A 109,015-nucleotide genomic window follows, 5' to 3' on the forward strand; every position below is an offset into this window, starting at 1 on the left:
AGATTGTAATATGTAGGGTAATTGTCAATTAGAATTGAGTTTAATTATCGATTCGAAACATGTTTTGCATTTTCTTTATGATATTTGTTTACTTATCTGTTATTGAGCTAAGCTTAGCATACTTATTTAACGATAGTTTATGCTAAAACCTATAACATTCAATAATTATTTTTTTTAAAGATTACATACATCACATTTTTTCTTCACTACCCCCCCCCCCCCCCTTTTCCCAATGTTGGAATATTTTTCTTCACTAAGCCAGCAGATGTTTAAATTTGGTAGACCAATAAGTTTCGAGAGTTCGCATTTCTGCATGTGAGCATGTGTGCTGCATAGACAGAATAGTCAAGGTCGCACGAGGCAGTGCTCAGCTATCACGTGATCACACCTACCCAGATTTTGAACTTACTCAAAACACAAACAGTAAACAACAGCTTGAAACAACGAAACAAACAATCCTAAGGGAAACACGTTTTCTTTTTTCATTTGACCTAGATCTAGATCTAGATTTTCCATTCGGAGTAGGAACAAGCCGAGAGCAGGAGTTAGAACAAGTAGCCTACTATTCGAACGTAAACATGCGACCAATAGTTTCTGCATAAGAGATTACGAACTTTTCCGAACAATAATAAAGCCTCAGGGCCGGATCTAAAAGGGGTGGGGGGGGGGCAGTAAAATGTTTGACATGTTTTGGATGTTCCTTCAGAGTTGAATATAATCTATTCCTAGTCCAAACCTCTCGCAGGACGATAAGGGGTGGCGGCAGGGTACGCAGTTATGAACCTTTCGACCATCTAGATAGCCGATTGACAGTCCAGCGCGCATACCGCACGACTAGGCAGCCATTAGGCTTAGGCGGATAGTGAACAAAATATCAAATGGTTAAAATAAAAGGAGACAATCAAGCCAGATCTATTGCTCTGCACCGACTTAACTTCTTAATATGACTGCATCTCTATATACAAACGAAATATAACTTTTCTATTAGAAAAGTCCCTGTCCTGATTATCGTTAGATCCAAGTGGTCGATTTGGACAGAGAATGAAAACAGTGGATTAAATTACAGGTGCAGGTAGACTATTATCAAATATATATTCGAGACCTCATAAATATCATTTCATATACGATAGGTCTCGACCCTTGGCACGACTTGAAAGAATTGTTTGAGAACAAAGTTAAACAGAACTATTTGATTCTGATGATATAAATTAGTCTAGATCAGTGTTTCCCAAACTGTGTTCGGCGGAATCCTAGTGTTCCTCGAGCTCTGAATAGGTGTTCCGCGAACTACTGGAATATTGAACTAGTAGGCCACCACGTGAATTAATCTCTCTAAAAAAAATAAACAAAGTTTTCCGCTAAATACTCAGAATGTGCGAAGTGTTCCGTTACGGAAAAAGTTTGGGAACCACTGGTCTAGATGAATTCGTTATGTAGTCCAGGTACTCAAGTAAAGTGGATAAAAAATGCATGAATTCTCTCAAGTCGGGAGAAAAGAGAGTTAACTGTTGCAAGGAGACGTAGAGTTAGGATGACTTCTCAAAGCCCAACGCTAGATGGGGGCCCGGAGAAACAACGAAAATAAGTATGTACAAATCAAGTAGTGCAATTTTATGCCTGCTTCTGATTGGTCCATCAATAGGGGGGGGGGGGTACTCATTTACCCTATAGCAGGGCTCAAATATCGGTGAAGACTGGGATTGTGAATAGTGCGATTTTCGGACACCCAACTCTGATGGTGAAAGTAAAGGCGGTTGGTCGTTTTGCTGGCCACATGACACCCTCATAAAAATAGATGACGGGGGGGGGGGAGGTACTTTACTTTTTTTTTTTTACTTATACTATTGACACGGTTTTTGACCTCAAAGTCCACCAAAAACAAACAAACAAACAAACCGAGCCATAATATATTAGATCCAGATCATAGTGTTTATTTATGTCCTTAGGTTGAAGCATTGTAGCCCGTAGCTTAGTGTCCACCATGAATTCATACCTACTTTTACTAATGCACAGCGTCTATAAGTAAGTACACGATACGAGTAAATCACTTATCCAGCACTTCACATGTGTATCTGGCCCTTTGAAACTTCGGCCCAGATTCCATTGTGAAGCCTCATAGAATCAGTTTTTTTATGTGTGTGTGTGTGTGTGTGTGTGTGATAAACAAATTGAGTCTTCTTGGAGGCCTCTTTTTAGAAAAACTTCTATCGACTCTGTCTGGAACAATTTTTGGACACGTTATATTTCCCAGACCCAATCTGGAATCAAGTTGAAACTTTACACAACTATTTGTTATATATGCAAAAGGACTCGAATTGATAAAAAAAATTAACAAATTAATCACTTAATTATTGGTAATTAATCTGGTGAATGGTATCGAAAAATGGAAATACTTATTTTGTTAAAAAAAAAAAGATTTGTTAAATATTTTCCTTGTTTTTTTTTTTTTTTTTTGTTGTTTAAAATATCTTATGAGTTACAATTATTAGATCAATCACTCGGCAAAAAAAACGGGAGGGGTTCTTTACAGCTCAAGGCTTTTGTTAATGTGTGCAAGAAAGAGGGCACCTCGACGAGTGCCCCGTAAAACAGCTTCCATCTATTGCCCCAGTTCTTGTGACATGTTAAATTGTGTACTCATTTTATGAGGACAGCACATTTTTTTTCGGTTAAGTGGAAGACTGACTAATGTTTCCCTTCTGCCTTGTACACCACTGGGCCTATATAAATATGTATTATAGATACCGACCTTGCCAGGAATGACACGCCAACGTGGCAAGTTATCTCAAGTTTGTGTAAGCCCGCTTGATCAAGTCGGTCATATAGTTCAACAAGAAACACGTACGCCACCTAAACAGACACACATGCACTTAGTGATATACCCGTTACCCCCCCCCCCCCCACACACACACACTCACAGATCGCCATGTTTAATTAAACTTTTATGATACACTAGTAATTAACTTTCGTTCCGTCCAGTCTCGTTTGGTTCAAAATCAAATTGTGTATAAATGTTTAATTAAGCAGCAGGCCAGCTGTAGTATTCGTACCTACGCCGAGAAAGAGGCTGGAGCATACGACCGAGACCGTTCGTTATTTTGTTATGACGACTGGTCTCGATACGACCGACGTTATAAATCACTTGGTCTGGATTCCATGACTTTAAATTATTAGGGAAGAGGACACAATTGTATCATTACCAAAATAAAATACAAAATGTGCCTATTGTTTATTCTACAAAACAATTGCATTCATCCTTGTTAGTTTATTATTCCGCTGAGAATAAAAAGTATAAAAATACGCAATATGTATATCAATATATGTATCTACATCTCTCTGACTCTCTATCTCTCACTCTCTCTCTATCTATCTATGTATATCTATATATTTATATTTTAGATAGGTAAGTAGATAGATAGATAGATAGATAGATAGATAGATAGATAGATAGATAGATAGATAGATAGATAGATAGATAGATAGATAGATAGATAGATAGATAGATAGATAGATAGATAGATATAATCTCTATATCAAAATGACGACTTATCGTAACTACTGGCATAACGACCATTGTCCCTTATCTATGTTCACTCTAAATGATACTATTACAAAATGGATAATTAGTTACAACTATTATGGACTGTTATCGAGTTTCCACTAAGTAAGTTATATTCTCATGTAGTGGTATTGACAAAGAAATATTGTAACATTTCTTGAAAAAAATTGTTCTATTCCTTTTTCATAGTCCTAATTTTATATCCTTATGTTTAATAAGTCGATCAAGCGTATATCGTTCATCGTAATGTTGTATGTCAGTTGTATCCTTATGTAGACAATACGAATTGTTCTCTTGTTTAATTGTGCTAGATTTGTTGTCTCCCTTATGAAACTAATTTAACATATGCATGAGTTACTTTTAAAAATGTTGTTAAGCCTGCCTCTTCCCCTTTAGATACTATCATTTCCCAGCGCCCCCCCCCCCCCCCAAACAATAAAATGAGCATAACACCTCACACATTACAGTGTAAATACATATCCACTACTAAGAGTCTGACCGATTTTTTTTTAACCCAATAGAACGGAGGGACTTTGAAATAAACATAAATCAATGGTGCAAGTTGTTTTCATGACGTCACTGCTTGACATGGAGATGCAGACGTGACCTCCGTGAACTTTGACGAGAATATTGGTCGAGTAAAGGGAAATAAGTCAGTCATATTTTTGTAGTAATAAAATAAACACAAACTTGACTGTCCCTACCTTCGTATGTTTTCAGTAGAGTGAGACCTAAGATAGTGGCGTGTGTGTGTGTGCAGGTGCGTAGGGCCGGATTTAGACATGAAAAGGTCGTAAGCTTTATGAGATATGGGGGCTACTTGTGGTCAACATAAGGCTTCTTTTTCTCTGCTCTTTTGTCAATATGATAAAAAGTTGGGGCCCTAAGCTTAAACGTATGCTACCTATAGGTAAATCCATCACTAAACTTCTAGAGCAGAGGTCGCCAAACTCGTCACCCAAAAGAGCCAAATTTTACAAATTACAGAATTAAAGTTGATTCAAAGAGCCATTTTTTTTTAAACCTAATAAGCTTTGCTTTAATTAGAAATTATTATGGAATCAATTACCATTGAAAGTAAAACCTCTAGCTTACCTTTGCTATTATGTGCATACTTAAAAACTGTTTTTAAAACAATTTTTTTAAAATCTGCATTTTGTTTATGATAATCCATAAATGTTTATACTGTCACAGAAGGCTAGGCATTGTGTTGGTTCTTAAATCATTAAATTTAATAAATATCCTTAAAAAAAAATGTTTACAACAGAATATCATTCTAGAGCAGTGGTCGCCAAACTTATCATCCGAAAGAGCCAAATTTTACAAACTACAGAATTAAAGTTGATTCAAAGAGTCAAATAAATAAATAAATATATATATACATATACAGTGCTTTATTTGTGAGGTGGGGAAAAATATCACGTTTCTTGTATTTTAACGTTTATTATTAATTTATTAGTAGTTAAAAGTTAGGCAATCCATCACTGAGTACCGGCACCTATATTTTAAAAAAATGCACTGTATATATATATATATATATATATATATATATATATATATATATATATATATATATATATATATAACTGCTTTGCGTAAGTTTAGCTAAGGTGGGGGAGGCTGGGTCCAAATTCGAAAGTTCCACGGGCCCCCACAGGAATGTGCTACATTTTTTTTTACATTAAATATAAAATATTACGCCACTGCATGTAGTCTTACTATTCATGTGCGTGGAGTCAAAAAATTCTAGACAGCATTGATCTAGATCAGTGATTCCCAAAGTGGTCTATATAGACCCCAAGGGGTCTACGAAGACTTCCAAGGGGTCTACAAAAGTGGAGAAGTGAATTGGGGGGTCTATGAGATGTCCACAGGGGGATTACGATAATAGATTTCATTTAAGCAGGTCGTGACTTTAATTTTTACTTCCAATTAATGTAATTCTTTCATACACTAATATATGATTTGTACCTCAGTTAATCCTTCAAATATCATGCTATTTAAAAGACAAATTTTTGTATTTAATTTCCAATACTTATTGAAATATCTGTATTTGAGTCTACATGTCACTAATGTTTAACAATAAGAAATGTAGACTAGACAGAGTTGATTATTTAAAATTGGGATTCATTCCTTCCTTGTCAAACAAGTGGTTGCCTAAGTGACTTTTTTTTTTATGACAATATGAAATCAATTACGCTGGAGGATCATCTGAGACAATGCCACCTTGACAAAATAGATAAAGATTTGAAAAAACTTTATAACACTTAAAGATCAGAATAGACCCACAAAATCTCTCTTCGATATCATATAGAGAAGATGATGGTTTGTGAGAGTTTTACAATATATCTTTACTTATAGCCAAATACGGAAAACACTCTAAATAAAACATTGATGTTACCAGCCGTTGTAGTTTTAAAATCTGTTTTACACAAACCTACATGTGATATTATTAAAATAATTTCTTTAAGCAACAATACATCGGTGAAGTGGGTGATAACATTAGAGCTTCTTATTTACAAATGACATTAATACAGTTTGGGATCAGCGGCGTCACAGGCTCTGACAAGGTGTGGCGCCTAAGGATCGCTGGCTCCTTATTTTTCCTCAGGGTTGGCCCACGAAACCTTCCCATGTTCGGGTATAGCTGCAAGGCAGCAGAGTTTTGAATTCAGTTTTCCTTCTGCTTAGCCAAGGCTAATAACCCTGAGTTAATTTGTAGCTTTAAATTACTTTTTTCATTCTTCAACTCACTACAGTTAGAAATTAGTTTTTTTTTAAATGTTGATGAATTTGCAAAAAATATAGGGGGTCTACCGAAAACCAGAAAATATGGCAAGGGGTCTACGAGACAAAAAAAGTCTAGGAAAAACCACTGATCTAGAGGATGTTATAGATTAATAGATACCTTTAGAAAACACCAACACAAGGGAAGCTACTGATTTAATTTAGACAGTAGATGTTTGAAATACAGTTTTCTACCTTTGATTACTTCGGTTAATGTTGGCACTTTTTCTGTTATCCCTTGGCGTGTTAATTGTTTTTGATTGCATTATGTAATTATTAGTAAAAAAAAAAGTAAAATTCCCCTTTCAGACCTTGTGGTCTGTCATCTGCCCTATAGACATTATGCTTAACTTAAACTATATTATCCTGTAATCAATATAATGCGAGAGCCTGACTGAATACACAACAGGACCTGATATTTTTATATAGAATATTTGTTTTCCATCTGCTTTTACTTCCCGAAAAAATAAAAATAATAATACAATAAAAATATTCTTATTTATAGCCGCTATATTTGGAAGTGCGGATGTACACCCTCTCGGGATTGTGGGATATGTGATGTAGGGTAGTTTATTTCGATTTTTAAAACTGAAGATTGTCAGGGTTGTTTTAAGCTTTGGCTCGTCTGCTCAGGCCCAGAGGTGTAGTTTAGCACTGCGCGGGTTGTGCGGCAGCAATATGCATCAAGTGGTGAGGGCATCAAGTGGTGATGGGCATCAGACTTTCCCCAGATATATATTAAGTTCCGAATCTATGGCCTCCTTCAGTCGCGAAGCGACCATGGATCATCTAATGGAAATGAGACAAATGCCTGGGCATTAGCTGTGGTCGGAACGATGTCGCCCACACATCAGTTCCCCCCTCTCCACGCAGCTGATGTATCCAAAGGAACGGCAGTGCCGATACAGTTTGGGGTCAGCGGTGTCGCAGGTTCTGCCAGAGTGTAGCACTGGGTGCTGCAAACTGCCTTAGGGTCGCCAGCTCCTGATTTTTCCCCAGGGTTGACTCCCGAAGCCTTTCGCGTGATTGGGTATAGCTGCAATGCAACAGAGGTTTGAATTCAGAGTTTTCCTTCTCCTTTGTAGGTAGCCAGCCATGTCTAACGAGCCCCTTCTGCCCCAAGCTTACTGGTTAAGGCGCCAGGTACTCGCCTTTACCCCTTCTCCTGTTAGTGAGAACAGTTCCGCCGGACTCAATATCTGAGCCACACTTGAAGTCCACGAGTTGGACTGGTTGTCAGAGGCTATTTGAGACGCATGCCATTAGGAAGCATTTTATAGGTAGTGGAGTGCTTACATCCATTACCACGTCCGACAACGACAACCTTGCGGAACCGAGTTCCGATCCTATAGTCCTTAAAATGTCCCATTTCAGACCTTTCCATCTATAAGGCAGATGCTGATTCGGTGGCCCACGGTTTCAATGAATTGAGCTGTGGACCAGATTGAATCACATTTACTAGATCCGTATAAACCTCTGTAACACACCCACTTTCATTCGATAAGCTTTTTATTTTTTTAAAGTATTTTTCTTTTGTTTATTTTAAGGATTTTGTCACATCATAATTACTTGCTTTCTATAACTGAAAACAGGCGCGTAGCTAGGAATGTTTCATCATTTGGGGGGCCCGGGGGGCTTGACCTCTTTGGGGGCCCCTGCATTTTGTGTAATATTTAATGTTAAAAAACACTCATTTTGGGCCCCCCCCCTCAAGTGGTAGCCCGGGTGGGGGTTCAAATTCTCCCCCTCCTCCCACCACCCTAGCTACGCCATTGACTGAAAAGCAACTAAGAAACATTTTTCAAATCCAATATGCCGAACTAGTCTGACCCAGTCACAAAATGCACACTAAACCTCAAGAACAATGCTTAAATAAATGTCAGGTGGGTTTTGTCCTCGCGCTCATCTAGGGTATGATGTACTCCGCCGGGCTCCTCACCTGAACAGTGTTTAGTAACTTTATGCCGGGGTTATAATTTAGCCTTGGCTCGTCTGCCTGGGCACCCCTAACAGTCTAGTAATCAATTTATGCAATAAATATCTAGGAACGAATAAACCAAATATTAACGTATACTAGTGAATAACAATATTGCATATAACAACAAAGGTTTAATGAGTTAATGATATATATGATATTATGAAGCATACATTATGAATAAATATCAATAGTAATTACAAATTACATTCAAAGGACTATAGCACACCTTAATCTCAGTGCCATATTCAATCAGGCCTCACAACGCCAACCCAACGTCAACGGGCAATAGTCAACTACCAAGACTACAACTCAGACTTGACTCCAGCAGAGTGCCAAGCCTGCGTCCCTAGATAAGAAAAATACACACTCCTTTGATACCGCCATTCTCACGATTATAAAAGAAACGAATTTAGATCTACGGACATGTACAAGATAGTAAAATAAACTAACTTACCCAATACTGGGGAATAACACCAAACAGATAACTCAATCTCAAGGCACACCAAGAGAACACAAAGAGACTCATCTCAAGGCACAACAAGAGAACAATGACACCAATATAGCGCATCCTTAGAAACAGAACTAATAAAACCTTATGGTGCTCAAACGAAAATACCCTACAAGATGCGCACGACAATAAACATGTTCAAAATAAAATAATTCGCTAATTGATATTGACGATAATATCTCACGTTATGCATGTAAATCACAGTACAACGTGTTCACTGCCTAGCTGGCCTACAGCCTGTCGGTCATCACTCTGGCCCACCGCACTCATCAGACCGATACAGCTACAGCGTCCAACGGTATAACGCTAGCCCACAGCTAGGTCCTCTATAGATTAATAAAGAAAACATGCATTTGCACCTTTGCATTAATTACGACTACCTCTTCAATCGCGAATATCGAAACTGTTTGTGACATGATAAATTCTGAACAAATCTAAACTGATAATTTCGTGTTAAAATGAACCGCATGGGCGTGGCAATGTTTGCCAAACATTTTCCGTAACGGAACACTTCGCACATTCTGAGTATTTTGGTGAACACTTTGCTTAGAGAGGTTGATACAGGTGGTGACCTACTATTTAATTATTCCAGTAGTTCGTGGAATACCTATTCACGCCTCGCGGAACACTATAGGGTTCCGCGCTACACAGCTTGGGAAGCATAGAACAAAAGTAGCCTTTCGAACTGCAATATGGCCTACTTGCCACGGGAAATCTCTTCAAAAACAAAGAAATAACAGTTAATGTTGCTGGATACTGAAAACACATTTTGGTATCATTTCATTCTTTTATCTTATCGTATAAAATACAGACGTTACTTCAAAAAAAGAAGATGATTACGTCGTACGCGTGTTCCTAGGTAAAAGCATGTTAACCAATAACCTAAATTCTTCCAAGTCATTGGTTTTCCTGGCTGGGTCAGGCAACCCATTCCATGCTCTAATAGTAGCCTGCTAGGGAAGAAGGAGCATTTGCATAAATTTGTCGTAGCAACGAGGAATGTGCCTTTATCTTTGTGTCTTTCCGAGTATGTTATTAGGTTTTGTTTTTTGTATGTTATTTTATATAATACAGACGTTACTTCAAAAAAGATGATTACGTATATCTGAAGATTATTGTTTTCTTGAGTTGAGGGGATCCAAACAGAAGTCAGAGGATGCATATTCTACTATTTTATGTGGTCTTCCATTCGCGTTCTCTGCTTCTTCTTCTTTTTCCTTGTACTGTTCCCTGAAGGAAGGTCTTTGTGAGCATGGATACACCATGTCATTTATAAATTTATATAGGCATTGGAACAAAAAATTTATAGTAGTTTCCCTTATGATACCTCTTCTTCTTTTCGACTTAAATTTATCATGGGGACTGTTCAAGCTAAGGTAAAAATTCAATGTCAAATATTGAGTCTAGAATATTTCGGATACTGCTTAGAATAGTTAGATCTAGATTAGTATTTATCTACATCTAGAGTCATTAGAATAGATATATATGTAGACTCTTGGGTAATTTGATCTACAATCGCTAGGAACCTAGATCATTCTTAGTCTTAAGTCTACTCTTACTCACTCTAAGTTAGTAAACTGTTAAACGTAAACTAGTGACTTAGTCTAACAGTCTAACTCTACTACTCTAGACACTCTACTCTACTAGAGACTAGTCTCTAGTGTCTCTAGTCTCTACAAGTTACAACTACTGAACTAGATTAACTAGATCTTTAAATAGTTTAAATCTTTATAATTAGATCTATAACAATAATGATTTTAAATGATAGTATATTAGTATATTAATTATTTAATTTATTATCTATGACTAGATCTAGTATGACTATGTCTATGTTTATTTATGTTAAGTATGTTTTGTTTGGTAGCCTTGCCTTAGCGATATTCCCTTTCTTTTTACTCATTCACATCACACTTGTTTTAACATCTAAAACAAAAGCAAAATTAAGTAAGAAAATGTTAGAACTAGATCTAGTATTTAGATACAAAATAAATAAAAGAAATCTCCATTTCCCGGCTTTGAGTTTTATCCCTTTGATATGCATTAAAAACATTAAAATTAAAATAGCGTTCGTGTCATTAATTGTAACAAACGAATATTATGGAACACCCCATATTTACACAAAGACTATGACATGTGTGTGTTTTTAGGCTTATAAACATTTTAGATAGTTCATGTTTAGCTGATACTTAAATCAGAGCACCATTCAAGACAAGCAGAGGTAGACATGTTTATACTAGTAGGAAGAAGGACTGTTGTAGATCTGGCTGTAGGGATCTCCAAAATACTAGAGTCTGAGCTGTCTTGACTCAAGAGAATGTCCTTTGTGCTATCTGTGAACTGTGTTGAGGACCTGGGGCGGCACTGGGAAGTGTGTCAGTGGTCTGCACTGGTATTTAGATAGAAAAGGACATAGGACACTCTGGGACTTGATAGCTGAAGTCCATCCATTTTGTAATGTAAATAAATACTTCAGCTATTATTACCTCCTGCCTTTCGTTGAGTGCTTGCTATAGATTTACAACAATATGTAGTAGAGTTTCCTAATACTTACTAAGTTAGTCTTAGTAATACCTAGGTGAAAGTGGCCTTTTCAGGTCTTCGATGTAAAATTTCACCAAATTCTGGATCTAGATCTAAGTTCACCTATAGTTGTAATAGTCTAAATATCTATTCTATACTCTTTTCTAGATGTTATATAATATTAAATTATTTATTTAATTGCCTCCTTCATTCACTAAGTGACTATGGATCATCTCATGGAAATGAGATGAATGCCTGGGCATTAGCTGTGGTCGGAAGGATGTCGCCCACACAGCAGTTTCCCTCTACATGCAGCTGATGTATCCAAAAGAAACGGCAAGGGCCAATAAAGTTTGGGCTCAGCTGCATCGCAGACTCTTCCAGGGTGTAGCGCTGAGTGCTGCAAACTGCCTAATGGCCGCCGGCTCCTGATTTTTCCTCAAAGTGTTATAGATCTATATTACATAGATATTTTTTTTACTGTATGTGTATATTAGATCTATATGTATACATAACTTTAATGACTTAATAAGTCTAGATCTACTTCTAGATCTAGTAACTTATACACATCTACTCTAGCTAGGCTCTATTTAGATCTATATTTATTGATCAAGACTGATTGTAGACTAGATTCTAGATCATGATTATATGATCTATGAAGGAATCTCTGCTCTGCTTGTCTCAGTCAGTAGGGGGAACCAAACTTGGCTCAAGGAGTTGAGACTCTTCAATAAAGGGCATAATTAAGTAATATCATCTAGTTAATGGGACCCTTTGGATTGAATCTAAAGTCTTTCCATTCCCTTCTTTATTGGACACTCATAAAGTAGGCATGTATATCATTATATGTCAATTTTTGTCAAAACAAAAAAAAATGTTGTTTTAGTGTAGATCTAGATCTCTATCATTGTAAGCATTTGATATGAGGTTTTCAATGATATTTTAAATTCTTGTTCTATCGCCTACAGTTACAAAACTTTTTTTTTTTTTTACACATTTTTTTTCTTAACTTAGAAGTCTAGGAAGGCTGAGGTAAGTAACCAAAACACAAAAACAATACTTACTGCTAAAGCTCACAAAGTGTCTCATTATAAGCCCCCCCCTCCTGTTGTCTGCCAGCCAGCCTAATAAACAGTGCTGAATGTATGTTAATAAATGGGTGCCAAAAACAACTGTAGTATGCTTTTAAAGAATTATTATTTAATAGATGAGACATAATTAAATCTTTTATTAGGTTGGTACATGATCTAGAAGATGTAAACATTTTGAAATACTTCACCTCTAGTTATCTTATAATTTGAGAATATTCCATCTCATATTTATTGCTCACCTCTGTAGTAAATGGCCTCTATAAGAGAAAGCAGGAGAGCAGACATATAGGTCGCAGGAAACACATTTTGAGATCCAGTAAAAAAAAAAACTTGCAGAAAAAAGGCTAAAGAAAACTTAAGTAGACTCCCTCTGGTGGACAACAACTTGGTCTGTATCTGATGTGGCAAAATAAGCAGGTTGGAACTGGGCTTAATCTTCATCATCATCATCATCAAACTCCATTAGAGTGAGGGCTTGAGAGGCTCAAATCCTCTCTTGCAAAAGCCCTGGACAGAAACCCTGCTGTCTTGCATAGTGCATAAATGTCGCCATACAGGTCGAGAATTTAGGGTTTCACAGACCTGTCGAGACGGAGATCAGCAAGTCTGGGGCAGTCACACAGAATATGAGGCACAGTTTCCTCTTCTTCCCAACAGCGGGGGCATGGTGAATCAGAATTTGGCCATAGCCGCAAGAAATATGCCAACAGACAATGGCCTGTCCTGCACTGTGCTATAATAGCTTGCTCAGGCCTGGACAACCTCCACCACGGGAAGTGCGTTCAGGGCGCCTCATGCGCTCCCAGACTCCACAGGCTTTTTGGGACTTGTCCCAGCACTCAAACCACTTTTACATAAAATTTCTGTTTTTTTTGTATTATAGCCAGGGCTTGATTAAAGCTTACAGCCTGTTCAGTGGGTGGAATTTGCCCTCCCTGGTGGGCCAAAGAGTCTGCAATTGTGTTGCCAGTCACACCTATGTGACTCGGTACCCACTGCATTATTACAGGGGTGCCATAGCGTTGTTTAATGTTATGTGAAGCCATGATGACAGTGTTGATATTGGGGGGCCATGGTCCGGGGGGCTTAATCTTCAGAATCAAACACAATGCCAATAATAAATTATATTACTATAATGACAGAACACACATACAGATGTTTATCAAGTCTCAGCTGAGTCTGCAAGACGTTTGGCAGGGGCTTGACCAAGTTTATTTCAGACCTAGATCTAGTAATTTATATTTAGTATCTTGGTCTAAAAAGGTTAATATAGTAATGCTAATAATTGATAAGAAGAATATATTGATATTTTGAGTTTGATTTCTCTCCTAAATTTTAATTGTTGTGAATCAGTTAGATCTAAAAATTTAAACTTCCACTAGACTCTATAGACTTTATATTGATAAATTACAGTAAACATTTTAAAAGTATAACTACTGTATAGATCTAGATCTAGCACGGATTGATTATTGCAATATAATCTGAGAGTATGAATGTTCATTGCAATCAATAATGTTGATTGTTGACAGATGAAAACACAAACCAAATAGATTTAGACTGTAGACATTTGTTGAGAGCATTTAGATATAAATCAATGTAGAGGTCAGATGTTCCATATATATTCAAGTTCCTATGTCTGAACATAATTCATCTAGATCAAGAATAATAGCTCAATTGGGCCTTATACTTTTCTTCTTTCCGTCTAGCAAAGCAGTTTTCAAGTTTAATTCAAGCTCTAAGTCTCTGTAATATGCTATTTTTATTGAGATGGAATTAAGAAATTTGATTCCAGAGAAAAAGGAACATAAAAGGAAATGGAAAAAAGCAACTTTTTTAATTAGATGGAAAGATTGCTTATAATGACCTCTCTAATAATAAAGCCCTCTTTCTCCCATAGCTGTATAACATTTAGATCTTGAGCTATAAAGGGGAAGTAACAGTTGGGGGTTTAAGGGCACAACATGGCCTAAATTGTGCAGATGTGCTAAAAACCCAGAATATCAAAATAAATCTACCTCTCTTCCCCTCCCGTTTTGTTATGGGTCTTAGGGGATTGAGTGCGGAGACAATGACACAGTGTTTAGGGATACTTCACTAATTAGACAATCAGATTGCAGATCATACTCAGCACTAGATGAAATGTTTTGTTTACCATTCATGAAACTTTCTTTTCTCTCTCTTCAGGCATTGAGTGATGGCCAGCCTAAAGGGATAAAAACTTCGGTAGCTACTTTTATTTGAAACATTTTATATTAACTGAACAAAAAAAAGGAGAGTGAACCTTCAATGTTTAGTGTTAATTGTTTACAGTAGAAAGGACAAATCCAAATCGCCAAATATTAAAACACAAACACCCAGTAAACTAAGTTTGTTACTCTTGGTTTAAATACTTAGACTTACTTTGGTCCTTCCTCACTATTTGGCGCTTAGGGAGGCAAGCTCTCTCCACAGAGATCAGTCATGTGTGACTTCCACAGCCTCATCCCAGCTGGTTTACACAGATCTTAGGTCTTTTTGGAAGGTGGACATGTATGACCTTTGTTTTACTTTCTTCTTTTCTGCTTCCACGTTATGTCTGACTGTAGCCCTTCGTCTTATCTAAGGATTTGCCAAGTGGGGGCAAGTGCCCATTCAGGAAAGGATTTTTCTGTTGGTGACATGATCTCTGTATGTTATTATTACTAGGATGCTTCTCAGTCATTGCTGCTAAGCCTTGAACAAATAGAAAAATTCACCTATTTAGACTTAGGCATCATCATCTCAGTTTTAGGATTGCATATCACCATGTTGCATGTCAGATAGGGAAAGCAAAATGATGGCTTATCTGGGCAAACACTGAATGACAATGGTACCAATACTAACACAGTTTACAAACACTTGGAAATAATATGTATACTTGTGAACAATAAATGTTCATTGTTTGGTTTTGATTTCTTTTCTCTTTTAAGTTGCTAAAGATATTCATAATGTCCTGAGATCAGAGTTTTAGACATTCTCAAGTTGAGTCCCAATAAAGTTTCTCTATAATCTGATTTGTTTTCTAATGCACTCTGATAGCATTTTCTGTCAAACAGTCATTTTCTTTCTGAGCCATAAGTCTTCAAGAAACATTGTTTACTTGCATGCTATTGGATTGCTGTGCTTTAAAGGCTACACTTTCTGTCAAAAAACAAACTTTTATTCTTCCTCTCCTCGTGAGAACTTTGCCAGTACAGATTAATGAACTGCTTCTTGAAAGAAACTGAAAAATGGATTGAAATAATAATAATTATAGCTTTTATTTAGTGCTACTTTCATGCTTATAGCATGCTCAGAGCGCTATGATCCAATTTCATTTGTGGTCCAGTGGGGGGAAGGGGGTATCTGGGAGAAGGTTCAAGCGTACTTAGCCTCTCGTCCTCTCTTCCCACTATAATACTTTTACAATAAGGAGGAATATCAAACAAACATGCATGTCAAAGAAAAAAACAACATTAAAAAATAAAAAAGTCAAATATTGAGACTTCACTGTCTTTTATTTCTTTTTAATTAGTCAAATTAATTTGTTGTTAGCATTATCTGTGGCTGATTTTTTAAATACTTATACATAATCCATGCACTATAACTTTTAGTTAACATATTTCTTGTCCTAATTTTGTTTTTATTTTCTTAGTCTATACCTATAGAGAAGAAAAATGATCCATCAGTGATTATTTTTGACAAACTGCCGGTAAGTCTACAATTTTATACATGTTACACTAATTTGTAAAAATGTTATTTATTTTATATTTGATGCTGATATTTTTACAAATGGCATTAATAAAATTGTAATTAACGTCTTATAGTTCTTGTCTTGAGAGTGAACTTTGTAACTTTGTTTGTCCTACAGGTTCGAGTACAGAGAGTTGTTGTCGATGGCTTGACTAGAACTAAAGATGACATCATCATTAAGGAAATTAAGCCTCTGCTCAGCGCTAAGACATTTGAAGAGGTCTAGTTTACATAGAAGATTAATGTCCAAAAAAAAAAAAATTTTTTTAAAACAATCTGTAGCTTCTGTTAAAGAATTATGTAAATTGTACTTAACCTTAACCCTAATTTAATAGTGTTGTAAGTTGATAAAAAGTCCTCATCGCAATCAACACATAATTTATTCAATTTATAGAAACTTTCTAATCCTGAGATTTCAGCATATTTTCTGATTTATTTTTTGTTACAAAAGAAAAGATTGAAATATATTTATCTACAAAAAACTATCGCAAATCTGATACTGATAATTTTATAACTATATACCTCTTACAGACAATTTTGAACTTAATTGCTTCATTTTATCATTTAATTTGAATGGAAAGAATTTAGTATAAAAGTAATAGATATGTGTACATTTGAGTAGTGCCAAAGGTAGCTTGTGAACTATCCAGCTTCTCAAAGACTTTTACCCACAGCTACAGAGGTTTTACTGTACTGCACAGCTTTATGCTGTGATGTGACCCATGAAAAGCGTGTCAGAAATACAATTAGCCCCCCCCCCTCCTTTTTTCCCTCCTAATGCTCTAAAATATTGAGTACAGCTGTATATATATATATATATATATAAAATAGCCAGACATTCATGAGGACTTGTAATGTAACTGGATTTAAGTTTATGAAACTCTAAAGGAAAGTTCATGAGTTGAAATAATGTTGGTAAAAACAGGCAACTATGAAATTTAAATATGCAAATATTTTCTAATATATTTCTAAATGTTTCTAGGCTGGAAGATTAATTTTTCCCTGTTTTTTTTCTTCTTTAGCTTGTACACCTCAGCTATGGCGCAAAAGTTAAAATGGAAAGACTGGGACTGTTCAAAAATGTTGTGATAGCAATTGACGTCAGTAAAGGTACAAGGTTTTTAACATTTTTACCAAAATGAAGATAAACATAGATTTTTATTTTTTTAACATTTTTGACCAAAACACAGATAAACATGATGTTAACAGATTTTTTTAAAACATTTTTTACCAAAACGCAGATAAACGTGAAAACGGATATGAAGTCTTGTTTGAAGTTCAAGAGTTTCGTCGAGTGGATGGCGGCATCTACACCTCAATTAGTAACAATGATGGTAGCTTGGTATGTTTTGTTTTCATCTTCTTTGTTTAGAAAGTACATTTCAAGAGTGACAGCAGGGCTTTATTTTCCTACACATGTGCATATATTTTTTTTTTCTTTTTTTTTTTTTTTTTTTTCTTTCTTTCTTTTTTTTTTTTTTTTTAGGATACCTCAGCTTTTTAGCTTTTGACTTCAGTTGTCGAGCTGTTTACATCCTAGGAATCCTTGGGCCTTTGCCTCTTTTCTTTGCCTCTTTTTTGGGCATTGCCTCTTTTTTGGGCTATTGGCCTCTTTATTGGGCTTTTTTTTTTTTTTTTTTTTTTTTTTTTTATTTTTATTTTTTTGTTATAAAAAAAAAGGTGCATATTTTATTAGTAAGCGTACAAATTAAGTAGTTACATTTTAAAGTACAATGATTGCAAAACATAGCAATGCATATAGTTACATTTAGGTTGTCATAATATTTTAATGTTTTAAATTGCTTTGTATATGGCGTTATTTTTTTCCAATAGCATATAATGAATATTTTTTAAATTTAAGGTCTTAAAATATATGTGGTGAGAATGTCAACAATAGGTAATTAAATAGAAACAATCAAAGAGTGAAAGTATAAACTTAAATGATATTAAAACATTTTAAACATCGTAGTCACATTTTTTTTCCACTTTGTCTACATTGCTTATCGTTGTTTCCTTTGTGCTTTGCTACATTACCCTAGTTCTTTATATTAACTTCTATCAAACATGCATACACATCTATGTGTGTACACACTTATGCGAACATAGGCATTTAAACTTTTATATTGTTTCTTTTGTTGTCTCCCTTTTAAAGACAATTTTTGATTTCCTCCCTTGAGATTTGGAAAACTACTTCCTCATCATCAAGGTGGAAATCCTGTCTGCTAGAGTCAGTATATCGGGAGTTTCTGTTCAGAAACAATTTCTCTGTGGCTGGTCACAGGGACCAATTAGAGTCGTACTGAAAGTTATTTTATATGTATCTTTTTATCTCTCTCTCTATATATATATATACTTTTTTTTTTTGAATATTTTCCCCCTTCTTCTTTTTTTTTTCCCCCTTTTTAAATTTTTCCTCTTCCCCTCTTTAATATATTATTTCTCTGTAGACTGCACAAGCATGCGCAATATTGACAATGGTAGTGGAGAATTTTTTTTTTTTTTTACAACTTTTGACAATGAAACTAAATACTAATTTAGTAACAATTTGATCTAGAAGCTTGTTGAGATATGAAGTTATGTTGATGCTCAATATTAGAAAAACAGAAGAAAAATAATATATGTACACACTGTAAACGTCTGCAAGGTAGTAAGAAATAATATATTTGTATGTAGACTGCACAGGTATGCACAATACGGATAGTGGTGGTATTATTTCAATATTCGTAAAGAAGTCACTATGGACATAATTGTTAAAAAGTACAAATTTATACAAAGAATTGTTTGCTTAGATATCATGTGGTCATGCCTGATTCTCAATACAGTAACAACAGAAGAAAAACAATGTTTACATAAAACGTAAAGGTCTGCCCTTGTTCTTGATTTCTTAGAGTTACTCTTTTCTTTCCCTTTTCTTGGGTTTTCACGTGTTCGCTCCTGGTTCCTCATTGTTTTTTCCGTTCCTTGACTTGACGGCCTAATGTTCCATTTCGATATGATTCTCTGTTTTAATCGAATGAGATCTCTCGTTTTCTCCTGCCTAACTCGCTCGTCTTTGTAGATCAAAACTTTGGTTAAAGTCTTTACAGTCACAAGGTCAAGGCGTGGCCTTCGTGATTGTGTACTGTCTTGAATTGTCTCAACTCTTGTCAATTTTAAGGGGCGATCACTGGTTTTTTTTTATTTGGAGTACTAGCTTTTTTAATGATATGGTTACAGGGTCTTTAAAACATATAAAAAGGATCATTTAGGATATATATCTATACACACGCATACACACTCGCATACACATATTCATATATATATTCCCTTTTCTTTAAGTTAATGGACAATCTTGGTATTTTTATGTAGCGCTATATTGTTTCACTTTGCGTTCAATAATTTTCTTAAAAATGTGATCTAATAATACCTTGGCATATTGTTTATTATGGTAGACAATTTGTAAGTAGGTATTCCAGATAAGGTTTCTATATTCTGATAAAATAATTACATTGATGTCTACGTTTTTTATTTATGGCTTTAGGTACTTTGTTAAAGAAAATAGCAGTATTTACATTTGCACAGGTTTGACTGTTTGCGTCAATAATATCTTCTAAAGGTTTTCTTTCAACTTGTCTCTGAGTATAGTGTATATTGTTTTTGAGTCGTGGTGTGTTATGTTTTGTGTTATGTTTTCATTGCTGGGTAGGTGTCTTGTGAGTGATCTATAGAATGGATGTGTATGGTTACCAAAATGATGGGGTGTGTTGTTTTGAATGGGGAGGAGTTTGTTTAGTCTAAGTCCAAAATAATATAATACTAAGGGGAAGTTATTGCATATATATATTGGTTATATATGTAAGTCTAGTGGATATATCTATTTGCAGATGTTTCATTTACAGATATAGTTTTTAATAATTGATATAGTTTTGGTGTTCAAAGCTATTACAGTGAATAAGTTGCTATCTTTTACTCCATTTTTTTATATGCATCTTTTGATTGGAGAGTTACAAAATTGTGACATTTTTTTAGCTCCATTGTGCCTGATATGTCATAATCAAGTTAGCACCATGGAAACCATATCACAAAATTCCACCCATAATATTAAAGTTGAGAAACATGGAAATCGAAATCCTTCTTATCACCTTAGAAAACTCATATGACAGGTCATTGAGCAGCTAGACTTTAAAGATAAATTGGGTCTAGAGATTGTTGTGACATTGGCACAGTTTATTATCAAATTCCAATAAGAATTGAGCCAATTTATGATTCAAATTTCTCCTTTGAAAATATGGAGATTCATTGAAAAAAATGTTTTTTAAATCCCTTTGGAGTCATTGCCACAAGTTTTTATCATTTGAGAAACATTGAAACAGGATTAAATTCAAAATCAGATTCTAAGCTTGGGTTAAAAATATATTTTAAAATAATTCTATGATAATTATTTTTTTATTCAAATGGCTTGTATTAATTGATCTGCAATGCATATCTTTCAACACCTTAATAATCAACTCACGTACAGAAAAAAATGATTCCTTAATCTAAACTCAGATTTAGAGGAATTTTAGTGTGTAAAAAAACTGAGCTTCATAAAATTGATAGAATTTCATTTTTTTTTCTAAAATAAGTATCTATTCGTTTCATTTTTTCAACTTATTGCATTCTCTCAATTCAAAAATTTTTAGGACTTCCAAGTCAAGATGCCAAATATCTTGGGTCGAGGTGAAAGATTCAGCCTGGACTACACAGTGGGTACTAAAAGGACTCATGGCTATAGTGCCTACTTCAGGAAGCCTTTGAATAACAACCCAGACATGTTGTAAGTGTTTCTAGCATTTGAACAAACACATTGCTGGACTTTTAGCAATTCAATTCAAACTTTTTTTATGAGATGTCATGTAAGACAGATAAGAACTCATACTGTTCTAGCTTGGAATTAAAAAAAAAAAATTATTTTTTTTAAAAGTTGGTTTTAATTTTAGATGAAAAAAAATGGTAATGTGAAAATATTTTGATAAAATATAACAATTTAAACCTTTCTCCTTAAATCCTTAAACAGTTTTGTGAAACTTTTTTTTTCTTCTCAGTTTTTCTTGTTTTTTTTTTCTTGTTTTTTTTTAGGTATTCTTAACCACATCAAATTTTATTTGGTTGGAAATGGAAATAGTTAATTAATGAAATCTTATTGTTATATTTTTTAGTCAAAATGTTTTTCATTGAAATTTTCTCTTCTCCCAGTGTTGGTAGCACATTGTATCAGTTTCATGGTGAGTATCCCTGGAGTGGATACAAACAGACTGACAGAGGAATAGGATTTGACTTCACTGTAAGTTGGTGTAGGAATTCAATTAGTCAGTTAGTCAGCTATTCTACTTACACTTGTATGTTTGGGATTCAACTTAATGAGAGAAGAGCATTAATTAGAAAGATTATGTGTCAAATTTTGTGTGTTAGCACTTGGAAAGGTCAATATGAGGATTTGAGGTTTAATATCTGGATCCAACATTTTTGCACAATGTTAGAGGTTATATTATACAATTTGTACAAATGAAATTGTTACAAATTTATCCAAAGTGATCAAGTTTAAGGATCACAATATAGTGTTAGTATTTAATTGGGTTTGAATTCAAATCTCTGCTGCCTTGCAGCTATTCCCAAACATTCAAAGGCTTTGGTAGTAAACTCTGAGGAAGAACCAGGAGCTGGTAAGCCTTAGGCAGCTTGCAGCACACAGTTCTATGTCTTCCCAATGGTCAGTATTGATGTTCACTGATTTGAGGTCCCGTTTTATTACATCTATGTAACGGAGGTGGGGTTGACCAGTTTTTCTAGAGCCTGTCGCGAGTTGTCCGTTGAGGATGACTTTCGGGATGCGATTGTCCTCCATCCGGCAAACATGTCCAAGCCAGTGCAAGCGGCGTTGTCTGAGGACTGTAAAGATGCTGCAATACCTGTTCGCACAAGGATCTCAGTATGAGTTTAGTTTAAGAAACACTGATGTACACTCTACAGCTATACAGAGAGCAGAGAGCTCTCCTTATCTCTAACACCCTGTTTAGTACTGTGTGTGGGGATTAATGAGTTAGAATGGGTATCCAAATATCCATATATATATATATATATAATAATTATAATAATAGCTTTTATATACAGCTATTTTCATGCTTATAGCATGCTCAGAGTACTATGTCCAATCTCAGTTGTGGACCAGTGGGGGGGGGGGGGGGGGTATCTGGGAGAATGTTTTTCATGCTGCCTTTAAGCGCTCAGTAAATGCAACTCTGCTCGAGTCGGGTATCGAACCTTGAGCCCCCTTCAAAGGTAGCCAAGCCAAGTTCAACATACTTAGCCTCTCGACCACACTTCCCACATATATATATATATTGATATATTTATATCAAGTTCTCGTATCTATTTTTAAAAATATTTTGAGCCTTTGATCATTTTCTAATTTCTTTTCAATTCTGGAAGGGTTTAATGTTTTGTTGTTTCTTTTTTTTAATTGGTCCAATGTTTAGTTCCCAACTTTCCTAGGATCACACAATCTCCAATGGGAGGCAGTCTGGCGAGATTTGAAATCTTTATCCAGGGAGACTTCCTTTGCTGTAAGGGAGCAAGCAGGTCATTCACTGAAATCATGTCTAAAGGTAAGAAACGGAATGTACTGACAGGGCAATTAATGCTTGCCTTAGTGGTGGTTTGAATTGGCATTAAATCAACACTAATTTAATACTTAATCCTCAATCCTACAATACTTTAATTATAAATACACAATATAAATCAATTTAGATAAGAAATCTTTGGTGATAAATGTTGAAATGAAATACAATAAAAACAGATGACCCCAAATGTTCACTTTTGTCCATTTTATTCTCTGGGACCTAAGAAATATCTACAGTCTGGCTATAGCAAAGTCCAAGTTTATTTTTAGTTCCCTGTGGATTTGATAGTCTATTTTTGCTCAGCCGCAAGCTTTCAATCAAGTCCAGAGTAAATATCTATCAAAACAGCTTTCATTGTTTTTGGCAACATTTAGTATCATGTGACACTGCTATTTTTACCCATGAACTAACAAATATACACAAATATAATAGTAAGCATAATTATGTCATTAACTTCAAACAAAATCTAATTACAATTACATGATTAATTACATTTTTATTATTATTTTTTTTTTTTTTTGTAGTTGTTTCTTAAGCTTTAAGTTTAGTTTGGTAGATTTAAATAACCATACTTTGAATAGAGTGGTATCTAAGGTTGTTGAAACTTTGTTCCCATTTCAGCACACATTCTCCATTGACAAACGAGATGATCCTATCTTGCCAACGACTGGCTTCCTTTGGCAGACTAGCCAGGTAAATCTGCTCATGTGAACAGATGTTTGATCACTTCTTACTACACTTACAGATATATTTAACTTGATGCAACGTCTACACCTAGTTAACAAGAACACAATGTTATTTCTGCAGGAATATGCTGGTCTTGGCGGAAATGTGGAGTATGCTAAACAGGATGGAACTTTTCAGTGGAATGTTTCTCTTCCATTAGATACGGTTGGTGTAATTCTTGTTACATTTTGCTATGAGAATTTTATTGGTACATAATAATGATCGGAAAGTCTTCGATTCTGAAGATTAAGGATGTGTTAAGTCTTGCACATGACTACGCAAATGCAGTTGCGACTTTCATATTTTTCCACATCTGATGCAGGGATTCTATTTAAGTTTTCTTTACGTTTTCACCTGTCTTATGCAAAGGCTTTTCTCTAGGCCTCAAATGTTTGTCCTGCAGCCCTTGTAAGAGCTCTCCATCTGTCTTTTTCAGAAACCATATGTTGCCAGCTACTTTCCTCTATGAATATATTGGTGTCGGTATATATTTAGATAACACAGACATCAATATATTTTTATTTTTCTTGTATGAAAAAATTATTTCATTCTACAATTTTTCTTTGTAAAATTAAATAAAAAGCATGCTCAATTATGACTTCAAGGTTAATAAAATTGTCGCCGCTGCAAATCGTCAATGCTGATTTATTATTTGGTGCTACTAGTGTAAAAAAAATATGTTATTTCTTCTTGAAATGACACAAAACCATTTATTACATTCTTTGTTGTCTTCTTTGAAGATTTACAAAACTATCATGTGCAGCGCTCTAAGCATGCTAGTTGCACTAAACAAAAATAATTAATAAAAATATTTCCATTTGCAAAAATTTATTAATTGTTAGTCAGTCTAGATCTGTTAAAAATTATTATAGAATTGATTCAAATTAATTGATGGAATTTCACTCAATATATAACCTTTGTTGTTTTTTTTAAAAAGTATTTTCTTATATTTGTAAATTAATTTTTGAAAAATATTTTTGATATGTCAATCATTGAAATATTTAGTGATGCTAATAATTATGATTCTTGTCTTATTTAAACTTTAAAACCTGTTCATGTACCTTTTGAATGGAAGATTTTTTTTTTCAATTGTTTATATTCAGTCATTACCTGAATTTTCATTTTTAATGACACAGTAGTACATAACTTTGTTTAGTCCACTATTGTAAATGATGAATGTATTAAATTTAGATTTTGTAGTAAATATGATTTGCACAACTTTGAGTACCTGTATTTTAAATGTTTATTTTTTAGGAACAAATTAAGAAATAAATATTTGGTTTTATTATGTTTGTTTAGATTTTTCAAGTATCATTAGCTGGAGGCATTATGAGGACCCTCGATCCCAGAGCTTCTATATCTATTAGTGATAAGTTCTTCCTCGGTGGCCCACTGACTCTCAGAGGCTTCAATATGAGAGGTTGTGGCCCACACAGTCATGGTAGGTTTATGTTTCTACCCACTTGCTCATGGCAGATTTAGATTATGTTCCACTTAGCAATAGTAAATTTAGGTTGTAGCCAACATTGTCATGGTATGTTTAGGCTGGGGTCCACACAGACATGTAAGGATTAGGTTTCAGACCACACAGTTGTGGTAGGATTAGATTGTGATTAGGGACGGAGTTTATAATGGACTCTAGAAAACATAATTTAGATGTTAAAAAATGCTTTTTTCTTTTTTAAATTAAGAAATTTTTAATTAGTTTATTCCAATTTGACTAATTCATCTATGTATTTCAGAGTAAATAAAATACACTAAGTCTTCTGAGAAAAAAAATTGTTCAATTTCTAAAGGAGAGACAAAATTGTAAATGTTTTTTTCTTTGTGTGTTTGTAAACTAATAAAAAAATGTCTTGATCTCTCAGAAAATGCTCTCGGTGCTGATTCTTATTGGCTGACTGCTGCACACATCTACAGTCCTCTTCCTTTCCGACCAGGCAAAGGAAGGTTTGGTGACCTGTTTAAAACTCATTTCTTCATCAACGCAGGGAATTTAGGCAATATAGATTTTAGTGAGTAGAACACAATTGAATCTAGGAGTGATTGTTGATATAATTCTTTCAATACAGAATACTTTTTTTTATCATCGGTTTATTCTTGAACAAATTGCTAGAACTGGAGGTTAAAGAATTTGTTTTTTAAATTTCCACCCACTTATTTTTAATGAAGTTTTTACGCCAAATTTCCTCTACTTTTAAAACAGAAACAGAAGGTTAATAGGTAAGGTTATCTATTGGATAAAAAACAGTCACCCTAAGATCCTTTAATCATTTATTTAAAAAAGTATTTTTTCTTAATGTAGACTATTGTTGTTTTGTGTCCTTGTCATGAACCCCATTCACTACTTATGAAAGCTACTCAGAATTGTGCCATCTAAACCAGTACTAAATTTGGGAGGTGCCTTTTATGGCATGCAAAGTAAAAAAAAAATTTTTTTGTTCTCGTACTTTGTTCTCAGATCCCAGACACTAATAATCACATAATCATATCAAATTTTTATTCTGAATTACATTGTTGTATTTTCTTCCAGTGGATTATAATATTATAAATCATCCCGCAATGTGTGTCTGGAAAACATTTGATTTTTTACGCTCTTTTTCTATGATATCTTTGTGTATGATTGACCTTGTTATGTACCTAGTTAAGTCTTAAGTCACTATTAAAAGTGTTTGTTATTAACTATATTTAGTCTCACTTCAATGTGTATCTACAATATACCATAGAGGTCTTTTTTTTTTTTTTTTTGTTAAGTTTTAAGAATCATTCAGAAATTTTCCTATGAAACTTAAATTATTCTTATCTTCTGTTTCCAGGCAACTTGTCAGGTTCCGTTTCCTCATTGATCTCAACACTCAGGTGGTCTTACGGTGCTGGGGTTGTGCTGTGTATGGGACGCAGTGCTCGTCTGGAGCTGAACTATGTTATACCAATGAGAATACAGAAGGGAGATAAGTGAGTTAATGTTTCTTGTTTGTTTAACAAGGGAGATAAAATGTATATATATAGATAGATAGATATATATATATCTCAGACTCTCCATTCTGTTGATTACTCTCACCCCCCTCCCAATGCTTATATATTATTGTGTGAATTATAGTATTCTTATGATAATACCCGAAATGTATAGATATAGAAGTTTGAAGTAAATTGGGTTGCTGATAAATCTTTTCTTTAGTCCAATAGATCTTGAAGCTGGATTTGACACCCTTGCTAACTCATTATCTTTGAATAAATAAAATTCCTACTTCAGTAACTCCAAAAGTAATATAAGAGAATCATTACTTATAAGCTACCTACAAAGCTAATGGTGCAGCGTGGTCGTCATAATGGTGGTCTCAGGTTTGAACCCAGCGCTATTATATTTCATACCTAGCACAGTTTACCCCCACCCCCCCTACCCATCTTCATGTACCCATCCCATACTGGTATTATATGTGATCTCTTTCTCCTAATGGTTGCTACAAGCTCACAATAAAATCAACTTTGGTTAATAGCCCAAACATTTTACCGTCTGGCTAATATATCTCTTATGCTAGACTGATATTTGAAAAGTAAAGTATTTCTTCTTTTCCTTATATTTCAGAGCCAATGCTGGACTACAGTTTGGAATAGGAATTCAATTTTTGTAGACTTTGTTTTGTCATGGTCCAAGTCTGACAGTGCCTGTTTGTTTTGTTGGCTTAGTTCATTTGTTTTTCAAATATTTGTTTTAATATGATCAAGGGCATCAGTAAACAAGGGACATAATTAGTTTGTGTGTAGATTGAAATATCAATAAGTGATAGACTTACTATTGCCTCAGTGGACATCATACTTATACAATATTTCAACTGTCCAGTGTATATTCTTCTAAGTGGTTGGCTTATAAACTCTGGTTATATTCCTCTACTCAAATTTTGAATGAGCGTGTGAATGTTATGTTTGCAAGCTTTTATGTTTGAAAGTTTTGACAGTGAACTGCTGAATGTTGAACAGTTGTGCAAGATTTACTCGTGTGTGTGAATTGGTAATCTTGACTTTTTGTTGTCAGATTTAAAATCTATGATCTTGTTTAGTGTTTGTGATTTGGGGATCACTGCAATGACTAGATGATAATAAATATATTATTTAATCCAATGTTGACTTAAGGAGTCATTGATTTGCTTCAGTTGACACAAAGACTAATATCCAATAGATCTTGACTTGTTCCTATTGTGTTTACTCAATATTCATTATCAGTTAACATTTCACTGAAAGGATCTGAAGCTTCCTGGTTTCTCAACAGCTAGCTACTTGATGAGCTCAGGTAACTGTCAACAGAATATATTTTTGTCATTGAGCAGGAGATGACAATAAAAAAAAAAGAAATAGCAAAAATTGTCATAGTGCAGTTTTAATTTTTTTTTCTTTTTAACAATACCTCTATTCAAGTCACAATTTCATGGAGTGGGGAACTTGGAACCTGGACAGGGATATAAAAAATGACTAACAATTTCCCTAGAAATTTAACAGTTGATGTATATTGCTGAGAAACGTACTAGCTTATTGGCCACACTCTAGTTTGACTTCAATAATTTTTCAAAGTAAAAAAGAAATAAATTTAAATTTGGCTAGAGAACTAGATCTAGATCCACTTAACCAGGTTTCTTTCTTTGGGGGAAAAGGATGGGAATTGGGTAAAGTACAAATGTTCCTTTTTTTTTTTTAAATCTAACATTCATTAGTTGTTAAGTGAAAAACAATCACTCCATAAGTTGTATAAAGGAAGTATTGTCTTTTTAAAAAAAAGTATTTTAAATTTGTTCTTCTTTTGACTGGGAAAAAAATGTTTAACTTGTTCGCAAAGAAAATGACCATCATTGATTCTGTGATGAAAATGTTTCAGCACAAATTATAACCTTTTACTGTTTTTACATTCAGTTTGTGGAGATAATTAAATGTAGCTGCTGGTTGCTTAACTGAGAGGGCGAGGGTTCAATGAAGAAATTTGTGTTTCAGAATTCAATTGCGCAGAGCTGTTTACTGAATGTCCCAGAATCCCCCCTCCCCTCCCCTAATCCTGTAAGATACCAAACAAAAATGGACAAAGCATGCAACAGTGACGTAGCAACCATGACAAGAAGGAAGGGGTTCGTTGCACACAGGCAGGGGGGGGGGGGCAGTCAAAACACTGCATTAGGACAAGATAAGAGTGAGAGACGTCAATGGAGTATCTGTTGTTAGAGGTATCCTCTCAATAAGGAAGTCGTTTTTTTTTTTAAGCAATGTAAAATCCCTATGCAAAAACAAAGTAAATCTCACAGTTTTCTGACTAACCCAATATACTTGAATATACAGTTCATTCAAGCCATTAACACATTCAAGCTCCTTCATTTTACCAACACAGAATAAACAAAGTCTTTAATATCACTTCAGATTAAGTTGACTGTTTATTAATTACTATACTCTTAACAACATGTAGCCTTTATAGTAGTTGGCATAGAATACAAAAATTAAACAGTTCTCTATAAGTGTTGTCATACACTGTAAGTGTATTATATATTTTTATTGCGATACATTATACAAAGTAGTCAGGCTTTCTGTGACTTAAAAAGGGGTGTGATACAATCTCTAGTTCCTTAAACACTAAATAAGATAGGGTACCAATATCTTAATACAATCTCTAGATATAAATATTGAGGAGCAAAATCCATTCGAAAGCAACCACTGTCTGTTTTCTTCAAGATGATACTCTTTAGTTTAGAACGTATTGGTGTGGTTTTGTTTCACATATTTCAGAGGCTCCTTCAGATTGGAAGATTATTACATCCTAGCCGAAACATCTTAAAGGAAGGCGGGGGATGGCAGCAGAAATGGGTTTAAACCCAGGACCATCCTGACAATGTAACAACAGTCCAGAGCGCATAGGCCTACATAATAATAATAATAAATAGGTCTAAAGGTTTAGGCGAAACCATCACACCTAGTACTTGTGTATGATTTATAGTTTTATATGTAGCAAGAGTTAAACTTGTATATTGTAGGCTCTGTTATACTTGTATATTGTAGACTCTGTTATACTTGTATATTGTAGGCTCTACCTACTAATTACATATACATAGATAACGTAGTGTTGGCTAATGACTGAATATTACAAAATAAGCACATAGAGATCGATAATTTAGATCATAGTAATGGAATGATTTCACAAGATCAGTGATGCAGAGAGTAGGTCAACAAAGAAATGTCTCTAAAATATAATAAAAATGACTTTATTTTATATAGATGAATTTTAAAAAAAAAACACACCAGGTTCAATAAATACATAAATGCATTCCCAATTCAAAGCCTCTTACAGGGTCTAGGTCTAAATGCCTATAATAAATGGAATACGGAACAACATTGAGTTGAGATAATGATAATCATAAAGCCATATCACCGGTCTATAGGAATGATACACAAATGTTTGGAAAATATTTAAAGAAGTTCCAAACCAAATGTTCACAGCTCATTGGAAAAAAATGTTTCCTTTCTTCACTTTTAAAAAACTTCTATAAGTAAGGTGAAGTCACTTTTCGACGGATGCCAACTTTGTAGGCCTACTACGGTATTGTGTAGCTTGTGCAATGACAGAGAAATAAGATGTCATTTAATAAGCCTACACAATAGACCACAAGGTCTGAAAAGAGTATCTTTACTTTTTTTTTTTTACTTTACAAAATAGGCCTATACTTTGCCCGTCTGCTGTTCTGAACCTACGCCTACTCTTAAGTTGTAGAGCCAGCAGTTGGAAAACAGAAACTTTCTCAAATGTCATAAATATTTATAACCCAGGCTTGAAATCATAAGCCGCCTGGCGTTCTAAATAACCAAACAGTAACGTCTGATATAAACTTAGATTATATAGATCAGGGGTTCTCAACCTGTGGATCGCGATCTTTTGGGGGTCGATAGATGATTTCCCAGGGGTCGCCTAAGACCAATGAAAAATGGATTGTTTTTGTCCATTCTATTGCTGTGTGTGTGTGCTGGGGGGGGGGTCGCGGCAGAGTGGCGGATTGTAAAAAGGGGTCGCCGAGCCTAAAAGGTTGAGAACCGCTGATATAGATCAATATATTCTTGTGTGTGGATCATTAAACAAAAACTCTCACCAATGGAAAGAAAAAGTATCGAATAAATTCAACAACAACATTGTAATAATTGGAACCTATAACACTCTAAGAGAGAGAGCATTAGAAATGTGATCAATGAGAATGAATGAAAGTATGTGTATAGTGAGGTAGATATCTACATAGGCCCTACATGTACAGACCATACAGTGTCAAAACGGTAGTGGTAACATCGGCATTGTACGCTACACTTAAAGAATGTATATAACAAATTAGAACATAATAAAATAAAAATTATATTTCAAATATTTGTTTGTCACATTCGCTGAACAATTGCCCGTAGGGCCTCTGATTGGTGGGGACCTCGCACAGGACTCAAAGAAAACAATTTTTTTTTTAAATTGTGAAAGATGAATCCCATCTAAAAAAAACAACCCTGTATGTCTACTAACCTAGATCTATGTGTCAAGGTTTATTCACAAATGTTTATATCTACTTGTTAGACTACAGATGTTAGAAGACCATTGTTAATTCCTTTGGTGAAATGTCGAAACGTTATTTCTAGTTCAGTGATCATGAATCTTCCATGAAGCACACTAGTGCCTACTATTTGACTTAATTGTTGATTTAGATATAGTTACAGAAAGGTCTTTTCTATTTCATATGAGGCCACCCTATTCACTTCGCCTAGGGCCTCCAGTTACCTAAGGCCGGCCCTGTTTGTCTACAAGGCTGTTGTGTGACTAGCCTACACTGATCAGACTGTCCTGACTCCATAACACCAGGTACACATTCAACACTTTCAAAAGTCAAACAGTTTGAAGACAAAACATATTCGACTTTATTACAAATGTTCTTTAAAACAAAAGATTATTAAATCATCTCGCTGAAAAATTCCAACCATGGACCTTCAGCTTATCAACTAACTAGACATTTATTCAAACAAATAACACCATTTAAAATACATAAATACATACACATTTAAAATGCATTTATTCAAACAAATAACACCATTTGAAGTACAGTAATACATACACATTTAAAATGCAAAGTTGTGAAAGAAGCATAGCACATACCACAGTGTTTAAAACTCAAAATGTAAACACTAGCACTAGTTTGGCATTCAATAAATACGTGTAGTGATATGTAGCATTTTCAATTCTTTTCTTTTTAAATTAATAAATAGTGATATCCTTCTACCAATTTTCCCTATCACGTTTTGGCCTATGTACAGCAGATAAATTAAGTACTTTGTTAGGGCAATGAACAATAAGTATACACAAAAGCAGATAATTTTTCTCCTTGCAGTCCAAAGACTTCCATGTGTCAACTTTTCGGAAAGTCTGTTCATCCAATATTTAACATAGGCGTCTCGTTGTGACATTCATGAATGGTTCCTGCCTAGGGCTAGATAGATCTAGATTACTAGTTTGTCTCTTGTAGATAATGTCTAGTCAGTACTTGACTGCATTGCCTGTTCAATAGAAAAACAAATAGACAATTAAAAGATAAGGGGAAAAAAAGCAATATTTATTTTTAGAGTACTATAAGGTAGTTTCCGGGATGCGAGACTTTATAAACTCTATCTACACGCACTTGTAGAAATGGGATCATTCATGAAACAATGCAATGATAAATAAATAACCACGTACGAAAATAGACTATGGTCAATAAGTGGCGAGACAATTTAGATATCTGTATGAAAACTGTTTTTTTGTCCCTTTATTAAGAATGTAAAGACACATTTCTCATTTCCTTAGAAGGTAGACTTCCAACTTCCACTAGACATTCTGTATATCGATCTAACAGATGGCAGGAGAACCACAGGTTGTCCACTTCTAAGGTCTACGGATGTATGCAAACGCGGCATGAAATTCTTCGAAATCGACACTAACAGCTGGAAAAAAAAAGGGCACTGGATAGATCCACATGTAGAGCGAGCATAAAAGTAGGGTGCCGGATTGCAGATGTCATACACAACGGCATACACAACAGAAGTATAAAGAAGGATGAAAATGTAACGGCGCCTGGTGATTACAGATGCCGAACCTGTGACCGCAATTGTATATCAAGAACTGGCCTCTTTAGTTGCACAAGAAGTTGCAATGGGAAATGGTGACCTCTCGAGACGTAAAATGTCACAGATTTCCTTAGAAGTTAATAGTTTAGTAGGCCAATTGTTAAACTAAGTTTAGAGAGTATTGGCCCCATTGAAAGACTTGCTGGTTGAAGAAGAACCAAAGACCTGAGTTCCTTGTAAGATAAGATAAGTTCATGATGTCCCAGAAGCCAAAGACCTGAGTTCCTTGTAAGATAAGATAAGTTCATGATGTCCCCAGAAGCCAAAGACCTGAGTTCCTTGTAAGATAAGATAAGTTCATGATGTCCCAGAAGCCAAGGTCAACTGGATATCTGGCATCTGTTATGTTTATATATATTGTGCTGGTTGTTTAAAACCCCAGTAAAGTACAATGTTGATCTAAATGGGGACACTAAACTTTATCTGTCCATCAGTCTCAAGTGTCGTAGAGAGCAACGCTACTGACTACCTATTATATACTGAGAAAGATTTCTATATATTACGACTCTACACTGCACACCAGTTAAGTGTATTTATCATATGTAAAGCCTGAACACAATGTCAGGGATAGAATGATTTTCACGCAGGAGTGAAAAGGCGAGAAACACAGACCCATATATTTTAAATCTAGACTGGAAATCGGAAACAAATTCTTCCGCGATCGATCGATTCACAGACCTATATATTTCAAAGTTCCTTCAGTTTGGAAGATTATTACATCCTAGCCGAAACCTCTAAAAGGAAGGCAGGGGATGGCATATATTATATATACTCTTATGTACGTAACTCTTTTTCAAGCTGCAAGGGAAGTCGCCCCAAATTTACGAAAATCAATATTTTCTGTCTTACAAAAGTAATGATCTTTAGCTTTCAAAGTTTAGAAATAATGCAAAATCATTTCACAGATTTTCTTCAGAATTGACTTCTAATCATAGAACTATATATTCAATAAATATATGAAACAAAGCCAGTTCCTGTTAGTCTCCATTGAGACAATGCTTCAAAAATCCTAGACCGAAGTAATTATTGTCTGTTGATTTTAGTCATATTATGTAGGCCTACATTTAAATAGATTGATTACCTATATCTTCTAGATTATGTATCTAAAAATTGCAAAATAGTAATTATGTGACGAGAGTATTCTTATTTTTGATGTTCAGTTACTAGATATAGATAATATGTTACATAGGTTAGGGTTTAAAAAAAAAAAACCTTTCTTCTTATAACTGCCTTACAAAACAACGCCTTGTTTCAACTTTAACAAAAATTTTCACGACATTTTTTGTAGTGTTAAAAGATCTCCATGACCAGTCTAGAGTGTCGTCTTGAGTGTGTATACTTTATTTATAATTAGTAACATTTGAAGGATTCACATCGATTGTTGGCTAATATGTCAGTGTAATAAACCAAACAGTAAAAGCTGGACATGTTCCACATTTTAGACCGATACCTGCCGGAGGAAGGGCGCGACCTCAAAAAGGAGGGAAAGGTAAAGCTGTGAAACACCTATTCCTACAATTAACCTGTAGTCTAGAGGCTTTTAATCTAACCGACTACTAGGGGAAGAAGGATGGAACCACCAGTAGACCTACATTCAAATTAATATTTACAATGGAGTAAATTTACAACGCTAGTAGTGAAACACGTAACTTGATTGGCTCATAGTCTTGATGGTCTGCGCATGTCCAAATTTAGATTTATAACTAAGACAGTACGTGACTAGCCATGTTTGTTTTTCTTGTTGTTTTTTCACTATTAATTCAAAGTCTACACTATACATGGCTCAGATTACATCTTTATAGACCTTGAAACTCTAGCAGTCGCAATTGTTGTACAATCTATCCATATATAGAATCTATCTAAAGATATAGATCTAGAACAGGATCTAGAATTGATCTATAATAAGGTAAAAAAAAAAACAGGTCATCAAGGCCATCTTGTTAGTTGTCTCTTTTAATAAAGAATTGTGCTTTTGTATTTATTTTTGGAAACACCCTGAATAGGTCTACATCTATATTCTATTCTATTAATCCTTTATCTTTTTTTTTTAACATTGTCAAGTTCAGAGTTTGACGAATAAGCTCAAAAAAATTAAAAAAAAAAAAATTGTCTGTGAAGTAAGCCCTATCGGAATGCTAGAGTTTCATGTGAGATTGTGGAGCATCAGCCCTGCAGTTTTGTGAGGTTTGGATGAAATTGGAGAAATTCGATTTTCTCAAAGTAGAGTGTAGAATTGTTCCATTGAATTATTATTTTTATTTGGTCTTAATGAACCTTATTGAATGTATATCTTGATAGGTTACACATTTTTTAAATATTTCATTTCATTTAAAATTCTAAGTAAGGATTGCGCCTCAAGAGTATTTCTAAGTAGGAAAACATACCAATAAAATATCCACATGTGTCTCTCTGCTTCATCACGTCACGTGGTTTTGAAATGACACTGGTTTATATCCTATTGGTCCGTAAATTTTGGCAGAAAGCGTTGGTGATTTCACCGAGTTGTCCCCCGTGTGATTTTGAACTTCCTGTGTGCCGTGGTTGTGGTGATCAACGCTTGTGTGCGCACTAGAGTTGGCTTCTCGATCGACTGACTGACTAACTGAAGAAAGCTGCACTTCTTGTGGGGCGCTCGCGTCGATTGGAGGAGGCTGGAGCTGATCTACAGCACTGACCATCCGTCTATTGCTGTCCACAGAAACGATGTTTGCGTTCTGGAAGGTCTTCTGGCCCAAACCGTAACTAACGACCTGCCTACTACTGTCTGTCGTCATGTTTTCAATAGTTTTCCCGCCACTGAAAATGTGTGCCAGATTGGGACCCGATCCCATGCCGTACAGCGAAGATTTCTGATCATATGTGGGAAATCCCGGAGAATTGAAGCTGACAGTGCTTAGAAGCACTGCCCATTGCTGCTGGGTAGTTGGCGGGGCTACACCTGCCCTGCGCATGAACTCGCTGATGCGGTTCATCTCCTGCGGAGTCAGCTGCTGAACAGCGGGGCTACCCGCTACGCCGTTTATTATCCCGCCACCAACAAGAGGCGAGCTATGGGCTGGGTAGTTAGTCGGCAGTGTGTTTGGCAGCACAGTTGAGCCCACAACTGGCATAAAGCTGTTAATGTAGGCGGGGTTACCGACTCCCACGGTTCCGTTAGAAATGTAGGTTGGATACACTTGAGGTGTGACCCCATTGATGTTATTGTTGATCTCATACTGGGCGGCCCGCTGATGCTGGATCAAATCGATCTGGTCCTTCATTGTTGCGGACTGCATCCTATGAATACGCTCTTGGGTGTCAAGGTCTCGCAAGCGCAGAAACTCTCTTTCCATATTCTGTTGGCGTAGCCTCTCGAACTCAATCTGTTTCTCCTTTTCCATGATCTCTTTGGCTACTTCCAGCTCAAGTCGGCTCTTTTCCTGAATTCGCACTGTCGATTCGTACGTGAACTTTTTATTTTTTTTCCTGACGATCTTTGGCGCCCGTCCCTCTTCTTCGCTGGAGTCATCGCGCGTTTCATCTGTTGGGCCGTAATTGTACTCTGGCAAGAGGATTATGTGCCCTTTCTTGCTGACGTATGCCACTCCAGCTCTCTTTAGGCCTTTGTTGTTTTCATCGTCATTGCTGTGCAGTCGAGGCGATGGCAGCTGGTCGATCCCGTTGGCAAAATCTATATCACCAATGTCGTCTGCATCGGAAAAAGACGAAGCTTCAGATTCACTGTAGGCAGCACTCGGAATGTGACGCTGAAGAGAGTTGCTGCGGCTCCCAGATAAAGCCCAATTTTGGTCTTTTAAAAATTCTCCCAATCTGACATCTTCTGGCTGTTGAAAAATGTCTGCGATGCTATCAGCTTTGTACTTGTCCTTAGATTTGGGCTTCTTAAAAAGCTTCCCCGAAGCTCTGCTTATAGAACCAAAGGCACTTCTCATTCCTTGTTTAAACTTTCGCACACTTCCAAATTTGGTCTTGTCCTCCGCAGCCGGATGTGACGTCACATCGCGCAAACTTTCCGTTTTGTTCAACGCCGAGTTTGTCTTCTTTTTCTGCTCACTCTTTTTCATATCGTTGAGTTTAGTTGGGATTATGGAAGATTTAAATCCCTCTGAAGGAACTCTCTTGTGCGACATCGTTATTTTTTCATCCATGATGTCATCGTCAGAGTCGAGATCAAGTTCCGGAATCCAGTCAGGAGAGAGAACTCTGGTACTTGTATTTGAGGAGCTGATACTCATCGCTTCGGATTGTATAGAGTGACGCTTGGTCATGTCTACGCTCTCGGCAATTTTCATCTCGTCTAGCTCTTCTTCATCGTTCTTCCCGTCCAAATCCGCTGAGACTTTAGTTTGAGCTTCGCTTTTAACTACACCCTTCACATCTAATTCCGCGGGCGTGTCATAAAGTTTCTCGGTGGATTTCTTAGGGCTTGATTTCGAGAGTTGGCTGGACTCAAACAAAAGAACACGGTCTCCGTCTTCGAGTTTAGTGAAAGATGGCTCGCTGGCCACTTCACTGAGACTGTTAGTGGATGCCAATTTCCACCGCTCTTCCCTTGCTTGTGTTACCTTGGCGAGCTCCTCTTGGAATACTTCTGATGGACCCTTTGGTTTTTCTGGTGGAGCTAGGGTTTTAGGCTTCAGAATTTTCGCTCCACGAGCTTGTGCTGCCAGGACAATGTCATGCTGAAGTAGAGAGTTCATAACTTTAAAAGATTTGTTAGAGCTAGAAGCTGAGGTCGACTCCAAGTTGGATATTGGCGGTGGAGGTGGTACCCCCGAGCTTGGTATAGTTACATTAGAAGCCTTGCTGTCGTTAGTAAGTCCAGATGATGTTTTAAAACTACTTTCGTTGGTATCGGAGTGAGGATCGTTGTTGTTATTCTCTTCTTTGGGTGTTTCAACTGATTCAACTTTCTTAAGTGATTCTTCCAGCCTCTTTAGAGTTTCTAGCTGTCTCTGTGTTTCCTCTTTGGTTTTCTGTAAAAGATCGAACCCAGGTGGTTGAGCTTTGTCCTTTGTGTTTTGTGGTTCTATGTTAGGCTTAGTGAATAGTTTGGACAGCGATGGTGGTAAAGGGATCTGGCTGGTGGTGGGTGTCTTCTTCTCATGCATGTTTGTCATGGAATATCGCTTGGGGAATGGTTGTGGAGCGGGTGGCTTAGTCTTAGCAGAAACGGACGAGTTGCTCCTTTGGGGTTTTAGATGGGCGGATGCGTTTTGCATTTCATAGTCAGCAGGGGGCTCATTGCTTAGAGTGTATCTAAATGGTGGCATTGACGGAGGTGGAGGAGCTGGTGCTTTTTTCTTTTTAGATTTGCTGACTCCTGTTTCTGAGCTGCCTGTGCTCACGCTGTGGGTGCTGGACTTTCGGCCAAGATTCTGAAGATCAAAGGGAGATTTAGGCACGTTGCTGGAAGCGCTGATGTCGGCGCTCAGCATTTCCAGTTTTTTTCCGGTCCGTTCCTCGATGTCTTGAGATCTCTTCTGCCTTCTAAGCTCCGTCAGCTGGGCGTAAGTAAGGTTGTAAGAGTAATCCATGTCAAATGTGCTCTTCACGGGAAGTGATGTGGTTGTGGGAACTAAATCGGAGAAAGGTTCTTTGCGAGCAATGTTGTACAAATGCTCGCGCGGGTCCTCAAAAATGACAGTATCTTGGAGAGAGTTTCTGCTGGCCAAAGACGTCTGCCTTGAGTGCCGGAATGGCTTGGAAGTTGTGGACATCCCTCTGTCCATCGACTGTGCTCGCTGCAACTTGTTCCAGTTTTCTAGGTCACCGTCAACACTCGACGACAGCAGATCTTCCCCAGATCTGCTCAAATGGAATCCGTTGGTGGCGTTAGATAGCGCCCGGACGTGACCATTAACCCGTTTTTCGCCGCTTAGTTGACCAGTCGGGCTTAGTGAGGAATTCTCTTTGTTAAGTCCGGGCATGCTGGTGCTTCTCCTGATGGAAGCAACCTCGTTTAGTTTGCTGTTTGAATCAATCGGGAATACGTAGGCGTAATCAGGGTGGAGTTTTGTTAGATCCTGGGAGACAGGGCGAAGCAACTTTCTGGCGCTTTCAACCTCGCCCATGCTATTTGGCAAGACCTTGTTTTCAGGGACTATATAGGAGTTGTTCTTTTGATTTGTATCCAGTGGAGGACTAGATGGAGGCGCAGGAGTTTGAATCCCGGTATTGATAGATGTTGTAGTAGTTGTTCTGGGCAGTGTATTGGAGGACGTGTGAAAGGCAGTGGAGTTATTCTGTCCCATGTTTCAGGTAGATGAGCTCAAGTGTTGAAAAAAAAATTGTTTGTCTAGACCAGAAAAAACATTCTTATTCTGTTTGTGCAGATGGAACTCCGCTGTCATCGACAAGAGATTCTGGAAATAACAGAAGTAGTTTAATTAGAAAACGAGATTTGTTTGTGTCTCATGAACATAGCAAGCATTTGTATTTCATTAACTCCATAATGTATTACAAATGTACATAAATATAAAATCACACTTACAGACATCTAATTGAACACACTTACACACATCTACTTTCACGCACAAACACAATTAAATAGAAGCAATCTAAATAACTTCGTAAAAGACTTAAAATGTGTCGCCAGTGACTATGTGTAGAAAGGTGTAGGCAGCAGTCTTATATGATGTATGTCTATATTTCTTTCTATCCAAAAAAAAAAAAAAAAGATAATTACGTCCTACGTTAGTGTATTTAAGTAGGTGGGTGGGTGAATAAATGAATGTATTTGAAAAAAATGTTAAATATTACTGAAATAAAGAGAAAAAATTAATGTAATCATCTTGTTAAGTAGGACAAAACATTTGCTTTAATCTTATAAAAGTGTTATTTCATTCCTGTTTATAACATTAGTGTAGACAACTTTATTTTATTAACATTCAGCTTTTTTTTTCTTCTTTTAACTGCAAACGCCAAAAAAGTTTATTCTAAAAAAAATATATTCTCAAACAGCACAGGACTAAGGGTCCTCCCCTCTCCCCTTTATTTAGATTAAAGACCCTGAAGGATTTTGAAATATTTATGAATAACTTTGATATAAAGAAATCATAATCTCCAGATTATAAGGAAACTTTAAGTCACAATTAAAATGAAAGATTGAATTATATCTTAGGCAAAGATACCGGGTCCTCCCCTCCTATGGGCAAACCACATCATTGAAAATATTCAGGTACGCACAGCTCTGAATGCATATCATGTGAGCTATGTTGACAAGACAATGGGATGATCATTCTGGAAAGGTGTTGTTGTTTTTAACTACGAAAAGAATTGTTGTGTACTTCTGAAATTTAGGTGCTGGATGAGGCCAGTTTGATAGCTGGAAAGTGATGAGACCAATTTGGTTGTGGGAAAGTGAGGAGGCCAATTTGGTTGTGGAAAAGTGAGGAGGCCAATTAGATAGTGGGGAAAAAGATGAGGCCAGTTTGATAGTGGGAAAGAGAAGGTGTGGGGTTGCTGAGAGATGAGAGGGTGATCTATTAGACCCCCTTTTTTTTTTTTTTACATTATCCTCTCAGCCAAACAAGATACGCCCCCGTGTGTCTATATGTCAACATACTTCTCTAAGAACGTGTGTTCATACATTCTGTACACATCAATACATTCTGTACACATCAATACATTCTGTACACTCTCAATACACCCGTTGTACTACGGTTGTACACTCTCAATACACTTCTTGTTTTCTCTTCCCAGAACTTCCTACACGCCTCCACCCCCTAGGACACGTCATCCTTTGAACTAAGTTATAGCCACAAGGGAGTGAGAATTAGTCATCCCCCAAATACTCCAGAAAGTTAATAACAAAATATTCCCCCCACACACACACTGTTGACAGCCTGACATTATACAAATCATTTCTTTGTAGCCATTACATCATATGATTCATAAAAGCCAGTATTCCTTCAAAGAAGATTATTATGCCCTCATCATGTAGAATCAGGGTCGGATCTACGATAGACAACTAGTGCCATAGCCTAAAACTAACAATAAAATAAAAATAAGCACATACTAAAGGTAAACAAAAAAAAAAAGATTACACGGACGATTTATCAGCATTCTAACATCAAAGACATTCTTATTTCAAGTCTTCAAAAGAGGGTAGTGGCTCCCACAACAGCTTGCCCTGGGGCAACACATACTTAAATCCGGCACTGTATAGAATAGTTTCTTTAGTTGTACATGTTAATTAGATACCAAAACGGAACTGAGTAATGCCGGTAAGGCGTTCCATGACCAATTTGCACTTAATAAATTTGCACTGAAATAAATAAACTATTGTTTCAAATATTGAGCATTTAACCTAATATCTATGTACCAAGCCCCGATCATGTTAATCTACAGAATGTCTCCGAATCTCGTCTGCTAGAAAAGTTAACCTCTTCTATATATAAAGATCAGAAATAATCTGAACTTTGACTAAATCACTGACATATAAATCTCCTTGGGCACGACTTAGTTTGAAGACAGATAACGCCCTGTCAAGTACAATCTACTAGATAACTTCACAGGCGACCTGGTAAGGGTTATCTCGCACGAATAAAAATTGGTGACGTCAAGTCCCTTTTTTGTTAAATGCCTTGACCTTTTGATAACGTTTTGATCGCTAAAGTCATTCGATAATTCCAAGTTTGACTTGGCATTACCAAAAGTCTTTCCTCAACCTTTTAATAAAAGCAATTATGCAAATTCCTATAATCCATGTCTTAAATTACACAAATCTAACATGTACCAAAGGGAGCGATTTCATGGGGGTTGAGAGTAAATAAAAAAAAAAGGAGAATTTGATTTAAATCTAGTTAGATGTAAGGGCGAGTACCCTAGTTGACCTAGGCGACCTTAAGTCCCTAGTTGATAGCACCACCTCCAGGAAAATACTGTAAACTGGCGAAAGAATGAAATGTACAGTAATTGCTCATTTACATATTTCGAATGTTCCTTTATAATTGAAGATTGTTACATCCTAGCCCAAACCTCAAGCAGGACGTGGGGGATGGCGGCGGGCAGGGCTCGAACGTCGGACTAATTGAGACCACAATCTAGACAGCATACCAAACGACCAGGCAGCCATCCAACATTGTAAGTTACCAAGTCTCTAATTATTGCGCGCGTTGTGTATGGTGTTGTAAAAGCCATTGATTGTGGTTTGGGTCTCACTAGGACACATTTATAACACGCCTGGAACCAACTGAAAGTAAACAGTTCTTTTCGGATCGCACTAGGACACATTTATAACACGCCTGGAACCAACTGAAAGTAAACAGTTCTTTTTGGATCGCACTAGGACACATTTATAACACGCCTGGAACCAACTGAAAGTAAACAGTTCTTTTTGGATCGCACTAGGGCACATTTATAACACGCCTGGAACCAACTGAAAGTAAACAGTTCTTTTTGGATCGCACTAGGACACATTTATAAGGCCTGGAACAAACTGAAAGTAAACAGTTCTTTATGGATCGCATTAGGACACATTTATAAGGCCTGGAACAAACTGAAAGTAAACAGTTCTTTTTGGATCGCATTAGGACACATTTATAAGGCCTGGAACAAACTGAAAGTAAACAATTCCTCTCTTTGGTCGTAGTTGGATTTCTTTGTAAATATAGTTCAACCTTCTTACAGTTTCAACCTTCTTACAGTTCCAACCTTCTTACAGTTTCAACCTTCTTACAGTTCCAACCGTCTTACAGTTTCAACCTTCTTACAGTTCCAACCTTCTTACAGTTCCAACCTTCTTACAGTTCCAACCTTCTTACAGATCCAACCGTCTTACAGTTTCAACCTTCTTACAGTTCCAACCTTCTTACAGTTCCAACCTTCTTACAGTTCCAACCTTCTTACAGTTTCAACCTTCTTACAGTTCCAACCTTCTTACAGTTCCAACCTTCTTACAGTTCCAACCTTCTTACAGATCCAACCGTCTTACAATTTCAACCTTCTTACAGTTCCAACCTTCTTACAGTTCCAACCTTCTTACAGTTCCAACCTTCTTACAGATCCAACCTTCTTACAGTTCCAACCTTCTTACAGTTCCAACCTTCTTACAGTTTCAACCTTCTTACAGTTCCAACCTTCTTACAGATCCAACCGTCTTACAGTTTCAACCTTCTTACAGTTCCAACCTTCTTACAGTTCCAACCTTCTTACAGTTCCAACCTTCTTACAGATCCAACCTTCTTACAGATCCAACCGTCTTACAGTTTCAACCTTCTTACAGTTCCAATCTTCTTACAGTTCCAACCTTCTTACAGTTCCAACCTTCTTACAGATCCAACCTTCTTACAGTTCCAACCTTCTTACAGTTCCAACCTTCTTACAGTTCCAACCTTCTTACAGTTTCAACCTTCTTACAGTTCCAACCTTCTTACAGTTTCAACCTTCTTACAGTTCCAACCTTCTTACAGATCCAACCGTCTTACAGTTTCAACCTTCTTACAGTTCCAACCTTCTTACAGTTCCAACCTTCTTACAGTTCCAACCTTCTTACAGTTCCAACCTTCTTACAGATCCAACCGTCTTACAGTTTCAACCTTCTTACAGTTTCAATCTTCTTACTGTTTCAACCTTTTAGTACCCCTCCCTTCCCTCCCCAACGACATTTAGAAGTTATTCTACATATAGGTAAACCCACTGGATTTCTCATCAAAGAAATACATGATTTAAACCAATGTTTCCCAAGCTTTTTCCTTCACGGAACACTTCGCACATTCTGAGTATTTAGCGGAACACTTTGTTAATTTTTTTTTAGAGAGTTTGATTCCCGAGGTGGCCTACTAGTTAATTCTTCCAGTAGTTCGTGGAACGCCTATTCGGGTCTCGCGGAACACTAGTGTTCCTCGGAACACAGTTTGGGAACCACTGGTCTAAACTAATACATGAGTGGGACGTAATTATCTTCTTCCTTAAAGGAACATCAATAAATTATAAGATAAGAAGCTTCTTTTACCTCAAAGCCAATAAAAAAAATGTAACCTCCCCCCATAAAAAAATATAATGTTATCTTTTTCTGTTAAGGGTGATATAAAAGTTATATCCTGGTTGCTATATTAAGTCCAGGAAGATATAGACAACATTCAGACAATCTTTTAGTTTTTGGGCTATAAAAAATATATAGAAATAAAATTTCTGTATTTTTATTTTTTCAAGAATGCGGCAAAATAATTTAACAAGCAAAATATATAAAATACTTTAAAAAACAAACAAAGCTTATGTAAGGGAAAGAATCGCACAATTACTGTTATATACTACAAGATTGATTTTATCTTTTCTACATAAAACACAATTAATTACCGGCAATTAATTAACTAACTTGTGTTTTTTTTTTAATTGATTCAGGTGTTGTCAACGACAATGGCTAATTGTGCAAAGTTTCAACTTGATCCGAGAATGGGAAGTGGGAGAAATAAAGTGTACAAAATTTGAACCAGACAGACAGACAGACAGACAGATTGAGTTGATATAAGATTTTTTAGACCAGATCTTCGTCATCATTTGACACCTAGAAATATATTGACTGGCGACAATGTAACTGTCATGTTTTGTGCCTCATTTGTTGACGCTACCGGTATATAAAAACTCAAAGGGCCGGTACAAAATCTGTTAATTAATTTGGTCCTTACACAAAAAGAAAACTTTGTGTTTGTTTGTATTTTTAAATATGAAAGAATAAAACACAACATAAAATCCTTATGCCAGAGTTTTTGAAACCTTACATCAAAAAGAAGGCGACATACACTCTTTATCATATGCCTGTCATTGTGATTTCAAGGGTTGATCGTAAATTAAGAAATGTCGAACGTCTTTTAATAGATCAATAGATTTTTTGAAATTTTAGAGAAATATGATCAGAGAGTGTTCTCTAATGTTTGTCTTTCCTCAAATCAAACATTAGATCAAAGAAAACATTTTTGTTTAGGGTGTTCAGTTTTAACAATGCTAAAAGAAAGGAATAGAAACATGTTTTTTTTTTCCTGCTTTTGATATTTTTTTTGTATTTTACAATATCTTATAAAATACAGACGTTACTTTAAAAAAAAAGTTTACGTCCTACGCGTGACTTTAGGTCAATCTAGTCATACATGTTGATCAATGAGTTAAATTCTGCCAGCCAAATCATTGGTTTTCCTGGCTGACTCAGGCAATCCATTCCCTGCTCTAATAATAATAATAATAATAATAATAATAATAATAATAATAATAATAATAATCTTTATTATCCGTAAGGAAATTTGTCTTACAATTTGTGCATTACCAAACAAAAAACATTATAACTATAAGAAACCAAAGTGTACATTCACACCAGACTCACTCATAATTTACATGTGACAAAGTTTATACCAGATTGTTCTTATTTAATGATTTGATTGCCAGGGGAACAAAAGAGTGTTTGTGTCTGTTTGTCTTTGCTATCGGTGTCTTGTATCTCTTTTGTGATGGTAAAATCACAAAATCCTGACACAAAGGGTGATTCTTTATTTCAAGGATCTTGTTAGCTTTTTTATAGATGTTTGTCTCAAACAATTGCCCAAATGGGGTTTGTTTTTTGCCAATGATTTTGCCAGCAGCATTGAGGATTCTATTAAGTTTATTCCTATTTTTAATGCTCAGATTGCCATACCAGGCAGTGATATTGAAACTGAAAACATTGCAGATGTGAGCGTGATAAAACATAGCCAAGGCCTTTTCGCTAACAATAAACGAGGACAGTTTTCTTAGTAGTCGTAATCTTTGCTGCCCTTTTTTGCTGATATAATCAGTATTTGCAGTAAAATTTAGTTTATTGTCTAGGATAGTACCAAGGTATTTAAAGGTTTGCACAATTTCAATAGTCTCTCCAGCTACAGAAACAATATCATTTTCCTTCTTGTCCCTGCGAAAATCGATTATCATTTCTTTGGGTTTTTTTACATTTAATAATAAAAAATTATCTTTACAGTATTCTTCAATGTGTTCTAATTCTTTGAAATACTCATTTACGTCTGAGCTCTCTGAGAGCAGGGCAAGAAGAGCATCATCATCAGCGAATTTTGTGAAGGAGCAACAAGAACTATCGGATTGAAAATCATTGGTGTACAAAATGAACCACAAAGGCGATGTCACAGCCCCCTGGGGCGCCCCTGTGTTAACTATGCGTTCATTAGATATAACATTGTTTACCCTAACCCTCTGAGCTCTCTGGGTCAAAAATTCATTAGCCCATAGTATTATGTATGGACTAATCTGCAACGCTTTCATCTTTTCAATGAGTAAATGAAGTTGTATAGCGTTAAAAGCTGATGAGAAATCAATAAAGAACAATCTTACATAAGTGTTCGGTAAGTCCAGATGTTTGTAGACACAGTTTAAAATATTTAGGATGGCATCGTCTACACCTTTACCCTTTTGGTAAGCAAATTGTAAAGGGTCTAACTTATTGCAAAGATCATTCAGAAGAAACATTTTAACCAATTTTTCTAATAGCACTAGGAAAGAATGAATATTTGTGAGCATTTCTCCATTTTCGCTCATAATAATAATAAGGCATGTGTTCGAGTCAGAAGATTAATAATGAGGAATAAAGTATTTCCCGTGTCTACGCAGCCCCAGCTGTGACATATATATTTTGCCACATCTATCGCAGGCATAACCATTATCCGCCGGTGGTCGATTTAGATTTTCTTTACGCCGCATGCCTCGAATGTGTATCCATCCCGCAGCCTTTGTAAGTGACCTTCAGCTGTCTCATTCTGAAGCGACATGCAACCAGGTGCTCTCTTAAATGACAGTTAAAGCAAGTTGGCGCTTAAACTGGTCTTTAAAGCGTTTCCGTGGTCTAAAACAGCTATCAGTTCAATAAGCAAGGGGTAACAGGTTGAGATGAGCTGATTAAGTGAGTAAAGGGATGAGCTGATTAAGTGAGTCAAAGGATGAGCTGATTAAGTGAGTCAAATGATGCGCTGATTAAGTGGGTCAAAGGATTAGCTGATTAAGTGAGTCAAAGGATGAGCTGATTAAGTGGGTCAAAGGATGAGCTGATTAAGTGAGTCAAAGGATGAGCTGATTAACTGAGTCAAAGGATGAGCTGATTAAGTGAGTCAAAGGATGAGCTGATTAACTGAGTCAAAGGATGAGCTGATTAAGTGAGTCAAAGGATGAGCTGATTAAGTGAGTCAAAGGATGAGCTGATTAAGTGAGTCAAAGGATGAGCTGATTAAGTGAGTCAAAGAATGAGCTGATTAAGTGAGTCAAAGGATGAGCTGATTAAGTGAGTAAAAGAATGAGCTTATTAAGTGAGTCAAAGGATGAGCTGATTAAGTGAGTAAAAGAATGAGCTTATTAAGTAAGTCAAAGGATGAGCTGATTAAGTGAGTAATAGACCTATTCACTAATAGATTTAGAAATCTGTGGTGATCGTAGGTCGAGTTGAAGTTTAAGAAGCCTAGTCACTTTCCGCAACAATAGTTTTGAATGACCTCTCCTCTCTAAAGCACGTGACATCATAAAATCTACATACTGTGTCTCTCTATAGTGACTGCAATCAAGAGGACACGCGCAGACGAAAAATTAAAAATTGGCTTTTTTTTTTCTAGTTACAATACCTCTATTTAACTTGTAATTTGTGGAACATTCTGGGCTAATGATGAATCCTGGACATGGATCTTGAAAACGGTTCTAAAGATTTTCATAGACATTTGACAGTTGATGTATATCGTTGGGAAAAAAATACTAGCTCGATGACCACGCTGGGAAAACTCTAATTTGACTTTTATAATAGTCCGGGGTGTGGACTGAAATTAATTTAAATTCGGCTAGAAAACTAGAAAATATTTATCTTGAACAAACTATACATCTTTCCGCATGATGATCCTATTCCATAGACATAAAATATATAGACTTGACAATAAAAGAGTTTTATGAAACGAAAATTTGTGACTGGCAATTTTTGTGTCTTTGCCGATGGCTGCCTGGTCGTGCGGTTTGCGCGCTGGACTTTCGTTTGGATTTATCGATAGTCCCGGGTTCAAACCCTGCCAGCTCCCGTCGTCCTGTGGGAAGTTTGGACTAGGAAGTAAACTATCTTCAATTCTGAAGGAACATCCGAAACAAGTAAAACATTTTGCAAACAAACAAACATTTTGTTATACAGCAGTGAACAGTATAAAAGTAAAAGTATTCATTTTTAGTTAAGCCATAACCTATATAAGTATGACAATCTTGTCACTATTTTTATTTTAAATCTCTAAGCGAGCTTATATCAGGCGTAATCATTTCATAATCTTCATTTTTTTGTTCTAAAACTGTTTTCATTTTAGCTTATTTGGGCATAGGTCTGTGAATCGATCAATCACGGATAAGAATTAGTTTCCGGTTTCCAGTCTAGATCTAATATATAAGTCTATGGTAAATTGGTAAATGCATTTCCCACCTGACAATTAAGATTATTATTATTGCTTTATTCATTGAAGAGTTAAATACATAAAAGTACAGGAACATTTGGCGCACCATCTTCTAATAAAAATATTTCCAATATCACAAACTCATCATTGTTAGACTAGATAAACCTATTAAAAAGTAATAACATGATGTATTCAAAATAACTGATGCGATTTCACTAAATAAAAGAGATTTTTTTTTTTTTTTTTTTTTTTTTTTAAAATATTCTTTGCAATGTTGTGACATGTGTTGAATGTTATATATCTCCATGTATTTATCGTCTGATTAAAGAAACTCGCCAAATCTCTCGGGGGAGGTCTTGACCTACTGGCCCTTCTCAGCGAGAGGTCTTGCCCCCTTTAAAAGTCACTTCAGAACGCTAAGAGTTGACAGCGAGCAAACGCCGTGCGTTTAACTTGTAACATGCTCGGGAAACGTAGCGATAGCCGCTGAAATTGGCCATGTACTCGATGCAAACAGAGGCCAAGTGTTCCTTTCAAACGAGATTCTATTTAGATTGGTTTAACGAAAATATGAGGACAAATTTGTTCAAAGCTCCTTGGTGGCAACAAGAAGTTAGCTCTGCTCCTCAGTGTCAACAGACAGCGGGAAGAGTTACGGCCCCGATGGGGATACGTCTGCAAACTTGATTGCTTAATGTTTGCTTTGCCATTGTCCTAAATTTATTGGTCAGCGAGACCACACAAAAAAATGTGTCGGGAAGGCGTGACATTTTTATAGAACTAGGTATAATTCTTTTAAGGAGCTGGGTTTGATCAAAATCGTTTTTGATAAACATTCGCAGCTTGTTAAGTCTCTTTGAGATTTTCAATTAGTTTTAGATAGAACGCAAAAATGGAACTGTGATATTATAGCAAATGAATTTGACTAGAGTAACACCATTATGGCTGCCTGGTCGTGCGGTTTGACCGCTGGACTGTCATGGATTTATTGATGGTCCCGGGTTCAAACCCTACCCGCTCCCATCCCCCGTCGTCCTGCGGGAGGTTAGGACTAGGAAGTAAGTTATCTTGAACTCTGAAGAAACATTCGAATTATGTAAAACATTTTTTTTTACAAACATTAGTGAAACTTAGAGACGCTTCAGGACAGTAGAATATAAATAAACAATATACATAAAATACTAAACCCAAACTTGCATATACAAAAACATAACCTAAGAAAAATAATCAGAAAAACAGAAAGATATAGGCGAATTTCTTATTCCATGGGCTAGCACAAATTCTTATAGAAGAGCTCTCCTTTTTCCATAGTGCCGTTAGAGCATAGAATGGCCTGCTTGAGACAGCCACAATGACTTAGCAGAGTGTAAGTCTCTAAATAACTTGCACGACATGATTTATACATGGATACGGATAGGAAGTAAATATAAGATAAGATAAAAAGAAAATACTATAAATATACTATAATATCTGGAGATAATAGAAGGCCTACAGGTAATTATAAGATAAGATAAGATACTTTTATTGATCCAATGAAATGGAAATTCAGTTTGACTACAATTGACAACCTCAGCGTAACTACTTAACAAAAACAATATGGATGAAAAATTCAACACATACACATTCACAACCAGCGCTTTATGAATTGGACTTCTATGAACTTCTCGATGACGACAGCTGATCTTGTAACACTCTGACCGATAGTGGGATAAAGGAGATTTTAAATCTTTCTGTTTTAGTCCTAATGGAAAATGATGATTCTTAGATTCAATGCAATGGTGACTGATCTGTCTCGAGAACCTCTCGGTTCGGGATCCAAGCGCTTTACCACTCAGCCACCGCGCCTCAAACCTAAGTGTACTTTCTTATATTAAATAATGTAACTTTATTGCGTCTAGAACGAGAAAGCAAGAACATGTAAACATTACTTATCACATGGTCTATGATCTTGCACCATTGGTACGCTGTATGTATGTTATTGTAGATAAATATTGTGTTCAAATACTGAAGAGTTAAGTTGATTATGTATAGCAAGCTGGAACATATGCAAGTAGTTCCAGTCATTGTAGTAATCAAGCCGCCAGACCCTGGCAACGTAAGCTTCATGCTACAAACTATTATAAAGCACATTGACAGTTATTTAGGCATCGGATATGGGCTGTGATGTTCTTCAGCGCTGTCTGAACGTAAGAGCGTAAGCTCACATCATCCTTGGTTGAAGGGTGCAGCGCGGAGCTATAGACTTAATGGTCAAGATGATTTTAGTGAAATATCGTCAGAGAAATAGCGTAAAAGACCTTTATTAGGTGTATATGTTTATCAATTGACTAAAAAAAACAACATATGTACTCAACTAGCTAGTTTTTACGCTGTGGTTTTTTTTTATGTGGTATTTATTAATTATTAGTAGGCCTAATGGAGCCATTCAAAGTTCACACCGAGATTTGACAAATACCTGATACCAGCCCCGAACGTAGGTTTCAACATGTACGCATATTAATTCTCGATCAAATCTTTCGTTTCAATTTAAGCACACGCATTCTATACATAAATAATAGAAGGCAAATAAGTACACACAACCAGGTGATTTGTGTCAAAAATAACAGCATAGTAAAGCAGAAGCTCTGTCCAAGGTCTTTATCAATAGGCTCAGCGGGTGGTGTGCTTAAGACATGTGAAGATGTAATACATAGCAAAAGTTCATCAAAGACTTAAAAAATAAATTCTCTCTAATACGACAATCAGTTCTAACAACTAAAGAGTTTCTTTCTAAGACTAACACCATACAAATACAAGGATTGGTTCAATCCTTCACAAAGAAAAAAAAGGATAACACTTTTAAGTTAGGTTGTGAAAAAAATAATTAAAAAATTACCACAAAAAAAGAACGGAAAATAATGAATGTTCGGTCAAACAGATCGAGCCTATATCGAAGTGAGCAATTCTTCTTATGATTGTTCAATATTGAATCACATATAGCACTACTACGGACGCTTTAAAATATACAATTCAAAGTATGTAAATGTTTGAGTTTTAAGCGTTTTGATTTTTTTTTAGAAAATCATACACCAAAGATATAATAAAAGATAAGGATTATATTCTTACAATTTTATAATCACACCTAAATGTTGTGGACACCCACTTGTCTTCTAATTACTTGTCTGACACTCAAGTATGTAGGCCCTAAATCCAGCTACGGTACTCTCTATGTTACACCTTTAGATACCGTACAGGTAGATATGGTGGGCCTTCAACTACCTGATTCCTTAGTAAAGTGAACCCTCAAGCATCATGCAATAAACCATGGTGGACTCTCCTAGCAAACTTAGAACCTCAGGGCTATCTCACCTTACAACAAATAACTACAGTGGAGCGTGAGGCCTATGGCTTTTACCTATCGAAGCTTAACATTGACACATAGACTATACTAAACAAGAACACGCTTAAAAAAAGGGGGGGGGGCGGAGGATTTGAAGAAACAATATTTGAGATTTTCATACTAATGTTTTTTTTTCAAGGTAATCTGCTCTTTATTACATGTTAGTCTTATATTTGATTCTACAGAGCTAAAAAAAAAAAAAGAGTTTCAAAAATGTATTACAGTAAAGTTCCCCTTTCAGACCTTGCAATCCATGGGGCAGATGATGTTAAGGTCATCTGTTTCTCTGGCCTAGGGTTTACGAGCAGGATATCATGTGGCCAGCACAACGACCAACCGTCTTTACTTTCCCTAACTTAAGTCAGATACCCATTAGAGTTGGGTGGACTCAGGGGCGCCCTAAAAATCCTGGAATTAAAAAATCTCAATCTTCATTGAGATTCGAGCCCAGGACCTTCAGGTTCGAAAGCCACGCGCATAAATATTCAGCCACCGCGCACCCACAAAATTTATTACAAATTTTCAAAATATATCAATATATCAATCCTCCTATATTCTGTACATCGGATATACCAAAAAAAAAGTGCTATTTTTAGATTTGCCTCAATTTTAAGCAAATCTCATAGAAAAATAAAAGTAAAATGCATCACATTTTTTAAAGTTTAGCCACATCAAGTCCACACGAAGTCCACATGAAGTCCACATATCGATCAAAAGAACCAGTTATTATACTGAACTCAGTGTAGACTAAGAATTGCAAGGTAATGTTTTGTAAATGAAGTGTGACTTTAAACTTGTTTTAAAAAAATACATTTCTTCTTACCATTAAACAAAATAAACGTTTAAAGGACACATATCAGAGGCTAGTCCATGCCTTGTACAGATGTAATCCACTGGAGAACTTGGCAAGTGTATAGATCGAGATATTACAAACACCAATAAAAAAAAAACAAAGTCACGAAAACAATTTTGCTTCAGAATCCCACGTGATAATTTATCAGTTGTCTTTTTTTTTTATCCACATCACAAATCATATTCTTGAAACAATTCACATTTACGACCCGGTAAAAGTCTATGGCAGACCGCATGAGTCAACATTATGATCTACAATGCGTGCATGAATGGGGGATGGCTGCAGGGTGTACTTACAAACGTCGGGTCGCGGGGCTGGGAGGGGGGGGGTCCGTGAATGCATGGGGTGGGAATGGAGTTGACGTTTATCTGACATCAAAAGATATCTTACTGACACAAATATAAATTGTCAACAGAACAGGAATACTGTGTCTTATTTTAACTAGGAGTAGAAATATGAAATAGTTGAAGAACCAGTTTTGTGGATCTATAGGTAGATGTTACCTGATAGAGTTTTATGGTCCATATTTTGGAGGGGTAGAGAGTGGGGTGATTGGGTGTGTTTGTATTGTGTGTATTTGTAGATGTTTATTGGTAAGTGTGTGAATGTATGTGTGATTTCTTGTTTTATGTTTATAATACTTTAATCCAGTGATTCTCAAGATATGGCGCATTGTCTCTATACGAGTGGCGGACCTTGGAGACGGGGGAAACAGACTTTGCGATATTCTTTTTTAACAACTCTCTCATTCTGCGTTTATTTTCTTATACAAAAGTCTGTTTAAAGCGTTGTAACCATCTGAACCATATTAAACTAACGTATTCATTTTACTAGAGATATTATTTGACTGTAGATCTGTCTCTTTAGTTGATCAGGGCCGGATTTAGAACTCTTAAGGTCCTAAACCTTTGAAATATAGGGACTTTTAAAAAGTCCAGTTATTATTTATAAGTTCCAAATTTGATTTCGGATACCTAGAGGGTTAAACTGATATACAATGAAAAGTATAAAGTATCTTTAGCTTAATATCACTATTTTTCAGATTTTGTTTTCATAAAAACTCACTCGGACAAATTTATGAGTGAGGCGGGGGGTAAGGGGGCAAGAAAGTGGGAGCCCTTAGTCCTAGCTTGTGCGGTATATATGTACTGCACTGTAGTTGAAGTCTGTAGCTTGGCGCTAAAGCCAAAGGTAAACTTGCACAAGAATATCATTGTAGCTTCTACGTGTTCTTCGATTCCCACTTTTGTCTTGGTCAAATAAAAAGGAAACAAGAAAATTGAATTATTTATCACTGTCAGTAATATGGAGGCGCGGTGGCTGAGTGGTTTAACGCTTGGCTTCAGAACCTGGGCTCCTGAATTCAAATCTCGGTGAAGACTGGGATTTGAATTTCACGATTTTTAGGGCGCCCCTGAGTCCATACAAGGGCCAAGAAACAGATGACCTTAACATCATCTGCGCAAGGTCTGAAAGGGAAACCTTACTTTTTACTTTTATCATAATATCCCTTTAGCATTTGACTACACCCATGAAAAGGTTAAACACAATCAATGTATGAAAAACAAAATAGGAATGTTTATTATTTTATTACGAACAGACTTGCGGCGTAGCATACTCCGCTATTTAGTGACGGATAAACACTTCCTGAAAGACACATTTATGTGCGCATGTCTGGAAAGCGAGGAAGGCGCGGGTGCGGGAGGGAGGCGGGAGGAGAGTTAGAGAGTCGGCGTGAGTGCGTGGTGTTCCACAGAGAAGATTACTTGTTCTCCCCCCCCCCACCTCTTTTTTTCTAAGCCGCGCTCTCTGACGTAGCGAAAGTTACATGGGATAACTCTAGTCCGACTTGCAGAAATAAAAGAGTTATCTTTCCAAGACTTTTTCATCGAGGGCTAGAGAGTCGGCGTGCGTGCGTGGTGTACCTGTACTCTAGAGAATTATTTACACAGAATTTTTTTTACTTCTTTGTTGGAAATGGAGCGCTAAAATGTGTAGCTTGAGAAACGCTGTGAAAATTTAAATAAACAAAGAAAAGGAGAAGGGAGAGAGAGAGAGAGAGAGAGAGAGAGAAAGAAAAGGGAGGAATTATAACTTTTAGCCAATTCATAGGGTAAGTAAATTTGATATTTTTTTTATCAATAAAACTATTTTCTATTTTTCAACAAAACATAGCGCCGAGATTCGGAACCAGATGTCAAGCAGATGGGCAGGACTTGGGGACAGTTGGAAAGATTCACCAAGAACCAGACGTGGATACACGCAGAGAGGAGATGATGATCACTATGTATCGTAGGCGTGACCAATAGCCATGGTCAAGGCCGTTGCCAACTCTGTCATAGGACAGCTGCCTCTAGCTCATAACACGCGTTTACAATATTATTAACTTTATTATAAGTCTAATTAACTTTGCTATCACCTGCTGGTACGGTAACATTTCACTGGCACAATGACATAGACTTAATAGACTAATTTAAAAAGTATCGTATGTCACTCGAACACAGCTACCATCTCTTGAAGAGCTTTTTCATGAAAGATGCCTTTCCAAAACACTCTCGATTCTTAAGGACAACCTGCACCCATTAAACCACTGTTACTGAACGAAGTGGCCGTCTCCTTTCCATTAGGACTAAAACAGAAAGATTTAAAAACTCCTTCATCCCACTGTCGGTCAGAGTGTTACAAGATCAGCTGTCGTCATCGAGAAGTACATAGAAGTCTAATTCATAAAGCGCTGGTTGTGAGTGTGTATGTTTTTTCATGTGTGAATGTTGTTCGTATTTGCATCTATATTTGTTATTGTACAGTAGTTAAGCTGAGGTTGTCAATTGTAGTCAAACTGAATTTCCATTTGATTGGATCAATAGAAATTATCTTATCTTATCTTATATCTATTACGATATTACGTCTATATTTACGATATTATTTTTTGGGGTGTCAAATGAAGATGAAAGTCATAACTGCGTGAACTGATTCCCCGAATATGAATGCATGACATTTATCACGTTTGGTTTTTATACCTAAATTTATTGTTTATTAAGCTTATATCAAGTCACTCTGTCTGTGTGTCTGTCTGTGTGTCTGGTCACAAGTTTGTACACGTTATTTCTCCGCCACTCAATCTCGGATCAAACTGAAATTTCTTTTACCAGACAACACAAAAATAAAAAAAAACAATAAAAAAACAAGGTAATAAATGACTTGGTATTTCAAACAAGGGGAAAATAGTACTTGAATGAAGTGGTGGTATAAGCTGAATTAGTTCCCTTTGTATTTGAGTGCCGTCTTGGGCTTAGTGAACATAAACAAGAAATAGAAACAAGAGATAACTCTACAATGTTCCATGTTTTTAGACTCTTCCCTAGCAGAGTGGGTACCGCGTTGGATTGAGAATCCTGAGAAGGCTTTAGCCCGCAAGTTCGAATTCAGGTCGTTTATTTAAAAAAAAAACATTTAAAAAGCGATCATCCAGATTCCTCATTCTTTCTCCTTCCTTTCCAACTGGTCCAGACAAGTGATAGGATCATAGCGTATTGAGGAAGCTAAAGGCATGAAATTGCGCTAAACAAAAACAATTGGTAAAATTGTTAGTGTAGATCTATTACAAATTTAATTTCATGTCTGATCCATATACATTTGTTTTGTTTTTTTTAAGTTTTTATTTTCTATGTTGCTTGTTTGATGCTATAAATGCGAATCGAAGGCCCTGGTGACAGGTTTCAAACATTCTTAAGAACACAATGGTCGCGACTACGTTTTGCGTATTTCAAACAGACTCATAAAAACGAAAATCCCACACACACACACACACACACACAAACAACATGTATTTAAAAAAAAAGTTTTATCTAAGAAGATTGAGCTACTTATGGCCCTTTGTTTGATTTCTAAAGGATGAATCTCTCCTGTGGTGTTAAGGTGACCCGTTGAACGTGACATGGGAAGGTGTATTTTGGTTAGCCCCGGACAATGTGCACACAATAGACAACAATGAACAGACTACAATAGTCCCAGCACAAGAATATAGACATGAAACACTAAATCCACACCACCTACAAAAGACTATTAAACAAACGCCTACATTGCAGACAATATGCAATCAATTCAAACCACTTACAGGAACAAAAATGATAAGCATTTATATAAATTCTCTGTGTGTATATTAAGCACGGTACAGGAAGTTAAAGTACAAAAGAAACTTATTTATAAATAATACAAAGCTTATCTAAGGGGAAGAACTCCACACCTACAACGTCTTATCCCAAGAATGTAGAAGTTATTTCCCTTATTAGATATTAAACAAAAGTAATTGTCGATAATAAATTGACTATTTTTGTTAGGCCCAAGAAATAATTGCTTTACGTTTCAACTTGATCTGAGAATGGGTGAAGAGAAACGACGCGCAAAATTATTTAAGGGGACAAAACCCGACATGTTTAACCATACATGTGAATACTGAAGGATACTAAATTTCCCTTGCTTGGTATCAAACAAAATAATTGATAAACAGTATAAGTGACTAAATGTTTTTGATGTTTTACTGATTCCTGTATTGTCTACGCACTTGATCGTTGTGCAAAGTTTAAACTTTTAAAGTTCGAGAATGGGTTTTGGAGAATTAACGTGTACACACACTTTTTTGACCAGACAGTTAATATCAGCTTTGTAAAGAGAAAATGATAATAGTTTTAAAATGGTGTGGGGAACACAATGAAAGTATTATATAGGTAGATATAGGTAGATATAGGTAGATATAGGTAGATATAAGTAAATATTGGTAGATATAAGTAGATATAAGTAGATATAAGTAGATATAGGTAGATATAGGTAGATATAGGTAGATATAAGTAGATATTGGTAGATATAAGTAGATATAAGTAGATATAGGTAGATATAGGTAGATATAGGTAGATATAGGTAGATATTGGTAGAGATAGGTAGATATAAGTAGATATAGGTAGATATAGGTAGATATAGGTAGATATAGGTAGATATTGGTAGATATAGGTAGATATAGGTAGATATAAGTAGATATTGGTAGATATAGGTAGATATAAGTAGATATAGGTAGATATAGGTAGATATAAGTAGATATTGGTAGATATAGGTAGAGATAGGTAGATATAGGTAGATATAGGTAGATATAAGTAGATATAGGTAGATATAGGTAGATATAGGTAGATATAGGTAGATATTGGTAGATATAGGTAGAGATAGGTAGATATAGGTAGATATAAGTAGATATAGGTAGATATAGGTAGATATAAGTAGATATTGGTAGATATAGGTAGATATAAGTAGATATAGGTAGATATAGGTAGATATAAGTAGATATTGGTAGATATAGGTAGAGATAGGTAGATATAGGTAGATATAGGTAGATATAAGTAGATATTGGTAGATATAGGTAGATATAGGTAGAGATAGGTAGATATAGGTAGAGATAGGTAGAGATAGGTAGATATAGGTAGATATAAGTAGATATAAGTAGATATTGGTAGATATAGGTAGATATAGGTAGAGATATGTAGATATAGGTAGATATAGGTAGATATAAGTAGATATTGGTAGATATAGGTAGATATAGGTAGAGATAGGTAGATATAGGTAGATATAAGTAGATATTGGTAGATATAGGTAGATATAGACTGAGGTGGGTGTGGTGGCTGAGTGGCCAAGCGCTTGGTTTCTGAATCGTATGGTCTAGAGATCGAATTCCTGGTGATGACTGATTTTAAATGTCCTGAGTCCACCCTACTCTAATGGACATGGGACATCCGTCGGGGATTACGAATTTTTGGAGAATCTATTTCGATCACAATTGGGACAATAGTAACATTGAAATTGTAGTATAGAGAATTACATTCACCCACAAATCATGGGAAGCACTACTACCTTTATTTTTCGATACACTATTTTATAAATAATTCTTATGTACCTGCATAAAGAAATATTCACGCTAAACAATAAAAGGTTCGATCAAAATCAGACTTTCGCTTCTATTTTGAGTACGGGAGGACAGACAGCAAGCACAAATAAAATATCTGCCTTTTTTTTTCTACGGGGTCCTCAAAAACAATCAGCAAAAGCACATAACAATAATACAAAAATAAATTTAAAGAGTTTTAAAGTTAAGACATTTTCATCTAAATTTCTACTATTAGCTCACACGTCTTTATAAGTCTAAGGCAGTGATGGGCAAACTATGGCCCGCGGGCTAACTTCGGCCCGCAGAAAGGTTTTACCCGGCCCGACACATGTTTAGTAATAATAATTAAAAATAACTTCCCTCACAATCTCACAATGTAAAAACTCAAGCTTTTAATACAAATTGACTCCCAAGACTAATGCTAATTTTAATGATTCAAGATTGTTCGTTTCATACAACGTTAAATGTGCCTCAGTCACGTGACTGTTGATTCGGTGTTTATTCTTTATTAAATTGTCCTAAATAAACCAGTCCTAGTAATGCTTGTAAATACTATTTGTGATAGATTAAATTAGCTCACTTAGCTCACTTAGCTCAATCTTAAGAATAATTACGTCTAAATATGAACCAAATTATGATGAACCATTGTATCTTCATTTATCGCATTAGTTTAATTTTGGCATTATTAAATCATATATTAAATTTCTGTATTTTTCTAGATGAAAAAAAAAAAAGCAAAAAAACTTATGGCCAGCCAGGATTTTTCCTTTGAGTTTTTGCCCATCACTGGTGTAAGGAATCAAAGAAGCTGGTCAAAAGGTGGAAGTTCTAATGGGTGTCTGATATTAGTTTGGGAAAGTAAAAGGCGGTTGGTCGTTGTGCTGGTTACACGACACCCTTGCTAACCGCCGGTATAGAGAGATGCTTAGGGGCCCCCCAAAAATTGTTTTGAAGAAAAAGCAAAGGAATAAATTACCTTATGTTGATTACAAGGGGCCCATATCTCAACTAGCTTAGGGCCTTATCAAGTGTAAATCCGGCCCTGTATATTTAAAGTCAACCCTTCACAATTTTCAAACATTTAACTTTCGACCCTCATTCTGGCAACCAAGCACTATAATTTAGCCTATTCGCTCGATATACTTTTATTTTTTTTAAAGTCTACACTCGACTCTAGACACTTGGTATTAGTTTAAAAAACTAAGCACATAGACCTGTCTCGTGTCATTGTGTTTTGTCAGTGAAAGTTCGAGCCCCCCCCCCCCCATCCCCTATCCTTGAGGATCCTCCCTTATCAAGACAACAAAGTCAGCGTCAAGAAGGTCATTTATTTATATAGGTCCTTTTTATAGGACTAATAGTGTGTTGGTCCGCGACCATTCGTTTTGGAATGCCTCAACCGATACAATTCGTAATAGAAAGGCTTCAACACTGACGAGCAACGTCACAACTATGGGCAGTTTAGACCAATGGCTCGTTGCCACGTCGTATAGACCTGTGACGTGGCAGCGAGCTATTTGGTCTAAACTGCCCACAGGCTGTGACGTTGCAGGTCAGTGTTCAGGCCTTCTCTAACGGTTGGTCTCGGTTGGGTGTAAGTGACACAGTCATTGAACAAAAATAGTATTGAAGAGTTCTAGGCAGAAAACTTTTTGCGTTGACTTGTAAGTTCTTAGACATTCCTTCTGAATAGATGGTTACGTTATAACCCAGGCCAGGTGGGGGGGGGGGGGGGGGGGAAATGGAGATAGACAGTCGACAGATGATTCGACAGGCTAAAGAATAGGTGAAAGTTAAGCCAAGGACTGCATTGGGGGTAGCGGCGGCCAAGGTTCGAACCCGGGAAGGCGGGAACACAGTAACGAAAGTCCGGGGCACATACTACAACGACAGAGTTGTTCAATTAGTGTAAATAAAAACTCATGTTGCACTTCTATTGTCACAATGGCGTGCTAGTAATTAAATGTAAAAACGGGCTTATCAGATCTTCGTAACGAAACAATTTTTTGTCCTTGCATGCATCTGCATCAAGAGAAGGCAACTCTTTGTTTTTTGCATGCAATGGTGTACTAGCGTTATCTACTCTTGTATCTCTTTGAAGTGCTCTCGAAGAGATACCTTGCTCACTTGAGAGCACTTAAGTCAATGTAAACGTTTTAGAAAGACAGGTTGACAGACAGACAGTCTACTGATAACAAACTATTTGATATGTTTTTAACTCAAAGCAGATATTCTCTTCTGCACTAGAATAAATTAGAATTGAAACAAAAATGTATACGAAAAATGAAATGAATTACGATAAATAAATATCTATGTTTAAAAACATATTCAACTACCAGAGAATTTAATAATAATAGTGATAATAAAATCATGACAAAAGCTAAATATTTTTACATCCCCCTACGAAAAAAGGCTTTGTCAGCGTAAGGTTTAGCAAAATATGTAGGTCATAATTTCTCACATTCTTAATCTTTAGACTTGAAGACAATGCCTTAATAACCTTTATCATAAACAAGAAAAACATTAACAAATACTTTTTTAAAAGAACAATACCTCCTTTATACAACTTATAGAGCAGGGGTATTCAACCTGTGGATCGCGACCCCTTGGGGGTCGAATAACGATTTGCCAGGGGTCGCCTAAAACCATTTAAAATATGGATTTTAATACTGCATACGCTACGTCATGCTTTTAAAAAAAAAACCTATTCACACAAGTCTGCACCACAAACATGGGGAATAAGAAATAAGTTAAAAAGTAAAGCTCCCTTTTTCAGACCTTGCGATCTATAAGATAAGATCATTTTTATTGATCCAATCAAATGGAAATTCAGTTTGACTACAATTTACAACATCAGCGTAACTACTGTACAATAACAATATAGATGCAAATACGAGCAACATTCACACACGAAACACAGATGATGTAAAGGTCATCTGTTTCTGTGGACCACGGTTAACGGGGGTGTCATGTGGCTAGCACAACAACCAACCGCCTTTACTTTCCCCAACTTAGTGCTGGGTGGACTCAGAGGCGCCCAAAGATCCCTAGTTAAAAATCCAAGTCTTCACTGGGATTTGAACCCATTACTTCGGTTCGCAAGCCACGCGCTTTACCGCTTAGCCACCGCGTCTCCCGAAAAAAAAAGAAATAAAATAGTAAATAAATGCATGTGACAAAGATGCAATTTTATTCATTTAGGTCTATAATTCAATCATAATGAGAAATATTTATTTCAAGACTATAATGACAATTGCTTAGTGATGAAACCTAAAACTTTATCCTATGTACATACTAAGTGAATGTTTTAGAACATTATCAAAAGCACAGCTACTAAGGCTTATGGTTTTATGGTTGGGGTCGCCACATAGTGGAGAATCGTAAAAGGGGGTCGCCAACCTAAAAAGGTTGAGAACCGCTGTATTATAGAGCGATTGTTTCTCTCTTAATAACTAAGTATCAGCTGACCGAGCCTCGCTCGGTTGAATAATTTGTTGAGGAATGAGATTGACTTATTTTGGATCGGGTCAAGACTCTCAATTGGAAAAGTTGCTTTCGTGTTCTTTTAGTTCTGAATGTTCTAAATGTCAATGTACATGGCGATTAGAATAGAAAGTCTCTTAAGTCCCCATACAGAACACTGGTAGGACGGAATCATCTTCTTTTTTTGAAGTAATATAAGATACAGTCTAGAAAACCGCAGCTCAAGTCGAGTTGTATTGGGCTATTTTTGGCTTGGAAGAAAGTCTTAATATTGCCATTTGTATACTCATGAAGTTTTTTGTACGAAACCTCAAGGGATGCAATATCTCTACGGTAAAACATGGACTTTTTTTTTTTTTTACTTTTAACGAAATAAAATGGCAGACACACTTAAAAACATTGCGTTAGTGTTCTAAAAAAGGATTCATCTAATCAATTTTTTTGACAAAAAAGTCGGAGCAGTTAACGAATTCGCATACGCTGACGCGTCTTAAGTTTTATCTATAAACCTTAAAAAACAGAATTCACCTAATAAAACCTACTCAGTACTCAGCCCCAAAGATCCCCGTAAATGGACATCCCCTTACAACGTGATGGACCACTTTACATATCTTGGAAGCATGGTATCAAATGACGCGTCGTTTTCAAGGGAAGTTGATAACCGTCTGGCCACGGCCAGTAGTGCTTTTGGACCCTCCAGGAATGATGTGCTTGGCGTCATTTTCAAGTAAGATAGACGGGTTGACTCTGGAATTGCATATTGAAAAGTCTTACTTAGAAAATGAAACAACGTCATAAAAATTTAATAATATTTTTAAAATCATTTTCTGTTTTACTTAATTAGTTTTCATATGCAAGCATACCTGGATTTTTGTTTTGTCTTTAAGAAGAAAAAGCGTTCCCGACCATATACACACACGCCCTGCCCACTTATGAACACGCCTTGTCCACTTGGGGGAGATGTCACAGTTTGAGAAACGCTAACAAAGAGTCTAGGTAGAAAAGGAAGAAAATCTCCGTGAAATCCAATCAAAATATTTGAGTGTGTCAGCGGAACAAATATAAAAGGTTTTAATCCGGCCCTGCTGACACTGCGAACACATTCTGTGTGACTTAAACAATTGATATTTGAACTTTGACTCTTATTTCCAATGGACCACCCAGAGAGTCTTTGACAGACTTTGACAGAAGTAGATATAGATTCTAATAAGAAAACAAAAACACAGAAGTCCACCCACTGGAATAATCTCTTCTCCTTTGAAAGTATCAACGCGCTGGCAAGATTTTTTTGTGTCGAGTTCTAGAGTGAATCTTGAGATAATTGGTACAAGTTATCCATTGATTTTTTTTTTTTTTGCTTGGGCATATCCGGAACTTTGAGTCGAGTACTGTAGAAGGGCCGAAAAAAAAAGCCTTGTTAATGCTTTTGGAAACAGTACGCTTTAACCTTCATTATCTTCTAGAAAAACCAGGGGAGCGTATCAAATATCCAACTTGAGTAGTGATCGTAACTAAAGTTTTTTTTCTAAAGAGGAGATAATTTAATCAATATTAAAATTATAGCCTTGTATTATGAAGCAAGGCGACTCCAATAGTAATTTGGCCTTTGTAATATTTTGAGTTTTATTTCTAGGAACAGGCTTCGAAGTCAGGTCCAGCAACTACAAGCCTAACTGATCTATGTGACGTACACTGACTTCCTAGTGACACCTGTTTAATCTTTGAACACGATCTCTATACCCACAAAACTTGCGTCTAATTCGTTGATTATAATTCGCAGTGTATGTCACTTAATGACCATACACTAGACTCCTTATCGCCATTATTTACTTTCAAGTATTTTGTTGTTTTAATTACATTTTCACAACAAGATTTACGAACATACACAAGTATCCCATCTTTTTTTACAAAGCTTATATCAACTGTCTGTGTGTGGTAAAATGTTTGTACACGTTATTTCTCTTGACACCAATCTCGGATCAATCTGAACTTTTACCTGACAAAACAAGAATCAATGAGAAAAAAAATAATTAATTAGCTAGTTAACTATGGTAATTAGTTTGTTAGGTATAGAAAAGGGAAAGAAATTGTACTTAAATGATGTGAAAGTATAAGTTAAATTAGCTTCTTTTATACTTTGCAAGTTTCCGCTTTAAAGCTTGAAGCTAACAATAGATAACTATAACACCTATTTTCATAAGCGCTTCACTGACACAATGGTTTTTGTGTTGGCTTGAAGCAGCTTGACCCCACGAATTTTTAATTCAGGCCTTTCAACTTTTTTAAAATTAATGCATTTAAAATGCGATCTTGGTTACATTCACACAGATACCCCATTCTTTCTCCCCCCCCCCTTTTTTTTTCCCAACTGGTCCGGACAAGTGATAGGATCATATTGAGAAAGTTAAAAGCATGCAATAGCGCTAAACAAAAACAATTGATAAAAATATTTATAATCACACAGATTTATTGTTGTTAGTTTAGATCAGTGGGCCCAGGGGTCGATTTCGTTAAATTAGGGGGGGGGGGCACTGGAAGCCAAAGGGGCGGTAGGGGGGCGCTGGGCACAATGGGCGGGCGGTAGGGAGCGCTGGGTTAAAGGTGGGACTTACAGATGAAAGAAGAACCTCGAGGTGCACTGAAATAAAACTAAAAATGTCTTCAAAGTTAACGCTGAAATTCTAATAGCAGACAAATAATAATAGACGTACTACATCTTTTAGATTATAGTTTATTTGATCTACATATGTGAATATATTCATATGTAAAAGTTAATTTAAAAAAAAACGACGAAAAGCTAACATTCCAATAGAATAATATAAACCTTTTTTTTAACAATAAAAACATTGATAAAGTCAGTCGTGAGGACATTCCATATAGTTGCACGGATTGGCAAAATTGAGTTTATGAAACCAAGTCGGTTTCACGAACATATCGGATATTTCAAATAGAATATTCATGAATAATTATTAACTCTTTCTCTCCTAACTGACGATACCAACGTTGATTCCACCAGAATGTGGTAAATAATTACGGAGAGAAAGAGTTCAACTTTCAACTATTCAAACAATACTAAAAAACCACGGCCAAGCTGAATATCTTATCTTATATAATACAGACGTTACTTCAAAAAAGATGATTACGTCCAACGCGTCATGCATTCAGTCATGCATATTAACCATCTTAGAAAATTGCATAGGTAGAAAACAACTTAAGATGTTTCAAAATTCATTAAAACTATAATTTAAAATTGTTAAGAACTTATTTGTGACCCAAAAAGAATTTTTTTTTGTTAGGGATGAAATATTATTTCAAAATTGTGTAGTTATGTAGCTCATTGCGACATATGGGGCCCCTTCAGTGTCTGGACGCTACAAAGACTTCAGAAGTAATAGGCCAATAGAATAAAGAAAAATCCAGATCTATCCACTATTCTGATTCACCTTGTGAGTTGTGATTAATAGGCAACTTCTTGGTACAATGTCATTCCTATTTGAATCTAATTTAAAAAATGTAAATAAAATACAAACCCATGCCGAAATTAAGTGCTTCTTTCTATCAATTGTGTGAAACAAATGATGAGAAACTTGTTAAACTCCTAATTTAAGCGGAAGTTCGCTGGAAAGGGAGTTGAATTGCACGTTTTGTGTTAAGCTCTTAAATACAATTTTGGATTATTTATATTTAAAAAAAAAAACAGGAAGATTCATCGACGACTTAAAGAAGGTTTTAAAAAAAAGATTTGTCTTCGGGGTTGTGACTTTCATTGATTAAATCATTCTCTCTTTTATCGAGATATTAAATGTATTTTAAAGGGATTTACAATCTCACGTTACTTGTTTTTTTGGCAAATGAATTACTGCCTAAGGACATCGATGTCTATGTAATTAACCCAACAAAACTCTGAGGAAATGACGCTTCTATGATGTAATATATCTAGATCTATTACAAATTTAGTTACATGACTGTTCCAAACTAATTGATATAACTACGATCAATACAAGCTTTTAAAAAAAAAAATTTTTTTTATTTTCTTGTTTGTTTTAAGTTTATCTCCGGAATATTTATACTTCCTTTAAAGCTAGGCATGCTTTCGTTAGTACAGTGGAGGAAACACGCAGAAAGGGTCTTCCAAAGAAAAACTTGCTGGAGGATGATGATATTCATGTAGTAAAAACTTGGTTTAAGGCTAAATTAACTTAAGACTACTTCAAATTGAACTGACTCTTCTAAAATTGGTCTGCTCTTATGTCACATGTTTTTTTTTCTTTCTCTCGAAAACGTTTCGTCTGGGATATCGTAGGGAGCGCTGGATGCTAAAAACAAATCACTGCAAACAATAATAAAACCAGAGACTTATATGATTATGAATGTGATAAAACTCTCACCACCAGTTGTAAATCACAAGACAAGGGTCTTTATACTTGTCTTATCGAAATGGTCTATTTTACAGTGTAATAACTCTTGTTCATGTTATGTACCTAAATCAATATCTTCTCTTTTTTCTTATAGCCCAGCCACATAGTCAGCACACACCATCGCTTCTCACTATCATACTGTAGCATCATTAACCCACTTCTGTTTCGCTCGTCACGACATTGCGATGATTGCGTTATGCTTGTGTGACCTCCTTCAGACTATGGATCATAGCATAGAATTGAGATGAATGCCTGGGAATTAACTATGTTTGGAACGATGTCACGCACACGGCAGCCCCCCCCCCCCTCCTTTTCTCCACACAGCTGATGTATCCAAAGGAACGGCAAGTGCTGATACAGTTTGGGATCAGCGGCGTCGCCGGCTCTGCCATGGTGTAGCGCAATGTGTACTGCAAAATGCCTAAGTAAGACATCACTTTTACATACTATACGACCCAAATCTGGTCTTTATAGAAAAAAAACACATACAGAAGAAGTAGACATAATATTTACATAAACCAACTTATTAACAACAAATAAATAAAGTCTACTTAGCTCGTTATTGAAAAATACATTCCCATAAAGTGGCACACTCCTCTTGAGTAACACAGTCAGAACATAACAACAAAACTATTATGTAAACATTATGGGGATTTAGTTAACCATAGTATATAAAAATCAGCTTAAGGGGGACTAACTCTTATTGAAAAAAAAGTAGCTACCCTTATTGTCCCTCTTGTCACCGGTGGACTAAACAGATTGCTACAGGCTAAAAGAAACAAATCCTCGGCCTAACCAACCTACTTATAGCATAAAAAAATAACATGGCAGCGGTGGGATTTGAACCCACGCCTCCGAAGAGACTGGTGCCTAAAACCAGCGCCTTAGACCACTCGGCCACGCTACCAACACATTTGTCATTGACTTCCTTCATACTAGAAACTGTTTTGACTTTGCACACTGAGTTTTTCACTCAATGTTAAATCATGATAGCATTGTAAAAGTTCAACATCTGGGTGAGCTTTGACCCTTCCTTTCGAGACAAAACTATTACTTCAATGTTTTAGTAGAGTTATAATGTATTAATGAACATATATAATATATAAAGTATTATAAATGGACATTAGCCCTTTCTCTCTCTCTCCTCTTTCCTTAGCCAGTTTGGGTCAGCTTAGGAAATGGCCGGATGGCGTCATACTGAAGTGTGAGAAACATGGGAGGTCCAGTAGCGAACGTACATGTATAATGGGCTTGGTCGTCGGGCCTGTTCTTGTCATGAAAAAAAAAAAGACTTCATCAGAACTATATAGTAGGTCGCCCGAAAGAAATTCGACCGTTCTGGCGTGAGAAAGACGAGTAGAATCTCGCTGTCAGAGACGTGCAGAAATTTTAAAAACATGTTTAACGTGTTTCGGATGTCCTTTCAGATTTAAAAATAGTTACATCCAAGCCCAAACCTCTCACGAGGGATGGCAGCGGGTAGGGTATGAACCCTGGGCAATCGAGACCATCCGAACGACAGTTCAGTGGGCATACCACTCGACCAGGAGGCCATGTCTTATGAAATATCTTATGCAAGAGAAATTGTCCATCTTGTTACAGATGTCTTTCACTAAAACTTACCGACTTGCTAGCCAAGGAGACGTCTCTTAAGTTATTAATTTATTTTTTAAACATTGGTAACAAGTGTTATAGGCCTAATGTAGCCTCTCGAGGAGACAGATGCTAGACTTACTAGTCAGGAGCTAATTGAAATGCAGTTTACTAGTATTTTTATGCTTTCATAGTTATTATCAACATTCAAGCGGGTGTTTCAATGGTGGTACGTCTACTTTCATGAGTGTACATGACTTTAGAACGTCAATATTTCTTACACTTTCTCATTTGCATATCCTTTTAATTAATTTTCTTAATCACTGAGAGCTATAATTAGAAAATTTGAATCAATTAAAATGGCTGGGCGTGTCTAGTGAGTAAAATAAAGATCTAGTACAGTAATAAACTAGTCAAGTGAAGCAACCATTGGAAGCCATATTGTTTACAAAATTAGGTTTACTTATTTAGTTTAAAAAAAAATAATATCTATGTATACAAGAGAAGATTTTAAAACTGTTACAGCCTCCGCCTAGAACTAAAATGGTGTGTTTTGAAATCTGGCAGACGAGAGTGGAATAAATATTTAAAAAACAACACGGGAACGAAACAAACAAATCAAACATGCCATAAATAGATCTACATTGAGAAGAGGTTGCGCTGATTAGGTGGAGGTGGGTATGTTATCAGATGACTTTTTTTTTAAAAGGAAAATCCTGAGGTGTTGATTACTAGGAATTAATGGGTAGATCTTTTTAATAGATAACTTGTTGAACGAGCTAGATGGTGCAGTGATGGAAACAAAAAATCTGATTTTTTTTTAAATAGCACACGCCCACCGCCATGGGGGACACACTGGACTCTACTCGAGACCATTCTTTATCTCATTATCTTATATAACACAGACTTTACTTTAAAAAAAAAAGAAGATGATTACGTCCTACGCGGCATGACCTCAACACTGACCTCGCAACCTGTGTGCATTAGAGCGTGACCTCCGTGACCCTATGTCGAAGGTGCCGATTAGAGACCCAATTGCTCAGTTGTTAGGTCGTACAGACCAGACGTGGCAACGAGCTATTGGTCTCCACTGCTCACAGGCTTTGTATGACGATTGGTCTCTCTATACTTCGGGGACCGAACAGGAAAAAAAAAAGGGGGGGTGGGGGGTTCACGCTACATTTCGAACATTTTGTAAACGCTACGATGGGGTGAGGGTCTAATAGGCCCATACCTCCATACCCCCATACCTTTATAGTTGTTTGGGGACAAACTATTTTTTGTGGAGGGGCCCGAGTAGCAGAGAAATAAGATACCAGTTCTTCACAGGTTAGTTTGAAAGAGCCACACTATGATTACATTTGTCTTCTTAAGTCATTATCAATAAGTATATATATTTGTTATAATGTAACTAATTCAAAAATATGACATAGTACTGGCATAGAGGAAAACAGTGGCATACGGAGGTTTCAGGACACATTAGACAGTTGAAGAACTATTACAGAGGTCTCAGAACACATTAGAAAGATGAATAACTCTTACAGAGGCTCTGGACACATTAGACAGTTGAATAACTCTTACAGTGGTCTCGGGACACATTAGACAATTGAAGAGCTCTTACAGAAGTCTCGGGGCACATTAGACAATTGAAGAGCTCTAACATAAGTTTCGGGACACATTAGACAGTTGAAGAACTCCTTACAGAGGTCTCGGGACACATTAGACAATTGAAGAGCTCTTACAGAAGTCTCGGGACACATTAGACAATTGAAGAGCTCTTACATAAGTTTCGGGACACATTAGACAGTTGAAGAACTCCTTACAGAGGTCTCGGGACACATTAGACAATTGAAGAGCTCTTACAGAAGTCTCGGGACACATTAGACAATTGAAGAGCTCTTACATAAGTTTCGGGACACATTAGACAGTTGAAGAACTCCTTACAGAGGTCTCGGGACACATTAGACAATTGAAGAGCTTTTACAGAAGTCTCGGGACACATTAGACAATTGAAGAGCTCTTACAGAAGTTTCGGGACACATTAGACAGTTGAAGAACTCCTTACAGAGGTCTCGGGACACATTAGACAATTGAAGAGCTTTTACAGAAGTCTCGGGACACATTAGACAATTGAAGAGCTTTTACAGAAGTCTCGGGACACATTAGACAATTGAAGAGCTCTTACAGAAGTTTCGGGACACATTAGACAGTTGAAGAACTCCTTACAGAGGTCTCGGGACACATTAGACAATTGAAGAGCTCTTACAGAAGTTTCGGGACACATTAGACAGTTGAAGAACTCCTTACAGAGGTCTCGGGACACATTAGACAATTGAAGAGCTTTTACAGAAGTCTCGGGACACATTAGACAATTGAAGAGCTTTTACAGAAGTCTCGGGACACATTAGACAATTGAAGAGCTCTTACAGAAGTTTCGGGACACATTAGACAGTTGAAGAACTCCTTACAGAGGTCTCGGGACACATTAGACAATTGAAGAGCTCTTACAGAAGTTTCGGGACACATTAGACAGTTGAAGAACTCCTTACAGAGGTCTCGGGACACATTAGACAGTTGAAGAGCTTTTACAGAAGTTTCGGGACACATTAGACAGTTGAAGAGCTTTTACAGAAGTTTCGGGACACATTAGACAGTTGAAGAGCTCTTACAGAGGTCTCGGGAAACATAAGTGATCAAGAACAACTCCTTTGAGAGAAAAAAGGAGTGGACAGCGAAAAGAAAAATTAAACAGATTCTCCGGCGGCTTTGTCTGAATCAAATGTAGCAAAATAGGGCGCAACTTATAAATACAGAGTAAATGGTTGGGCTTAAACTTAGATCCAGATATGAAACAACAACAAAAAAAACCAACAACTTAGGATTTCTAAGTTTCTGTTGCGAAATTTATGAGAAACAAATAAAACGTATTAGAAAAGTGTGTCCCAAACAAAGACATAAATATCGTCCCACATTATTGAAATAGTTAAAACTGAATCCAGTGTATTAAAACATAAATAACAGCTTTCACCATAGGTCTATGCTATTGTACATTGAATACTTTGAGCATAACATTGTAGTGTTGCAGTCACTTTTCTAGCTGTTGTTTTTTTAAATAATTATTCTCAGCTTAGTCGAAGTGTAAACATGTGCACTGAAATTGAGTTATCCGATTAGTGTTTCCCTCTCAGACCTTCCGATATATGGGGCAGATGATATTAAGGTCATCAGTTTCTTTGGCCATCTGTTAACGAGCAGGGTGTCTCATGTGGCCAGCACAACAACCAACCGCCTTTACTTTCCCCAACTTAGTCAAGTACCCATTAGAGTTGGCTGGACTCTGGGGCACCCAAAAATCCCGAAGTTCAAAAACCTAGTCTTTACCGAGATTCGAGCCCAGGAACCCAGGTTCGGAAGCCGCCCTTAGCCCGGATTAATAAGTATAGTCAATAGCTAAAAAGAAAGTGTATTATTTAATAATATTTTTCAAGGTAGTTTCGAAGCTAAAGAGGCTGTGTTTAAAAAAGAAACTACAATGGATCTAAATCCCAACATTTTAAACGTTTCTAGTGCCTTTTACTCTTGATACAAAAGCAAGACCTAAACATGGGCACGCTCTCTATTACCTTGTTAGAAGAAATGAACGATTGGGAAGGGTTGGACATGTAACAAGAAGAACAATGGAAACTATTGTACAGCAGGCTCTAGACTTGAACCCACATGGGAAGAGAATGGATGAGTTACAAAAGCAAGAGGTCGAACAAGAAGCTGAGACGACAGGATGGATATGAACCCAACTGAGGGAAATGGTCCAGAACAGAGTCGGATGGCGAAGTAGGCCCGACTATTGCGGCTCTGTGCTCCACCTGTAGTCAAAAGGATTAAGTAAGTCAACCTTTGACCTAAAAGTAGTTCACTGCCCAAGTCTTTATTTTTCTTTTAAATAAATCTTACTTTTAAGCCAATAAGTAGAAACAGTTTTAGTAATAATAATAATAATAATAATAATAATCTTTATTGTCCGTATGGAAATTTGTCTTACAATTTGTGCATTACACCAAACAAAAAAACATTATAACTATAAGAAACCAAAGTGTACATTCACACCAGACTCACTCATAATTTACATGTGACAAAGTTTATACCAGATTGTTCTTATTTAATGATTTGATTGCCAGGGGAACAAAAGAGTGTTTGTGTCTGTTTGTCTTTGCTATCGGTGTCTTGTATCTCTTTTGTGATGGTAAAATCACAAAATCCTGACACAAAGGGTGATTCTTTATTTCGAGGATCTTGTTCCAGCAAAGAAATAATAATGAATAATGAAAACACAAATTGCATGTCGCCACAGTGCAGCGCCATTTTGAAAAAATAGAAATATATTTTAACAACTGAAGTCCGACCACAGACATTAGCGAAATAAAAGAAAACGCATTGAAGTGTGCAAGTATTCACAAACTGAGTGACAGTCAATCTATGTTCAATGTGGTGAACAGACCGACGTAGGTGTGAAGTTTGATTTGTTGAATGAATTCAAGATCAATAAATAATCGAACTGTACATTTCAAATGTAATAGAGTGGATCGTTTGAATGAAGGAGAGAAAGTTAACGTCTGACATGTTGTTGTTTTTCTGTTCAAGCGAGGACGAGGACAAAATTCTTTACCTCCTAAAATATTTCCTACTGAACCTCATTCAAACCTGTTCCCACTACCCACCACTCTTTGTGTCTCTTCTATATCTATTTTTAAAAAATAAGTTTTCTGTCCGTGTGGCTCCTGTGTCGTGTGTGTGTGTGTTACTTGCGTTCTATTGCATTCTCGAGTTATCTAACCATCATCATTTTCTTTTCATCTCATTTAATCCTACAGATTTGTCATGGCTCCCATAGTGCAAGAGGAAAGGGGACATAATACATAGAGATAAAATCTCCATCACACTTAGCCATCTCATTTTGATGGTAGGTTGTTTTTTTCAGATCAAAAATGCATCTTATTGATTCGTATAACTTTTACTAAATTTGACATAGTCAGCATTGCGTTGAGATGGTCCTTGGACTTCTGTTAAATAGTAATTATGACCAAGCCAGTGTTATGTTTATGTTGGTCTGTGTACCTTTTGTTAAATACTAAATAATGAGGTACGTTCGTATTGTGTTGAGGCGGTCCTTTGCTGTAACAAATCCACGTCAGTGTTTTATTTAGGGGTGAGTGGAATACATCAATACGTCTTAGTCTGCAATTTTGTGATGTGTGGCTGAGTAGCATAAACCGCTTGGCTACCTATCGAGGTGGGCTCCAGTTCGAATCCCAAGACGAGTTGTGTTTGCCGGACGCCTAAAGTCAGAACTGATATCTCCCATATCCCCCTCCCACCACACGTGGGGGGGGGGGGGGGTTCAAAACTCTAATCCTTACGCCCACTAAACACTAAGACTTGGCATCGGGGCCACCAACGAAACTGTTGTTTTTTTTCCAAAGGTTGAGAAACGCTGATACCACTGACTAGGATTGAGAATCCTTGATAAAGACAGGCACGTCAACAAATACGACAGTGAGCGCAACTGACTAGACTCTGCAAGAGAAATCAAAGCAGCAGATGTCATTACGCGTGACGCGCGCCCATCACACGTGACTGTCAGACGGCATGCAAACTGTTCAGACAAACATAGCTCTGGGAAGTTCTTATGGAATCAATATGATCTCTTCTTGCGTAAGTTTATTATTATCGCACCCAACCCAGAAGTAGATCAATTTAATATCAAGAAGATTGTCTGTGGCTGGCATGCCATATTGACGCTAAGCAAGATTTTCAAAAACAAATAGAATCGGCTAATTTTATCAATCCTAATTTATCAGAAAAACCTTGTATGAAACTTTCTGTAGTGTTGACATAAGGCAGATCTACTAGTTAGTTGTCAGATATTGGATTTTTAAAAAAAAATTAGCTGTATTTATCAGTTTAAATTCGTTCCTTTTATTGATGCTTGAGTGTTGGTTTATAGTCACAAACAACTAACCGATGTAGCCGTATTACATTCTTAATGAAATAAACTTGAAGAGACTTCTTTAAAATAAAACTGAATATAGCTTGTATTTATAAGTATACACAGACTCAGCTTGAAAGTTGGTGGAAACACGGTGAAAAGATAATTGGAGATAAAATCTATTTCTCTACAAATACAAGTCTTGTCTCACGTCTCTTGCTAGTCTCTTCCCAACTTTCTCATCAGTAGCTTTTATTTACTTGAATTACGGCAGACCATCTCGAGGTTTCATCTGAAAATCTTCGGCCTACACAACCGAAACCATCCGCTCCACTTTCATTAATAATAATAATAATAATAATAATAATAATCTTTATTATCCGTAAGGAAATTTGTCTTACAATTTGTGCATTACACCAAACAAAAAACATTATAATGGTTACACCATTAGCACACACATACAATCTTATCTTATCTTGTGTAATACAGACGTTGATTAAAAAAAAAAAGATGATTAGCCTACGTCCTACGACTTAAATTCTACCAATTCATTGTTTTCCCGGCTTGCTCAGGCAACCCATTCCATGCTCTAATAGCACTAGGGAAGAAGGAGCATTTGTACAAATGTGTCCTAGCATATGGAACGAGGAATGTGCCTTTATCTTTGTGTCTTTCTATTTTATTAGATTTTGTTTTTGAATTTGAAGATTATGGTTCAGTGTTTTATGCATAATTGCTAGTTATCAGATCAGGTAGTTCTTGCTATTTTTCTCAGAAGTATCTTGATGATATTAATTTGATCTGGACTGTTGGTACACTATGCAACCACGAAAAACATGATCGGCATTCTCTGGTGCAACTTCGAGCGCATGTCTATTACTGAATCACTGTTTTCTGTTTGTTCTCTCTCTCTCTCTCTCTCTCTCTACTTTAGTTTTATTTCTTTTGTAGCTGAAGAAGGACTCTTGGCCCAAAACGTCGATTTTTTTTTTCAAATTTGGTCTAGATTAGTGTACCCTTATAATTCTATTTCGCTTTACCATAGTTTATGTATGCACCCAAAACTCATTCTATAGGCCTACATATAAACCCTATGATGTGGGCTATTGACGATGTCAAGTGGATTAGATCTAGATTGAAGGAGCGTAGCAGCACTTGGCTTACATAATCCAACAAGAAGAGAGCAAAGAAAAAGGGGGGAGTACAGTGTAGAGTCTAGTAGTGGTGGGCTGGTGGCCTATTCATTGAGAGAAAACTAGAGTGGATTTGTTTTCTTCTTTTTTTCCTAGATAGAAACTCGAGTGAATGTTGGCCTAGCCCTACATTTGGAGTAGGACTACAAGATAATTGGAAGACACAGAAAACATGCACAAATATGAAGGGAAACAAATTAGCACATCAAGGTACGATGGTTATAAAATCGAGTAACATGGAAGAGCACAAACACGATAGTAAAAAATGTTTTTGTTTTACAAATTTCGGATGTTTCGTCAGAAATGAAGATTATAGAAGGGCGGCAGGACGGGGGGGGGGGGGGGGGGGGCGGGCTTCAAACCCTGGACCATCGAGACAGTATAGAGCGTGTACCACACGACCAGCCATCCACACGACCCCGACCGCAATGTTATGTGTGGGCCCTTAGTAACATACTTTACCTGTATTGACAATGCATTTGAGTTCTGTGTGAAAGTTATAATAGAGTCTAGATCTAGATCTATATTTTTAATAACATTATATAAAAAAAAACATATTTTGACATTTTCATATCTAGTAAATGTTAAATAAATAAATGGAGGTCACAGGACTCGATAGCCTGCTATGGAATCAGATCTATTATTTCTTCTTTTTTTTTTCAAATATAATATCTACATCTAGATCTTATCTAACTCATAAGCCTACTCTAGATTTATATCTAGATCTATATTATACTATATATCGAAATTCATGTTGAATGTTCGTTCGAATGTAAGGAATTTAAAAATAAACAAAACAGCATCATACCTTTGCACTTGTAGTAGGTCTAATAGCCTATAGGTCTTATGTAGTAGATGTAGATACCGTTTATGTTTCAATAGATGTAATAATAATTTCATAGACAAGAAATGGTTCTAGAATCAGATATCCAGACTAGATCTTTAATAATCCAACACATACTTATGAGTAGAAATATCTTAATAGTTACATTAGAAGCCAAACAAATATCACCAAAGTTTCAACAAGTTAAATAGCGGAGTTCGTCTTTTTTAAAATAATTTTAGTGTTATTCAATGAATTTTAGAATTGATTTCCAGTACTATGAATATGTGATCAAGACACTTTCCGAAACATCCAAGATCTGGTAACGTCTACAAGTCAACCAGACACGACTGTTATTTTGTTAGAACTGAAAGCTTGTATTGACGTCTGCCCATTGTTGTTTCAAGGGACACAACTCTAATTGAAGAGCCTGTCGATTTTTTGTCTCGAACAAGAAAATAAATAATTGACACACACACACTCAAAAAAAGAATAACTGGATCCAAATTAATAGAGATACATGTTGTCCCCACAAAATCGCTAATTGAAGTTAAACTATATATAGCCTACTGTTAAATTGTGTGGTTGACAGAAATCCTAGAAATACTTAATAATGTTATTCGTGCGACGGTGCGGGAGAACAATAATAAGACGGCACAAATAAAGCGGACACCAGTATTCCACGAAAATATATTTCCCTCTTACGAAAATAGAAATTTGTCTCACATCTTTACATTTTTCAGTTACAGCAGTTCCTAAAGGGAGTAAGAAGCCTCTGTTGGTTTTGTGTAGTCTTGTCTATCACTTCCAAAATAAATATAAAAAAAACTATTAAAATCTGATTTCCCCATTCTAAAGTCTGCTCAAGTCAAATGAAAGAGGGACAATTTTATCTTCGTTATCTTCAAATAAATAGAAAATTGTTTAATACAAGTTATGATAAAAGTCTTGTAATAGTAATACATTTGTCCAATGTTGAAAAGGTCATAAAAGGGAAATAGTCGGAGACATGACTAAAGGGAAATAATCAAGCTTTTTTTTTTGTTCCGTCGTTCATAATTGAACCTGAAAAAAAAAAAAAAAAAAAAGAGAAATACGGAAGGAGCGTGAGGGAAAAAAAGAGTTTCCACTGTGTGTGTGTGTGTCTGTCTGTGTGTGTGCTTAACTTGCTGATTGTGTCAATGCTGTCTATGAAAAACATTTACAACATATGCAAATACATGACCACCGAAAAGAATAGCCAGTAAAATGGTGAAGTTAGTGCAAGAGCATTATAAATACTGCATCTATTGTATCAATCACTGTGGGTATCAAGGTATTTAATCATTCTTCTGAGGCTTTAACAAATTGATTTATCTTATTTACAAAGTTTATATGAACTCATTCTGTCTGGTACAGGTTTTGTACACTTTATTTTTTCCCCACACTTATTCTCGGAAAAAGTTAAAACTTTACAAAATTATTTAACAGAACTTGAATCAATAAAAAAAAAATAACCAATTAGAATCAGATTATTGGTAATTAATTATTTTGTTTGGTATAGAAATGGGGAATTAAAAGCTCCTTCTTAGAGATGTTATCTGTAGATTTTGAATTATATTGCGTTTCGTGTTTTTGTGTAGTTACTCATAGTCTATGGCAATACTCGAATCAATACAAATTAACAAATTAGTTAATCAATTATTTGCAATTAATTATTTTTAATATTATTAAAGGGAGCTTATTCCTGCAGTACTGAGATATTTTGCAGTGATTTTTTGAGGTTTTTCCCTTAGATAAACTTTGTTTAACACAAAAAATACTAAATATTTTTTAAAATTATTTTTTTAGCTTTGAAGATTTAGGGTAACTGACCTCTGCATGCCTTAGTCAACCGTCCAAGTAGCTACCATTAAATAGTGTCTTTTAAATCATTATTTTAAATTTATGCTTTAACACTGGAGAGGGCATGGCAGCTGATTGGTTGAGCGCTTGGCTTCTGAACTGGGGTCCAGGGATCGAATCTCGGTGCATTTTGAATTTCGGGATTTGTAAGGCGCCACTGAGTCCACCCAACTCTACCTGACTTTATATGGGTAAAGTAAAGACGGTTGGTCACATGAAACCCTACTCATTAACCGTTGGCAAAGAAACAGATGACCTTAACATCGCCTGCCCTATAGACCGCATGGGCTGAAAGGGAAACTATTTTTTTCAACACTGGGGTGGCCAATGCACCATTTTTACAAAGCTTATATCAACTCACTCTGTCTGGTAAAAGTGTTTACACTTTATTTCTTCCACAACCATTCTGGGATCAAGCTGAAATTTCGCACAATTATTCATTGACATAGACAAGACATGAATCAATAAAAAAAAAGTAACTAATTGGATTATTAATTACTGGTAATTAAATATTTTGTTTAATAGCATCAGTACTCTTTGAGAGTACTCCTTCTTACCTAGTGCTATTAGAGCATGGAATGGGTTGCCTGAGCTAGCCAGGAAAACCAGTGACTTGGCAGAATTTAAGTCATTGGTTAATATGCATGACTAAATGCATGACGCGTAGGACGTAATCATCTTCTTTTTTGAAGTAACGTCTGTATTATATAAGATAAGATAAGATGTCTAAAATCGTTGAGTTTAGTCCCCTTAAATAATAGTTAACGCCATTTCTCCATCACGCATTCTCCAATCAAGTTTATTCTTTAAAAGAAATATTGTATCTAAAAAAATTGTGAATGAATAAACGTACTTAGTTATTTTGTTATATATCGAATAAGGGAAACAACTTGCAGACATAGTTTAAGGACGGAGTTCTTTCCCCTTTAGATGAACTATTTTTTCACTTCTAATTCAGTTGCGCCACATAAACGTTTACCTCTTTTCAGTCCCTTAAAAAAAAAAAAAGGGTCATTTTGAAATATTCGGCAGTTCTACATACATACTCTACATAATCTAGATTCTAAAAAATAATGTACTATACATTTAAGCTCCTAGAATTTTATTCTCCAGAAAGCCGACACACTTGGCAGTGAAGGATGAGATCGGCATAGTCCATGTCTTTTGTTGAACTCTCTTGCCCTTGAGCAAATGGATTCGTTTTTCATGCAGAGCATCTTGGTGCAGAGCAGAGCATCTTGGTGCAGAGCAGAGCATCTTGGTGCAGAGCATCTTGGTGCAGAGCAGAGCATCTTGGTGCAGAGCAGAGCATCTTGGTGCAGAGCAGAGCATCTTGGTGCAGAGCATCTTGGTGCAGAGCAGAGCATCTTGGTGCAGAGCATCTTGGTGCAGAGCATCTTGGTGCAGAGCAGAGCATCTTGGTGCAGAGCATCTTGGTGCAGAGCATCTTGGTGCAGAGCAGAGCATCTTGTTGCAGAGCAGAGCATCTTGGTGCAGAGCAGAGCATCTTGGTGCAGAGCATCTTGGTGCAGAGCATCTTGGTGCAGAGCAGAGCATCTTGGTGCAGAGCAGAGCATCTTGGTGCAGAGCATCTTGGTGTAACATGCAATGATATTTTAGAAGAGAATGGCATAAAAACCTTTCCAGCAAGGTTACAGTCCTAGCAACTCTACCCAATGCCTCAAGGCCAGTTGGAGCCCACATTAGAACTTAGAACTTTCAAACACTTTTAAGTAGTTTAACTCTGTTAAGAAGTTGTAAAAACATTGACTTTTAAGACACTATTACTTATATGCAGTCCTAACTGAATCAAACGTTATGACATAATTTCTTTTTTTAAGAAAAAGGTACGATCTTTACATTGGAATGTCTTTACATTTAGTTTACTCATTTTTTGTCACACACTAAATTTGTCTTATTGGCTGGAGAGGAGCCCATCAAGATGTTCTTGAACCCGGAGTTCTAGTGTCATATTTACTTGTGTAGCAGACAGTGGTTAAGTCCTATAGTCATCGCAGTAATTGTGTGATATTTACTTGTGTAGCAGGCAGTGGTTACATCGTAAACATCTACAGTCTCGATGGCCATCACCTAAATTAAAATTTAACTTAACACTAATAGTCCAATATTTAAACTAGATGCTTATATATTACTTCCTAATGTGTCTTAAAACGAATAGATATTAATTAATAATATCGTTTTATCCCGTGCTTTTAAGAATGTGCGCTTATAATACTGTCTCTAATTCAGTCACAAGAAGCACTAGCACTTGATTTTCAACATCAATTCGGGCAAGCCTGTCACACAAGTCCTGGGTTGGATCTCCATACTAAATGAAATATAGATGTTAAATGTTTTCTTGGAGGTTCAGCGAGTGCCTATTTAAATTATTTTGATAGAGGATTCCAGCGGTGGTTGATTTTGAAACCAATACGATGCCAATGCCCATACATTCTCATCGTATGACCTCAAAACCATCCATTCGAAGTTTGTTTCTTTGTTTTCTTGTGGTGGTTGATTTTGAAACCAATACGATGCCAATGCCCATACATTCTCATCGTATGACCTCAAAACCATCCATTCGAAGTTTGTTTGTTTTTTTCTTTTCTAGCGGTTGTTGATTTTGAAACCAATACGATGCAATGCCCACTCATTCACATCATCATAATCATCATCATTCCTTTGGGTTCCTCAAAAACACGCCACTCTCCACGGTCTCTTGCTAGTTTTTTTTTATGGTTTCCCAGCTCTTCCCGATCTTCTCGGCTTCTTCAAGTAAACCTAGCTCTGCTGCTGGTGTGACCAATCCATTTCCACTTCCTCTCTAAGATTTGCACTTCTATATTTTTCTGTCCACTCATCTCCCACAGTTTGGTGTTTTCTACTTTGTCGTACCAGTGTATTTTTAGGATATTTCTCAGGCATCTGTTGTCTGTACTTTTTTTTTGTTGTCGCTTCAGTTGTTCTCCATGTTTAAGAACCATACAGTAGGACAGCCTTGACATTAGAGTTAAAGATTCTTAGTTTACTCTTGTTTGAGATGTGAGGAGATTTCCAGGTTGGTTTTAGCTGTGTATCTATCTTATGACCTTAAAAACATCCATTCGAATAACTTTTTTTTAAAGTTACAATCTTTACATTAGAATGTCTTTGCATTTAGATTATTCATTTTTGTCACACAATAAATTTGTCTTATTGGCTGGAGGGGGGACACCATGATGTTCTTGAACCCGGGCCCACCAAAATGTTCTTGAACCCAGGCCCACGGGTACCTTGCTACGCCACTGACTCTACCTGTCATTGGCGGTGTTCCATTAGTACAGACACTAAAGAGTTTACTAAAATTTGATGGATTTTCTAGACATGACTTTTTCAAATATGTCTGACCTTCTTTTTTTTCATGGCATGACTCAAGGCTATTAGCTCCTTTTGTAAAACTTCTTCACTGGGTAAGCTTAACCAATTCATCAGATAGTTGAGCCTACCTCCAAGCAGTGGCGTAGCTAGGAATTTGCTATCATTAGGGGCTCTTTGGGGGCCCCTGCATTTTGCGTAATATTTAATATAACAAAACTTATTTGGGGGCCCCTCTCAAGTGGAATCCCCGGGGGGGGGATGTTCAAATTCTCCCCCTCCCTCCCCCCACCCTTGCTATGCCTCTAAGACTAATCAAAGGGAGCAAAGCATGGACACAGCTCTTCAGATGCATCATAAGAAAGTAACTCAATGTACTTTGTGATTGTCTGCCTTGAGAGAGCGATCTCATTTACGTTTCAATACTTTTACCATCAACACATTTTACAAATAGTTGGTTTTACATCTTTAATAATTTCTTCACCGTAAAACTTCTGCTTTTCAGCCAAGGTGAAGGTCATTTCATAGGCTGCTTCAAACATTGCCAAACTTTCACAACTTCTCTTATAACAGAGATTTAACCTCTTTTATTTCTTTCCTCTTTTTTCGCCACCAGATATCCTCTGCATTCCTCAGAGACAAGGTATTAACTTAGGTTGTTGTTTTGTTTTCTATTGCAGCTCGATGTTTCATAAAATGTCTGCTAAGATCATATCTGTTGTTAGCTGAGAAAGTACTTTCACAAACACTCTGTACTTCCTGAGGAGCCCACAATGGAACAAACTCATTTTCCACAATTTAATGACATCATTTTCTGTTTTTTTTTTGGTTCATGTTCGTAATAAAAATAAACCATTTTTATTTTCATATTGTTTAATTTGGCCTTCGTAGTAGTTAATCTGTTAAATTCCTATTATTTCTTATTTTGATGGGGTATAGTGTGCTACTTTTGACGTACGTTTCACCACCCCTGCTTTAACATAGCTAACAATCAATTCTTCTAGGAGAGTGGTTTCTTTACCTGCTACCTTTTGTGCTAAACATGTTTCCAAATCTTTTATCTGATCTCAAGTAATTAACCAATTAGTCAATTAGCTACTGGTAATTAATTACTTCATTTAATACTGACAAGGGAAATCAATCCTTCAGTATTCACAGATATGACTAAATATGTAGGGTTTGGTCCCCTTTTATAATTATTCACATTATTTCTCTGCACCAATTCTCGGATCAAGTTGAAATTTAGAAAAAAAATGTATTGTACCTAGCATAACATGAATCAATTAAAAAATTAACCAATTAGTCAATTAATTATTGGTAATTGATTATTTTGTTTGATATCAATTGATGGAAATAACTTTTACATTATTGAGATATATTTTGTAAGATAAACTTTATATTTCAAAAAAAGATTTTTAAAATTTTGCTTCTTTAAAGTATTTAGAGCACAATTCCCCTTTTTCTACAAGAAAGAATGAAAATGAGCTTGACCAACAATTAGACAAAATGCTTTGAAATATGTCAAAAAACAGATCTATGCAGTCTACATTTGATTGTGCAGAGGAAAGATTCATATTTATAAGAGGCACTTTTAATTGGTTGCTGGATATTTTAAAAAAGAAAATTACATCTTACAAATACCTAAATGTAATGTTTTATTAGAAAATTAGAGAAAACCAGTTTTAACCTAGACATCACCTACTGATGATTTCCCATTTTCTTTTTTTAATAATTTGGAACATACAAATAAAATACAGAAAAAAAACTATGACTATAAATACACAATGTTCAATATTTAATATCAAATTTGTTTAGGGAGCGATGAATTTTCAAACGTAAATAGCAATCAACAACTGAAAAGTCTAAAAAATTTTTTAGCCTGAACAAGTTGGTCTATTGAGACTATTACTGGGAAAAAAACATTATTTGGACATATTTTTTTTCTTTTTAGAATATTATTTTATATCACAACAAAATATACTTATCTGTTAACTTTATAGATTTTCTTATTTCAATAAACATATACAAAAATAAAAATAACAATGACATTGAATATTTCTTTACTTTGTTTTCCTGTCTCAGAATTGGTATTATCAAAGCTGGTGTCTGAATGCTAATGCCATTTCTCACATAATTAATTATTTAATTATCAACCTACAAATAAACAACAATTTCTCAATATATTCATTTTGCTCTGTAATGACATTGTACAATTTTATACATTTATACACAATATACAATTGGTTTCCCAAAAGAAACCAAAAAAAAAAAAAAAAAAAGACCTGTAACTTCTGCTCATCTTGTATTGGGCAATGGTATCAGCTCCTTCCTGTATAGTTAGCTGATGTTGTGTCCCCTGATTCTATAGCCTGCAAAGGAAAAAAAACAATAACTTAAAAGTGATTTAGTGTAAAGAACTAAATATGTCTTTTTAAAATGTGACATCTCTGTATACATGTTCTTAACAGATGCTAGTAAAGAAAGTTCCAATAAGTGCAGATCCAAGATCTGATCTTAAGAAAATTTAAGATCTGTACTTAAAGATAGTTTTGTTTCTCAACAGTTCAGCAGGGTAGAATGAACCTTAAATCCTCTGTCAAAAATCCCAGATGCCTACAAAATTTAGACACCAGGCACTCACATCAGAAGCCAGGTAGTTAACATTCAACTATACACTTCCTAGGATAGATGTAAAGTTTCTGTAAAAATAAACATTAGCTGCCAAACTGACTTCTGCAGCAGGCTTAGACACCATCAGTAACAGTGACCTCTTGCAAAGAACCAACCAAATTTCTGAAGAAGAAGAAATCAGAAGGAGAAGATAGGGATGGTTTGGGCACATTTTGTGCAAACTGCCAACTAGCATCACAAGGCATACATTGAAGTAGAACCCATAAGACAAGAGAAAGAGAGGGCGTCATAGAAGCACCTGGTGACGCGAACTAGAGGCAGACAATTAAAGTTTGGTTACACCCAGTGGTGTAGCTAGGTGGGGGGAGGATAGGGGAGAATTTGAAAATCCCCCTGGGCCCCCACTTGAGGGGGTCCCCAAATTGAGTGTTTTTGACATTAAAATTAGATATGCAAAATTCAGGGGCCCCCTAAGAGGTCAAGCCCCCAGGGCCTCCAAACGATGGAAAATTCCTAGCTACACCTCTGGTTACACCTGAAACAGGATGGAAAGAATTGCCCATGACAGGGAACTATGGAGTGTTATGACATGATTAGGAATTAGTTATTTGTTTCGGGAATAGGGTAAAGTTTTACTTAGTGACGATGACGTAAAGTTGGTTAAAAGGAAGAACGCTCTAAGCGACGCTAAAAGGAAGACGCTTCTTGTAGAGCAGTAGAATAGATTTACGGACAAAGCTGACATCGGACGATTCCCTTCTTGATTATTAAATATCGTTATAGAACAACATCAGCATCGACTACATATTTGATTGTTTCGGCCTTTCGCCGGTGTTACTGAATTAGTTGAGTTCAGCGTTACTTCCAGTCAGATCTACACTAGACATATTGCCAAGAATCAACACCGCGCAGAAGTTTAACAGGAGATCTATTGTTGGTGGCCTAGACTCCAATAGGAATAACAGACTGTAAGTAAGTAAGACTTGAGAAACCCTGTTTTCTCCAAAAGGATCAGTTGCAAGATATAGGGTCATATAAGGATTAACTTTCACTCAAGTTATAATCACACTGTTGGTCAGAGAAACCAACTGAACTTTACAAGATCTGTTCCATAGACAGCAAGATCTATTTTACAAATCATAAAAGTTCCCTTAAATACTGTTGTTGTTTTTTTCATTATAAGTCTTAATGTAACTGAGTCAAACTTTTGACAACACTCTACTGACCAACCTTAATTGGGTGTTGTGCTTTGTGCTATGATATTGATATAAGAAAAAATATGAATTTGAATATTAATATTTCAAGAAGGTTAACCAAGGGGTTGTTTGAGCAATAATTACACTCTATTTGCTGGTTCTGCCTTCATATCTTAAATACATTATGCCCTCTAAAGGAAACTTTACTATTTTAAAGCTAAAAACTCTTACTATAATACTTGCTGATTCTCTCCTCAATTCTCTGATGACTTCAGACAGAGCTTCTGGGTTGATGCCATTTTCACATAGGCGAAGACAGACTACCAAAGTTTCTTCATCCAAGCCAGTGTTCAACATGCGAGAGATTTCCATAAGAACTAGAGCAATGGAAAATTGTAAAAATGTATTCAAATCAATTGATTGAAAGGAGTCAAATAATTCTTTAAAGATGTATCACCTCCTTGATTCAACCCTATTAAATAGAATAAATATGGCAAGATATCTAGCAGGCGTTTTTACTTATGAAGATTCAGGGAGCACTGTGACAAATGAAGCCCTCATTATAGAGAAGATGACAAGACAGCAAACCACATTCTTTTAGAATGTTGTCCTGTGCGATGGGGGATGAGATGACAGACTGGTTCGTGTTCAGCAACAGATTTTACCTAGTACCGAGACAGGGTGACCCTATAACTTGCTGCCAGCTTTCTTTGACCTGCTCTAAGGGAATAATTCTCAGCATGTTATTCATCACTAAAGGGGTTTCTGATCCCATAGGAAAACAAAACAAACAAAAATGTGTTTGTTTTCTGTACGTTTAGCACATTAGCACTAAGTTAGAGAAGACTGAAGATATGGCATGCTAAACAATGCATAGAACATTTCAATATTTAAAAAAAAAAAAACAATGACAACAGAAAAGAGAATCTACAGAATGTGACAAATAGTCATACATTCTAGGAGAATGTGGCAAGAGTCATACATTCTAGGAGAATGTGGCAAGAGTCATACATTCTAGGAGAATGTGGCAAGAGTCATACATTCTAGGAGAATGTGGCAAGAGTCATACATTCTAGGAGAATGTGGCATGAGTCATACATTCTAAGAGAATGTGGCAAGAGTCATACATTCTAGGAGAATGTGGCAAGAGTCATACATTCTAGGAGAATGTGGCAAGAGTCATACATTCTAGGAGAATGTGGCAAGAGTCATACATTCTAGGAGAATGTGGCAAGAGTCATACATTCTAGGAGAATGTGGCAAGAGTCATACATTCTAGGAGAATGTGGCAAGAATCATACATTCTAGGAGAATGTGGCAAGAGTCATACATTCTAGGAGAATGTGTCTACATAGAGCAATACCATGAGGATAAACAATGATAATTATTTTTAATGTTCAGATTGCCAAACCAGGCAGAGATGTTGCAACTTGAACAACTCTTTACAGCAACATTTCTTTAAGTCTCATAAGTATGTGCAGCAAGCTTTCTTTTTTAGAAACCATTTCGCTACAAAACTAGCAAAGAAAGAGTACATTTATCACAATATACAAATATTGTATTAATACAAAACTTGAACTCTCAGCATACACAAATACAACTATCTATATTAGAACTGGGTCTAGAATCATACATGAAATATAGTCATTAGCACCCAGATCGTATAATGTGCTCCTTTATATTATCTTATAAAATACAGATGTAACTGCCTGGTCGGGATGGCTGCCTGGTCATGCGGTTTGTGCGCTGGACTGTCGTTCTGATTTATCGACGGTCGAGGGTTCAAACCCTGCCCGCTCCCATCCCCCGTCGTCCTGCGGGAGGTTTGGGCTAGGAAGTAAACTATCTTCAACCCTGAAGGAACATCCAAAACATGTAAAACAAACAAAACAAACAACTTCAAAAAAGAAGATGATTGCATCCTAATCCTTTATCATGGTTGTCGATGAAAATCAATGACAATACAACAACAAAAACACACTAGTTGTAAGGGTTAAAAAGACGCCTTCTAGGATTGTTGCTGTATGAGTTATATTTTTTTACATTTCAATGATGATATTATACTTGGTTTGATCCAATCATGACAAACAAGTCAAATTTTAACCATTGAAACTACACATATAAGATTTAATTAATTATATATTTATTTTTTAAAATATCTATATAAATATATTATATGTGAAAGTGCAACAACAATAAAAAATATAACAAAAGGACTTTACCATAGACTAAACTTGACAGACATGATCGATATATACAATAAATTGTATTAAAAGGTGTAAAGAAATACTCTATAATATACATATATATATATATATATGTTTAAAAATGTATAATTACAGACATTCGAGGTGTTGTCGAGATTGTGAAACGGCAAAAAAAATAATTTTACTTGATGGTACGAGATTCACTAAACTAAACTGTTAATATAAAACAATGATATGAAAAATTATTTACATCAAAATCAATAGTTCAGGGTTTCTGCACCAAAGTCAATATGAAATTCCAGGAGTTTTCCAGGAGAAATTATTAAATTCCAGGACATAAAATTAGCAGCAAAAATTTATATAAAAATTATATTGCCAAGGTTGGAATAATTTAGATTTGAGAACTAAATAAAATTTACATAATGAAGATATACAAAACATGCCAAAATACATTATAAACTAGTATCAGTGTTAGCTCTTTCTCTCCGTAATTATTTACGATATTCTGGTGGAAAAGTCCACTTTGGTGTCAATTTCCAATGTGAGTTTTTCTATCTGCTCCTTTAGCTTTGCAGAACAATGCAGAGTCAGTGAGGCTTATAACATCTCTTTCAAATCTGGCTTTTTTGGCTTTCATAGCCTCAAGTTCTTCAAAATGATCATCCCTTTTCCTTTTTTGGTTCCTTTTTTTCTCTTCCTCAGCCCTTTCTTCCAGATCAACTCTGTACCTTGATCTGGCTGAAGCAGCAGCCATTTGCATATTTGAGGAAATTAACAAATTTTTAAGCCCTCCAATCGCTTAAATGCAGTCAACTATCAGTCTCTTAGCTATTAGAGTTCTTTCTAGCATGTTGAGACTCATTGTCTCTTTATTGATGCTAAATCCTCTTTCTATCTGAGCTTGCCCATGAGAAAGAATCCAAATTCCTCTCATTACTGTCCATAGTTTTAAAAAATCAGTGTTTACATGTTGGCTTAAGAAAGTATCCAGTTGATCGCATGTGACACTAACAGACTGGAATGCAGCAGAATTTGTGGGGACAATGGAATTGTGCCACTGTGTGAATTCTGACTTGATGCCATCACAGTCATCGGCATTGACACGGCCAAGCTGAACGAAGTAACTCAAAGTGGCATCTAAACCTTTCAAAGACCCATCAAGGTCTTCTATAATAGCTAAACTGCAACAGCTAACTCCTACCATTGTGGTTTATTCTCTTATACACCACCTGAATTTAGAGAGTGTCCATGTAAAAAAATCTTTAGCAGATAAAAAATCTGTACACAACCAAAAAAAAAAAAAAAGAAGAAAACCAGATACATTGCTACATCAGCCTGGTACTGTGATTATAATAATGTTACAAAAGTGGTTAAGTAGCAAAAAGTCATATCTCCTAGAACTAAATCTTCATCATATTTCCAGTATGCAACTTTTAAACTACCTTGCTTTTGAACAGAAAATGATATAATTCTATCCATGTAGAGTATATCTTTTCATGCCAACTATGTTCAGAGTTCCATCAACTAATGGATTTTAGAAGAAAGGCAAACTTTCTCCTTCGTGTCCTCAAGACAGTGAAGAAAAAATAGGATTAATCATCACTAACTCTGGAATACATGTCTCTATCAATTGTTTCATTGCCTTCCCAAATTTGTTGCTGCCAGCCATGTCTCTCCTCTGTCCATTTTCCTGAAGCCTCAAGGTAATTATCTCTTCTGCTCTCAATCTTCTGGTTTAAGCCAAACTTCTCAATGTATTTGCCCTGGCGATACTAAATTTTACAATGTTGTCTTGCTCTGTAAGACTTTTGCTGCAAAGCCAGTTTAAGGACTTGTTTTAGCCTAGGCCTTTTCATCCAAAATAAGTTATTTCAGCATTGGGAGCTCTTCTGGCCAGTGCATTCAAAAGACCAAGTGTTCTTTCACACCCAGATATTGTGTGCAGGTGCAATTAAAGCTGCTTGCATTGATTCATTGGTTAGGGATGCCAAATCTCCATAAATATAGCATTCATATTGACCAGTGTTGTGTATTTTTTTGAAGTAAGCGTTTATTAGAATGAATAAAACACTATATCAGGGTTTGAAATGACACGCTCATATTTAAGAAAGAACAATTGACAAATAAAGTGAAAGATGGCCTTCAGGAGATAAGTTATCAGTGGCAAGATCATAAGTAGTCTCATCGTTCTCATCTCTCAAAAGATTTCCACTACTTCCACCACACGTTTGACTTTGATGATAAATTATGAGAGCAGAGCGGCATGACCATAATTATTCATTTCGTACTTCAATCTCTCAAAAGATTATCCCTACTTCTGGCACACCTTGACCTTTTATCATTACATCACGCAATATGCACAGCGTAATATTGACAACCCTACAACAAACAGAAACAATATAATATAAATAAATACTAACTCTGCATTACAATATATCTACTCATTGAAATATGTTCTTTCATTTCTCAACAATATGAAGAGAGTAGGGGGAACACTATATATAAACACTATTATAACATCCCAAAATATCCAAAAGTATTCTAAATAAACATACCTATATATTAGATGAAATGAGGGCTTAGAGTCTTAACAGCACAATTACACTATGACTAAGAAAGTATTTAATTGGGGATGAAATGACCGGTCACCGAATCAAGTCTAGATCTTGTAAAGTAGTATAATATAATATGATAGTATAGTCAGTATAGATCTATTATTACTATTATATCTCTAGAAAGTAATCTACTGTCCCTAAAGTAATATATATATTAGACACCTAGTTTAATATAGTATAGTTTAGTTAGATTATAAGATACTAGATCTAGATACTGGCAATGCTGCATTTTTTTCTGCATATTCTTAACTCTTACAGTGCGGCGTTACTCTCAGCAAGTAAATCCCGGAAAGCTTCATTTTTTTCTATCAAAATAATTCGCACTGAAAGAGTTAAAATATGAAAGTAACCTGATTCTACTACTACTAAGACTAGGTCTAGATCTAGTTATGACTATGTAAACTAATACTAATAATATCTAATATCTAATCTATTATCTATACAGTAAAATATAGTAGTGAGAGTCACAACACCTAGACTACTGTAAAAGACTAAGTTGACAAAGTGTAAGTGAACTAAGTCTAAGAGTAAGTGTAACAAAGTTTAAATTAAGTGTAATACTAAACAATTAAAATAATATTAATAATAATAAAATAATATTAAATCTAATATAGAATCTACTAGTAGTGAGTTAAGTAAGATATATTCTAGAATCTAGACTAATCTAGACCTAGATTGCTAGATTTAGATCACACTCATCATACTCATAGTATGATAGTTTCTAGCATCTAGATCTATAACTAGTAGATCTATAGCCTATATTTATTTTTAGTATAGATCTATATAATATAGACTAATGACTATCTATGATAGATCGATTCAATATTGATTACTATAATATATAATATGAATAGATCTATAATCTATATCATTTAAATCATTTAATAATTGGACTAGTCACTAATCATTCACTCTAATGTGTCTAATGACTAATGAGTCACTAATGCCAAGACTGTCAAGTAATGGACATAATTTTAAATTAATTATGAGAAATAAAAAATTTAATAAATTATGAATATGATAATAAATTAAATTAATTAAATAATAATTAGATGTAGACTATTAACTATTATTAGATCTACTAGTGACTAGATGATAGTAATAGTAGATCTAGTAGTAAAGTAAATTAGTAAATTAATATATTTAAAAAAATAATTAATTAATTAATATACATTTCGAGGACTTTCTATATAGTTATAGATCTAGAATATAGATCTACAAAAACGATCTACGTACTGTCCAATGTTTCAGCTGGAGCCGGCATCTTAGATTTTGCATTTGAAGACATTCACAGAATTAATTTATAGACAGATCGAATAAAAATCTACGTTTCTAAACTGTAAACAAATCAAAATCATGAATTATATAGATCTAGATTTCTAGATGAAAAAATATAAACTCTTTTCACAGAAGATGTCGAAACCGGACCTTTAAAAATTGTGAAACGAGTAATGGGAACGAAAATAGCAATGCAAGTTTAAACATATCTCATTTAAATTTCTAGATCTATTGTATACTATAGTCTAGATCTAGATCTATAATATATTCATTTAAAACAACATTTATAAGTACGTTGTGAGTTAAGTCACAATTTCAAGACCCAGTTGAACTGAAGGTTGATCCAGTCAATCAGTTGAATCTTATTATTATTCTTTATCATAACAAACATAAACATTGATTGATTTAAATTTTAAATGATGTGATTGTAATGATTGTTCAAAACTAATAAAACTTCATTTGTTGATTATTGCCATAAATTTGATAAATTATATTTTAATTATAATTTATTATTCTATATATTATATATAGATCTAGATCTAATATAATGAATAGAATTGAATAATACTAATACCTAATAAATATTTTATTATTTAGTATTAGATCTATCATCTAAATCTAGATCTAAATTAAAATTAAATTAGAAATACTCAAATACAAATTTGAAATTAAATAGATGTCTAGATTATTTAAGTTAGTATTCTAGTTCTAGATTTAAGAATGTAAGGCTAAAGCTACACTAACTAAAGTTAACTAAAGGAATCTTAACTTAGGTCTTAGCAATCTAGATTTACTCATTTCATTACTAGTGTAAGTGTACTCAAGTTCAAGAGTCAGTGTTTAATGTAACTATATCTAGAATGTGTATTAGAGTCTACATACTATTTTAACTATTTATAGAATGTAATCTATAGTCCATAGCAGTGATGCCCAAAGTATGGCCCGCAGGCCAGAACGACGTGGTTCCCTCCAGCCCGTCGAAACATTGGCATAAAAAAGTAGAAAATCCTCCCCCCTTCAAAAAAAGTTGAAAATGTATCTTTACTTTCTTTAGGGCTCTCGCTTTTTCTCTGATGGATTTGTACCATGACATTTAACGAGTGTGAGTTTATGAAATGGAACTCTGAATGTAGAGTCTACCAGGAAAAGTAAATGGATCTTTTTTGTGGAACATAAGTCAACATAATTGTTTTGTATAGAAAGTCTGACTGTTACATAACAACAACACGTATAGCAGCATTATAAAACAAATATGAAGGCCTTCTTGGTTTGAGAGGCGTATAAAAGATTGGTTAAACTATGCCATGAGATTGGAGGGTCGATAGGAATATTTACCAAAAAGAGAGAAGAAGATAAGTTGGTGGTAAAGGTAGCTACAATGTTGCTCACATTTTAAGTAGACATTTTAGACACGTAAAAAATGATATACTTTAAATATCCCATTAAATTAATGTAAGTACTAGATCCAATAGTTTTAAATTGTTTTAGGTGAATTTTGATTTCATTTTTTTTTTTACCTTTTTGTTGATGTAGCCCGCGACACGCGTGTCGAAAGTTAAAATGGCCCGCAGGTCAATTTAGGTTGAGCATCACTGGTCTATAGAGACAAAATTCAGATTGTCTACTACTAGTAGACGACAGAGATATTAAATATTATAATTATATATATCTATACTACTAGACCTAGATTCTAGATCTACTTACTACTTAGTATTTGTACACTTACTATTACAGTTAGTGGTTCAGTACTAGAATCTAGATCTAGTCACTAGATGTGAACTTCTTTTGACCTGACCCTTTAAGCCTTTTCTAGAATAAACTAGAATGAGGTCACAGTATGATTCATGGCACTATAATAATAAATAATAGATTCTAATATTTCCAGATCTAGAATTTTAGGTATTATTATACCTATCTATATATCTAGAATCTAGTCCTAGAGACTAAACCTAGAGTCTAGAGCTAGTTTATTTATTATTAATTTTTGTTTTTATAGCTCTAGTCAATCTGTCTTATTATTCTACCTAGTCATTCTTGATGAGATCCAGTAATTTAGTATATATTTAATAAGTATATATTCTAGTATATTTCTGCAGTGACTACAATGCTTCTAGATCTAGATTGACAAGATCTGAGTATTGAGATTTAAGCCTTTCAATGTTCTAAAAAGAATGCAAGAAAATATTTTTTTTTTAATTTGTAGACTGTACCTAGAGTTCTCTTTTGTAGTGACACTAATTTAGGTTTAAATCTAGATCTAGTTTCTAACTGTGATTATATTTATTTTTTAGTTTTATAATATATTTTTTTGCTTTCAGGATTAGCAAATGTAACAATAAATAAAGGCAAGAAATGAACACAAATGCCAATTCACCTCCCATAGCATCCTCTTACGTACCAGAGACAATACCAGTGAAGCAAAGCACACCTTCAGCTTGTAATACAAACACAAATAACGCCACCACGAAATTCCCGTTTCAATCTAAATATTATGATAACCCATTGTCAAAAAGCTCACCCAGCCCTAGTAAACAGTGGCACCCATTTGAGGCCCCACAGTCTCCTATACTAGGAAACCAATCGGATATTTTTGAGGATGAGAATTGGTGTGCCAACCCAATAGAGAGCTCGTCAAAGCATCCAGAGCCGAGATATGAGGAAAAAGATTTTCAGATCCCAGATGGACATGTTATGCTTAAATACCAGACATCAATCCCAGGGGATATTCGACAGCAGTTGCTTGTACAGCGGACATTTAATGCTCTTGATGGTAAATTTTGTCCCCCCAAAAAAAAAAAATTGTCATTAACAGATATTTTAAAATATGTCTGCTGTTTTATGTGTAGATAATTTTTTTTTCACTTAAAATGAATGTGTTACGCTGCATGGCATTTAAATAAGAATTTTTGTCTTCTTAGAGAAACAAATATGCTTGTAGAATCTTTTCCAACATTGCTAAGTTAGTCTTTATATTTCCTGATAGGTTTAAATGTGTTTATCTTTCAGGAAATCTTTTGCCCCTTATAATAAAAAAAAAAGCAAATAGTGTAAATGTTCCCCTTTCAGTCCTTGCCATCTGTAGGGCAGATGATGTAATAAAAAGTCATCTATTTTTGTGGCCCACGGTTAGTGACGGTGTCATGTGATCAGCACAACAACCAACCGCCTTTACTTTTCCCCAACTAATGTCAGGTACCCATTAGTGCAGTGGCACCCAAAGATCCCAAAATTTAAAATACCAGTATTCAACAGGATTGGAACCTGGGACCCCCTTCCCTTCCCTTTCCCGTTTAGAAGCCAAGTGCTTTAACACTCAGCCACAGCACCTCCATAAATAGTGTATGAACAGGAGAGTTCTGTGATATTTTTCTCAACATGCAACGTTTATATTAAAAATGTTAGTCGAATACAATTAACGAGTATCATTCATTTTTTTAGATCACCAGGAGCCTAAAACGTCCAGCCCAATGCGTAAGGTGCGAGTTTGTATGACAAACTCAAGCCTGTCCACTGTCACGGTTAGTCCTAGCAGTGGAACCATGCATCTACAAGGTCATAACTTCGGTGAGTTGTCTAGTTTTTCAAGTAACATTGCCAGGTAAATTATCTTTTATATCTTGAAGCTTGAAAAGTACATTAAAAGATCTAAGCGCTGATTATCCTATTGACCATTAGAAAGGATTTCTTCTGACAAACAAAATCAATTTTGAAGTTTCCACAATGGCGGTGTCAATTACTAGGATTGAGTCATGCCAATATAAGTAGATGTCTCCCTTTCTGGACCCCGCTTCATCAGTGGCTGCGTTAACCACAGGGAAATTCTTCAAAGTAGGGATCACCACTCTATAAGCCACAATGATTATGGCTCCCTTGTGGTACAGCTTGACAAACTTGTTGGACTGGGTTGTCAGGTCTCTGTTCCATCTTCACCTTGGAAGAGATAAAACAAAAAAAACTCAACCAGAGTAACCCATTGAAGGCTGTGTTCACTACGCCTTGTTCGCCTTTCTGCTTCCACCAACTAACAACTCCACCTAGGTGAAATGTTGAGGCCACAGTGAGCTGGAATTACATTTGACTTTTTTTATAGCTATAGTGTTAAATTACTTATAAAGCAATTTTAATGCAAAACATGCAACATGAATATAAAAATTTTTTGATTTTTATACTTTGTACTAATAAGTTTGAAGGCGTGGTGGCTGAGCGGTAAAGCTTTTGGCTTCTGAACCAGGGGTCCCGGGTTCAAATCCTGGTGAAGACTGGGATTTTTAATTTCGGGATCTTTGGCGGCGCCTCTGAGTCCACCCTGCTCTAATGGGTACCTGACATTAGTTGGGGAAAAGTAAAGGCGGTTGGTCGTTGTGCTGGCCACATGACACCCTCGTTAACTGTAGGCCTTTGAAACAGATGACCTTTACATCATCTGCCCTATAGACCACAAGGTCTGAAAGGGGAACTTTCCTTTTTTTTTTCATTAAGAAGTCTAGAACTGTAGAATGGTAAGAGACCAATAAGTGTTGTTTTTTTGTGTTTTTTTTTTTTTGGTTTATATTTTTGTTTTATTTATAAATATAGAAATGTATTTTTAAATACAGATAGTGGGGATACATGCTTCACTCAGCACAAGCCACCGTACATGTCATCTCCGTTCAGGTCACCATCTTCTCGAGGTAAATAACGGATAGCTATTACCATCAATATTGGTTTATCATGGAATTAGACTGCATGTTTTGATATGTTGGCACACAGATAACTTCTACATCTCATAGATCTATATAGTTTTAGTTGGACAAATGAACATAAATTCAACATTTATACCAATATAGACAAACCAGCTTGACAAATGTAGTCTACTTTTTTAGTAATCTTTTTTGCTGTTAGGATTTTAGCATTATGGTCTCTATCGGTGAAGAGAAAAAAAGTGCACTATTTGGTGAATTTTTAAAACTAGAAAATACTGCTGAATACAAACACAAATTATGTATTGTAAAAGTCTACAAAATCAATATGACACCATTTTCATACACATTGATGCTCAGACTACCCCCTGTGGGTCATTCAAATCTAACCTGTAATACTGCGCTATCTGGACCCTTAATAATTCTGCCTACATCATAGACTTGGTTCCATTGCCATTAAAGTTTAGGGATCACAGACACAAATATAGCAATCTCCTTTTTCATTATTTTTTTTTTCCTTAGAAGCTGGAGGTTTGTTTTTTTAAAGATAAAATGTTTACAAAAATATATTTTTTTACCAGCACCATTTGGCACCCATGATATACAGACTGTGTTTAAGACACCGAACCGCCACCAGAGAAATGAGGACATGTTCCTTGCCACACCTTCCCGTTCTGCTACACCACAGCGTCTTTCCCCTGCCAGCACAGCTTCCTACAGCTTTACACCTGGGCGACAGTTTGTCAACCCTTTTGAGATTGACCATGACAGACTGCACATGCCCATCTTCAGCCCAAACCTTTTCAAAGTGACCAGTTCTGCAAGCAAGGAACCTAATCAAAGTGAGGTGTGTAGTTTTAATTCTTGTCTTGTTCTTAAGACATATTAAAATATGTTTTGATTTATGAAGTCTGAAAGGTTTTTTTCTTTCAAGGTTTCTTTTATATTTTGTTTTTATATAAATAAAACTTGGATGCAAATCATCTACTTTCAAGCACTTTGTCTTTTCTATTTACAAGTTTTAGAACTTTTTTAGTTTATTTATTTGTTACCTCTGCAACTAAATATCAAATTTTTCTATGACATATTAGGCATTTTGGTCTGTGGAACATACAGCCGCTCTCATGCCAGTGGATATAAAAGAAGCTGAAATACGAAGGCAACATCTGTATCAACAAAAATTGTAAGTTGATATAAAACCATGATGTTTACTTCATAGGAAAACAATGGTTGCCTAGTTTCTTTTATTGAGGGGTGACATTTGTAAAACACTGTGTATTCTTGAAATGCCTGTCATAATATATGAAATTGTTGGGACATTTTTTAAACTTGGCGTAATTATTTTTACTTTACCACAAATTTTTACAATTTATTTTAAAATTTGGTCATAAAAAATGTTGAAAGATGGCACTATAAGAGTTTAGGTGTTCTTTAGGTTTAAAGGTTTAGATGTTCTTTAGGTTTAAAAGTTTAGATGTTCTTTAGGTTTAAAAGTTTAGATGTTCTTTAGGTTTAAAAGTTTAGATGTTCTTTAGGTTTAAAATTCAGCCACCATCACATTCAGATAAGTTTATTTTTTGTAGACTTGTATGTTACATATTTTGTGTTTGTTTTTAGATGTAGTGTCTGGTTCACCACCTTGTGTACTTTTTTTTTTCTCTTTAGGGATAGAGACCACGATGCCAAAATCCAAACAGCAATCAATAAATTTTTCTCTAATGAGGTCATTGTTCCTTCTCCGTGGTCTCAGAAAGAAAGTCATGCCTTACCACGAACACCTGGTAGCACCAAAACAGGCAAGTGGTCACGGCAGACATTCTGGTCTTTTTTTTTTTAATGTCATGATCAACTATTACAATAAATTGTATAGTTGTATACGTTTCTTTAAAGTAAGAATTGTAAAATCTGTATAACTGCCTTTTAAAAAATATCAAAAACTGTTTATTATATCACCATTTAACCTTTAAGTTCTTTTTGAGATAGAGCTGTCCTCTTGACACTGTTTCTTGCACACTCTAGTTAAGATAGAGAGTTCTCTCTTTTCAGTTTCTGGCAGATTCTATTTAAGACATTGAGCACTCCTCTCTACAGTTTTCTGCAGACACACAAAACTAAATTTATTTTTCCAGATCAAAAATGTTTCTTCTGGAAATGAATGCTCTTATAATTGAATTAACTTGTTTACTATAACATCTGGTCCACCGCCAGAAATATTTGGGACCCAGTCTCCGTCTTCCCCCACATACTTTCAATGAAGTCCAGAAGGGAATCGGCGCCTACGTGGGCGCCATTATCCCGTTGATTGTTAGAAAGGCTTTTATCCAACAACCAGGCCTGGACAAGGGATTCCGCATCCCGTGTCCTGTCTGAGGGCTCCCAGCGGTTGACAGCCATGTTGGTTGAATGGGCCAAACCGGGCTATGCCGTGTACACAGCGCACCGTCCCCATTCCTGGACCCCACTCACTACAATGTAACAGTCACTGTTCCGTGCAGGGACCTCCACTTCAGCCATGGGTCTCTGATGACAGCCCCCTTTGAGGAACGGCATGGCAGACTTTTTGGACTGGGGTGCGGGCTACTTGTTCCATCCCTACCCCGAGTGAGATAAAAAAAACAACAAACCACATACCAAAAACTTTCAAATGTGTATTCAAGATGATTGAAATGTAGACTCTAGTCCTGTTTGAAGTGAAATAATTGATTAAATTGATTGTATAACCTTTTTTCTAGCGATCGGAGCAGAAACTGATTTTATTATTTTCACTGAGTATTTTATTTTGTTTGGAAGTTTAAGAGGGTTGACATTTTTTTAAAGTCATAATTACATCTTAAGGTACAGATTTATTTTCTGTGTGAATTTTGCTTATGTAATTTAAAACTTTTATATTCTAACAGTGTCTTGTCAAACTCTTATGTCAGTCCCACCAAAAGTTGATCTAATAGCGGAGTTGGAAGGTAGGCTGCATTCTAGTAAATAAAGTTATTTTTTGTTAATGTAAAGTGAAGGGCTTAAAAAAAAAAATCCTTCTGCCTTGTCAAAAAATGTTTCACTTGATTGGCAGAAATTGTACAAGCATTTAAAAAATTTTAAAAAGCTTGAAGATATGCTGGGGAGGAAATCTCAGAGGGGAAAAATGAGTTGGGAACAAGTAATAAAAATAAAAAAAGTAGATCTACTTTATATGGCACTTAAAATAAATGAGAAGAAAAAAATTTAATTGTATGTACAGTAATTGTTCTCTCATTTTCTGACTCTCTCTTTCTCTTTCACTCACCTTCCTTGACTCTCTCATGAGAGAGTCTCTCTTTCACTCAATTTCCTTGACTCTCTCTATCACTCACCTTTCGTCCTCTTTCAACAGGATTTTGTAATTTTAGAAATTTAAATAGGGGGAGAGGCCTTTAGTTTAAATTGAATGAATAAAATACTTTTACATTATCTGTCAACAGTTTGAAATGATTGAATTTTTAAGTGCATTATATTCTTAAACAAAATGCTCCATCTATTTTAATCTGATATCCAATTATAGGAAAGTATCAGCTGCCAGCATCCAGGACAGATTCATCCTCATCTTCAGACCTTATGGTCAACTCATTTATCAGAAGAAAATTGTTGAATCAGCTTAATGACAATGACAGCAGCCAGAGCTCACCTGTAGTACCTTCAAGGTAAGTCTGACAATGATAGCAGCTAGAGCTCACCTCTATTACCTTCAAGGTAAGTCTGACAATGATAGCAGCCTGAGCTCAACAGTATTACTTTTCAAGATAAGTGTGACAATGATAGCAGCTAGAGTTCACCTGTAGTACCTTCAAGGTAAGTCTGAAATTTTAATTAACCATTTCATTTTTCTCAAATTCTATAATACTGAAAGAGCTGCAGCCATGATGTTTATAGAACATACTCAATGGATTAGTTTAAACAAATTTTGTTTTCTGGCCTGACTAGTTCTTATATTCTATGAATTTTTGTTTTACTGCAACTATTGGTGAGTTAACCTTTAATTGTTGGTGCTCACTATGCTGCTGACTACAACAGAAACTAGAACTTAAATATCCTTAGAAAAATAAGAATTAACCAAGACTATTGAATTTTTAACAAGATATTATTATCAGCTGTTTGCATGTATTTCTTGTCATTTATTAGCCTGGGAGATGAAAAGCTTATTTATCAAACTACTCCTGCCAAAAATGTACGATTTAAATTTGATTCTTTCTTACAATCATATCAAGTTTATCTGATTGTGTTTAGGCAAGCTGAGGATGTGTCCAATTCACCCTCTCCGGCCAAACAGATGACACCTGAATGGGAGAAAGAAGCCAGCAGTAATATCAACTCTGTATGTTTGTATTTTTATTTACTTTTTTTTTTTACAAAGCTCATATCAACTTACTCTGTCTGGTAAAAAGTCTATACACATTATTTCTTCTACACCCAGTCTCGGATCAAGTTAAAATTTTGCACAATTATTCCTTGTACCTGACAAAACAAGAATTAATATTAAAAAGAAGTTAACTAACTGGTTAATTAACTATTGGTAATTAAATATTTTGTTTGGTATCGAACAAGGGAAAGATATTGTACAGATGTGTTGATTTAGATTCAATTAGTCCCTTTATACTTTCGTACAGAATTAAGTCATTGCTTAAAAGTTTGAAACTAACTAGCTTTACAGTATTGTATACATTATCAGATTCATTTTATGGATGAAAATTTTCTTGTTTTTTTTTAGGGTCATTTCTCTTCTAGCCCTATTGAACAGTCACCTCACAGTAGGGGAAATCACCTGGCTCTGTCTGAAACCGACCTTTTAGCATCCCCTGAACTGTTTCCTGCTGGCAGCGGCACAAGTAAGATAAACATAAAAAAACTTGTACTTGTTAGGGTTTTTTCTAATCCATATCAAGTCAGTCTGTTTAATAGAAGTAGTGCTTATATCAGAAATGAAATAAAACAGAATGTTGCCTGAGTTTGGAAAAACACTAGGGAAAGATATTTAAAATTTGCATTAGAAAATGAAACCAAGTTTAAGCAACCTCTATGAATAACTCAAATTCTGAACATCTTAGTTATCTGTCATTGCTTTATTCAACACATTTGATAACCACCATACCACACTTGCTAACTGCTTAAGTCATCATGGTGGAAAACTAAATAAACATCTACATTTTTTTTTACCGATTTGACCACAAAAAAACTTGTCTCAGCCCAATCAATAAAGGTAGAATGTTTCATTCCATGGTGACCTCCTCCTGCCTTTCATCTTTGAAGGATAAAGTTTTTGGATCAATCAACAACAGTTCTGTTTGATAGCAATAGTAACTGAATGTTTTCTTTTACCTATTACACATCATTCTTGCTCAGTTTTAAAAGAAAAACATTTTTACAAAGAAATGTAATGTTCTACTACTGAAACTTCAACAGGTCAAGCCTTTAGAACTTCTGACATGTTCTTCCCTCGCCAGGATGTTGATCATGCTAGAACAGTCATGCAGTTAGATTTCTCTTCTATACTAGGTAAGTCAAATATTTCTCAGCCTTTACTTGTCTTTTTTATATTATTATTACTAAACTTGTTTATTTTGTGTGTGTTGTTTAGTATTTGGACTTGGTGGCAAAGAACTTGAAGCTTAGTGTCAGTTTGAAACCTTTCCTGATTTTTTTGATAATATCTGTGGAGCCTATATACCACAGCCTCTCTTTTTAGATAGATTGGTGTAAACTATGTAATCATTTAAATGAGGATTAAGGTTTGAGTTTATGAGGCTTTGTGTTGAAAGGTAGTGTACTGGTAACTTTAAACGGCTAAGTATTAGGAATCATAGGTGTAGTGTTCTTTATCTTTGTCTTATAACCCCAAAAAAAAAAAACCAACTTATAATTAATTTATTTTTATTTTTGCATTTATTATATCCTTAATTTACATATACTATCTATTAAACCTTAAAGAAACATATAATAGCTAATTTAAAAAAAAAATTTTGACTACCATTCCCCCCTTAACCTAACCTACATAATTATGAATATAATAAGTTCATCTATCGGGGGTGACTATTTTTGTCATCTAGATGGCTTAGGGCTTGGCTGTGTTATTTAATTACACCCTATATAAAAAAACATTTCTGGATTCTAAAATTTAAAATAAAATAAGACATGGCAATAAAATTAATCCACACAGGAGGCACACAATGAGTTATTAAAAAAAAAATCTTAAAATTGTTGTGTAAGTTCACCTGTGCAAATTATCTCCATAACACTAAATTAAATGTTGATAGTTTTGAGCAATTGATGAGTCACTTTATTTAAACTGTTGATCATTAAGCTAACCTCACAGGACAAAGCCCTTTACTATCTGAATCTAAGTAAGAAAACCCATAACAATATTTCTTTTTTTCAAAGAAATCAATTTTATTTCAACAGATGATCCTGATGACTCTGAAGATGATGCCAGGGAAACTGCTGGAACTATGGTCCAGAAAGGTTTTTCAGAGACACACCTCATGGCTGAAGCTAGTGGGTATAACAACGAAGCCATGTCCTTTGCTACATCTCAGGACAGTGATCCAATCTCTAACAGATCTGGCGGCTTTTCTAGAAAGTCTTTCCTAACATCTGTGACATCTACAGAATCCACCAATGACGTTGCCTCAGCTCCGCAGACATCGTCCAGTCAAGATACTGGTTATCAGACGGCCAGCCTGCAGTCCACTCACCATGAATGTGGCTCCAACTCTAATTTAGCTTGCCTGGACTCGCTGCCCAGTGCCCCATTCCATGGCCTTGATAAAGGTGAGGTCTGCTCAGCCAACTCTTTCACGGCAGAAACTCCTCGAGAGCATTTCCTAGGTTTCAATCAGAAGACGAATACTAGTCAAGAAATTGATGGAAGCTTTCTAAGCCACTGGTCATCTCAGGAGAAGTCCTCCTCGGTGGATGACATAGTTTTGCTTAGAAAAAATGAACCGTGTCGTATCAGGAAGGTCAGAACTCTTGCGGATATTCGTCAGTCTAAGGTGAGCAGGGATCTGACACGATCCTTCAACGAGGAGGTGGAAAAAAATAGAAATTCCTTCTCCCCGACAGTTTTACAAGACAAAGTGATAGAGATGGCAGATAAGAAATGCAAACTTAATGACACTAGCAGGTCATCGTTATTTGCAACAAAAGAGGACAGTTTAGACATTAGCATGCGCAGCATGAGTCCATATTTTAATTCTTCTTCAGATAGGCCTGGCCCAAGCCTGGTAGAAACCAATGCTTTAGGGTTTGAAGACAAGCAATTCTTGGACCATAGCACGCCATGCAAGCAAAAGATCAGGAAGTATTCCAAACAACATGATGACACACTGCAAGCAGCTCGACTCCTTTTGGAGAGGTCTGTAGAAATGCCAGAAAGGTTCACCATTGAAGAAACCCTGCGCCCAGATTACTTCAGCCTGTTTCAGGACATTGAGAATCAGGACCCACAGATGAGTGGTATAGCTAGATCAGAGACATCTTCATTGACATCTGATCTCAGCAACACATCCACACCAACCAGTCGAATTTTCAACAGCATAGAAAAGAAAATTAACCAGGTGGAGGGATCCAAACTTGGGAGTAGGTTCTTTACGTTTCCTTATTGGAACTAGATTGAAATCTATTCTCTTCAACAAATTTTGTTTAAAAGTTAAATAGAATCACTATCTCCAGCTGTCTTTAAAAAAAAAACTATTTACATACATCCTCACATTGATCTTAACCTATTCTTGTATTGTATATCTTCTAGTTGATAACTAATATTGTCTCAAACAGATCACTCTCCAGTAAAATGATACTTTTAATGAAAATTTATTTTGTACAGTAAACGATTTTTAAGCCTGTTCACTTTTTACCAGCTATGTTGGTGCACTAGAACATTCCTTTGCCAGAGGAGGAACTAGGTGTGATGAAATACAAAGTTTTCAAAGAATTCATGGCCAAAAACTAACACTTTGCTGTAGTCATGTGAACGAATGTAAAATAGCTTTTAAATTGAATTTATCTAAATGTACAGAAATGCAGTTTCAATACGGTTAATTTTTTCAGCATTAATATTAAAGGAATTAACCCAAAAGCAATGTATAAGAATAGTGAATACAATCAGATAAAAAAATCTTTTTGCAAAAAAGTGTTTGGATGTCCTTGCATTATAATGGCGCTGATTTGAAACTGAACTTTTTGTATAGTTCTGACATATCTGTACTGTAATGGGTGGGCATCCTTCAGGAAATGATAGTTGTGTATGAATGTCTGTTTGCCTCTGTAGTGCTCATGTATTATCTGATCAATAGGTGATGGCAAAGATAATAAAACAGAGAAGCAAAAAAAAACTATTTTGCTGGCTTTTTCAGAAATTTAAACTTGATGTGTTTTTTTCTCTTCTTCCTTCTCTTAGTTGATGAAGCTACATAGTAATCATTCACAGTAGTCTTGAATAAATGAAAAGAAAATTAAGTTTTTGCATACTTTCCCACAAACTATATAACTGATTTTTTTTAAAATTTATTTCACTTATACCCATCATATCAAAAATATTAACACAGAGCTACCTGATGGAATATTTTATACTTGACTGGACTCCATAACATTATTTACAAACGGTGTGATGGTCTGTCACTCCGTGCCAGGTTATAAAAAGAAATACATCAGATGTTTTAAAACATCCGAGATCAAATCCCCTTTTTTTTTAAAATTTGTTCTAAAACATTCCATTCTTGGTATTTCTTTCTCATGCAAACGTTTCAGTACTTATAATTCTAGGGGGAAAAAAACACATTGACTTCTTCAAAAAAGAAATTGACAGTGGGTGGGATTTAAACCCACGGCCATCATAACAACCAGAAGAGCATATACCTCACAACCAACCAGCCATCTTTGTCACATGCAATAATGCAAATATTGGTGAACCTAGTTTATATATATTTTATTTACATTAAGACAATGACTAATTATTATCTTGTTTGCAGGTGAAATAGCTGCTGAGATAATCAAGCGTGCTGAAAATGACTTGGCCAAGCTGACAGATTTAATGGGAAAGTCCTCCCCTAGAACATGACAAGACGACGGCTAATTATATGACGAAAGAAGTGTCCAGTTTTTACTCATTTGCTCATATTGTTTTTAACATGTAGCCATTATGCAAGTATTATTCAAATAAACTATTTATTTTTTACAAAGCTTATATTAACTCCCTTGGTCTGTCTTGTAAAAAGTGTCTACACGTTTTTTCTTCTACGCTCATTCTCGGATCAAGTTGAAATTTTGCACAATTATTTATTGTACCTGACCAAACAAAAAATCAATAATTAAAATCTTTTTTTTTAAAGTTAACCAATTAGTTAATTAACTATTGGTAATTAATTATTTTGTTTGGTATCGACATTTGACATGTGGTGGTTAAGTTGAATTGAATTAGTCCCCTTTATACTTTGTATAGAGAAAGAGGCCATCCCTTTAAAGTTTGAAACTAACAAAAAGTAAGGTTATATACAAGTGCTTCTTATTGTACCAATAAATAAAGAAAAGTAAGGTTATGTACAAGTGCTTCTGATTGTACTAATAAGTAAAGAAAAGTAAAGATCTCTTAAATGTCACTCAGTCTCCAGGGTTAAAATTTCAGTGTTTAAATTTTTTTTCCCTGCTATTTAAAATCATATCAAGGACTTGGCTAAGATTACTGGTCCAGCTCATTGCTCTGTACTCACGACACACACAGAAGGGGGTTGACCTTTTGCTTGTCTGCCACCATCACCTTCCATCTAAATCAATTCACCTGGAATCTTATCTGCACCAACTTAATTCATTTGAAGTTGCCATGTCCTTGCAGATGTCAGGGATCCTAAAATAAGGATTGTTAAAGACAAACTTCTTAGATGGTACCGGTATTAAACTTCTTATAAGATCAAATGGTTTTTCAAATACTCGTAAATAGTAAAGTACCTTATCGAAGATTATATGAGAAAATGGGGAGATAACACCAAGGAGTAGACCTACTTATGCTTAGCAGAACATAAGGGAATTTACTATAGAGTACAACTACCAATAGCATCCCAAACATTTTCCAACAAAGTTTTAGAATGTGAAACAAAAATGCATAATATACATTGGAATAACATTTAAAACCTGGGGGATGCATTTATATAGGCCCTATATATTTTTTAAAAAAAAGCAAAGCTTCAATATTACATGTATAAAAATACTTTAAGAATATTCAACTATAGCAGTGTATCTGTATACTTTGCACCTAAGGCTCGTATTTGGCAGTGTAAATCTCAAAGACTTTGCCTACAAATGACGGGTTCTAGTAACTTATGAATAACCATGCACTTGACCAAAGTTGCACGTAGCGAAAAAGCCAAACTAGGCATGTTCAAATATAGGTGAATAGGTTAAAGGAAATGGGTAGCTTTCAAACAATCAAATTCCAAGGCAGAAAAGTTGTGGCTCTCAATCGTTGACGTCTGGAGAAATAGGCCTAATTGTAGAACTTTACAACTTAACAACCTCTTGAAAAATATTGTAGCCTGACAGTATAACCCTTGTATAAAGTACTTAAATGGCCACATGTAGCTCGGCACATACACATTGTGATACCCAGAACATAAGATACCAGTGATTTTATTGACCCAAACATGGAAATTCAGTAAGACATTATCTAGCTGCATACTACTATAAACTATAATAATATAGATCAGTGATGCCCGAAATCCAGCCCGCGACGTGGTTCCATCCGGCCCGCCGAAACGTCGGCACAAATTGGAGAAAACCCCCTTACCAAAAGTAAACTAGGTTACAAAGACAGTTTGTGTGGAAACACAAACTCAAAATTGGCCTTCGAAGTGGTCCACCCAGTTTCAATATTTTCAGAAAGAACATCAGAATGAATTCTATCAAAGACAAATTACAGAAAAGAATGGAGAAAGAAGGTTGACAGATCTTGTGTGGTGCCCCAGAGGTCCAGGATAGATGAAAGTGAATGTGAAGTTAGATGTGAACCTGGCCTAACGGATGCCTTATAATGAATATAATGAATTGCTCTAATTGTTTTGTAAAGGGTCAATCTATTATTCAAATCCTCAAGACAAAAACATTTCCGTAAAAAAAAATGTCTTTTAGTTAAGTGTTAAGGTATAGTTCCATGGTTAAGGCAAAGGGTGCCCAAGTCAGACTTGACGAGTCAAAGCTTGAAGAGTTGGACAAGTTCACATACCTTGGCAGCATCATAACAAATGATGGAGATGCCTACCATGATGTAGCGTGCCGAATAGGAAAGGCAGGGAGCATTTTTCAAAGACTGCAGCCTATTTGGAAAAGCCAAGCCATTGTACTCAAGACAAAAATTAATACACCTCCTCAACACAATCGTCTTTCCTACTGCAACATATGAATGGAAACATGGAAGTCATCTGTCAAAATTAAGAAAACTAAATGTGGCTCAACAAAAATGGCTGAGACGGATTTTGGGAGTCGGTTACACAGATCGGGTCTCAAACAAGGAAATCCTATGCCGAACTGGGAGTCGAACACTTAGTGAGGTTGTGACAGAGCGTCGCATGAGTTTTGCGGGACATGTTCTCCGACAAAATGACATACGCATACATAGAGTTGCGATGACATGGAAGCCAATACGAGGAAAGCGCAAGCAAGGACGTCCTCGTATAACTTGGCGCCACACATTCATGGAGGACCTCAGAACAGCGGATTTTTCGCTTTCTTTCAGAAAAGAAAAAAAATAGCCAGTGCATCAGAACTTTGAATGGTCTAAAATATTGTGATGTCGTATTTTCACTATCTTTTCTAGTTTACGAGATCTAAACGGGACGGTCGGACAGACATTCCACACAAAACTAATAGCGTCTTTTCCCCTTTCGGGGGCCGCTAAAAAAAAGGTTGAAAAATGTATCTTTGCCTACTTTAGTGCTCTCATATTTTCTCTGATGGATTGATACCTTGACCTTTAACGTTTGTGCGTTTATGAACATGGACTCTGAATGTAGAATCTACCAGGACCAGTGGGCGGATCTTTACTTTTTTTTTTTTTTTTGTGGGATACCGTACCGTATGGTAATAACCCAACATCTTTGTTTTATAACTCCGCCTGGGTACACCTTATAGGGGTATCTTGCCGGTTCCAAGCCCAGGTAAAGGAGGAGGGGTGATCGTAAGGCTAGCAACCTGACATCACTAAACTATTGCTACAGAAACCGGAAACACACCAAACCAACTAGAACTTGGCTAGGAAGGTTCCTCTGTGGAAGAGTCTATGACGTGTACTAGTGAAAGCCCTCTGGAAGCTAGCACACCGACAAACCTTCTGACGACCAAGACCTCAACCAGGATAGGGACATGGAATCAATAAAGCTAGGCCTGCCTTTTCAAAAGTGGGCAGACCCAAGCAAACCTGGAAGAAATCAGTCATCAGTGAAGCTGAGGGTACTGGAATGACAAGGGAGCAGATGAAGAAAGCTGCTCAGAACCGAGTTCGGTGGAGAGGTGTGGTTGCGGCCCTATGCTCCCCTGGGAGTGCACAGGATTAAGTAAGTAAGTTTGTTTTATAAAGAAAGTGTGGCTGTTTATTTAGGGTGGGCATCACTGATATAGATAAATGCAAACACACACAAAAACAAAAAATCCCCACACACACTACCAGCAATTTATTAATTTCATACATTCTTGGCCCCAACCTTAAAACACCCAGGCTGAAAGTGGAATGAGTCCTGCAATCTCTGTTCTAGCCTTGCTGAAGAGGAGCTGATCACTTCCTCCAGATCTGATGCATGTAACTGTGGTGTAATATGTGCACATTATCTGAAAGTACCAGTACTGGTACTTAAATGGTTTGGTAAGGCATTTTTCATGAAATAGTTCTTGAAGAAATGGCAGCAGTGTGAGTGATACAAGATGCTTTTGTTTATTAGTCAATGTCTTTGTACATTGAAGTATTACAATACTAGCTGTATATGAAGTTGAATTATTGTTTCATCAACTTTTCCAATTTCCTAGGATAAATCATAGTGTAAAGATGTTTAATCCATGTCAGCTTGTTAAGGTTGAACCGGTACCTAGATATTTATATTATTGCATTTGGGTTCCAAGACAAACTGTTCAGTAAATGGCTCACTGACAGATTTTTGCTGAATAGTAACATACATGCAGTTACCACCAAAAGACTCAAGCTTATTTCAACATTAATATGTATTTTTTTCCTATTAAAAATTATATAAAACCAAGTAAAAAGGTTGCCTATAAGGTGCAATATTTCAGCTTGCTAATTGTATGATCACATTCTTTAAAATAATAGAAAAATTATGTTTCTCCTTTAATGTAAATAAATTAAACATGATGAGAATATAACAATATCCAGTGTAGTTTACAAAAGTAACTTTTATTTTTACGAGATT

The 109,015-nt window shown here is 35.8% G+C and overlaps 4 protein-coding genes and 1 non-coding gene across 9 annotated transcripts; 2 read left to right on the forward strand and 3 right to left on the reverse strand.

The window, feature by feature from the left end:
* The first annotated feature begins 10,129 nt into the window (after positions 1-10,129).
* On the forward strand, positions 10,130-27,676 carry LOC106060925 (sorting and assembly machinery component 50 homolog). 2 transcript variants are annotated; one of them, XM_056044606.1, is made up of 16 exons: positions 10,173-10,208; positions 12,367-12,384; positions 14,628-14,666; positions 16,096-16,152; positions 16,312-16,413; positions 17,216-17,303; positions 17,435-17,535; positions 20,855-20,988; positions 21,408-21,495; positions 22,688-22,816; positions 23,453-23,524; positions 23,639-23,722; positions 24,857-24,998; positions 25,426-25,572; positions 26,374-26,512; positions 27,144-27,676. In XM_056044606.1, exons 1-16 carry the CDS (start codon positions 10,188-10,190, stop codon positions 27,187-27,189), a joined length of 1,407 nt encoding a protein of 468 aa, XP_055900581.1. In that variant the 5' UTR covers positions 10,173-10,187; the 3' UTR covers positions 27,190-27,676. The 2 variants fall into 2 exon arrangements, with proteins under 2 accessions (XP_055900582.1, XP_055900581.1); XM_056044607.1 differs by lacking the exon at positions 12,367-12,384 and having other exon boundaries at positions 10,130-10,208.
* A 1,273-nt stretch (positions 27,677-28,949) lies between these two features.
* Positions 28,950-75,758, reverse strand: LOC106060918 (uncharacterized). Of its 2 annotated transcripts, none has more exons than XM_056044179.1 (3): positions 75,733-75,758; positions 35,092-39,072; positions 28,950-32,101 (listed from the first exon to the last, which is right to left on the reverse strand). In XM_056044179.1, the coding sequence occupies exon 2, from the start codon at positions 38,959-38,961 to the stop codon at positions 35,125-35,127; it is 3,837 nt and encodes a 1,278-aa protein (XP_055900154.1). In that variant the 5' UTR covers positions 38,962-39,072; positions 75,733-75,758; the 3' UTR covers positions 28,950-32,101; positions 35,092-35,124. The 2 variants fall into 2 exon arrangements, with proteins under 2 accessions (XP_055900154.1, XP_055900152.1); XM_056044177.1 differs by lacking the exon at positions 75,733-75,758 and adding an exon at positions 52,296-52,605.
* On the reverse strand, positions 66,981-67,062 carry Trnal-uag (transfer RNA leucine (anticodon UAG)). Its single transcript has one exon. It is a non-coding gene; the product is annotated as a tRNA-Leu (tRNA).
* Positions 75,759-82,757: 6,999 nt separating the features above from the next.
* Positions 82,758-91,031, reverse strand: LOC106060935 (mitotic-spindle organizing protein 1-like). The gene is made up of 3 exons (XM_013218969.2): positions 90,871-91,031; positions 85,044-85,189; positions 82,758-83,354 (listed from the first exon to the last, which is right to left on the reverse strand). The coding sequence occupies exons 1-3, from the start codon at positions 90,920-90,922 to the stop codon at positions 83,304-83,306; spliced, it is 249 nt and encodes an 82-aa protein (XP_013074423.1). The 5' UTR covers positions 90,923-91,031; the 3' UTR covers positions 82,758-83,303.
* Positions 91,032-91,086: 55 nt separating this feature from the next.
* Positions 91,087-104,793, forward strand: LOC106060926 (uncharacterized). Of its 3 annotated transcripts, none has more exons than XM_056044690.1 (14): positions 91,087-91,202; positions 93,231-93,682; positions 94,351-94,476; positions 95,508-95,582; positions 96,173-96,438; positions 96,683-96,774; positions 97,257-97,387; positions 98,489-98,548; positions 99,124-99,262; positions 99,846-99,933; positions 100,327-100,444; positions 101,019-101,111; positions 102,015-103,193; positions 104,582-104,793. In XM_056044690.1, the coding sequence occupies exons 2-14, from the start codon at positions 93,265-93,267 to the stop codon at positions 104,668-104,670; spliced, it is 2,874 nt and encodes a 957-aa protein (XP_055900665.1). In that variant the 5' UTR covers positions 91,087-91,202; positions 93,231-93,264; the 3' UTR covers positions 104,671-104,793. The 3 variants fall into 3 exon arrangements, with proteins under 3 accessions (XP_055900665.1, XP_055900664.1, XP_055900663.1); XM_056044689.1 differs by having other exon boundaries at positions 91,109-91,266; XM_056044688.1 differs by having other exon boundaries at positions 91,109-91,249.
* The last annotated feature ends 4,222 nt before the right edge of the window (positions 104,794-109,015 follow it).

Source organism: Biomphalaria glabrata, chromosome 10 (assembly GCF_947242115.1).
Source record: "Biomphalaria glabrata chromosome 10, xgBioGlab47.1, whole genome shotgun sequence".
Taxonomy (NCBI): domain Eukaryota; kingdom Metazoa; phylum Mollusca; class Gastropoda; family Planorbidae; genus Biomphalaria; species Biomphalaria glabrata.

What these genes read in the sequence shown, in the direction of transcription:
- LOC106060935 (XM_013218969.2), bottom strand. Translation starts at nt 90,922, where the DNA reads ATGTCTTCAAATGCAAAATCTAAGATGCCGGCTCCAGCTGAAACATTG. An exon ending in TCCAGCTGAAACATTGGACA is followed by an intron (nt 85,190 to 90,870) that starts GTACGTAGATCG and finishes CCATTGCTCTAG; the next exon opens with TTCTTATGGAAATCTCTCGC. An exon ending in GAGAATCAGCAAGTATTATA is followed by an intron (nt 83,355 to 85,043) that starts GTAAGAGTTTTT and finishes TTTCCTTTGCAG; the next exon opens with GCTATAGAATCAGGGGACAC.
- LOC106060926 (XM_056044690.1), top strand. Translation starts at nt 93,265, where the DNA reads ATGAACACAAATGCCAATTCACCTCCCATAGCATCCTCTTACGTACCA. An exon ending in GACATTTAATGCTCTTGATG is followed by an intron (nt 93,683 to 94,350) that starts GTAAATTTTGTC and finishes TCATTTTTTTAG; the next exon opens with ATCACCAGGAGCCTAAAACG. An exon ending in AGATTTCTCTTCTATACTAG is followed by an intron (nt 101,112 to 102,014) that starts GTAAGTCAAATA and finishes TTATTTCAACAG; the next exon opens with ATGATCCTGATGACTCTGAA.
- LOC106060925 (XM_056044606.1), top strand. Translation starts at nt 10,188, where the DNA reads ATGGGGACTGTTCAAGCTAAG. An exon ending in GCGCTAAGACATTTGAAGAG is followed by an intron (nt 16,414 to 17,215) that starts GTCTAGTTTACA and finishes TTTCTTCTTTAG; the next exon opens with CTTGTACACCTCAGCTATGG. An exon ending in AGCAATTGACGTCAGTAAAG is followed by an intron (nt 17,304 to 17,434) that starts GTACAAGGTTTT and finishes ACCAAAACGCAG; the next exon opens with ATAAACGTGAAAACGGATAT.
- LOC106060918 (XM_056044179.1), bottom strand. Translation starts at nt 38,961, where the DNA reads ATGGGACAGAATAACTCCACTGCCTTTCACACGTCCTCCAATACACTG.